Source organism: Gouania willdenowi, chromosome 24 (genome assembly GCF_900634775.1).
Source record: "Gouania willdenowi chromosome 24, fGouWil2.1, whole genome shotgun sequence".
Lineage (NCBI taxonomy): Eukaryota > Metazoa > Chordata > Actinopteri > Blenniiformes > Gobiesocidae > Gouania > Gouania willdenowi.
Genome location: NC_041066.1, coordinates 7,039,582 through 7,161,477, shown reverse-complemented (window position 1 = coordinate 7,161,477; position 121,896 = coordinate 7,039,582). Strand labels below are relative to the sequence as shown.

At 39.4% G+C, this 121,896-nt stretch overlaps 2 protein-coding genes across 8 annotated transcripts in view; one reads left to right on the top strand and one right to left on the bottom strand.

Moving 5' to 3' along the window:
• The first annotated feature begins 298 nt into the window (after positions 1-298).
• sipa1l1 (signal-induced proliferation-associated 1 like 1) lies at positions 299-87,340 on the top strand. Of its 3 annotated transcripts, XM_028439325.1 has the most exons (26): positions 299-410; positions 31,405-31,458; positions 44,380-44,483; positions 44,637-44,650; positions 44,780-46,214; positions 46,302-46,524; positions 48,844-48,974; positions 52,155-52,343; positions 52,792-52,966; positions 53,222-53,325; positions 53,986-54,143; positions 57,788-58,367; positions 61,503-61,601; positions 62,582-62,757; positions 62,855-63,142; positions 63,519-63,668; positions 64,127-64,257; positions 69,307-69,404; positions 69,851-70,335; positions 72,308-72,484; positions 75,802-75,970; positions 80,026-80,260; positions 80,995-81,165; positions 81,243-81,354; positions 81,478-81,556; positions 83,781-87,340. In XM_028439325.1, the coding sequence occupies exons 4-26, from the start codon at positions 44,643-44,645 to the stop codon at positions 83,922-83,924; spliced, it is 5,517 nt and encodes a 1,838-aa protein (XP_028295126.1). In that variant the 5' UTR covers positions 299-410; positions 31,405-31,458; positions 44,380-44,483; positions 44,637-44,642; the 3' UTR covers positions 83,925-87,340. The 3 variants fall into 3 exon arrangements, with proteins under 3 accessions (XP_028295126.1, XP_028295127.1, XP_028295125.1); XM_028439326.1 differs by having other exon boundaries at positions 44,637-46,214; positions 46,305-46,524; XM_028439324.1 differs by lacking the exon at positions 31,405-31,458 and having other exon boundaries at positions 347-410; positions 44,637-46,214; positions 83,781-83,924.
• Positions 87,341-114,524: 27,184 nt separating this feature from the next.
• LOC114457412 (tubulin beta chain-like) overlaps positions 114,525-121,896 on the bottom strand; it is an 11,196-nt gene continuing 3,824 nt past the window's right edge. For 4 of the 5 annotated variants that reach the window (XM_028439179.1, XM_028439181.1, XM_028439180.1 and 1 more), the window contains one exon: positions 121,011-121,896. This exon is cut by the window's right edge and continues 940 nt beyond it. Coding sequence is in view for 1 of the 5 variants with exons in the window: in XM_028439182.1 (XP_028294983.1) it covers positions 114,586-114,795 (210 nt within the window). In the remaining 4 variants the exon portion in view is untranslated. Of the gene's footprint in view, positions 114,796-121,010 lie in introns of those variants that run through there. The other variant, XM_028439182.1, reaches the window with a different exon arrangement.

The following is a 121,896-nucleotide window of genomic DNA, read 5'->3' as shown; positions in this document are numbered from 1 at the left end:
TGGGGTCACAACCCTAAGGTTGAAAAACCCTGACCTATAAAGACACATTTGCAGCCTCAGTGTTAATCTAAACCCAAACCGGTCTCTTTAACACATTTACATGCAGTTATATATAAAGAAAAATAAAATATATAAAGGAAAAAAAATAGCCCGACCGTTGCCACGGCAACGCTCTCTCCGTTCTTCCATCCATTCAAACATGCACTTTTCATTCAATGCGTTCTCGCGAGAGTACACGCTTCTCCGTAGTACGATTTGGCGTAGTATCGCGAGAGTTGGGCTCCTCGAGAGGCGGTGACCTCATCGTGGTGGCGAGGCGGAGCGAGCAGCTGCAACTTTGGATGAACTTCTGATTTGAACAAACCGAGCGGCGGTCGGTGGAGTCCTCACGGAGAGAAACACGTTAAAAGGTGAGGCTACTTACACGTTCGCTGTTAAACGTGAGCAGCCGCTCCGTGTGGGAGCGTTTATGTTGTGTTTGGTGGCCAGCGGGATGGGTTTTTGTGTGTGTCCGTGTTTGAAAAAGGCAACACAAAGGTTGGGGAATGCTGGAGGTGTGTGAGTGAGGACGAAACACAGGCTTTAGATGTTTGTGTAGCCGCGCATTTATCATCAAACATCTACCTATTCATGCATTCATGGAAGGAGATTCATTAGATAAAGAAATGCTTTCCACAGCTGTGCAGCCTGGATGGTAACGATACGTTTCAGACTGGTGCAGTTTATTTGAATAAGATCTGACATTAGTTGGCAGCTTTCTATCAGTCTCTGGGTTCTTCTTCTTCTTCTTCTTCTTCTTCTTCTTCTTCTTCTTCTTCTTCTTCTTCTTCTTCTTCTTCTTCTTCTTCTTCTTCTTCTTCTTCTTCTTCTTCTTCTTCTTCTTCTTCTTCTTCTTCTTCTTCTTCTTCTTCTTCTTCTTCTTCTTCTTCTTCTTCTCCTCTGCAGATGAAACTACTGCACACACACAGAGATTCGTCATTCTTAAAAAAAAAAAAAAAAAAACATGAAATCTTTAAGAGATTAGCGTCAGATAATGAGGATTGTTTGTAACTGAGATGTCCAGTTCTAGTTCCTGTTTCTTTCTACTCTTTGGATGCTGCAGGAAAAAAAAAAACAAAAAAAAAAACATTCCTTCTCATCAAGAAAAGAATGAATGGCATTTCTCTAAAGAGGCAACAAGCATTTCTTTTGACACAAATCATCTTACCACAGATGCTAAGCACTAATACTCAACCCAGCATGGTGTCAACAGCAGTCTGTGCAGGGAAAGTCTGAAAGTTGATACCTGCAAAAGAACTGTTCTAGGTCATTTCTAAGTAATGTGTCATTAAGGAGACTGATGCATGTAGAGTTTGCATGAAAAACAGCTTTAAGTTGTATATCCTCCTCTGTCAAAGATGAGCTCATTAATCAAAATGGCCGTCAGTGTGGTCCTTTCTGTTCAGCAGTGTGATGTAATAGAAGTGCTACTTTAAAGTGCCATTGATGTGTTGATCTTCAAGTGATCACAAATGATCGAGACAGCTGTTTGTTAAAGTTGTGTGTGTCTGTGATAGGGCTGGAAAATATATCAAGATTCGAGATATATCTTAGAGCTGGGCGATTTTTTTTTTTTTTTTTTTTAAAGAAGAATTGGAGTTTCGATTCGATTTTTGATTTCAATGCACTGCAGACATGAGATATTGTCAAAAGCTTACATTTTCTGATTAAGAAATCAGATAACTACATATTTTATAACATGTATCATTACAATTAAAAAAAAAAAACTCTTCCTTTAGCATCTCAGCATAGTGCGAATAAAAAAATAAACATGCCCGTGGCATACATATAGCCTACTCAAAGGGTAAACAAAGAGGGGGCTTGCTCACTTCATGCAATGGTTGGTAACCCACAAGGACGGAATGCGAAAAAGTCTGAAAAAAAAAAAAATATATATATATGTATATATTTTTTTTTCCCAGCTCGAATTTGCTAAATAAAAATTGTTTTTATGTACAAATTCGATTCATCGATTAAATCATTTTTTTTTGTCCATCTCTAATATATCAAGTTTTCTTATTTTGACCATATGGAAAATTACAAGATCGCCTATATCGGGGATGTCAAGCTCATTTTTGTTCAGGGGCTAAATACGGACCATGTGACCTTAAGTGGGCCACAGCTTTTTTGTGGGAAAAAGAGCAAATTCAACATTAATGTGCCTCTGTTTGCACTTCCATGTATATATAAATTATATATAACTGGTAATGTATGTGAGTATATCAGTCCCTGCAGGATCTTCACTGGAATTTCCCTGATTTTGGGGGGGGGGGGGCTAAAATATCTATAACTGAATTAGTTGGTCATTTACAAAATGTTTCATGCTCATTTCTACTTTCTCGAGCGGTCCGAATTTGATTTGGCCCCCGGGTCTTGAGTTTGACATGTGTGGCCTATATCAATATATATATTATCGCTTATTTTTTTTATGACAATACTTGATTAAGGAGTCACTGCTTTCTATATTTCTCTAAACAGCAGGAAAAGCACCATTAGATGGATTGATGATTGTGTCCTAACCAAGATCTACCACTAAACAACTCACTCACACGTGCTGTCCCTTAGAGGAGAAAAGGCCAGAAGTGACACACATTGTGCAGCTGTTTGATAATAAATGTGTCTGTGTTGCATTTTGTATCAGCAAATTTAACCCAGAATTGTCCTTTTTGTAAGACTTTATTTGAATTAAAAATTATCGTGATTTATATTTGGGGTATTCCGATATTGGGTATCGGTTCGATATCAGCCAAAAAAAAAAAACGAATATCGGATTTTATCGGACTGCATCTAAAATCTCCGATGTAAGGGCTCCGATAACTTTTTTTTGTTTTTTTTGACTCTGCCCTCAGTTGTTCCCACCATATACAGACAGTAAAAAATAACTAAAGTGAACTTGAATTGCTGACTATTGTTCTCTGTTTGAGTAACATCACTTGATCAAGCCTTTTCTAACATTCCATACTACAAAATAAGTAATAAAAGTATGTATGATTCGTGCTGATATTGTATCGGATCGATATCAGTATCGGCCAATACTGCAATATCGGTATTGTATCAGAAGTGAAAAAGTTGTATCGGGACATCCTTAGTCCTAACCAAGATTTACCACTAATCAAGACACACTATAGACCTCACTCACACGTGCTGTCTCTTAGAGGAGAAAAAGCATCTGTTTGATAGTAAATGTGCCTGTGTTGCATTTTGTATCGGCAAATTGAACCCAGAATTGTCTTTCTTATAAGACTTTATTTGAATTAAAATGATTGTGATTTATTTCGCATGTCGACATTTTGAGAAAAAATATCGATATGAGTTTTGGTCCATATCGGCCAGCGCTAGTGTCAGTGTGTGTGCCTTGGTGTCACACAAACACAGATTTCCCTTGTAAAACCACCCCATATGGATGCTGTCTTCTATTGGTGCTTCCATCTCCTGTGGAGACTGTACCTGTGGAGGTTGCCCTGAGGCGACTAGCTCCAGCCCTCCAGGCTTTTCACACATACACACACACAGAAACACACACACATACAGTCGTTGATGGGTTCACAGCTTTCATGGAAACACTCGGCGGCATCTTCTTTTAAACTCGTATCACAGCAGCATTTGAGATTTCCCCTGGGAAAACGGGATTTGATTGTGTTCTTCACCTTGCTGGGAGCACTTTCATCGCTTTGACAAGAAAATGCGCAACGTATTGTGTTTTTTTAACACTTTAGTATCTCAGCGTTTTCCTGTGAATGCCAAGGCTGCAGAGACCTGGGGCCTGTGCCACGTTCACATTATTAGTGAAAAAGCTTCTAAGCGTGTGGGTGGTGGATCCTTGTTTTGTCACATATGAAGCTGGCCATTTAAAGGGAAGGAGAGGTAAATTGTGTGGCGAGAATAGATGATAGGAGCTTTTTTTTTTTTTTTTTACAGGTTGCTGTGATTCTCATTTTCTTTGTCATTCCTGGATGGATGTTTTTGAATTTAACAGCTGGAAGCTTTCTCTTCTAAAGCGATTGGGCTCCATCTGTTGTTAGCAAAGTAAGGTGAATTCTTTTCGAGTTTCAAATCAAGTTTTCGAGATCTTGAGCAAATCCTGTCAGAATAAATTAGAGTCTCTCTCTCTCTCTCTCTCAAATGCTAATGTGTGTCCTGACTGATTTATGAAGCTGAATTCTTGGCTGCAAACCTGGAATAAATCCGGCAAAAGCAAAGTTTGTCTTCAAAGAACTTATTTCATTCTCATTCCAGCCTAGTTTACCATGTTTTATAACCTTCCCCTCTAGACTTAACGTACCCCAATCTACCCATTGTTCTGTTCCTGTCTGTCTACATTAGGGCTGTGTATTGCCTGGCATCAGGCGATACGATTCGTATCCCGATACATAGGTCACAATACAATGCAATAGGAATGTGCGATCGTTTATGATTTATCGTCAAAAACATTCTCACCGGTAGGAATTTGTCATCCCACGATATAAACGATAAATTCCCATGTCAGAAATTAGTGAGGGCCACGGGCCATTTGTCTCTCATTTTAGCTAAGAATGCCCCAAAAATGTGTTCCACGGGCCAAAACTGCCCTTTTGTTGTCAACTTAATATTCTCTGCAGTGGAAACTCTGACGTGCACCGCCCCTTCACATACCGCTCTCTGTCTGTGTGTGCGCGGTGCTCGTCTCAGCTACCTGAAGCTGCCGTGCTGCGATACAACACGGACGCAACACACGCTACTTGGTTAAAACCAGATAACCATCCAACAAAGGGAACCGATTCAAGTTCCTCCGTCAGATCCACCCAAAGTTCCACAAACACGAGGACAGAGATGAACCTGTAGCAACGATTATGAACTGGAACCTCAACCAAAGCTAACTATGCTAAGCTAACACACCGACACACTTGTATGGAAGGATAAAAGCTAAACATGTCACACATTGTGTGAAATAAATGTTAGCATAAAATTAATGTCACTATTTATCCGTCCCAATTTGTGAAACGCAATATTTTTTTTAATTATATTTCAAATGTTCACAGACAAAGCTGTTCCCATTAGACTAAACTAACTATTGAGCTTATTACACCTAAATATACTGAATGATTAAATCATCAGCTTGATCTGGTTTAATTATAGGAAATCAGATAAATATTTATCAATCATGACTTTATGTAACTCATTATCAGATAAATGAACAAGATTCAGCAGCAGTAAAAACACTAATGGAGTTATTTGTGCTTTTCATGTGCTTTTTTTTTTTAGAACATAATTTTATTTCAAATGAGGACATAAATTAATTACATACAATAACACTAATCGTGACCCACATGCATAAATAAATTCCATAAAATATCAGCTCATGAACTCTTTGAGTCAGCAGTTATTGTAGCCTTTTTAAATGTGTCTAATGTTGATGTATTCACATTTATTTGTGTTTGTAAAGAACCTGTTTACACTACGTTGTGAATTTTTTTATTTATAGTTTTTATTTATCGCGATTTTTATCATTATAAATAGCAGAAATTATCGGAGTAATTTTTTTATTTGTCAATATTGCCGATCCCTACGATGCAATATATCCCGATAGCAAAGTATAAGGCAATGATAATATATATGACTTAAGAAACAACTAAATTAGATTTTATTGAAAAAACACAAGCTGGTCAACATGCCCAGGTTTCAGTGCACTTCTTTTTGCAGTTACAATGTCTCCTGCAGTGGAAAAGACTTTCTTGGTTATTTAAAGGTTGAAAAAAATATTAAAAAAAGTTTTTTTTTTTTTTTTTTTTTAAATTAAAAAAAAAAATCAATATGGATGCATTTAGAATCGATCCGAGAATCGAGCAACGTAATATCGATTTTTTTTCAACACCCCTATTCTACATCCAACCCCACTTTACTTACTGTGAGTGTCTTCTACCCCCTCATGTTCTGTGATAGAGGTTTGCCTGTTGACATTCCCTCCATCCTCTTTTTTTACCCCCCATTGTTTGAAAAATCATATTTAAAAATAGCCATGCATGTTTACAGTGTTTTTACTTAACTTCGCCTATTTACATTATTTGCGAATTTCCCATTTGTGTCCTCAATCATAATCTGATTCTTTATTGCATACTTTTCTACTTATTTTATAGTTGGCTCATCCAAACACTTACCGGTTTATAGATTGCTCATTTAATCTACAAAAATAACTTAAAGTGAGGTGCAACCCTCTTAGAACACATACCGTACACGGGGTTCTTACCAGGAATTTTTCACAGCATAAAGGGGCGGCGTGAGCGAGCGCCACTGTTGCTGAAAACTTTGAAAATAATAACACTTTGTGGGCCAAACGTTTTGAGAATCCTGACCAGGTATTAAAAGATGTCCCCAAATTGTACCAAACATGCTAAATAGGGTTAATATAGTCAACCACTGTTATTAAATTAGCGTTTTATATGCATGAGAATTTCCGTAAAAGGGATGGTTGAAATCATGCGATAGCCTCATTGTAAGACCCTCAGCCACCCATTTAATGCATGCTGTACAGCATAGCCATGGACGCTGATGAATAGTTGACTTAACTGGCCTACCGTAGTTTTGTGTGAAGTAAGGATTGACAGTGACTCGAGATATGATGCATGAAAATATCTTGTATTCATTTCAGAAAACTCAACTTTGATCTTTTTTTTAAATATACATTCACTGTTTTGTCATTTTCTGACCCGCTTGCTCCATTTCAGGGTTGCAGGCGAATGTAAATGATCGTTCTTTGGAAATTTAGGAATCAGTAAATTTCAAGAACGAAATCGGGAAAAAACGTTTATCGATTTATTTTCACCACCCCTAACACTAAATGGGGTTGGCTAATCAACCCTAAAGTATAAACCCTGGACAATCAACAAGTAGGGCATCCCATTTCACCTCCTGAAAAGGAAATCACAATATTTATTTTATTATTATTTTTTATTACTATTTTTATTATTATTGAACAAAATCAAGCAGAAATTGCAACATGACATGGAATATACCTGTACATGCTTGTTTTGGGACAATATCACGCATTTATTTTGAGTGAATGAGTGGGAAAAAAGATTGAAAAGGCCACAAAATCTGACAAAATATAACACATTATTAGAGAGTTCACCTACTGAAATGGAATTAGCTGAATGACATGAACTAAACCCTCACAGATATGTTTTGGGACAATAATGTCACACATTTTAACTATGTTTTTCACGATAAAATGGGTGGTCTAACGTCTCGCAAGTGCAGTTAATTATTTGACAGACGTCATATTCTGTGCAAAATCTTGCGTGATTAAGGCAAGTGTTCTTTCAACCCACTAATGCAGCGTATAAATAAAATAAAATAAAATTAATAAAAATAGTTAACTCAATTAACCTTATTAAGCATGTTTGGAAGGATTTCAGGAAGTTTAGCAGATACTAAAGTCATCCAGTTTCATTTATTAGCATCAGCGTGACAGCGTTGCTGGGCAAACAAAAAACCCAAAGGCCTGAACCTCTATGAATCTGGCTACATCTTGGGACCAGATATCACAGCACCTCTTCAGAGGTCTGGTATAGTGTAGATAAGCTGTGACCGTATAAAATCTGTAGGTAAACATCAGTGAGTTCTTTTGAACTCACCCATTGTACCCACTGTCTCCAGTTTGTCCAGACTGTATACCGTACTGGTGGTAGCCGGGTTCCCCAGCTGAGCGGCTGCTCTTTCCGTCCTTCACTCCGCTTGGCGCGTTCTTCCCCGCCCCCTGTCCTAGGTTCGATAAACGCGCCCCACATGCGCTCAGTGCGCTCTACCCCGCCCCCCAATGCACTCTGTTGCTACGCGTGTCCGGACGCCTCAGCACGTAACTCCCCTCTTCCTTCTTTGGATTTTCAAAATAAGGTCACCCTACTTGCACTCGCACAGATGCAACCAGATGAAATTTTCACTCACACACTGAAAAAAATACTTGCATGTGCGACCAATTTGATCGCAGTCTCGAGCCCTGATTTGGTCCTTAAACATTATTGGTGAAAACTCAAATTACCGCCAAACGGCAAACAAATTGCAGGATAACATCATCACTAGCCGAACATCAACGCATTGCATGAGATTTTAAACGGGATTATAGGTGGTAGAGTTGGACACATTTGTTAGTTTTTCACACTTTAAAAATATTAAATCTAGGGCTGGGTGATTTGGCCAAAACCCATATCTCGATTTTTTTTCTCAAAATGGCGATATATGATATAAATCTTGATATTTTTCATTCAAATAAAATCCATCCAGAAAAAAAATTCTCAGTTAAATTTGCTGATGCAAAATGCTACAGAGGCACAGTAGGTGTGGGAACCTCTGGGTACCTCACGATACGATACATGATACATGATACAAAGCTCACGATAACAATTATCTCACGATATGACGATACTGCGATTATTGATATATTGGTCAGAAATCAATCTACAACATAACAAGAAAAAAAAAAAGATTAAGTGAAAAAATGCAATTTTTATTTTATATCTCTGCAAGACAATACATTGAAAAAGTGTCCTTTGAACAGTGACACTATTTTAGTGCAACTTTTCTGTAAATAAGTGTCAACATACCAATGTAAACAAATAAGCATCTCCAATAATGCTTTCTGTAAACAAAAAATAGGGTCTTTCTTACCAGTGACACCATTATAGTGCAATATTCCAGTAAACAATATATTGGTTCCTTCAACAAACAGTGACAACATTTCTGTGAAGACCTACCTGAACATTTTAGTGAAAAAGCAGAAAAGGTTTTGAAAATAATAAAACAAATCTTAAATCCCAAAATAAAAATAAAAAAAAAAATTGGTATTTAGCGCGAGCACATCGATAATCGATCGTGCCAAAAAATATCAAGATATCTCACTGTATCGCGATATCGTCACATTCCTATGGCCTAGCCTTAATTCAATTTTAGGGTGAAAAATAGCATGTTAATTAGGGGTGGGGGAAATAATTGATGCATCGTCATTCAGACATAGTAATCGATAATTAATGCAAACATTTTCACTAATAATTTATTTAAATGATAAATTTCATGAAATAGTGACGATGCACTGTTAAAAGATATTTTTTCGTAAATGAATGATATTATTCCAAAACATGCATCTGTGTCATGTCTGGGCAAGATTTTAAATAAAGAGAGAAATGAAAAATGCAAAAATACACAAGTTTAGTTTTGCTCTCTTTACTGTGAAACCAATATGCAGAATGGCACACGTTAAATGTATTTATTATCAAGGATCAAGAGTGATTAAAGGTGAACTTTTTGTTTATATTTTTGTTTAGATGACAGAATGTTGTTTAAATTGGTCTCTGTTTAACATCAGTGATTCATTCTAATACACGTACGCTCACACATACTTGTGTGTTTGTGCAAGAGAAAGCTAGAAAATGAAAGCACACTAGAATCAGTGATTGGAGAGCCCATTTTAAAAAATATTGTGTTTTTTAGCTGTAGACTGGATGCAATAGCTTCATTTGGATACAGGAAATAACAATGATGAAAAATAATACCTTCAGGTGTTTCTGTCAGTGTCAGTCAACCCGTTTACTCACTCCCTCCCAAGCCAAGGTGAAAATGTGGCCAGGGTTTTTTAACACGTCTCAGACGGTGCTTTCCCATCTTTTTTTTTTCCGATTACGCATCCTTCCTTGTAGGCGATTGGAATGAAAGTGAAATCTTTTAAGAAATACCACAGTAAGAATCTTTCATACATGGAAATGAGTCCAACTGCAGGGCAGGGTTATTCATCATATCTCTCCGATGGTCTGATGTCGAGATCTTTTTTTTTTTTTGGTCTTGATGGATGGATTTAATTTACACTTTTATGCACAGAAAATATGAACAGTGAACACAGAAATGTCACTGATAATCTCTGGAAAGCAAACACCAAGCTGTGTGCGTTGGTTCCTTGTTCTTTCAGATTTCTCTCACTGAGGTTGAATAAGAGGAAAATGAAGGCATGAAGTGTAACATGCTGCAACAGGGTCATTAAGATGTGCTTAATTTCTGGAGAGCTGGCTAATCTCTGGTTGACATGATAATGGTAATTTCATTTTAAATGGAAGTGTTATTTAGAGTCTTTGAACCAAAGAGCATGTAGAGAGTGCCTCTCATTGAATAGCAGAGCTTTCAGAATAAAAGTAGCAGCACAGGTGGAGGAAATACTTCTAAACAAGCTGGCACAATCTAATTCAACCTGGTGAACAACAAAATGTGGGAATGGTTAAAAAAAATCTAGTAGGGGTGAGTATTGGCAAGGATGTTACAATACGGTACGTATTGCGATACTTGGGTCACGATGCGATATCACAATATATTGCGATATTCTACTTGGGCTGAACGATTTTGGAAAATAATCTAATTGCGATTTTTTTCTTCAATAATGCGATTTAATATGTGATTATTTTTTCAAGGGTGTCTTGCTACGTATTTTTCAATGAACACAAGCAATAAATCAATCTGTTTCATAATAAACAATTTCAAATTGATTTAAACTTTAAATAAATATAAAATATAAATTTTAAAGCACAGATTACAACAATAAAGCAAACAAATCTGTGGCGTTACCTTTTCAACATATTTAACTTAGTTCACGTTTCATGAAACATGTAAACATGTGAACTGCACTTATTAAACACTCTCTGAACTTAACAGGACAGTACAAGACAGGACAAGAAAAAAATTAATTAAAAAAATGCAGCCTTTGCGATTAGAAAATCATATTTTATGATATTGCGATCATATTGCAAATGCAATTAATCATTCAGCCCTATATTCTACCCAGTTATTATCAAAATTAAACGTAGCGATGAAAAATCAAGTTGCTGTATATGTTCATCAGAAGATATTGATCATTCAGAGGACAAAATTGAGTCAAAACTATTTGCTTCAAAACATCCTATTTATTCGATAAAAAAAAAAAAAAAATCAATTTCAAATTGGTACCCAAGAAAATTGTGAAAAGGATTTTTTTTCACGCCCCTATTAACTAGTAATTAGATAACATTGTGTCCAAAGGCTTGAGTACATTACTGCTTGTGTGCTTAGTCACACATTTGAAGTGCAAGCCAGCGTTCTGTACTCCCTCCGTAAACAGCTGTGCTTTCTCTGATATGTGAAATTGCGTACCTCTTTTGATCCATGTTGTTTTGTAAAAAATAATTCAAAAACAATCTGAAACCCCAGGTTGGGCTTTGACAGGGCTTTCTGGAGCCAGGAAAGAAAAAAAGATGTCTCCTTGGGAAGCTGTTCATTTCAACAATTTTCTCAAAGGTGAGGGGGCTTAAAACCATTATTTTCATGTGCAAGAAGCCTTCCTTTTTCTGTGTTTCCTTATTGGTCCGGTGTAATTATTACTTAGTATGGTTGTAAGCGAATTAAAACAGATGAAAGCCACTTTGATTATTATAAAACATCAGATGGCAGCTTTGACAGATGTGCTAAAAACAATGACGGTGCTAATCCACGCAGAAGTAAACAGAAGGAACATAGCATACAGAGGAGAGCAGTGAGCGAATTGTGAATGGAGGCTAAAGTGGATTTTACATAATTTCTTTACAAAGTATAAATGGCTATGCTAAGTTAAAGTAACCTGTGAATGCTTAGGCCTACAGTTTTGCATAAACACAGGTTTTTCGTTTAATCTAATGTGCTGTTTTGTTCACCAAAGCAATGAAGTATGCAACAACCACTACAAGCAATCATTCATTCTTGCATTCTTTCCTGCCTTCTTAAGCAGGGTTCACACACAAGGATTTCCTCAGTATGGAGAGATGTTTATCTGTTATAGACCACACACATGAAGATGAAAAAAAAAAACAGTTTTGATTTTCTATTCTTCTATTCCTCCAAGCCAGAAATCTTGCGTTTATCAGATTTGATCTGTCAAAAACGTCACAACAACCTTAGAACACATCAGGCAACATTTAAGTGGACACACGATAGGAGGTAATGGTGGTGGTCTTGGGACTCTTTTTTTTCTCAAAATAATCCAGATTAAAAAAGAGAAGGATTTTGGCTCTTTACGCCTGCTTCCTTCTTCCTACTTTCCAGGGTTCTCGCCAGCGCTGTTGAGCGTAGGGACCCCCAATAGCTATCTATCCACTGTTGATAGCTTACTGGACCAGAGCAGAGGCTAAGCATAGCCGTGAACTGTGTGAATCATGGAGAAAAAAGGGGAAAAAATATCAATATTTTAAATATTAAAAAAAAAAAAAAACCTATAGAATAACTGATTATCTAAAGAAAAATATGTATGCAGTGAATATATACCGTACTACCAATTTGGTCACACCGCTGCTGTGAGGGATCTAAGAAAAATAATAATTCATTAAGCTGACAACACTGATGTGGGAGTGACAGCTCTAACAAACAGCACTATGTTAAACAAGTTCTGATGAATTACGGCCAGGCCCACGGAACGTCTCCGCGCCAAAATAGCCGTACCACGTTCCCAAGAATTCAGTGAAATTACTCGATATATTACCAGAAAAGTAGTGTCCGAGAGACATCCGCTCATAGAAAATCCATGTCATATTATAGCCCAATTCATTCAAGATGTCGATAGCGGAAGTGGGGCAGCGGTGTTTTATTCAAAAAGCGAAAACCAGACCAGTGTTGTTTACGCACTGAGTGAGGATATATTGCTGTTCCCTCTGAATATACAGACCTGTTCTGTTGGCACTAAAAGATTGTTTTCTTATTTGACATTTGAGAATAATCACAACCCTATTTTGTGATTGTTTCAAACTACATTTGAGGTAAATTTCGACTGTGTTTTGTGGCTCTTGGTTGCATCAATAACTCCTGCTATGTTATTGAAGAGGGTTTATAATCTAAATTTCTAGCCCTGTGTTATCAAACCAATGTGCATCATGATGAGTTAAAATGTGTTTAAGATGAATACCTTTTCTCAAATGTTCTTGGCTTGTACTCTCTGAAGCTCTTCAATGACATTACTCCAACATCAGTGCAAGGCTGTAAAGCTTATTTTCAACTTGTATTGGAGCATTGCTAAAATTCATGCCAACTGGCTTGCCATCTGTTTTCAAGCAGAAAGAGCGCTCAGATTTCTGTCCTGCTTGATGACTAACTAAATGGATGCTGTCACTGTCGGCTGCCTGGGCTGATAATAGTGACATAAGTGCAGCACTGACCCACTTGGGTTTACTCATTGTTGCTGTTTTTCTTCCTCCAGTTGACTGCATGTGCTCACAGCTGGAAATTTATTCTGGATTCCATCCATCCATTTTCATACCCGCTTATTCCCATTTAACAGGGTCACGGGGGTCTGCCGGTGCCAATCTCCGGCTCTCATAGGGCGCTGGGCGGGGGTACACCCTGGACAGGGCGCCAGTCTTATTCTGGATTGAAATTTGATTTTGGGCCAAAACTGTAATGTCTTTACTTGACTTTAACATTTGACTTTGTGTAATATAATTTAATTATGATAATTATGATAATACCAGAACTTGTTTCCACATTTTGACAGTTTCAGATGAGTGTTTTAGCTGTTGGTAATGCTGATTATTAAGCTGGAATACTTTGACAAATCATCAAATCTGTAACCAATGTGTTCTCCAAGGAGCCGGCCAGCTGTTCACTATGGTATCATTAGTGTAAGTTCTACATTTGCATTTTGAACATGATGGATTAGCTGTAGTATTTTATACTTTTACACTGACAAAAGAAATACGCCAAATTTTAAAACTGACAAAAAGTCCTTTTTGTGAAAAGTGTTGATGCTCTGGTCTTAATTTCAATAAACATAGCAAACAGGATAGCTTAAGTTAAAGAGAATAAAAAGGCTTAAAAAAAGGCTCTTGATTTTATATGTATATGTGTGTTTAACAAATAAATGATTAATATCAAGTCTTGAATATTTAAGTTGAAGGTAGTGATTTATATGTTACTTTGGTAACACTGAAACCAAGTTAGTTACTGACATCTGTAGGGAGATGGATGATGACAGAAAAATCTGACCAAAACAAGAAAAGTAGTAATGGAAATATGTCTTGTACTACTGTGAACGATGGTTAGGCACATTTTGCACATGATATAACATCAGTGAGATAATTTTTATGTGCCTAGAATGGACACTTTGAATTTTAATTGGTGACAGGACACATGGTGATGAGCTGTCTTCTGACTGGTTCCTTGCTTTTAAAATGTTTCCTGAGCTTTAAAGACCCTTTCTTGTTTTGTTTGGTGTTGCTTGGCAACACATGACAGTCAGAAAAGACTTTATAGTGCTTTTCAAGACAATATCGGTCAAAGCTGTGTTTCAGAAGCACCCGGGCTTATTTTGGTTTGAATAGGTTCACCAGTCCAATAGGGTACGTTCACACTAAAGAATCCAGGGGTTAAAACACACAAGATTTGTTTGGCTAGACAGTCTGCCTCGTTTGGAGTGTAAACGAGAAAATAATATCTTTAGCAGATCAAGGAAGCCAATTCTAGAGTGATCGCATGACGAAAGCCAATCAGAGTCTTTGTTGAAGATTACGTCAGGCTGCCAACAAGGTCTGTTCACCCATTCAACCATGGAGTAGAAGCTGTGTGTGACCACCTGGAGCTGTATGACATGGCCAGGGACCGGACAAGGAAGGATTTGGCGTGGAAGAGAAGGTGGTAGTAGCAGGTAAAAGTTCTCTGTAGTTTTCATCTTTGAAAGACAACACAGCTAGGATAGCATTAGCTGCCAATCACACCGGCTTTTTTCGCTGGTGGTTTATGTTTGTGAGAGGAGAAAAAGGAGCATAACTCCTTGCTTCAGCAGGCAGTGAAACTCACCGAGTTGGATGTGTCGCTGGTGGGCGGTGCTTTGCTTCAGACGTGCGTGTGAAGCAAATTGGGGACATTTTTTGGTCCTGCGGACCCTGCGGTACATTTCCGGTGGTAGATGCGTCCGGTGTCGCAGAAGACGCATTCGGTGTGAATGCTGCAACGAGAGTCTTTGAGCAAGCCTCTGAACCCTCAAGATATTTGCCCAAGTGTTTGGTAATTGTACTCTGGTGTGCCAAACACAAGATCGGTTTTAAATCAAAACATTTGCAAAAGGCAAACATCACACATTACAAACCATACACTGTATGTAGGGCCTCCGTTTTGGGGTATATCCATTTTTGTTTTATTGGCTTTCCCTAATTTGATGTAACTACCAACATACTAAATGTTGCAAGATCATGCCAAAATACTAGATAGGAGTTATTTTGTTAAATTTTGTCAATTCTATTTTTCGATGCTTCAGAAGTTGAAATGGTAAACTCAAATTTTGCACATACCACCAAGCAGTGCAATATACTCTATCAGTCAAAGGTTTATCTAAGCCTTTGACCGGTAATGTCTGACAAGTCTGTTTGTTTGTCTTTCAAATGCACTTGGTTTATTTGAATTGGATTGAAACAAAGACTGTCAGTTGCTCACTGTGGACAGCTAAGTTTAACCAGGCATGCTAGAGTGAGGTTTACAACATGGAAGTCAACCAATTAATATCAACAAAATAGTATTTTTTAAAAGGAAAATAGTTATTCTGCTCAAAGATTGACCAATTCAATCTTTTTAACTAGAATAAAGATTGTGGACATTGTTAATGCTGTCTTGTCAATCAGAAGAAATGTTGAAAAAAAAGCAGTTCATGGAGGCATAAACTGGTGTCGTCTTTTTTTTCTAAAGTGCAAAATGTATTTATTGAAGTAAATTGAGAAGAAGGAAAATAAGGGCAAACAGGATCAATGTTTTTGTTGCATTTATTGTGATGATCTTAACACCTTCTCTGACTGTGATCTTTATTAAAGGATTAGTCCTCCTTTAAACAGACCAGTGGAGTTTGCTTTTAAACCTGTGAAAATCTGAGCTGTTTGGCCCAGATTTTGAAAATATGGCCTGCAGGTGGAGGAAGCAAAATTAAAAACAGGAAAGTAGAATATCATGATCCTGTCCTCACTGAAACTCCTCTGCGTTGGAGTGTTTTGGCGTGCTAGGTGATGGCCTTGCATGCCAGAGTGGGATTTCCATTCTTTGGCCTTAATGAAGTTCAGATTTCGAATGTTGTAGGAGGGAAGCCTTAAATATTTGGTGAAAAAAAAAATGCATCTTTTTTCCTAGGTTTATCCCATGGCAGTTTCAACTGTTGCCCTAGTATGTTCTGGTACTGAAAGAATGTATGAGAAAGCTGTGTACACTATAGGAATGACTTCATCATTTTGGGCTTCGTCTAAGCTAAACATTGTATTGGAAAACAATGAAATCAGTGTCCCCCACCACCTCGTAAACCCCTCCCACTGTTTGTCCTTGTCGCTGAGGTGTGCTTTTACCTTTTTGTTTACTAAGGTAAATTATTTACTCAGGGCTGAACATGTTAATGATTATTTCACAGACACGAATAAAAGTTATGTGCTGCGCAATAAGACAGATTTTCTAGCAAAAACTTCTGCTCTGCAAATGCATTTGTTATGGAAAGTAATGTAAAGTTCTTCTGTGTGAGAAAAGTCACTTTTACTTACTAACTGAAGCCACATGTTTGAACTGCCGTCATAACCAACTTTTACACTTACGGTGTGAGTTTAGGGCCTCTGTGTGAAACAGAAATGGCACTATTGTTATTGTAATTATTTTGTTTTTTGTTTTTTATTTAAGCCAAGCAAAAAATACCATATGACAGGGAATATACCCTCATATGCATGGTTTGAGACAATATCCCACTTTTACACACTATTTAATCCCCCACGTTAAACCATGTGGACAATTCTTGAAAATCTCGAAACATCACAAAAGTCCATAATACATTTTGCCATAAAACGGAAGGCCTAATATCAAGCCAGTTTAGCCAATGGATGGACGTAAAATCTCGCTTATCTTGCGTGATTTCAGCACGTTTTTGGGCACATAGAAATGAATAAATTTAACTCAATTAACCGTATTAACCCTGTTGGAAATCATTTGGAAAGGTTAATAGCCAGCAATGATAAGATCAGGTAAAAACTGAAGCTAAATGGAAATGGTAAACGAATGCAGAAATGGGTGAACTGTAAAAGTGAATAGGGGAAATTTTTAAATAATTGCAGTGTCAGTCAAAAGTAAAGATGACCTGAAAAGCATAATGACACAAACAACTCAGCCTCATATCACATTTACTAAATAATGTAGTCTTTGGTTATCAGATCAATAATGCCATGGCACAAAGAAAACTCCACAACATTACATGAAAAATCTTGCTCTTTCAGGCCAATTATGCCATGTATTACTCAGTTTGATTTAATTTTCCTTTTATTCAGCATGCTCTCATTTTGCACAAATATTTTATAATTTAGTTCTGAATGTACAAAGGAAGCCTCTTGGATAAGGATGTTAATTACCTTCAACTACTTTAACTAAATCTTTTTAGTTAGTGGTAGATATCTTCTGGGAAGATACTTTGCCCTTGGCCCGTTGATGTCGGCTCTGTGGATTGATGTCAGACATTCTACTCGTTGCACCTCTAACCCATTCTGTCTTGTCACCCTGTCAGTTTAATTCATCGCATTCTGCTACACGGCTAGATTGCTTGAAATGGGTGATGGTGGTAATTTACCCGACAGCACTTTGACCCAGTGGCGTTCTGACAATGTGAAGCTAATACCTCTGTTGGCTCTTGACGGCAGTGGGAAGGAAACCTTTGAGGGGGGTCAGAGTTTGGACTGTCATTCCTTTTTTCCCCTAATAACTGTAGGTTAGTGACAGTAATGCGTGTTCTGTGTTTACACCGACAAAATGATTCAGATTCAGTAACTTGGAAAATATTTTCAATGGGAAACATGGGAATATCATTGTTTATGATTGTGTGTTTTTCTTCTTTTATTTTGTGGCATTTGTGTTGGAATCTGTATAAAATGCAGGTAATGAACAAAGCTGAATACATTGACCTGCTTCATGCTTTCATGGTGGTGTTTAGTGTTGTACTCAAAACCACACTGTCAGAGACCAAGACTTGCCCAAGACCAGAATGTACCGAGACCAAGACGTCTGGCAGTCAAGACCAAGTCTGAGACAAAAATACATTTAACAGATAAAAACAAGGTGTCTGCTTCTCTTTCAAAGCACAACATGCATAAATCTGAAATCTCAGCAAATCTGTTCAACTAAATTTTTGCAGAGAATAAATCCTTGTATATATTTAAAGGCCACTGATCAGTCCAGAATTATTTAAAATATTTGAAAAGAAAGATGTTTATTTGTCTGATGAACGAGGTAGGGCTGCACGATTATGGCCAAAATGATGACTATTATTTTGATCAATATTGTACTCAGAATTTTTTATCATATTAGAGAAAATGTTTTATTGCACTACTTTTAAACAAACAGTATGTGTACAGTTTACAGTCCAAAATTAAGCTATAAAATATAATAATAATAATAAAAATAATTTTAAAAAATGAACCCAAGAATTTAAATTGTGCCAACGGCTAACTGAATAAATACACTATTAGATAGTGCAGAGTCCGTATTTTAAATGTAAATATTGCCAAAGGTCAGGTTAATTTAAATGAGGCTACCAAAATCGACTAAAATTTGATTTACTGATCAGCCCCAGAATGAGGCCTAAAGAGAGTGATTAGAATGATGAGGACTGCGGTGTTTTCAAAATTGATTGCTTGTAAGTGCTCAAAAGCTGACATTTCATTTGGTTTTCAAATATTTAATTTTTACATTTAGTTGTTGTCAGTCATTTCATTCTGAGACTTCATGTTTTTTGAGGCATTAAAGAACAGACATTTAATCGCACTTTATACATTTTGATTTTAAATGAAGCCAAAATGTCACACTATCCACGCATCCTTCTATTCCATTTCTCTTTTAAGAAAGAACCGAAAAAATATATTCATAAGAAATGAGCACCAAAAAGTGTTTATACTGTACCTGTCGTCTCTGACTATTCACCGTAATGCACAGGCAACTCTAAGTAGAGATGAGTAGAAAGTGCGATGACTCACTCCATAATATGGAAAATTATGTTCAGCTCTACAGCATAAAAAAGACGTGGGACGACTACAACCAACAATGATCGATAACAGAAATAGTCGGCGACTATTTCTGTTGTCAATTTGTCATCGAGGACTAATGCACCCGTAATGCTGATCCATTGACTGCTGTCATAACACTGGAAAGCCTTAACAGCATTTTTACTTTTTCTAAAAAAAAAAAAAAAAGAGTAAAATTTTGTGTAAGATTTAACTTTTTTTCCCTGCCAGAAAATTCTTTAAATTTTTTAAAAACTGAAGTGACTTCGAGGCACTAGAAAGAATGAGAGTCTGATAGGAGACTTGGTAAGCTAATGTTGCCTGGCAACGAGTGCCAGTCTTGGTAACAGTATTTTGTTTCCGAGAAGTAAAAGCGGAATTGCTGATTGATTTAGGAAACACGGTCTAAATCAAATCACCACTTTGAGCTGTGTGCATGTGCAGTGACACTATGAAAAGCTGCAGTTACACCAGAGTTTATTTATATTTATTATTTTGGAAAGGTGCACATTTCAGGAAAAACAGTAACATTCTTGTCTGACTTTTTATTTGGGCATTGTCCTTTCCATGCATGAGATATTTTCTCCTAAAGTATACCTCCAGGTATGAATCTATCTTGAATATCTGCACAAAGTGCATCATTGCTGCACTTTCTTACAGTTCACTACTTCTTGCAAAAAGGAAACGATGCTCTAAAGGGTGAGGAGTGGGGTGGTGGTGGTGGTATGGGCCGTGGCCTGCGGGGGTGCTGCTGTGTTGCATAATCCGGGATGAACCCAGCTGTTGTGCATTGTTGAGCTCATGGGTGCAGGAGAATCAGCCAAGCTGACTGATGTGTCAACCTGCTCCAATTTGGTCAGGTTTGGATTAGCATACAGGTCAGAGAGCAGGTTAACTTCAAAGAACACACAGATCACGTGTAGTCAAAGGTGAAACTTAAAACTACTGCACGACATGAAACCGCAATACAAACATCTCTCTTTTTGGGCACTGTGTTGCCATGGCAGCGCCATTGCTCTCCTATAACAGCTTTGATGATAATGTGGGGTTTCAAGAATGACAATTACAGGCTTTTTGTTCTGCTTTTGATCAAATAATAAGCAAATGTTTTTCCACTTGCATCTGAGAAGAAAGTTTAAAATTAAATTCATCTTGGCAATGACGTGGCCAGTTACTTTTGACTCTTTGTGTTCGTAATCTTTCATTAGAGGCTTTCTGTGCCAGTGCATACATCTTGTTTATAATTCAACAGAAAATTGTGTTTTTCTGGCACTGTCCACTAGCATTAAAATTATAGATTGCTGTTTAACTGTGATAATAGTTCTGTAAGTATAAATTCACTAGATGCTGTGATGCAAACTGCCTAAGAATAACCCCCTTCAACTGCTACAATAATTCTTTACCTGCTATTCTTTTCTTTATTCACAGTTTTCAGTAAAAACAGACTTTTGTTGACTTATTTTGCTCAAACTCAGATTACAAATTTTTTTGAGTGCAGACAATAATTGGTTAACAATCATGACAGACAGTTATTGGTTGTATCTCCTAAAAGTCATTAGTGTAGTCCATGTCCTTTTTTTCTTTGATTGCATCATCCATTAACAGAGGACTGAGTATTGTTCAATTCATGTAAAGCATTACAAGACTACGTCAAGTTTTGAATTTAATTAATAAGATAAAGCTCTGACTATCCAACCTTCATAATTTAATTGCTTATTTCTTGAACGCAAAAAGTCCCACATGCCTTTCTTTAGTCTGGATATGTGAATCAGCAGGAACCCCAAACAAAGCTGAGCAATAGGTCTTTTTTTCTTCCTCTAATGCTCCGTTTGATGTTGTCCAAAGTTCGAAATTTCCCAAGAACCCCCTTGCATACTTTTTCTCATGATGAAATATGATTTTGTTAATCTGCCTTATCGTCTCATGACTGGTGACTTTCTAGATATTGGTCCCTCAACTGCACAAGCCTAATCAATACAAGCTTAGCTTTGTGTTTGCCTGAAAAGCAATGTGGCATTGATAGAAACTACTGATAAATCTTTAAAGTCATGGCTCTTAGGGATAGCTTTTAAAACGCAATTTGAGAATGTCATTCATGTAATTGTTTAAGCTGTTAAACGTTTTGATTCTGAGAAGTTGATGACTTTTTTAAAAGCTAGTTAATCCAACACAGTTTACAGTGGAATGATTTTTATGTTTTTCATCTCACTAAACAAAATCATACACCAAAAACAAATTTTGTCTGCCAATTTGATTCTTATTATTTTTTATTCCTAAAAATCATGTGGAAATTGCGATATGACAAGGAATATACCCTCGCATGTTTGTTTTGGGACAATATCACGCATTTACACAATATCCCTTCCCCGTAAAACAGGTGGGCAAAGAGAAAGAAATGACAACTCTCGTGAAAATTCTGACATAATGACGTGATATGATGGACTCAACTCTCTGCATTGCACTGACCTTTTTTATGACAATAACTGGCATTTAAACATAATTTTACACCATAAAATGGTTGACTTGTGTAGCAAGTTTAGAGACAGACGTCCAATGTTGTGCAAAATCTTGTGTGACGTCACCATGTACATCTTTTGCACATACAGCTGAGAAATATTAATTTAATAACAAGTTCACTCAATTAACTGCAAAGTTTACAAGCCAGTAATGACACATGCATGCAAGTTTCTGTGTCCACCATTACACTGAAACGGACAGAAGTGTCCACTATGAAAGCGAAAGTAAACGGGAGGCATCGCTCTGCTTTAGGACTCACTTTGAACACACTCGGGCTGAATAAACAAAACAAGTGCGCGCACACATACAAACACACACAGACGCCACTTTGAGAGCCAGTAGACTGGGGAAGAAGTCCGATGCTCAGCCGCTTCGCTCCAATCGAGAGACATTTTTGCCATTTGCTCATAGGTTTTCACCTTTGTGCACAAATGTGTGTGAAATAAAGTTGCGTCACGTAAAGCACACAATGAGACTGATAAAACAACGCAACGGAGCGTCTACAGAAAGTTCCATCACAACAATTGCCGATCACATTAATTGCATAAAATACAAAATATCGGCCAATACAATATAGCCGATCAGATCGGTGTAAAACCTAATGTCAATGTCATTATTTAATATATCGGCCGTTGATCTATATATCTTGTATCAGCAGATGCCTAGGATATCAGAAACCCCCAATTGGTATCGGCCCTCAAAATCCCATATTGGTCGGGCTCTACTTCTAAGGCATTGTTTTGGCTTTACTTATTAACATGCTATCCGCTATACTTTTTCCTGCTTTCCAATAGTCATCAAAACAACAACAGGAGATTTAAAAAGACGTGAGGATAATTGTTAAACTCTTACTTGGCATACATGTTGATCCATTTTCTTATTTATTTACAGAAACAGTACAGTGGAAATTATTTCTCTTCATCTTCGTTTAGGACGTGGTATGGTAGCAGCCGGGGTTTAGGGATATTCAAAAGATATGAATTTCAAAAATGTATATATCGATTTGTAATTGTAATTCTTTAGGAAATTTGATTTGTTGGGTTGGTTCCTCGGTTATCCCAACATGTTTCATCTACATCGGATTCAGATTGCGCATTTTATCCAGATTTTTCAAAAAAATAGCGGTGTCCATACATTTAGATCTACTGTAGCGTTGTTAATGTGGATAGAATTTTCTTACAAGTTCTCAAAGTGTGAATGATCATGATACCATAGTGAGGATCACTGATCCAGATTACTACCAATATCTGGCAAAGAGGAGATTTGGTGTTTGCGCTAAATAGTTGTCAGATTAGAACAGCAGGTCACTTATCTTTTGGTATGATATATTTGACAGCAAGGCAACATTTTCTTTACACTTGTGTTGCTCTGCTGTGGTATATAGCAGTTAAAAGTGGTCTAAGAAAAGAAGAGTGGTGAACCGGTCACAAGGTCATTGGGTGGAAAAGCTTATTGTTGCACTTTGGGAGCCAACACTTGCCCTTTTCAACAATTGGGTCACCAACCCAGTGCCACTTAATAGCCTGTGCGGTTTTGCACAGTCGGCAAACATTTTGTTGGTAGTCTGTCTTACAAAAAGATTACAGGCTGTCAGCTGTCAGATCACTATACAGTGCAGTGGTGTGTGTCTTTCTTCTATCCTTTTATTTTTTAAAATGTTTTCTTCTATCCTAAAATGCATCATTGTGTCTACTAGGACTGCTAGTCCACATTAAAAAAAAAGCCACAGCTTTTGTTAGAAAGGGAAAGTGTCCAAGAACATTGCAAAACTACAGGAGAGGAAAAAACCTAAATTACCAAGGAGGCATTGAGAGGGAGAGGGTGGAATCTCCATGGTGTTGTAGCTCTATGGCTGTGATCCTGTCGCTGCTGTTGTTTATGGTGTGAACGTGAGTATTTAGGTGAATAGACGGACATTGGCCACGTTTACATGGGAGCTTTAATTCCTCTTTAATTCAAAATATAAGTTAATTCCTCGTTAAACTGACCCTGTAAACACTGTCAAAAATGCTAATTTAATTCTGAATGAAACTTAAATCTGAATTAGGTGGCTGGTTTATTCGGTTTTAATTCCGGATTAAATAATTCCTCTTTTTTGTAAATGCTTAATTCCGCTTTAAGTTAATTCCGGTCATTCTGCGCATGCGCGGCCAGCTGAGACTATTTATTTAACAAGAGCCTTAAAAGACATGGATATAATGAAAAGAGTGGATGAATGGAGGCATTAACATGCGGACATGGACACATGGACTTATTACACACATGGACCATGGCAAACGGAACATCTTCATCCGGGCATGGAGTGTTATGTCTTTGTTATAAATACTTGACAGGACAACTACTAGAGCTTCACTAATGATGCGCAGATCAGTATAAAGTTATTTATTGGAGGTAGAGCAGCTGTTGCATTAACCGCTGGTTTTGATTGACCAAAGTACGGACTTCTATCTCAGTTCTTTGCTGCTCTATCTCTCTTCTGCTCCTTGGAGCAAAGCAAAACCCTGTGTTATTGTCGAGCTGCTACTTTAAAACTACAATCAAATTAACAGTTTTCATGTGGTCTTCTTTGTTGTAGCCAAAAAGAAAAGGTTTGTTGTATTTTTTTCCCGATTAGACGTGAATACGTCTCGTTTGCTCCCTCTCCAATCAGAACCCTTCCCAACCCCCAGACCTAAAGCGAAATTGAATAAAGCCAAATAAACCATTTTTTATGTAAACCTCAATTGGGAATTACTATTTAAATATAAACATGATGCAGAACACTTTAATTCGAATAATTTAATTCGGAATAAGATGTCTGAATTAAAAAACATCATGTACCGTGGTCATTGAGGGAAAAAAAATGTAAAGCATGTTTTAGTTGTCAAGCCTTAGTAAAGGTTTACGACTTTGGACGTTGCGAAGGCTTGCACTCCACAGAAGCTTTGAGCTTTAATGAAAAATGCTTGCACAACAATTAAATGTTAATGTCTTCCAAAGCCTGCATCAGGTGCCAGTGTGTATTTTTGACACTGCATGGACACACTTCACATTCCTGAATCTTTGATAACAGCACTTCCTCACAAAACAGTGCAAACACTCATCGACTGGAGGGAGGAGCTTTTTCCTGCTGAACTTGTGAACTCAAAATAAAACTTCTTAATGTTTTGTCTAACTTCGATATTTTTAATGTAGCACTTCCTTTGGTTTTTGAGGTGTTTTGATAAAAAGTACTTTTTTTTTAATACAGCAAAAAAGAAAGTAACACTAAAGAAATGTATCGCTTTTTTCTCAAAGAATAAAAAAGATCTCAAGTGTGTAGTAGTACTCAACTGTAGTGCTGCCCTAGTGGCCACGTTTTCCTTGTAGAAGCAAGCTTCTGATTTTAATGGAACTATCCTGGTTAATAAGTAGGGGTGGGAACCTCTGGGTACCTCACGATACGATACGCGATACAAAGCTCACGATAATGATTATCTTGGTGATATGACAATACTGCGATTATCAATATATTGGTCAGAAATCAATCTATGATAATCTATGACATAAGAAAAAAAAGATTAAGTGAAAAAATAAACTTTTTTTTAAAAGCAGAAAAAGTTTTGAAAATAAAATAAATCTTACATCCAAACAAAAAAAAAAAAATATATATTTTATTTTTTAAATTGATACTTAGCGCGAGCATATCAATAATCGATCGTGCGAAAAAATATTGCGATATATCGCCGTAACGAGATATTGTTACACTCCTATAAATAAGTGTGAAAGGGGGAAAATACCTTAGTGCCTCTAGTTCACTGTGATTTTGTCAGGAATATAAAACAACATAAAATGTTCTCCTTTTCAAACAATCTATTTTAGTTTGAAAATGAATCCTTGTAAATTTACTGGACTGAATTGACCGAATTGCTTTTTCAGTTGTTAAAATCTTTTCCCATCTCTTGCAGCATGATTGAACTAATATCCATAACTAACAGCTGTTCTCTAAGCTCACTAAGTTCTTCCTCTAGACTGATTTTCTTTAGGTCTGGTATAATTCAGTGCCAGATTTAGGATCTGCTACTTTGCTTTCACCTCCTTTGCCACGTTTCTGTAATTCACATCTGTCTAACGCTAATTGCCAGAGATTCCTTTTACACATATTTCCCTTCATTCTTTTTCCTCTTCTTTTATGTAACTTGTTATATTATGTGGCTAAAACGATAGGCAATACACTGTGATTGCTCAAAGCTATCTTTTAATTGCTACATAGGTCAAATACAAAAGTATCATCAACTTGCTTACCTAATGACTGTTTCCATGGCAATAGTAGAGATGGGCTCTTGTGGGTTTTGGGTGACTACTTTCTGGCAGCTCAATTCCTAACAAGTGAGCTCGGCCTTTCAATTTTCACAATGGATGTCTGTGCCTGCTAATTGTACTCCTGCCAGTTTTACAGACTAGAAAGCAGCAGCTAGAGTCCAGTGTAATCCAGGCTATGGTTTCTGAATACGGTTTACCAACAAATGCATTTGATTCAGTGAATTCGCCAGTGCCGATTCCCCCCCAAATTCCTTCACAGTGTGGGAGAGAAAAACTGAGCCATAAGTCTCCATGACGGAGGAATGTGAAGAGCTAGCAGGTGATAGTTGCTTGGCCACAAAAGTGAAGATGGATTGAAATGTGTTGAAAGAGAAGATTTGTGGCAAAAGAATAAAGTAGCACATGGCTGCTTAACAGAGACTTTGAAGTAGCTGTGAAACGACATCCACAGAATATTAGCTTCTCGGCACGGTTCTGCAGGTAGTCCAAACTTTGGAAGACACCTTCACTGGGTTTCAAAGAGATTTCCTTCTTGCTTACTTCTGTTTCCAACAGCCTTTCTTTCCCACAATACGATGACTCCTACTCCAACTATAAGGCATTTTACCCTTCTTCCTTCATCTTCCTTTTTCTTCTCCTTCTTTCTTCTTCTTCCTTCTCCTTCTTCTTTTTCCTTCTTCTTCTTCTTCAAGAATGGATGTTGCAATACGATACGTATCGCAATACTTGGACCACAATACGATATTATCGCGATATTCTAGCCAGTTAATATCAAATTAAACGTAGAGATGAAAAATCAAGTTGCTGTATATGTTCATCAGAAGATATTGATCATTCAGAGGACAAATTGAGTCAACTATTTGCTTCAAAACATCCTATTTATTGTTAGTGTTTTTGCACATTTTCACTGAAAAAAAGAATCATCATAAAATAAAGTGCATCAAATAACCATTGCAACACATTGAAAGCATTGTAATCACCACTGAAATATTGTACATATACACAAAAATATTGATTGAATATAAGAAAAAAAAAAAAATTAAAAATCGATTTTTTTAAATAAAAAAGAAATTGGCATCCAAAAAATCGCGATATATCGTGAAATCAATTTTTTTCACACCCCTAGGCCCATGCCAGATTGCCTTAGCTCAGGGTTGCTCAAAAAATTAGTAATATTTTTAAAAAGTCGATCTAAACCAAATTTTCAACATGGCAGCGCACAGGCTCAAAATAGGTAAAGTAGTCCCATTTTTAAAAGTTAATAAAACAAATATGGTGCAAAATAATTGTGGGAAATGCAGGATTGTAATGGAAACTACTACGTGGTGCGCCTGAGTATGTAAGCTCGGTGCGCCTGAGTATGTAAGCTCTGAGGAGAGTGGACAGTCCGTTCGGAGTCCTCTCGAGTATGTTTGAGCCTTAAGTGTAGCTACAGGTGACATTTTTATGTGCTAATTAGCTCAGTGACACAAAGGGTGTTCTGTTATGAAATAGTTGTTGATCAATTATTGGTATATGTTTGACTCATTTAGTTATTGACTAATTATTACAGCTTTAGAATTCTTATAATGTGATGGAAGAAGTTTTAAATGGATGTACCACAGAGTCGTCTCTTGCTAATTAACTCAGTGACATAGGGCATTTCCTCTTCTGCCAGAAATGTAGTTCAAGCCTCAACTGATGTAAAATTCACATTAGAGTGCCATCTTTTTAGTTTTTTACATATATATCTTCATTCTTCCGACACTGTGTGTGTTGCTCAGAATTGCTTAAATTTGTCTAAAATTGCCAGTTCCCGACCATTGCTGTGCAGCATCTATGATTTTATACTGGTGTAGTGCTGGTTTTAGTTTGGTCTTGTTGTACATTGAGCATCATCATGTTAGAACTAGATCATAGGCATAGTTAGAGTGGTTACATAAAAAGTACTGAAAAGGTGCTCATTACTCTTTCAGTTCAAAGGATTTTTCTGAAAAGAGGTGGCAATGTAAAGGTGCACAGAAAAAATGTGAATGAAATCTAAGAGCTGCATTAGATGAATTACCAAGTTGTGCGTGTGTGTGTGTTTTCTGTTTACTCACATTTCAAGAAGCCAATGCCAAAGGTCCTACTTCTTTGTTCTAAACTCAGTATCTTTTGACTGGTAGTTTTTGACTGATGTAGCCCATACTACTGGTTTTCACATTTCTAAAAAGGTTTGGTCTGGACGCAGAAATTGAACTTTCTTTTCCAGACGTGCTTGATTGTTTCTCGACTTTCTTGCTCGGCCAGACATCTGGACATTTCCTGTTTTTACGACCTGCAATTTAAGCTTCAAATCTGCCTGAATCAAGAATCCCACAGCATGATTTGTATCTTAAGGCTGTCTCCTTAAACAAAGCCAGCCAGAGTGCACATTCTCTGAGACCATTGGCTGTATTAGTCATACTTGGAATTTGTCAAACGCAAGTGCTACGACTACAACAGAAATATGTTTTCTTTGAACCATGAGGTATTTGATTGTTTATCCATTACATTTTTAAGTTTGCTTAATTGTACAAGGATGGCATCATGTTAAAAGGCAGGGAAATGTCAAAAGTAAACCTCAGAATATTATCATAAGGAATTAGTACATGTGAGATGATATAGTTTAAGTTGTAATTCTGAGCATTGCTATAATGCATTAGGATTGGGCTGTTCAGTTTGGTGCTTTAACATAAATACTTGCTTTTTTTTAGATACATTTTCACACCTTCATTCTTCCAGCCAGCTGACCTGTGATTCTTCAACACAGGTTGGTAAATAGCAGTTTTATGTATCAGACACGCATCAGGAATTATTCCTCTCTGTTGCTTCCCAAGTTTGTCAGTTCGTAAAGTACCTTTGCCACGCGTGGGCTGATGTCCAATAAACAGATCACACTAGTCTGAGCCAACACGCACAGATCATTGCATTCTGTCCGCAAGGAAAGATAAGATTCTGTCTGAAGACTCTGAGCACAAACAGAGGTTTGGCTACATAGTTGACTTGTGCTTCAGTTATTTTTGTTCATTTACAAACTAAACAACTGTGGGTTGTAGCAAATGGAGTGAGTGAGTGTGTGTGTGTGTGTGTGTACCATGCAACCAAGTGCATGTGTTCCAGTTTGCACAGAGAAGAATGACTGACATGATCACCATTAGCAGGCCTCATTAGGTTGGATGACTGCCCACTTAAACAGACCATGAGTTCCAGGGACGCACTGAAATCCTGGCATATGAAAAGATGGCAGTGCTCACAAGAAGTTTAGTCAGATAGAGACCAAATAAAGATAAAGAACAATTTGCACAGTTTAAAGGAAAACAAGCAGCAATACAATTTCCAACAGTTGATAATGTAGCTTGTTGTTACTGAATTGGTTTCAGTCATATATTTGGTCACAATTAAGAATGGCTATTATAGAGACTAAGTTGTATGATAAATCATAAATCATAGAACCTTGTAGTTTCTGTCGGCTCTTTGATCGACTGTTGTGTTCGTCAGCTAAGAATGGCTCCAACCAATCAGTGAAATTATTTTTTACAAGAAAAATTTGTAGTGTAGATACACTGATTGTTTGCTCGACATTGTTGTGAATGTTTCGTGCATTTCATAGTGGGATGTGGAGTCCTGTAGGCGGTTGCATAGAAGTGTTTTTACTTCAATATTACTCTGATTTCTGGGTTCATGAAGTAAATTAAGGAAAAAACACTTCAATGCAACCGCCTACAGGACTCCACATCCCACTATGAAATGCACAAAACTTCTACGACAATGCCAAAAAGAGATTTTACAGTGAAAATCGAAAAGGTTAATAAAGGTTATCTTTATCTTAAAAACAAACATTTGAGACATTTCCAAGCTTGCCTTTTCCATCTTTTCTTTTCTCTTAAATTTATTGAGCTATGAAGCCTACATGCTTACATACATTGATCAAGGCAATTGAATTTTTGACAGAAATGTCACCAAATAGAGAATTATGTCATGATGTCAATATTTTGGCTAATCATTTTGTGTTGCTAAACACTTTTTTTTTAAATACAAAAAGACCTTCGCTCATTGTCAGTCTGAATGAATGGTAAGTCCACTAGCGTGATGAAATAGTAAATACTTGTATATCTTGCACTTGTTACTTTTTACCACTTAGTCAGGTCTTTTTTCTTGTGTGTGTTACTGTGTTTGCCTTTTGGCAGTGTACTTTCAGTTCAGCTGTAAATCAGATTAAGCCTAGACCACATAGCATGTGTTTGTAATACCTGTCAAAACAAATGGTCAAGAGATAGCATTTGTGGTTTGTAACAGCCATGGCTGTTGAAGTTGGAGTTGTTTATTGCATTGATTAGAAATGCAAACAAACGTGGTATTGGAGTTGAAACATCTCTTTCACACATTGGTGAATAACTAAATCACATGAACGTGGATTTTGTAAATTAGACTTTTTAACAAACACTGAGGTTTGCAGTTAAATGCATCCATATTTAAAGTAAGGTCGATTTTTTTTTTTTTTTTGAGTGCAAAGCTGAGTTTTTATATTCCCACACTCTTACAAAATCACTTCCCCTGTCCTTGAAACCTCACAGACTGGCAGACAGAAGAGTAAGCTGACAACATTGTTTTTTAATCTAATCTTTTGGCTTTATTTTCTGTAAATAGCTGGCTCAGGTAACACTTGAACCTTATTTTAATTTTAACCCACTGCGTGCGTGTGCGTGTGCGTGCGTGTGTGGCGCGCATATCTCCCTGATGCAGTGTCTGAACAACCTACATTTTTTAGCAGCTTGCACACAGCCTTAGTTTTTGAATCCATTATTTTGGACTTATTGAGTAGAGCCAGGTTTATTTATCAAAGTGCAACTGTAAGCCATTGACTTCTAAATAAGCTATATTAAAGGTATTGTAGACGATGTTTAGCTTCCGGGTGGATCATCAAGACTATTGGTCCTCCTAATTGTCAATCATGTTTACGAAAGGCCTTCTTATGTGCTCGTGCTCGTGCCCGGTGTGCACCGGGTCCTTTGAAAATGGATTTTCACTTACCGGTGGCGAGTCTGACATAGTGGGAAAAGTGCAAATCTTTTGTAAGGTAAGCTTGTATGACCGATGTCCATACCAACTTGTAAACAGAGCTGTGCACGAGGAAAACGGGGCTCGTGCACGCTCTCCCGCACACGTCAAAATGTGGAGAGGGCGTTTCTTTTTTAAACATCGTCCACAATACCTTTAAGGGTAGTTGCAGATTAATTCTATCTGGTAAAGGCACCATCAGACCATGTGCAGGATAAAACACATTTGAAAAATGATTGAACACTACAGTGTTTGAGTAATGCATTTTTGAGGCTCGCAGTTTTTTTAATGATGCTGCAGCTATCAGCACAGTGATTTAGTGGGTTCATGTTTTTTTTTCTTAGTGCACTGTAGTTTTCCATCAACATCAGACTGTGCTAGGGACTTTGCTGCACTTATAACAGCAGTTTGTAATAAACCCTCCACTTAAACCTGACAATAATGTTTACTTCTACATTTTTATGCCACTTTTTTGATTAAATCCTTTTTTTCCTTTCAGGTTCACCCAAAAGATTTGAAGTTCATTGGCTGTAATGTGAAACTTCAATCATTTGTAAGTAAAACAGCAGTTTTTCCTGTTATTCCTATATCAATTTGTTGTCATAAAAAAACACAGCTCAAAACTTGCTTAGCCTGTTCGGGGTCATGTAGCACTAAAGCCCAACATGGTTTATGCCAGTGTTACACCCTGCTTGCTAAGGGAGAACATGCAAATGGCACACAGGAAGCCACAGACCATCACTGCTCCACATGATGTTTCTCTCATTCCTTTACAGTTTTCATTATAACACTGGGTTTTACTAGCGTTATAACAAATTATCCCTAAATGAATGTTTTAAATGATAATTTATTCTAAGTATTTTTATAATGTCCTTCTTTGGTTAAAGCAGAACTATGTAACTTTCCCTAAAGGTCCCTTTTAGTTATGTTACTGTCGTAAACACTCTGCACCCCCGAGGCAGCAGCTCCTCCCTGCCGCTACAGTGAGACGGGCAGCGGGAGGCCTACATTCTGAGTGAACTCAAACTTTAGTAATTCTATATGTTGAACATTTATACCATAAAAGCAGTGCTGTTTATGATAACTGATCAGCCAGTTGTCTCCCCTGTTTATCGGATTTTATCGGACTGCATCTAAAATCTCCGATATATATTATATTATATTCATTCAAGTGTAGAACACTGTAGATATTGTAAGGTTTTTATTACCTCTACCTTGCCAGGTCTTTGATGATCAACTTCAAGGAAAGATAACATGACTATTTCTAATTATCTTTTATTCTAAGTTAGTCACAATTAAAATCTTACAACCAACCAGCCCCTACACACACGCAGGTGGTAGGAAGCTGGGATAATTCTGGACCGAAGACAGCATGCTGCTCTCCATGCTGCCAGTTAACATGCTCTGGGAAGACTCAATACCAACTTCAAGCAGTACAGATACCTTCTTGGATTTTTCACCCCCGAACCCCAGCATGTTGCTGGCGATTGGCTGGCGATGTTCACACTTGCCCTTTGGCTTACCATCATGTAAATCAGGGTGTAGATACAGCAAGCCCCCCAAAGCAACACAAAAGAACAATGGAATGCTACATTTCTCATGTGATACAGTCAAGTCTCAGAACTGGGAACTAATATCCAAGTAAATATTCTTCAATATTATGTTGAAGGTTTAAATGTATGTAACCAATTGGTTAATAATAATTGGGTCAGTTTTTCCTCATACCTACCTTTGTTGACTATTGTTCTCTGTTTGAGTAACATCACTTGATCAAGCCTTTTCTAACATTCCACACTACAAAATGAGTAATAGAAGTATGTATGATTTGTGCTGATATCGTATTGGATCGATATTGGTATTGGCCAATATGCAAGGCTGCAATATTGGCATCGTATTGGAAGTGAAAAAGTTGTATCGGGACATCCTTAGTAATGACGTCACTGGAGTGATGAAGTGATGGAGTGACCAAAAAGCACCACTGTGTTCAAGCAACTCATCACGGGCGATTGAAGTGACTGCAGTCGCTACAGTCACGTTTGGTTTGGAAACACCTTGAGTGTGTATTGGGCTGTCGTGAAGCAGTACTGTCTTGTTGCGAGAACAATAACAGAGCTACGAGACTGGTACCGGTCCGGAAGCAGGGAAAGTTGTAAGTGTGGTTTTCTGGCCAGAGACAGCAGGGGGAATGTAAGACCCCCCTGTCACCCCATAAACACTTGTATTACCCTCAGAGGGACTACGAGAAGGATTTATTAAGGTGAAAAATTACCTAGTTCTGCTTTAATACCTTTCAGAAATTGTATTTATTTTCTAAAGCACTAGATGAGTTGAAGCCACCTGCTTAAAGTCAAGGGTTGCAGTGTACAGACTATGGACAGATGGTCTGTCTAGTAACTACTAATGAAGCTCGATTGTGCAAAGCAAATAAGAACATCTACAGTTGCTGATGTCCAAGAAGCGTAAATGTGACAACAACTCAATATGTCGAACCTGGGCCATGTGACGAGGAAAAAAAAGATTTATTTACTTGGATATAAAAAAAACTTGTGGGTAGGCAGACCCAGTCATCTTGCTGTTTGAAACGGAATGTTTTGTTCCAGGAAACGCTTTGCCTTTCTCTCTGTGTATTTCTTTTCCTCTCTCACCTCTTTTTTTTTTCCCTCTCTCACCTCCTCCCCCAGCCTGCTAGGCTGCTTCCCTCCCACACACACACACACGCACACACACGCACACACACACGCGCACACATAATAGATACAACACTTGCAAAAGCATGAGGGGGAGGGAGAGGAAACCGAAATAAAAAGCAGTTCATGAAGAATAATTGTATTTCAGTTACGGTCCCTCAGTAAGAGCGATGCCCCGAAACAAAACAAGCATCATATGGGTTGATATTTTATAAATGGAGGAACTGGAACAACAATGAAGAGAGCAATACCATTTGATAGATCAAAAGTTGTCGTAATTTCAGGAAAAAAAAATTCCCTAAATGTTCTTCAGTTTGTTTCTCTCATGCACATTAACATTACCCTGTTCAGCTGTTGCTTACTTGGGGCACACGGATGCAAATATTTGATGGGTCAGTCACAGACATGCATTTAATCAGGTCCATTAAGAAACTCTGACTTTGTCATTCATTCATGTTCTTAAACTGCCAGAGGAAATCCTCCTTGTTTTTCGTTTCTCAATGTTTTAGAGGTTCAAACTTTCCCTTTATCCTCCCATGACTCTTGAAATTCAACAATATAGATCTTATCAACCATTTTGTGGCCTTGAAAAGTTTGTAAATGAATTCCAGAAACTGTTTCACAAGTTCAACAGTAACTTGTGTTTTTTGTATAGTTTTCTATTATCTAGGCATACAGATATTAGTAATTAAAAAAATACTTTTGGATCTGATGTCTTTGGTGCTCACAATTAAGTGAAATGCCAACCAAGCAAATGCCTTTTTAATCTGGTCAAAGTTCAAGTCTATCTAAAGATTGATTTGGTAAAATGTTTAATTTTGAATAGTATATGGTCTTGATTTTATTGCTTTATGTCAATGGACAAAGCTACCTCACAGAGCGCTAATCCAACATTTGGAGCAACTTGGTCTTTTTTGTTTATATATTTAGCTTGCACTTCTAAAGTGATGATCATGAGCCGTTACAAAACATGGTGATCATGAAAGTTTAAAAAAAGATGTTTGTTGTTTTTGAGAAAACGTTCTGGATAGTGAATGTCGGTTCAGATGGCACTGAGTCACACACTGACCTCAATAAAACACCATCATTAGTAATATTTCTCACCTTGAATGTTTCTGTTATTTATTTTTTTTATAATGAATAAAAAGATTCTTTGTGTGCAAGCATTTTCTACTGAGACATTATGTAACCAACATTCAAGTTTAGAGGATAAACAATAGTAACACAGTGCACTGAACTGCCAGTCTTGGAAACAGAACAGAAGCCTTTAGTTATGTCATGCATTTTTCAGGTTTTGTTATTGTTCTTTTTTTGATACGAGGTTTAAATCACTGCGGCTCGTTCCCTCAGCGCTGCCTTCTAGAGCCGTTGCAGTGAGTGAGATGGGTGAATAGATGGGTGGAGAAAGAGGAGAGTGAGAGGATAGTTGACTCGATGGACTGACAACTCACTCATTTTCACTGGATCCATCTCTTTCCCACTTTCAGTCTCGGCATCTCATCTCCACCCACATGCTCTCACCGTTGAGTGAGGACTTAATCCTTCTCACTTTGAGTCTCTGCCGCTCGCTCTCCCAGTTTACCGCGCCGCTCCTGCCTCCCTTTCCAATCAAACATTTCTGTTGTGGCCACAAATGAGCCTAGCCCATCCTCATTAGGTCTATTCCACCAGCTCACCTTGTTCCCCGTCATCTTTTTTATCTATAATTGGGCAACATCGTCTGCCTACAACCACCTTTTTTGCAATCTGTGGGTTTTTTAAATGACCTGAGAGTAAACTATGGCACTTGGTGTCTATTAAAGCCGACATGTGTATCCTGTTTAAGCAGATCTTGGCCAGAATGGTGTATGTGTAGGCGAAACCTTCAGGCGCTTGGTACACGTTAAAGGTCATTAGGTCAACTACATGGTTTGTCAGATGATTGTTGCAGTGTATCATTATACAGATGTAACTGGTTAAAGTGGATTTGTTTCAGTGTACTGTCAAATGAATGGTTTAAGTGATATTTGATTTTTTTTAAAACCCACTTTTACAGTTGTTTCTTAGATTTGTTAAAACATGAAAACATAGTATACAGATTTTTTGCTGTAAAACCAGCAAAGTAGTGTTACATTTCTGTATCAATCTGTTGAGAAATATTGTAGCACTGCTTTGTTTTAAGTCATTTCTTTGAAATGAGTTGGTTTCACTGTCCAACCTGAAGCAGGAAGTGGCCCAGTTATATTTCCTGTAGGAACATAAGACTGCTTCCTTGTGGCTCAGATCCTTGGTCTGAAAGCAACAGGAGGAAACAGGATTTCCTGTCTCTATATTCACTGCACAGGGCAACCAGCTATAGACAACTTTTACTTGATTTACATAAGAGACATCTCACATTTAAATAATTCCTCTTCACAAAGAATATATCAAATGTACACTGACTTCTGTACTTAATTGCAACTACTTCATTTGGCTTTGCATCATCACAAGTGCAACAATGTTTTTCTCTCATAACAATCGTGTTGATTAAAGGCTCTGGGCGCACTGTAATTTATTCTCTTGTAATAGAGTTGCATCTCTTAAGGGGTAGATATTAAAGTTTGGACGGTTATTGTGCAACAAGATATTGTTTATCTTATATTTTTTTCCATTCATCCATCCATTCATTCAGCCATCACTTATCCATAGTCTGGTCATGGGGGAGCGTACTTAGCAGGGAAGCCCAGACTTCCCTCCCCCCTGGCCACATCGTCCAGCTCTTCCCGGGGTCTCCTTCTGGTGAGACATCCAGTTGGTATACTAATTAGGTCTACTCTAAGCCCCTCTTGGATCACTGAGCGTTGTTCTCACCCTATCTTTAAGGGAGAGCCCAGACACCCTACGGAGGAAACTCGTTTTGGCCGCTTGTACCCGTGATCTTGTTAATTTGGTTATGACCCAAAGCTCATGACCATAGGTGACGGCAGCAACGTGGATTGACTGGTAAATCGAGAGTCTCGCCTTTTGGCTAAGCTGATCAGTGCAGACTCTGCAGACACGCACCAATCCACTTGTCAATCTTTCGCTCCATCCTTCCCTCATTTGTGAACAACACTCAGAGGAAGTAGAAAGGTGCTCCACCTTTTTCCTGTTTTATACTCCTATGGAGTTTAAAAGCTCATACCCAGAGTTAAAGTCAGATAAAAGCATGTTTTTCCAACAAAATTATTTTATCGTATTGTTATCGCAAAAACAATTATCGGATCGCGAACTCAGTATATCAACCCACCCCTTATCGATATATCTCATACAACCTGTTGTCTCAATCTGACAGCATACCCTACAAAGTGAACCAAAGTAGAACAAGATGGCAGTTAGCTGAGCATGGCTGTTAATCTTTGACCTGAGTCAATGTCCCTGCCTTAATCTTCACTGATGAGGGTTGCCACACCTCCAGCTGTTTACATATTATAGTACATCAAGAGCTATCCTTTTATAGGTGCTAAATAGCAGCTACTCAGGACGTCTGGTGCTGGTCCTCAAAGGTAATGGCCTGTCCTCCCGTCAATGGACAGAATATCTATAGATCTATAGATGTCATGCATGGATACGTGCGTTCCCTACAAAACCTCCCCTACGGAGCATAGCCACTCTGGATTTGCCGTCACATCTCTGGCGATAGTTTCCTCCTCGAAACCTCTCTAATATGATGATCATTGTTCTCAGAAGCATTATGCATCCCTCTCTGGCTCGAACTGATGGATGCCTCTTTTGTTTACGAGAAATATATAGAACACAATTGATGTTGTAATCATGACGAGTATAAGTACCCTTTAAGGTGTCTTTTGATGATGCTCATATAATCTTGGCTTTTGTTGTCAAAAGTAAAAAGATTTACCCATCTGTCCGAGTTACCATTGTTGGAAAGTTGCACATTGATAAATAGCAAAACCCTGAAATCATAATTAATTTAACTTTTGCTTTGATTATAATGGGATTTTCCAAACTTCTTTATACTACAGGGGATCAAAGGTAGTGATTTTACATATTTAGGAATCAAACACTATTTTCAAGGGTTTGTGATAATTTTTTTGAGAATTCTAAATTAAAAAAAAAAAACTTGTTTGGCTGCATAATGATTTCATTTTAATGTAAAATAGAGCAGTTTGATTAACTGCATGATACAATAGACATTGCAACTAATTGAATTGCTACATCACATACAAAGGCACAATTACAAATTCTGTAGAGTGTAGTTTGGTGTTAGAGAGCAGCCGTATCTGCAGAAAACAAGTGTTTGGCATTTTGATTAAGTCAAGTAGGGATTTCCATCAAAAAACACAAACACGTTGTGTCTGGTCACATTTTTTGTGTATTTTTCTTCTCAGTTCTTTCTCCCCTGCTGTGTGCTTCTGACTGCTTCTCTTCCGTCTTACATCGAAAGCTCACGTAACAAGTACTGAAGAGCGAGCTGCTATCGTTCTCAGTTCCACTCACTCACTCTCTGACTGCAGTGCTTCTCCAGCTCAGTGTTGCCCACGCAGTGCTGCGCCATTTTGGATATCTGCAGCTCTTTTTTCTGTTTCCTCCTTCTGTAGTTGAAACATCACCAGTGTTTCTAGACAGTGGACATTTAAATGTACCATCTACGTTTCTGTTTGTGATGGTCTTCCTTTTACATTTCTCTCCTGTGTTTCAAAGTTTTGTGAACACCTGTTGTTTTCCCGCCTACTTTTGATATGTTTACGAGTGATTATTTTCACAAATGTTCTTCAGTTTTACATTATAATTTGTAAAACACAATTTCCTTTTCAGCAGCCCTTTTTTCCCTTCATGCAGTGCATCAGCCCCTCCAACAACCACATTAATTACACCGCAGTACTTTTTCTCTATTATTCGCCACCCTGCTATTTCTGTCATCCTCCATGCCTTTGCTTTTTTTTTTTGCTCCGTTGCCAGTGCTTTTGCTCGGGCCTGCAGTCGTTGTCGAAATGAAGAGGGGGCGTTTGCTGGTTCCCGATTCACTAACAAATGGTTCACTGGTGTCGTCTGATTGGCGCAGATTAGAGGTCTCTCAGCAGTAATGCAGAGGTGGTTTTTCCACTGCACCCCACAGCTTTATCACATATTAAACCGTCTTCCCAGCATTTCTGGTAATGAATAAAATAAACTATAAAACAATCTTGTATTAAAATAAGCAATTGGTATCATTGAGAAGCTTTAATCTACCACAGAAATCTGCTTCCCAATGACACTGAACAAGTCAATTTTGTTCAATCTTTTTGGTTTTTGCAACATTTTTTCACATTTTAAATTGAAGCACAACAGCAGCTACTGCCTCACCAACCCCGAATCATCAACTCTGCCTGGAACAAAGTCCTTTTTCCACTGATGGCTTGGTTCTATGTTGCCTATTCTTAGCCTCTTAAGGTTTTAGTAAAAGGAAAGGAGCCACAGATAGCAGTTTGTTCCAGCTTATGTGTGCCGGAGTGCATCTGTGAGCCTTCCGCTGTTTATTTATTCATTGTCTTGCGTAGACACCCAAGAGTGAACAAGGTGCGACGGCATGCATTTTGCAGTAAATGTCAGTGCCAACGCATGTCCCTAGAAATAGGTGACAGCTTGTCAAGTGCTCAGAAAAGAAAATTTCCTTTAATAGGTTTTCCTGAAAAACCTTGTTTACGTCAGCTGCTGTTTTATTTTCATTCCTAATAGAACTACATGTTGTGCAAGGAAATGTAATGTAGAAATCATCAAAAATTATTTGATTTGATTTTATAATTCATCTTTCATGGATGGAAGATAATTGTTATGCCAGTAGTATCGCTGCCGCTGCTTGATTGTAACAATAATAAAAAAAAAAGACGAAACTGGCACACCATTTGGGAATAAATTTAAAAGGTGGAGTATAAACATTACAGCTATCTTCTATCAGCTAATTATTTTTCTAAAACATTTCAAAAAGGGCAGCCATCCTGTGGGCTTTATCACTGACATGAGTCATATATAGCATTATGATTTATTGACAGGGGTAGCATTTCATTCTGTTTGGTTGTAGAATGTCTGCATATTTCTAGCTGTAATTGTTGTTTTCCTCCAGGGATCCTCCACTGTTTTTACAAGTTTGGCCTAAAATCTTTGTAATTTACTTAATAGAAGATCTATGCCTAACAAAACACATTATTAGGCACCATATTCATTTATTTGCCTTTTAAAAATGGGACTACTTACAGTTTTAGAGCCTGTATTCCACCATCTCGATATCACGTGATTGATGACGTCACATGGCTCCACTGCCTGTAAACATCCCATTTAGTGCTGGGATAAACGATTATTTTTTTAAACGATTAATCTAGCGATTATTTTTTCTAACAATTCATTTTTCCAGTTCGATTTGATTTGGCTCGTTTCGATTATTGATTATCTCCCCATTAATTAAAAGTAATTTATACATGTTGATTTACATATCTAAAATGAAAAAAAAAAAAAACAAAAATTCCTAACAGTACAAAATAATGGTTCAGAGTCAGAGGTAGCATTCAATAAAAAATAAAGAGGCAGTGGGAGCCGGCAGCCTGTCATGTTGTCCTTCCTGAACCAACGGAATTTAGGATTTATGTTGAAAACACAGGTCTAACTTACTGAAAAAAAATGCATCTTTTAATTCTTAATTCACATGAAAATAACAATAACTTAAAGTAATACACTCTGCCACTCACATTTTTCTTAAACTCAAAATTCCAAATGCTAATACAGAAAGTGCTTTTCCAACAAAAAATAAACTTTCCTTTTATTTTAAGTGTGTGTGCGTGTGCACGGTAATACGATGGTTACGGGGAATCGATAACTTAGACGAACGAGTGCGTGTCTTCACTGCCTTGTACTTTTGAAACTTGGAGGAGCCACTCACGTTAGTTATTCTTTGGCACCGCCATCTTTGATTTGGTTCGGACGACGCATCGATGCACATATTTTGCATCGATGTATTTTTTGTCTTGGCCCTAATACCATTGTCTTCTATTGTAGTAAATCATTTGGCCTGCTTTTTTGATCATTTAGCCTGGTTTTTCAGTTAAAATGCCAACTTGTACTGCTTTTGGTTGCTCTAAAAAAAATCAAGAAAAGTTAAAGATGCTGCAACCTCTTTTGTTTACCAAAAGAGGATAATAACAATTGTAACCAGAAAAAAAATGTGACCGCAGGGGGCGACAGGTCCGGCTCTGCGGTTTCGTAGGAGACAATGAAGCAGAGAAGAAGAGCTCTCCTAAGGGACCTGTATAGAATAGTTCGTGCACTTATTTTGTTTATTGGTAATACATGGAAAATATTTTTTGTTGTATTCATTTCAATTACAGGTACCCTTTAACGTATCTTTCAAAAGATGAATTGGAGATCATTATTATGTGGGCAAAGGTTGTGATGTAGTCTTGTTATCAGTACCACTGTCTGTAACTATAAATAACTAATTTTCCAAAGCCAAAATTTCCTTCCAAGCATTGATCATCCAGCATGCCTATCTACTGTAATGCATCAAATCAAACAGCAGCAAGCCTACATTGTAAATTAGTGTCTACTCATAGTGCAAAGATGCTAAAGAGAGTGATTGTTACAATTTTGCACGTGACAGAAGAAGACAAAGGCCCTCTCCCTTTTTTTTTTTTTACTTCAGTGAGATGGAGAAAAGAGCTCGCTCCACTGGTGAGCTCTCTCAGGAGAGGGGAAGAGATGTGACTGGTTTATCAAAATGTGTTTGTTTTTATCTTTCCGCACAATTACAATTTCACTTTGAAACTATCAGCACTCCATAACTTTTCATCGCCTGCTGTCTGGCAACTTGAATTCAATATTTCCCTTATTGTCTTCCCTTTATGTCAGGAAAGCCCTATTCCTCATTCACGCCCAGATGAGCCGCGATGAAAAGCAATGATACAATAGGCTTACATCGCAACATGTTGCCCCTGATTTGAAGTGTAATAGACTTGCGTGTTAAACTGATCATGGGAGTATTTTTGTTTCAGAGGATTCAGTGCTGCTGATCAAACACAATGAGCTTCAACTGCAGTTTTGAGAATAATGACAACAGTGGGAGGAAAGGATGTGGTGCCATGTGCTCTGCTTCTGGTGTTTTGTGCCAGACATTTCATGTATTCACCGCTCTGAGATGTTAAGGTAGCACGTGTCCAAGAGGATCTGTAGTCAAAATCTGAGTCAGCATGCCCTTCCTTTTGGCAGTTTACCATCCAAAGGTTGTATTTACGCTCAACACTCCAACGGTTTGCAACCTGGGCGTGGCCACAAAACGGCATCTCACGTAAGCTTGTAAAAGGCATTGAGACATAAAACATGACATAAAACAAGCATGACAGGACAGGACTTGACTCTCCAGTCTAGGCTGTCATGGCTTCAGTCAGAAACACAGAAACAGGTGTGTATACCTGTCCATGACTAACAGCAGAGCACCACATGCGCGCACATGCACACTAGACATACTGTGGGAAGAATTCAAAGTGGATGACCAGAAAAGTCCAACACTAGGATAGGAAAACTAGAGTCCCTCTTTAGTAATGATGTTTGTCAGTGATTCCCCTGGTAGTTTCCATCTTGGTGTGTTGCTTGCTACGGACATATTTAGGAAGCAAATAAGCCCCCCCCTTCCCTTTTTCATTTTTACCATCTTTAGTGAACTTGGCTCACTGTGACACACAGCAACAATTGTACTTGTCTTACACATTTACCTTTGGTGTTAAACTGCTGTAGAAAAGGTGAAAGTTACTGTATGTGTCAGTCTAATTGGTCTTGCAGTTTCTGAAATTGTTCTACGTCGCTTTGTAAAAAAGCGTCTGCTAAATTTAGAATAAACTACTAAGTTTATACTAAACTGTAAATGGAAATAATGTAAAGTGCTTTGGGACTCCCAAATACATTAAAATCAAGTCCATTTATCATGTATCATGATTTCTTGTTTATTTACAAGACAAGGAGGACATTAATTGGCTAGACACCTTTTTTGTTCCCGATATTCCCTGTGATATTCCCTCACTCCGTGAAACCTTGAATTTTGGCCAGATTCAGATCTTTCAGTGTAAACCTGTTTTGCCACAACTTCCAGTCTGGGGAAAACACCAGAAATACTAACAATGTAGTTACATTAGTATGGATACATTACATTTTTCTGATCTGATAACAAATTGGTGCCTGTTTTAAACTTTAACACAGATAATTGTTTTCTTTTACAATTCTTCATTTTCAAAGTAAAAGTCACATTTGCAGATTGTCTATTATTAGAATCTATAACAGGAGGATTATTGTACATGCAGCTGAGAGACAATTGGCATAGAAGCACTTGAGCTCTCAACATAACCTGCAGAAATTAAGAATACCTCAGGACTGTTAGAAATCACAACCAGCTTACTGGCTTGTATAATGTGTGTCTGCAAATAGAAGCCTCCTGATCAGACGCACACGCACACGTGCAGACACACTCCTAATCCCTGCTTGTAAAGGGAAGAGTTTCTGTTTTTAAACATTGAATGTTTGCCTCATCAAACATTTTAGTGCTTGAAGCCAAAAGCAAACCCCAGAGTAGAATGTCATGCTGCTCAAACAAATCCATCTGAGTTACTGAAAAACATGGTACGTGAACAAAGAAGTTTTATAGAAACTTCTAAGCAGTGATGGCAAGTCTTGAAACTGCAGAGCAGGTATCGTTTGGTGAATTCTGCCCAAAATTCAGTTATTATTATTATTTTTTTTTATTTTGCCAAAAAAAAAAAAGCCTTAAGCATCAGTGGACATCTCCAAAAAATAGGCAACATTGTTTTTTGTTTTTTTTCAAGTCAGCAGTCTCTTCTAGGATGTGATCCCAGTTTTTCTGGTTCTTCCACTAACTGGGCGTGAAGTCCATTCAAATTTCCCAGAGCAGTGTCTTTGTAAAAAAGGAATGAAATCAACAGCTTTTTAGTTCTCTTTCTCTCTCTCTCTCTCTCACTCTCTTACACACACACACACACACACACACACACACACACACACACACACACACACACACACACACACACACACACACACACACACACACACACACACACACACACACACACACACACACACACACACACACACACACACACACACTTTTTTTTTTTAACAGAAACGGGCACAGTACAAGGCTCCGTATCTCCATGGTGATACAGAGTGGGACCTGGAAAGAGGAAGTTGTGCATCATTATGAACAATCAAGCACAGAATCCAACAAAACAACATCCTCCGTAGTTATATTATGTATTCTTTCATAGCACATTAATATAGTTTTTCTTTTTTAAATAACTACTTAGACTTGTGCAAATGTGGATTTTTCACTCAACTGCCTAAAGAGATAATTAATTTCTTGAGTGCCTTAAGGTTAAATCCAGAAGCTCAGAGACTAGCCTAACCTCAGGTAGCAATACTGATATAAACGGGTTCTGTGACCCTCTGAAGAAGCATGGCACTATTCTGGGCTTCAGGAACATCTCAGTTAAAGTTCTTCCATTTCAAGGATCTTGTTGACAAAAGCTTTGGGTACATGTTTGAAACCCATCATCTGCTTTTTTATTGTGAAATTTGCATATTCACATTGGCCGTTCATGGTTTTTTCTAGATAGTAGCTTTTAGGGCAGAAACAAATAGTCAATTAAACCTACTAAACCAATAACATTTTTTGTCAATGCTAATTACACGAGTTGATGCCTGGTTTAACTTTAACACTTTTATTTTAAATAAATGCAGAAATATTTGTGTAAATACAGATCAAAAACTTTCTTTCTCTTTTCCTTCTGTCATGGCTTCAGATTTGGTGACTGTGTTCTCCCAGCAATGCAACCGGCACTGTAGAGTCCTCAACTGGGAAAATTCATCAACACTTTAATATTCTGCAAGCTTCAGCTGTGCAAAGGTACAACATTTTTTCTCCTCACTAATGACAAATTAATTCTCGGTTAACATTTTCTTACACAAGAAAATGTGCAACCTTGATTTGATTCACGAAAATAAAATTTGTTTTTTCACAAGTTGAGCTCATGTTTCCTGTTTGTTTTTCTTCTTTCAGCACCAAATGTGTCCGTGAGTCTCTCTCATCACTTTACTAAGTGGGCATTATGTTGACCCAAATCTAAACTCCTCAGCACCCCATCCTTACCTTTCCCTTCCATCTCCCCTCCCCACACCCTTTCCCATCTCCGTCATGACCAGTCTGAAGCGTTCTCAGACAGAGCGTTCAGTCGGAGGCTCTGTACCAGCTAGTGATGAGTTCTACACCCGTCGTCTACGACTGCCCAATGGAGGGGCACCGCCACCACGCAGCGAGAGTGCCCACATCTCCTCCTCCTCCACCACCGGCACCAACCCAGGCGTTCCTAAGATGGGGGTTCGGGCCCGTGTGGCTGACTGGCCTCCAAGGAAAGATGGCGGAGGAGGTGGGGTGTGGCATATCACCGTGGAGACTGACTCACCCAGTTCTACCAGCACTTCCACTTCCTCAGGATCAGGAAGTGGGGACAGGGAGAGACTTTTAGGAGAGGGTGGAGGTAGAGGTGGTGGAGGAGGGGGAATGGGTAGTGGTGGTTCTGGTGGTGGTTCTGGTGGTGGTGGTGGAGGTGGTGGAGGAGTTTCAGCTGTTGCAGCCCACAGTAACCTATCAGCAAAGCTAGGTCACCTGATAAGCCCGCAGGACTCCTCTATGCTGCGAAACATCCACAACACGCTGAAGAACAAGATGCAAAGCAAAGGCAAGGACAATCGCTTTCTGTCACCGGATGGATATTTAGGTTCCCCTCGCAAAGGCATGCGACGCATCCGTCAGCGCAGTAACAGTGATATAACTATTAGTGAGCTGGATGTAGACGGAAATGAGGGCTGGTCCTTCTCTGGTTGGACACCAATGCACCGCGAGTATGGCAGCACTTCATCCATAGACAAACACGGAGTGTCAGGAGAGAGCTTCTTTGACATGCTGAAAGGATATCAGTCTGCAGAGGCCCCTGACCAGCGAAGTCCAGCCCCAGAGAGGCTAACCGAGCTCCTCACTGTGGCTCCCATAAAACAAGCGGCGCTGGACCTGCCAGACGGACCTTTGGGACCAGCCCGAGGAAGCCCTGCCAGTCGACTAAAGGAACGAGAAAAGCAGTTGAAGAGAAGATCAAAGTCAGAAGCAGGAAGTGAGTCGATATTCCGCAAACTTCGCAGCGTGAAGGTGGAAGGAGACTCTTCAAGGGCCGGCTCGGATGCTGAAGATGGAGGGAAGGCCGATGAAAGTGGCTCACTTCCCAAACCATGGGTGTGCCAAAAAGGCTTTGCCCATTTTGATGTCCAGTCTCTACTCTTTGACCTCAATGAGGCAATCCACAGTCGGCAATCTGGGGGCAAACGCAAAAACACAACAACTGGTGCTTCGGCGGCTGCTGCCGCCTCTGCTTCAGCCACATCATCGCTTTCATCCAATCAGAGCGGAATGTATGGGTCACCTTGTGGCTCGCAGGAGGAGCTTAGCAAAGATGGAACAGGGCCCAATACCAACCCTGCTCTGGATCCTGGTGATGACAAGAGCAATGACTTAGTTCTGAGCTGTCCTTGTTTTAGAAATGAGATTGGAGGAGAGGGTGAGCGAAACATTTCTCCTGCTAAACAGGTACGTTCTGTGATTGGAGCAAGAAAACACAACCACATTGTTGACTATAGGATTACTTAAAGTGTTCACTTGTTCTGTATCCTCTAGCAGGGAAGCATCGGCAGTGGTGGAAGCTCAGGCAGCTCCACAGGGAGCACGGAGGAAGGACCTTTAGATGCCACTCTCACCACTCATTTCACCAATGCTGGTGTGGCAGTGTTGGAAGCAACCAAGGACGGTCAAAGCCAACACTCTGACAGGTCCAAACGATACATAGTGGAGCATGTGGACCTTGGAGCCTATTACTACAGAAAATACTTCTACCTTAGAGGTAAATAAGGAAGATCATTTCTGTTAATACTCTATATATGGGAGCCAAGTTTAAGAAACAAAATGAATAATTCTTCACCAAAAGTGAAATACAGTTGTGAAGCATAAATGTAAAAGTTTTTTTTGTGCAAACCTCCACTAAGGGACAAATGTCCTATTTGCCAGATATCTGCAGTTATGTGGATCAATGATTCTGATCACGGTACCATAATCATTCACACTTTAAATGCTTACAATATTTTTATATTCTATTAATAACACTACTTTTGGTGCAAATGTATGGACAATTGAGGAATCAAACAGACATAACAGAGTCAAATTTCATAAAGATCGGTCAATTACCATATTTTCATTGGTATAGAGCACACTGCTGTATTGCCCGCTTTCTAAGAGTTTTACAATATTCCCAGAAAGATTCCCTTAATAGCTGTACCCGTACATATGCCGCACTCTATTGGCTGATGAGGGTGTCCTTCAAACGACTCAGCCAATCAGAACATGCATGTTGGCGGGCGGGCTACTCCCTTTCAGAATTATGTGTTTTCTGATACGGTAACTTTCAACTAATCAATTTACAGTTTGCAAGTCACCTCCTCACTGCTCCATGTCTGCATTTCACTTCATTTACAGCTTTTTATGGTGTGTTTTTACTGTAGCCAGGCTGATGCACCATTTATTGTTTCCTTCTATTACAAACTGGCTGAGATATCTCACATTTTAAACCTTATCTTATCTTTAATTCACCCTCTTATTACCAATATTTGTTTTTTATTGAAGCCAACACCTTTTTTCAGGCATAGGTAATGACAAACAAACAAACAGATGTAGGACTTCTGCAGCCACTCACTCCCACGCACACACCATCCTTTGTACGAGGCATGTCGTATCCGTCCTGTGCTGTGATTGCACCACGTTTTCTTCAACTTCTAAAACTCGTTTTTGAATGTTGCGTTCACTTAGACATACAGTGAGTGGGCCAGTTTAGCTATCCCACCAGGGGTGACTGTCGGTAATACACAATTCTGCTTCTGACAGCGGCTTTCACTGAACAAATGTATACTGACTTGCTGAAAAAGGTATGCATAGAGCGCCCCGCCGTATTGACCACATCCTCAAATTTAAATGGGAAAAAATAGCGGCCTATACAACGAATATTACGGTAGAACAGAGATATGGCGTTTGTAGTCATATCTCTGTGCTATGACTACGGTACAACAGAGATATGACTTTTTAAATATAGACATATATTTTTTTTTCATTTGAATGTAGAGCATTTATCTTTGCTAAACAGTGCCTGGAATTGTTCTGTTATTTATAGGGATGTAACGATTCACTCAACTCCCGATACGATTCGATTCACGATACTGGGTTCACAATACGATTTTCTCACGATTTATTTTACAAAATGGGACTGTAGACAAATGATGACTGAAAAACATTCCTTTATTTTTTTGGGGAAAATACTGTACTATTTTCCTTTTATTTTTCATTGTCAAAAGAATCCTTTGATAAACTATTCAAAACAATGCAATTTAACTAAAAATAAATCTTGAATGAAATAAATAAAGGAATAATACAAATGAAGAAGAAGCCCATTAATTTAAATTCTGGTTCTATAGTAAACAATTCAAAACTACATAATAGTTCTTTTTCTTTTTAAAAGTGCAACTGAAAATGTATTTTGTGCCTTAACAATTGGACTTTAAAAAAAAAAAAAGAAAACAGTCATTTTACTGTATTTACGTCAGATATTTGTTGTGACCAGCAGAGGGCGCTGGTAACCCAATGGTCGGTTGGCATGCAGATATTCCACCAGTGAAGAAGAGAAGCTATGCTAGCAGACAGAGCTAATAGAAAAACGTGACTTTTACAGTTATTCACGTAATATTACAGATATTCTTTCGGTGCTAAAGGGGTAAAGAATCATTTATGAGCATGTTTAACAGTAAATGGCGGCCAGAAAGAAAGTAGTAGCAGATTCCGCCCGCCACGTCCGCTTCTGGAAGGATTAATATATAGCGCCCTTTGCTGTTTAAAAAAAGTACTGCTATTCAATTTTCAGAGCATCGATGTGAACCGTGGTACCTATGAATCGATTTTTAACTGCCTTACGATTAATCGTTACATCTCTAGTTATTTATGTTATTGTAGATATGTGTAAGATTGGAGAATAGTTTGCTTGTTGAATTCCATTTGGGTTATCCAAGGTGTCGTTTGTAAAATGAAAATATTTAAAATGTATTAATGTTTGTCGTTTTTCATTGTTGCCTTTTATACAGTCAAAACCTGCATTCAATTCTTGTCCTTCTCTTACCCTCAGAGCACTGGAACTATCTTGGGGTGGATGAGAACCTTGGCCCAGTGGCTGTGAGTCTGAGGAGAGAGAAACTAGAGGAGCACAAAGATCACGGCCAACAGTACAACTACAGGGTCATCTTCAGAACCAGTGAGGTAATGGACATTAGTCACATTTTGTTGTTTGATCGTTTTAACAGGATGTTTATTTAATTTGATGAACTCCTAGTTTTTGTCATCTCTGATTGCTGTTATGACACAGTAGAAAATTCTCCAGTTCTTGGATCAGTCGCTCTAAAGCTATGATTAGATCAGACTGTGTAGGAGTATCTTTACAGGATCTGCCTCATTGAAAGATTTAGTCAAAAGCTTGAGCTCGTAGTTGTCACATTTGGCTCAAAATGCTTCCGCCTCCACCCATTAGCACCACCTTAAATCACAGCACTTTAACCTCATTTTAGTCCACTCTCCCAACTAGTCTAGGTAATACTCCATCTGTACTGTGCAGGGAGGGTAAACTCTTTGTAAATTTCTTCAGCCTTTCCTGCAGTGTTCAACATAGAACTCACCAGGACCAAAGATGCACATCCTGATTCTTTAAACTTTACTTCCACCCACCACCTTCAGTCAGCCTTCATCTGTTAGCCACTGAGCTGTGCCACTTTGCTGCTAATCAAGATTGAAATAGCCACAGGGGTATTTGAGTGATGAAGGTAAATGGCTTTGCTCTTATATTAAAACAACTCTGTGAGTAATGGCTCCTTCAGTCTCTCAGGATAATGCCTGACCCTACAGTGCTTTGTTTTTCTCTTTTTGCCCCCGTCCTCTCTTCCTTTTAATTGCTATTTTCAGAGTGGGTTGTCTGAAAATAGCAAGAATCCCAGATAGATGTTCATGTGGAATGGAGCAGCGTCAGAGGTCTGCTGAGGGCTTCTCTTCTTTAGTGCTTGACCCATGGGTGCTTGTCTAATTCAGCAAGTTCAACTCTGTGTGTTACCACATAGGATGGTGTAGGTTTTAATGTTGATATCAAAAATCCTGACACTCAAAAGCCCCAACTGGGACTTCTATGAACTCCCAGCTGTGTGCATGTATCCTTGATATGTATTCTGGTCCAGAACTTTCTATTTACCTTCTGATTTATTTATGAGTGTCCTTTAGATTTTCTTTTTTTTACCCCAAAGACTGAGTATGTTGTGGAAACAGCAATGTCAGGTCAGGCCATGCACACTGTTTCTCACTTCTTTTTGGTACATTTGTTAAAAGGGGGTTTTATTTTATTCTATGATTTGTTGTACTAGCCGTCAACTTAGTCGCTGCGAAATATATTTTAATCTAATTTAGTTGAATAGTTCATTTTTTGGCTTCATCATGAGGATTCTTCAACTTCCCTCACATTAAATAAATATCTCATTGGATTCACGAGAGATGTTTTTGTTGTTGCTTCGTTACCCCTTAAACTATGAAGGGCTCCCACACAAGAATGGAAAATATGGAAAGGTCTGGAATTTTAGATTATCATTAAAAATGAAAAATGGAAACTAATGTATGGAAAAGTATTGATGTTGCCAAACCTGTTACCTTACCCTTTATCATTTTAAAATGTGAAATTGTGAATATCTAAATAAAGCGAGAGAGGATACATGTTTCAAAATATTTGGCCTGATTGACAAATTGAATACCCCGCCCTCTGCTCTTATCCTCCTCCAACACTCCCATTTATCATGAAGTTTCACTGCTGCTTCATCGGACATGTGATGTCCGCAGAGTTTGTGAGAGAGCTTTTCAATATGAATGTATGATCAGTGACATAACTAATGTTGGGTAGATGTAAATCAGCTGATGACTGGCTCATGAATCCCAAATATAAAGACTACCATTTTTTTCGGACTATAAGGCGCACTTAAAATCCTTTAATTTTCTCAAAAATCGACAGTGCGCCTTATAATCAGGTGCGCCTTATGTACGAAATTAATATGTCAAAATGTTTTAGTACAACTTTGGTTAACTATGAAGCTGCACCTGGATTTTTGGCGCTTTAGGGCTACCGTAGTCAGGCGTCTCGTGGAGTGATATACTGAACATACTGAACTGAAAAAGTGTGTGTAATGTTCTATATTTTATGTGTTAAACTTGAACAATGTTGAGAGTTATTATTAATGAGTTGAATAAAGTTTGACTTATCTGACTATTTTGTTTCTCTTAATGAGCCTTAATAATAATAATAATAATAATAATAATAACAAACCGGTGCACCTTATAGTCCGGTGCGCCTTATGTATGAAAATAGACCCGATCAGACCCATTCATTGATAGTGCGCCTTATAATCCGGTGCGCCTTATAGTCCGAATAATACGGTAATTGGCTAAAGATCCAGAATGGATAAATGATGACATTTGAAGTCGTTGGAGGCGGGGTTGTTGGTTAAATGCAGGAAAACACTTTATTTAATGACATACATATTGTTGATAATGAAAACTAATTTATTTACATAATACACACCTGATCATTTTTTCATTAGATAAAGTCACAGTCTATTAGCAGTTTCCCATATGGGGATATGTGTACACGATGCACTACAGAGGGTACTTGAGAGATTGTGGGAAATTAACACATAAAAGCATTAGAATATGGGGATTTTAAAATGTGTATTTTTGGCTAAAAACCATAATCATAATAATGATGATGGAAATAATGTTGATTAGAGCATGAACTAAGAATACAAGTGTCAGTCTTGGTTCCAAACTGGGAGATGACCCGAAATAATATACATTTTAAAAATAAATCTAGTTTTTAATCTATTCCATCTCTTTTTTTAAATGTGTGTTGCTTTAACACTCCATCAATATGCTCTATAGTTGTTGTTTTTTAATAGTATTATGAGGAAGATATTGTATCTGGAGGTGCTTTGATTAAGAAAGAGGAGAATGGCGGTACGGGAGCCAAACAAGTTTAAAAACTACTCTCTTGTAGTATACTTACAATAAATCAAACAAAATTTACTCCAAGAAGAGAAAAAGGTTGGAACTACTGCTTGAAAGTTTGTTTTCATCTCCACCATAAACAGTCAGTTTATTGACATTTTTCGCATTTTATCTAATAAAAATAATTGTACGGAGCAGCTTTAAGTGCGGTTGACCCTCATTTCAGCCAGTTTTGGTAACAAAGCTTGGAACAAATTACAGCCCACTGTTGCAATGATGATTCATAAGTTGAGGAAATGTAAAGATTCTAAATGTTTAAATTAGTTTTCTCTTTGTTTGTTAGTGTTAGCATTACTGGTGCTTGTTTACGCCTCAGTCGTTTGAAAGCATATTTCTTTTGTCTTTCCCCAGCTTAACACTCTACGAGGTTCCATCCTGGAAGACGCCGTACCGTCCACGTCCAAACACGGCCTTGGCCGAGGCCTGCCTCTCAAGGAAGTGTTGGAGTACCTTGTGCCTGAACTCAACGTCCACTGCTTGCGACTTGCACTCAACACACCAAAAGTCACAGACCAGTTGATGAAGCTAGACGAGCAGGGGGTAGGAAAAACAAACAAGCAAACTCACCACCATTGGTTTTGGTTATAATTGTATCAGCTTGATTATTTCTAGTGATTTCCTCTTGTTAAAGTGTTACAATGTGGACTGGTAAAGCAATTCTCATGGTGTTTTTGTGGTGATAATCTTTTAAGGGGATGTTACATTTGAACTTTTGATAAGTGTTTATTCATCTCTCCAATTATTATTACACTCCTGACTGTTTCCTGAGAAAATTGTGTTTATGTCCAATGTGTTCCCAAATATTACACTCAAAATGAACCCTTTAAAAAACATAAAATACAAAATTTAAATAGAAATATGCTCACAAAACACTTTTTAAATCCCTACTCAACCGCACCTGCAATCGTTAAAGGCTAAAATGTGAAAATGTCAGCAAAATATCGTGATGTATCTCTTCTCCCTCCATCGATCTCTGGTTTTTCCACAGCTCAGTTTCCAGCGTAAAGTGGGGGTGATGTACTGCATGGCGGGCCAGAGCAGCGAAGAGGAGATGTACAACAATGAGGCTGCAGGCCCCGCCCTGGAGGAGTTTCTCCACCTGCTCGGCGAGAGGGTTCGGCTCAAAGGCTTCACCAAATATCGAGCTCAACTGGACACAAAGAGTACGTACATGAGCTCCAAGAAATGTAAATGTTTTAATAGGTTTGTATTTCAAACCACCTTTAGTATATTTATTGCCTCTGTCAAAAGGTTGTAATCTATGAATAGTCTGTAAACTGTGGAGGTGGCTAATGATGTGCTGGAGTTTTTTAATTTTGTTTTGGGAAGGATAGTTTTTGTGTTTAAGTAACACTCCTCAGTAATAAGCACTGTTTATGAGTTTCTGTCATTAATATTGTGATGTGTTTCTTCTCTAGCCGACTCGACTGGAACTCACTCCTTGTACACAACGTACAAAGACTATGAGATCATGTTCCACGTGTCCACTATGTTGCCATACACTCCGAACAATAAACAGCAGGTATGGCTGAGTTGGTGGTGGTCTGCATATTATTTCACGTCATTTATGCTTTAATGGGACTCAACAATGTAAAATACTGAAATCTGCCAGGGATTAACTATATATATTTTTCGATGAGAACATAGTGTGAAGATCATTTGCTCAAAAAAGGATGTCAAAGGTTAAAATTGCCGCTCAAAATTTTGTTTTTATCTTCACTGAAAACACTCTATTAACATTTTCGGAAGACGTTTTCTGCCTTGCATTGTGGGATTTGATGCATTTGTGTTTTTACTTTTTATTATTTATATTTTCCCCAAAAACTTTGCCAAAATGGCTTTCAAACACATTTGTGCTGTTTTTACAGATGAAAGTTGCAGCAAATCAATGGTGAATGTTTGTTTTGACGTGTTTACACAGAAAGAGCAGAAGTGAATGTCTCACAGAGTGAGGTGATATCACGGGGAATACTGAGAACAAACTAGAACAAAAATGATGTTTTATAAGTGGCAATTTAACAATTTTACGTCTTTTTTCCATAAGGCCTTTATTATGTGTTTATCTGATAAAAATTATCATCCTTTGCAGCTTTAACATTGATTTGGATATAATTGTCCTAGACTGTTGCTTAACAGAAGTTTCTCTCTCTTGCTCTATGTGGTTCCGTCTTTGTCTCCATAGCTACTGCGTAAGCGTCACATTGGGAACGACATCGTCACCATTGTGTTCCAGGAGCCCGGGGCTCTTCCCTTCACCCCTAAAAACATCCGCTCCCACTTCCAGCACGTCTTTGTCATCGTACGAGCACATAACCCGTGTTCTGACAACAGCTCCTACAGGTGGGTTTCCACTGCACCGCGTTGGTTAAACACTGAAAGCCTTGCAGTTCCAAGGCTCCAAAACATCACCTTGGTTTTAAATGTCCAATTAACTCATTGACTGCCAGCCATTTTCAGAACGGCTACCCCCCTCACTGCCAGCCATTTTAGAGCATTTTGACTGACTTTCAAAGACCCACAGAATATTTTGTCTGAATCTGAAATCTGAAACTAGATTCTGAAAGATTAGGGTCTCTACTTTCATCGTTTTTCCACAATCAGCAGTTGAATAGAGGCAAGTTTCACACAAATTGCCAGTTTCTGACAGAAAGCTGAGAAAACAGCCTTTTTCTGAAAAATCCTGTCAGTGACTTTGAAGTTACTTTTTTTCCTTTAGTGACACCTCAACATTGGTTTCTTTCTGTAAAACATCAAAAACAATACTGAGACTGAATTGAATGGATTTCTTACTGTATAACTATATTTATATAGGAGATATTCTGTAGTAAGCCTCGAATTTTGTGCGCTCTTTCCTTTTTCTACTTTTCCTTTTAAAATCTCTTAAACTGTACTATTTTTTCCCTTCATGAATCTCTTGTTCTTTCTTTCTGATGATATTTCCTCCGTCTCCCATTAATGGCTGTTTTAATTGGTGTTTGAGTACTTCCCGTGAGGTCCTAATTATCCCCCATGGGGCTGACACACACACAGAAACTTCTAAGTAGTAAAACTGCAGGTATCGTTTGGTGAATTCTCTCCAAGATGCAGTTTTTTTTTTTTTGCTTTTGCCAAAAAGAGCCTTAAGCATCAATAGGCATCTCCAAAAAATAGGCATCTGTTTGTGTTTTTTTTTTTTCAAGTTAGTGGTTTCTTCTAGGATGTGATCCCAGTTTTTCTATTTTGAATTGAATTCATTTGGTTTTATTTGATTTAAACAAATACATGTACATTTTGACAAACCTTTTCATACAGATGTCTTTGTGGAAAATAAATTGAATTCTAACTGAGCAAGATTTAGTCTCTTCCTTTTTAAGTTTATATATGAGATGTTTACTGTATGCAAGGGAACCATGGCAAGTTTTATTACCAAGAATAAATGTGGGAGCTGAAAGTAACTAGTAACTTTTACTTTGAGTACTATTTCATTGAGCTACTTTTTACTTGTACTTGAGTACAATTTCCATCAAGTAACTACTTCTACTTGAGTAGAATATATCAGTTCTTGTTACACCTCTGCTACAGATACAGGATCAATGTAACGTATAGTCCAGTGTGAATGGCCTGAGGTTCAAGCAGCCAACGTATGTAGACAAACTGCTGTTTTTTGTCCTCTCCTGCAATATCTCCGCTCGTACACTTAGACTCGCACTCCTTCAGGTATTGACATGTTCTTTTTCTCGTCCTGGCTCAGTGGGCAGCAGGTCGTGGATACTGGAAGAGCAGGACTGCCTACACTGGATATTTATAAGACCACAAATCAGTGGAACAGCAGGATTGTGCTCTTTCCTTTCTGCTGCCACAATGATTGCACAGCAGTCAGCGGCGCACACGGCATCGTGCTTTCTCCCCACATTTCCCAGCATTTTAGATTTCACATTCAGTTTTTTCTATTGCATACTCTTTCCTGTCCATTTGTTGTAATACTCCTCACTTCATCTCACCATCGCCGCCATTCATTCTGCGTGAGTCATGTCTTCTTCAAAAGTGTTTGACATCAGCACTTGTGCTTTTAGAGCTTGAACATAAGGTTCTGAGTGATGTCTGGAGTGAGAAAAGGAATTAAAACAATAAAGGTCACTTTTTCTTTTAGTCCTTTATTATTTGCACCTTTGAGTGCTTCAGGGACTCCTTTTACCATGAAAACACCTTTTATTTCTGTCAGCAGGGTAAACCCATCTAAACCCATTCTTGTGTCTGGTCCAACATTAAAGTTGGTTTTAAGCCTTTTATTAATCAATTTCTGTTGATTTTAGATTTTTAACTTAACCTTTTGCTGTGTTTTCAAAAGTGTGCCACACATTATTAATGATGGATTAGAAAGAAAAGTCTGTGTGCATTTGAAAATTTGTTGTATAATGTTCGAAATTAAATTAACAAATGTTACTGTGTACCAACTTACGGGTACACGTACCCCTGTTTGATATCCACTATTCTACACACTGTGTGTGTGTAGACTTTAATAACTTAGCTGTGTTATCATCAGAGGTCTATTATAATTGTAATTGCATCACTGATAATTAATTGCAATTATGACGCAATTGTAATTGAAAGTATCAGCTGCTATTGTAATCCTATTTGAGTTGTAATTGAGTTCAGACAATTGACTTTGTAATTGTAATTGGCATGGAAATTCTATTAAAACTGTCAATTACAATTTAATTAAACACAACACTGGCTTACAAATATGTAATTATTAAAATATTTTTTAGATTAAGTTTCCCCCGAACTGTCCGTTCTCGTGAGGATCATTTTACCATTTATTTAAAACATTTAAATCGAGAGGTATACTGACGCCCACACCAAAAACATGATTAATACCAATATTTTGATGGATAAGGAAGCCTAACAAGGTAACCAAGCGATGAGAAACAAATTGATTTTTTTTTTTTTAGTGTATTTTACAGATAATTTAAGACATGGGTAAAAAATGGCCTGTTATCATAAGAGATGCTAACAGAAAACTAACACAACAGGAAGGTTAAGTTTAATGGGGTTCTTTATTTCAGGCTCAGTAATAGTAATTAATTTAATTTGAAATTAAAGCTGATTTCCAGAGTTTTTGAGAAACGTCTCGATGTCCCGCCCTAAACAGCTTCACTTCCTTCCACTGCCTCTCACAATCTAGCCACGCCTCTACTTTTCTGCATGCGCATCGCGGAACATAACAAGGTTGCATCAGGTCACATTAATTTAAGTCTATGGGTCAGGTAAGAGTTGTGTTTGCTGTTGTGACGCGCGGCCTTGTTTTCATGCACAGTTCTGCATTCACTTTGATTGACTGTCTCAAAAAGCCTATTTGCTGGGTGCACTCAGCGATCATTTCCATTTGTATGGGGGTCTATAGGACGAAGGAAGGACTTATATACATTAATGTATATGAATGACCATAGTAAAAGAGTAGTTAGGTATTTTTTCTCATTTCAAAAGAATCATACATAAACATAGATTTCTCAGTCACACTGTAAAAATAACTTTTTTGTCCAGCCTCCTTCATATCCCATTATATTATTAAATAAATAAAGCTCACCTAATCAATCACTAAGGCAGAAAAATATCAGTCTAACACCATGCAGAAAAGGTGAGAAATGAATTGTCAACAACTTTGATGGTTGGTATAATTGAACGTGACATGTTCCCGGTGACGACGGGGCCTCTGCGGTATGTTTAGAAATATGTGGGTGATGCAAGTATTCCTCATAAGACAAAACAACCGATCCTGGCTTCAACATGTCAGCAGGAGACCGTGTGGGACAAGGGCTCAGACTTCCTGTTACAGCCCAGCAATTATCACCTGAAGACATTTGAGATAAATGAAGTTTCTGTAACTGATGTTAAATGTTGTCCATGCTGATTCTTGGGAGAAAATCTGACTTGATTAAAGATGTTTCTTCTATGCCAGAATTTTATTTTAAAACATTTTTCACTACTTCTGCTTTCTCTCATAGTGTGGCAGTCACTCGCTCCAGAGACATGCCGTCCTTTGGTCCACCTATCCTTGAGGGTGTGTCGTTTCCCAAGTCGTCTGTGTTTCGGGAGTTCCTGCTCGCCAAAGTCATCAATGCAGAAAATGCCGCCCACAAATCTCACAAGTTTCGGGCCATGGCCACGCGAACACGCCAAGAGTACTTGCGGGATCTTGCTGAGCGCCACACAACCAGTACGCCAATCGATCCCTCTGGAAAGTTTCCTTTCATCTCATTGGCTCATAAGAAGAAGGAGAAGACTCGACCGTATGGAGGTGCAGAGCTGCGCAGTCTTGGTGCAATAACCTGGCCGGTCTATGCTGAGGATCATGGGAATGGAGGTGAACTGGAGGCCCTGTTGGCCATTTCCAATGACTTTGTCATCCTGCTGGACCAGGAGTTTAAGGCGGTGGTTTTTAACTGTGCCACCAAGGACGTGATAGGCTGGACGCTGAGCAGTCCGGCATCCCTGAGGATTTTCTATGAGCGAGGAGAATGTGTGTCCCTGAGGAGTATTGGCAATAACACGGAGGACTTCAAAGAAGTGGTGAAACGACTTGAGGTAGGAAACACACACATGCACGCAAAAGTCGTGTGATTTTCATAATTAGGGTTAAGGTTGGATCATCAAACACAACACACCACTCTTTTCTGTTTTTCCTGAACAAAATTGATGTTGGCCAAGGTAGAACCTTGTCTCTGTGTACCAGTTAGTTTTACCTTCGATTCATATATCTTTACCTTTAAAAAAATAACACACAAATCCGTATAAAGTCTGTAATGCTTACATGCGATGTGTTCCACCACCACCACCAAAAGAAGGATCGATTACATTTTTAAAACGATGTCGGATTGATATATGTCTTCTGGTAGACCAACTTGCCGAGCACAGATCGTTGTTGTTGGAGTCTAGGAATATCAATCTATTCATCCTGGGTTCTCACCGGGATATTTTCACAGTATAGGGGGATTGCGTGGCACAAGAGCGAGCGCCACTCACGCAGACAATTTTGAAATTCATAATTCTCTGAGGGCCAAATTTAGTGAAGTAAAGCTAAAGCTGTGTTTTTTTTTTTTAAATCTTTGTTACAGCCTTACATTAAAGCCAAAAGTTATTTGTTGAGTTGGTGAAGGGTCCTGATGAATGTAGTTAAAGTTACTCATGCTGTATAGACAAGAAATAACATTTTATTCAAAAGACTGATTCCAAGACTCGCTTTTCAAAATTAAATGAGGTATTATGTGGGACCTGCAGTAATATTGGGACTGTTATGGCCACACCCTCACACACACACATTCAGAGATTATGATGCACACTGTTTATATTGGATGGTTATTATGGGTTACAAAGCGGAGGATGCACACAGTAGAGCTTTAATCGGGCAGGAATAAGACCTGACCCGACCCGGCCTGAACCCATCCGACCAGAATGTAGCCGATGTCTCTTTAAGCCCTAACAACCCGACGGTATTCACATCCGTGAACACATGTACAATGATCCGTTGCGAGTTATAAACATGACAAGCAGTTTCATGTGCTGCTACGCGCTACGTATGGTTGAAGCACATTGTTTATATTGGACGGTGATTATGCAGAGGATGCACACAGGCAGCATTGGGGGCAGCTAAGTGGCATCATGGACCCTCAGGTAAAGACTAGGGATGTCCCGATACAACTCTTTCACTTCCGATATGATACCGATATTGCAGCCTTGTGTATCGGCCGATACCGATATTAATCCGATATGATATCTGCACGAATCATACCTACTTTTATTACTTATTTTGTAGTGTGGAATGTTATAAAAGGCTTGATCAAGTTACTCAAACAGAGAACAATAGTCAGCAACAGTAGGTTACTTTGTTGAAGTGTGAACCACAGTCACCTATGGATAGAAGTGCTGGAGCTGAAAATTTTATTGTAGCCCTTATATCGGTGATAAAATTTGATATTTGTTTTCTGGCTGATATCGGACCGATATCCAATATCAATAGCGCATCGGGACACCTTTAGTAAAGACGGGAGCATACGAGCATATCGCCTGTATTAAATAGATGGTGTGGCTGATGTATGTGTTTTTAGGTTATGCAGATTAAAAAGAGTTAAAGCAACACAGACTTGTCTTTTGTGTCCAAGTGTGCAACACTTACAATGGTACCGATTAAAAAAGGAAAAAACAACAGAAAATCCCCCCCAAACGCTGCTGAAAACACACTGTAGGGGGCGACATCAATCCGTAGGGGGAGCAAAATTACAACGTCAGGGGCCCCTACGCTCAACAGTGCTGGCGAGAACCCCGACATCAATGTAATAGATGAATTGTTACACCACTGCAGACATCCCACCCACCCAACCAGCAGCCAGCATTAGCCAGCTTTCATTAATGGAATATGGAAATAAAACAATAACATATGTTATTGGGAAGCCTCCATAGAATAACTCATTATGTCAAATGTTCATTCATATAAACACCAGATTTGTACCAACCAACCGAATGAACGTGAGGTGCTTCTGGCTGATGTCAATAATTCACCTGGCCCACACAGACTCTCCTAATATTTAACAGCACCAGTCGGTCTGCTTCAATGACTGTGTCTTTGTGTCCACACGCTGTCTCATTACTGCGCTCAGCGTACCCACTGAGTTTTAGAAACACCTCTGGACAATACTCGTAATGGCTCGTACACCTACACATGCTGCACCGCAATGCTAGCTCCTTCTTTGCTGTTTCCATGGAAACTAGTCAGGAGAGGGAAGAAAAAAAAAGGTGTTTTCTTATGTAATCACAAGTGTGTTGGACTACATTCATTTACTCAGGCTTTTCCTGCCTTTAAAGAGGGCAGGTGTGTGTGCACTTATGTGTCAGTGTTGCTTTTATTATGGGTTCTTCATGTAATTTGTGTTGTCATTTGTCTTTGATCTCCACGTTTGCATAATAACAGAATAATTACATCACTGGTTGTTAATAATCCAACGATAGATGTTCAGATGGTAGATGGAGTTGATTGTTGAGTCGTTTCAAGTAGGAGCATTCAGCAAACTCTTTCTTTTTCTCTTCTCTCTTTCTTTTGTAACTCATTTTGCAATCGCACTTTCCTTCTCCCACGCGAGAGACTCAATAACTATTGCTCTCAGGTGCATGACAGCTCGCCTGATTTATTTACCCAGCCTGTAAAATGTGAAGGTTTTCACAGTGCACAGGCTTGATGGGGTGGATTCAGGCCACTAAATGCATAGCTATAGACAAAAAGAGGGATTATTTGCAATAAAAAGTCACTCATAAATGACATTTGACTTTTTCTGATCAAGAATTTGTTCAATAATTTCCTTTTGATTCAGAGCTGTTTTGCCTTTAAAGAGAGACTATTTTTGGCTTTTCCATCTTGATCCTAATGATAGCACAGCATGAGTGCTTTACATCCTCCCATCTAAGTGCTGCACTTTGACTCTCTGTGGGGGAAAAACAACTCTCCTTTCTCCTAATTGACACATCTTTGTTCTTCATTTCTAAACTTATTGTTATTCATTCTCATGCATTTCAGAGGAATGTTTGAATTGAAAAAGTATTGGTTCATATTCACACCTCCAATGGGTCTATAAATGTGATTTAATTTATTTGCCAAAAGAAGAATTTTATTGCCTTTATTGTGTTGCCAACTCATGTTTGATCTCATCCTCATCTCTCCATATTCTCCAGTTTCTTACAAAGGGCTGTGAAACGTCAGAGATGACACTTCGGCGAAATGGCCTGGGTCAGCTCGGTTTCCACGTGAATTATGAAGGCATCGTGGCAGAGGTTTGTGCCCCCCTCATGTTGGCTTAGTGTTGGCCTGAATAAATGCATGCCGTTAAACTATAGGATGCACTGGAGCAGATTATACTTAATGTTCTCGCTCATGTCCGCAGGGGAGATGATTAGCGTCAAAATATGGTGTCGCAATGCTGCCATCTCTGCCTTTTGCTGTTTCCTTAAACACTTTGAGATAAAAGAACACCTGCATTATTAATTAGGATGATGATGTAGCTGGTAAATTTGCTTGAAATAATGATTATGAGCAAAGTCTGCTCATCTGTTCTTTTCTTATTTGTAAGATTTTATGTGATAGTTAAGGGTTTCTAATTGTACAGAGTAAAGCCCGAACAATATGAGAGTTTTTAAAAACTCTGATATCTGATGTATTGGTCGATAGCGACACATCAGCCCCTATAATATGAACTAAAAACATTGATATATACAGGATATGTACTCTACACAAATTTTAGTAATACCCAAAATCTGATTTAAGAAAAAGAAGCAAACACTAGTAAATTAAAATAAGCAACTGTAATTAGTAACACTGTCAACACAATGACTGTAAAGCCACTGATAAATAAGAAAAGGCAAACTTGTGCAAACTGTATTTCCGGAATACAATGTAAAAAAAAAAAAGAGGAAAAAAAAGCAGTTCCAAAACAAAGTTGCTTAAATCTCAAACAGCAAACAGAGTTAAATAAATAACAAAGTAAAATGTCACTGTAAACAATGAACGAGTGACTAATCGCAGTGTTGTCATTTTATAATCATTACTGCTGGTTTAAAAGTGGCAGCTCATAATGCACAGAGTGACAGAATCACAACACAGCAATGAAGTTAATACATCAGTTACATATTAGAGCCCGACTGCTTAATTGGTTAACGACTGATGTTGATTAATCAGTGATAACTAAAATGACCTGATTAATTGGTCAGCCTCCAGTCTAGAGTTGAATGACCTTTGACCCCTTCCCCTTCTCCAGGTGGAGCCGTACGGCTATGCCTGGCAGGCAGGTTTGCGACAAGGAAGCCGTTTAGTGGAAATCTGCAAAGTGTCCGTGGCAACCCTGACCCATGAGCAGATGATTGACCTCCTGCGGACCTCAATGGCGGTACGCGTCATCATCATCCCACCCCACGATGACGCCACTCCTCGCAGGTCAGCAGAAAGCAGTGAATGAATGGATGCAAGTAGATTTTAATCCTGATTATATTGAGAAAGTCCTTCCTGAACTCGTGCTCTTTTCCTCCTGAAGGGGTTGTTCAGAGCTCTACCGAGCGCCTGTGTCAGAATACAAGGGTAGCAGCACTGACAGCGGCTCCTTCGAGTACAAGTTCCCTTTCCGCAGCAACAACAACAAATGGCAGAGGACGTCAAGCAGCCCCCAGCAGTCGCTGACCGCCTCCCCACAGCCGCACACACCCAACCGGGCCATAAGCCTGGGCAGCTCGGTGGGAAAGACTCTGTCTGCTGAGCGGCTGGAGAGAGGGGCTGTTATTCCACGCAGCGTCAGCAGCGATGGGCGACCTCTGGACCCCAAAAGGTTGGATTTGAATACAGAGTGACACCCAGTTTGAGGTTTTCAAGTCTTTATCCAATCAAGTATTTGTTAGATGATGTGGACAAACCTATACAATGTATTGATACACCAGTTTAACTATTAAAATCATATTCAGCAGCTGCAGTGTGGAAGAACGATCCCTTTACAGTGAATACATAGACAGCTTTAAGGGTAATAACCAATAGTAGTCCTTTCAAGCAAAGTATTCTCCTTTTTTGGGTTCATTTCTTTTAGCCCAAAGTGCATGATAGACAAATACACCCCATTATTGTCTTCATCTGTTTGACTTTCCTTTTTCCCTCAGCTTTGCCTGATTATATTAATATTTTTCTGTGTTCTGTGTTTGTTTGTTTACCAGGATGTCTCCAGGCAGTGAGAGTTACAGCCTGGCCTCTTCAATGGCATTAGGTCGCTCCCCTCATAATCGCAGCTCACCCAGTAACCTGTCCTGTTCCAGTGAAGCTTCTGGAAGCTCTGCTCACTGGAGACAGAAGTCCATGCCAGAGCAGTAAGGAAATGTGTTTGTCATGTCATTATTCCTAAAGGTTATTTATTTGTGTATTTATTTATTGTTTATTTCAGTTTCGTTTTTTTACATCGTTTTCAAAGCTATTATAATAGGATTGTCATTATAAAAGGCATTAAACAGATGTTGGATGTGTTCCCCCTCAAATGTGTGAGTTTAAATTTATGAATGTAGCTGAATTCATTGAGTTTTCAGCATGAAATATTGGCTTTCTTTATCTTTGTTTTTGGCTGTTGTATTTTTCTCCTTGCCTGGCGATAAGCCACACCCACTTCCTTTACTTTTTGTAAAAAAGTGGGTGTGGTAATTACGAGTCATATCTCCTGCGCCAAACCATTTAAAAAAAACATGGCGCCCACCACAGAGAAGACATTCGTCACCATTTACTACAAGCTTGTTTAATAGAATGTATACAGTAATTTCATGTGTTTGTTCCTCAGGTACCCAAGCAGCCGCCATTCACCGATGTCCTCTGAGAGAAGGGAAATAGTGGGAGAGGGCGGGTCAAGTGGGAAGTCTACACCTAATTGGTCGAGAATGGAGGAAGATGGAGGTGAACGAGGCTCCACAGGTATTAATCAGCTTCATATTTAATTTGTTTAAAGGCTTTTTTTTGAATCATGTTGCATTCACAGGGATCACTGTTATCTTTCATTTGGTCCTCATCTATTTTCTTTTCCTTCACTGCTGTGTGTATTTGATCTTCATTTATTCTCTCATATGCGTCCTTTAATTTAGCTGCACATATATTTCCTTGCACTGTTGTCCTTCCTGCATTTTCCTCCTCCATTCCTCTGATTTGGCTGGGTCCTCAACCTGTCCCTGACCGCCACATTCACAATGAAAGGCCTCAGTGTGTTATTTTGTGGCCTTCAGAGACCTTGAATTTGCTCTTGGTCAGGACGGAGTAATTCAAACAGCTCCAGCTCAGTTCAAAGCTCCAAAAGTTCAGCACAACCCATTCAAAGTTCAACAATTGTATTTTTACATTTTGACCTGCGACTGTTCTACAATCATGAAGTTACCATAAAGTATGCAGGAATCGCACAAGTCATGCAGAGGGCACAGATGCTATGTTTCCTCCAGAAACTCATCTTATATGACGGCATATTAGGGCCACATTAAAATAAAAAAATTATCTGGAGACTACGAGGTCATACGCCGTTTTTTAACTCAAAATAGGTCATTAATGTGAATTGTATAGATCTGATTAGTTAGGCTAGATCCGTTCCACACATATTTAGCATACACAAACGGATGTAATTTTTACATATTCCTCCTCGGTGAACGCATAGACCTCAGTGCTCACGCTCTGGATGGACCTGCTTGGAACAGGTCACAGGAGTGGACTAGACCGGTTTCACTTGAACGGGAGAACACGTAGATTCTTATCAGGAATGTAGGGCCCTATATCTTTCACGTTAAGAAATCATTTAATCGGCCAATAAGAATTGAATCCACTGACAGTGACAATGTGAATGAAACGCCGTCATCATGAAGGGGCCGTTCATTAATTCCCCCGCCCCGCACCCTTCCCAGTACAGTGCTAAACATGTCGAATCGGCCACCTGCAACACTGACTAAACTGCCAAAAAAAAAACAAACTATGCGACTCATCAAGCACTCCTAAATACAGAGCCGATCAGTTCCTGCTTAACTTTAGTGTCTGTGAAGCTAAACCCGTTTCTGGTGAAGTTACAAACAGGGAGGGAGGGGCTTAGCAGCCTCCATCAGCTTCACCTGCTCAGAGTGTTTAATATGAACAACATCTCATCAGAGCTACAGAAGATCTGTGGGAACAAGTTGTGTGTTGTTGTGCACGAGACTGATTCCAGAGATTGTAAAGTCTGAAACATCGTACGTTCATGATAACTTGATAGCTTCTAATATTCTGGTCCCTAGTGGTGAAATAAGTGATGCATCTCGTGTCTACATTTGTCTAATCATCTAGATTAATATCATCTGGATAATTTAAATTAGGTTATTTTAAATGAACTTGATCAAAACTTAGTAAACCTGCTCAGATTCAGTAAACCATTGATCCCTGAGGGGACATATGGTGACATTAATGCTGCTCTCATACATACATCTTTATATGACGTATGATTATGAATAATGAAAAAGGAGCAGTAAGAATAATCCATGTCAGTACAATCTATAGCTCCCTTTCAATTGGAGCTTACGCGTGGTTTTAAATTACACTTTTATTTTGACATACATTTCTGTTTAAATACGGTTTTCTTTTTTAAAAAATTATTATTATTATTTGTTTTGTTTACTCACAAAAGTTGAAAACCAATATTTTCTGAAAAAAAATTGATAACATTTCTTATTCTTCAAGAAAAAAAAAAAAAAACAGAAAAACCACAGGATAAAAAAAAATGGAATTTGGAAAAAAAATTATGTATTTTATAGTGCCCTATGTAAGTCCTGTTAATGTTTGCCAGTTATTTTACTCTACGATGACAGTGCAGCTGAGAACAAAGTAAAAGCAGTGGAGAAACAAAGAGTGTCTGGTTCAGACCAAAAGAGGAAAGAAAAAAGACGCATGATGGGAACTGTTAAAAGGACTATAAAACCAGTAGTTCAGCAGCAGTGGTGTTAAGTAACAAAGTGAATTGTACAAATGTTTGGTACTTTTACTTTAACATCACAATTCTTCGTATATATATTTTTATTGTTTTTCACAAACCACAACTTGAGTGGTGTGAATACATGTTTTTTTTTGCTTGATGAAAATAGTGTATTTTGCTTTATTTTACTCTTCAGAGTGTTCAAAATTGCTTAATTTATGTGTTAAAATAAAAAAATTCTCTGGGGGAGGATCCCGTATGATGGATTTTTTTTGTCACCTTTTTCATGCCTTTGGTGTTTGCATGTCTGGAGATTGTAATATTAAGAGAATAAAGTTGTAATTTTAGGAGAATCAAGTCATATCTTAATAAAATCATAATTTTATGAGATTAAAGTTATCACATTGCAAGAATAAAGTCATAATATTTCAAGAATAAAGTAATAATAGTTCAAGAATAAAATTGAGATACAAACAGGGTCGTGCTGTGTTGTGGTCACTCGTGAGTTATGCCGAATGTGGAACATTTAATGAGATTATTGTACTTCTCTTTAGGTTTCACACATGACAAAATACTGAGTCGTTTGGCCCATCATCACCATCTGTTATCTGTTTAAGGAATTTAAAGCCACTTTGTTGACGTTTGCGTTTGTTTCCGACGAAAGAATCAGACTGATTTGGAGCAAATAGCCTTTTTTGTGTCGGTTTTAGTTGCGTTCACTTCAACAGGGTATTCTGAGGGTTTTAACGTTACGAGTTTTTAAAGATATGGCTTTATGCTCATAAAATTACATCTCTATTCTCAAAATATGATGACTTTAATCTCATAAAATTAAGACTTTAATCTCAGGTTTCATTTCATTTTAGTGTGGCCCTAATGTACACATTACACATATACATAAGTATTAATACAGAAAATGATTTTATATTTCACCTTCTGCTTTTCTGTGCTTTTAAAAACTACACCACATGTTTTTTTTTCTGTTTGCAGTGAAGTCATCATTGCATACGACTCGAAGGCAAATGTACAGGAAAACAAAACAAAAAAAAGCACAAACATGAGCAGCCCTCTTTCCATAATCAGAAAACACCGTCGGCTGTGACGCTACAACAGGCACACATTTAGACTTTTTCAATGTTACCCCAGCAGATGTTATGATGGCTCTCCTTAGCTATCTGCCTAACTATCTGATCTGTTGTCTAGTTGCATAACATCTGGAAAAGTTACACAATAGCCCCATTTATACTGGGAGACTTGCCGTGGGACGTGAATGTGTATATCCCGTCACGCAGCACAGCTCGTCCAGGACAAACTGAGCTGGCAGGGATCGTCCGGGGACTCATTTCTGTTCGATGTGTATTTGTTATGATGGCAGCAGATTTTTTATTTATTTATTTTTTTTGTGGCTGAGGACTCGGGGGAGTAAAGTGTTTATGTTGAATTAAGGTTGTTGTAGTAATTTGCACATCTACTGTTTTTCTTTCTCTTCATATGCCACTAAGGCTGCGTTCACACTGTAGGCTAATGTAGCTAAAGACACTTGGAAAGCACAAAACCGATTTTTGTTTAGTGCATGTGGGTCACTTTAGGATTCATTCAGTTCATACTTTAAACCACGTGTCAAACCCAAGGCCCTGGGACTAAATCTGGCCCTTTAAACCATTGTTTCTCAAATGGGAGTACGCAGTGGCACCACAGGGGGTACTTGAGAGAGAGACATAGGAAAATTAACAAACTAAAGCATTAAAAATATGGGGTTTTAAAATGTTTATTTTGCAGTTAAAAATGATAATCACACTGAATATTACCAGCAACTCACAAAACGACAACAAAAACACACATACTGAGATAGAAGAATTTAAATAATACCAACAACACACAAAAATGACAACAAAAACACAAAAAGTAAGTAAAAATATACTGAATAATAAAAAGAACAGACAGACAACAAAATAAACTAAATAACGATAGAGATAACATGATTTGAAAATACAAGGATCAGTTTTGATCCCACAGATGACTATAAATGTTAAAAACTAGAGAAATAGATACTGTTTAATTCTTATTTACAAAATGAGATTCTTTAAAATGTGTGTTATCACTTATTCATTTTATCATTATGCTCTATAATTATCTTTTCATAGTATTCTGAGCAAAATGTATTAGTCGGACATACGGTAGGTACTTGAGACAAAAACATTTGAGAACCACTGCTTTAAACTATCCAATGCGGCACTCAGGAGAAAGTAATAATGACAGAGAAAACATAAATCAATGTGAAAATAATTCAGCTGTAGATATCCCATCACCTTCAAAAACACTAATTTAATGAAACTCCTTTTTTAATCTCAAATTGTTCAAAGAACTTAAACATTTTTTTCAAATTCTACACATTTTCCTTTCTTTATTCCACAAAATTTGCTCAAAATAAATAAGAATTGGTCACAAAATCCAATAAAGTTTTTTGTTGGGTATATTAGGAATACTGCAAGACAAAAAGATTTACAGTTTCAGAGGTTGTCTCAGTTCCTGTATTCTGTCAGTTTCCACACAGATCTTTTCCATTTTCTTCCTTCAGCCTTTGTCTCTGTGTTTAGCCTTGAATAACATCCATTTCTCCTATTTGATTTTCATCTGCACGTCACAAGCGATGTCAATTTTTCCATGGATTGTTTATGTCCATTGGTCCTGGGTAGGAGGATCCACTCTTTCCCACTTCCTTGAGATAGATTTCTTTGCCGCTATCAAAAGGATTTTTATTAAATACCTGTACAAAATCAAAGAAGTTTAAATAAATTATGTCTGTCTGCTTGGATATTGTCTGTTTCTTTATCATTAATGTGCAGAAGTGCAAACTGGGGCTCATTACTGTTGAAAATGCTTATTTTCCTGCCTAAAATGAGTTTGACACCCCTGCTGTAATCTGATAGAAGTCACATTTAATATGCAATATGAACGAGCACAAAAAAAGACCTGCTGTGTGAACGTAGCCAAAGTGTGTTTCCTTTTGGCTCCAGCTGTGTGTAATGTTCTGTTTATTACTGCAGAGGCTCCAGTGTCCAAGTCTGGTCAAGGCTACTCAGGAGCTCCTCGAATCCAGAGGCAGGAGCAGGTCATCCACCTTTCACCGAAGAAGGGCAGTCAGGTCAGACCTCGTTGCTGCTGTGTTTAAATCTTTAAGCCACAGTTGATCCCTGAAAGCATCAACTCTGTTCTCTGTTAAATACTAGTATAGTTATTTTAGGATTTAAGAAGTTCAGATTAGTCAGTATCTTTGAAGTAGCTCGCAGTTTGTCAAAGGTTAGTGACCCCTGCACCAGAGGATTGTGGTATTTTGGATTTGTTGTTTAAAGCTATTTTACAAAGAAAAGCAATGTGTGCAGCAATAGAAAAGCTCTGAGAGGCTTAATGTGGCCCATGAATGATGATGCTCATTGGTTCATTAGTGAAATAAAATACCCAGTATTAATTTATTATTTATTATATACTATGTGATTTATTTTCTGCTTTCTTCTGATGACACCATAATTACTAAACATTTTAATAATTTATAATTAAATGTATTCAACCATCCTGTCTTTGCTCTCCCAGTCTGACGGCCCATACTCTGGACACTCGAGCAGCAACACTCTGTCCAGCACAGCGTCCAGCGGGGGCCACAGCGACAGCGACAAATGGTACGAGCTCGGCGCAGGCGGCGGCGGCTCAGTGGGCGACCAAGGTGACCTGGAGCCCAATGGCCTGGGGGGAGGCGGCTACCTTCAGGGCGTCTCGGCCGACAGCGGCATTGACACCAGCTCGTACGGAGCATCTCACCACTCCCACCCCCACTCCCACCACGGCAGCACCACTTCTCTGCTGGCTCCCAGTGGGAGCAGGGAGAGTCGTGAGCGAACGGCCTCCCCCTGGCACAGTCCCACCGAGGGGGGCCGAAGGATGCTGGAGAGGTCGCCAGCCGCCGCGGAGTCTCCTGGACCTCCTGGGGAAAGAAGCATGGATGCACCGGGTCGACCCACGCATCTGCTCGTCAGAGACAGCAGCACTTTCAGTCTGAGTGAAGCCGGGTCGCATTCCAGGTCTGTCCTCGACTTAAAATCTGATTTCTACACTGTAAACCCCAATAAGTTACGAGAACTAAGAAATAAGGCAATCGGTTACCTTAATTTTTTTAAGTTGATTAACTTTAAGGTGCAGTCTGCAACTCTCAGATCCCTCTCTCCCCTCCCTCCTTGCTGCTCTCTTGCCCTGCCTCCAAACTTTCCAAAGTCCCTCCTTCAGAGGAGCTAGCAAGCTAAAGTTAGCCCGACAGCAACATCGCAGTAATGTAACATGCTCTGTTAAAAGCATGTTACTGCAGCGCTTCTCTCTCTCTATGTACACACACCTCAGCAGCAGCAGCAACAACACAGTGTCACTTACAGCAGCCCACACGAAGGCTGCTGCGCACACACGAACAACACATGCACCACAGAGTTCTAGTGTAACAATTACAAATCAAACATAATGTAAATCACGCAGCAGTAATTACCGTTCTAGCAGGAACGTCACTAATTCCATCTTCTACTCCTCCAGTCCATACACTGTAAAAATGTGCGGCGCTCCAGCCCCGGGAAAAGGGCGGGGCCTGTGAGCAACAGCTGTCAGACAGCCCATCAAACGCAATCCTGGCTCTGATTGGTTCTTTTTGCTCGGTCGCGGTGCATTCTGGTAATCTGCCAAAGGCTGCAGGAGCAGCAGGGGGGACTCAATGAGTCTGTTTTTTTCACACAAACTACTAGTTTGATGTAAAGCTGTCCTTACATAGTGCCAGCTTTAGCTTTTATAAGAGTTGCAGACTGCACCTTTAAAAGTAAAAGGATGACTGGCTACTTGTACTTTTTGATATCAGTTAAATTAAAGTGAGTTTAGTTTTTAAATAATCCCTATTTGAAACAATATGACTAACATTCTTAGCATGTAATTACATAATTATATTAAGTTGTACTTAAGTTGTGTTTTTAGGTTATGCATACTTATAAACATATACAGTATAGTTCCATTTACTCAAATATTATTAGTAAAAAAAAAAAGGAAGAACATTTTACACCTACTTGACATAATTAAGTTAGTAGAACTTTTTCTATCACTTTGAGTATAAACTACTTAATCTATTTAATTACTTTGAACATTCACATTTACAATGTATGTGTGCAATAACAACTAGAAACTTGAGTACACTTTGTTCTTTAAAATGAATATTCTTATCAGTTTGAGCTTGTGTTAGGAGTTACTTTCTGGATTGTTGGGCTTGTAGAGGAGTTGATATTTTATATACTATCCATGATAGTGTCATACTTTGACTTTGCACAGAGTTTTGCTTCCTGGAAAAATGCTCAAAGTTTGCAACAGTTTTCTAACTCTGATAAACACAAATCATAGAGGCTTTACTGTTGGGTTGAGTTGTTTACATGCACAAAAATGAATTTATGATGTAAAAAAAAACTCATATTTGGGGTTGGGGTCAATTACATTTTTCAATTACAATTCTGTCTTCAATTATGCATCTTCAATTACAATTTAATTATGTTTATGGTGACTGTCATTTTTTCCAATTCCAATTAAAGTTACAATTATGTTCCCCTAAAAGTCAATTACAATTATGTTCTCAATTACTAAAGTTCAAATTAAATTAATTGCAATTACTGATCCTCAAATAAATAACCTTGTTGTTACCTTGTTAGTCTTCCTAAAACTCCTTGATATGAAACATATTTTAATAATTATTAACTGTGTATGTGTAAGACTTAGAACTGTAACATGGTTTCCTTTAATTAAATTGTACTTGACAGTTTTTGTACAATTTCCATGCCAATTACAATTACATAGTCAATTATCTGAAGTCAATTTATTTTGAATTGTGATTATTACAGCAATAGCTTTTCACAATTATAATTATGTCATAATTGTAATGAATTATCAATGATGCAATTGACCCCAACCCTGAATCAGAACCATGACCAAAGCACCAAAACTCATTGGTTTTTCTCTCCTTCCTCATGTTATTCCCAGGCACAGTTCTCCCAGAGATGAATCTTCCTCCTCGACTACTTCCCCTTCATCCCAGTCTTCAGTCTCTCCTGGACCCAAAAGCTTCTACCCCCGACAGGGAGCTCAGTCCAAGTACCTAATTGGCTGGAGGAAGCCCGGCTCCACCATCAACTCTGTGGACTTTGGAGACACAAGAAAGTAAGAGTGGGCAATGACGAATTGAAGAGCGGTAAAATGTTGAGCTTGTTTGTAGGTGCTTTACCCGACGGAGCCATAAACTCTCCCAGTGTTTTATTGTTGGGAGATTACTTTGCTTCATAAAGATGTCTGATTAATCAACCTATCCACCCACCATGTACACAAGGATCAGCGCATGCACTGCAGAGGGTACAGAAATGATTATGTGCATGTCGACAGCTGTTTACCCTCATTCATAATAATACCCAGCCTTTGGAGCAGATGGGCTGCATTCGTGAGACCAAATGGAATGAATTTATCTGCATTTTTCTATTTCTATTATAAGACATCTTCACTGTAAGTTTGTTCAGGGCTGCCACATGGAACTAATTTTAATCAGATTACTTCTCCACCCACCTTTGTACCATTATCTACTAGCAATAGCAAGAACGATTGGACTGTACTTGCTTTCCCCCTGGTGGCTCAATGGAGTACTGCATGAAGGGCTGTTAATACAATATAGATAGTGTAGCTCTAGTAGTGGTTTCTTTTTTTTTGGTGGGGGTTGGGTATAACTTAGTTTTTGTTCATTTCAGACAACAGTAAAAATATTGTAAAGTTTTCCTACTACATAACCATCTTCGAATTTGCGATCTTCAGATAAAAAAACAATATTACGGAGCCCGGCAAGGGACATGGATGAGATAAAAAAAAGGGGGATAATTATTAGAGATGTCCCAATACAACTCTTTCACTTCTGATACGATACCTATATTGCAACCTTGAATATTGGCTGATATTGATCCAATATCGGCACGAATCATGCATACTTTTATTGCTTATTTTGGAGTGTGGAATGTTAGAAAAGGTTTGATCAAGTGATGTTACTCAAAAAGAGAACAATAGTCAGCAAAAGTAGGGATGAGAAAAACTAACCTATTTATTATTAACCAATTGGTTACATACACCTTCGACATAATATCTACAGTATTCTACAGTTGAATAAATATAATATAATATGTATCGGAGATTTTAGATGCAGTTCGATAAATTGTGATATTTGTTTTCTGGCTGATATTTGGATCGATATTCAATATTAATATCAATAATTAACTCGGGATAATCTACGGTTCAAAGTAGAATGCCCGTTTACATCGCGTATTACGGTAAAGCCGTCAGAAGCCGACTGGAGCTTCATGGTGTGTTCAAGTACAACTTAAATCACACCAACAGTACTGTACAGTCGTCTTGTACCAAAAAATGCTTCATGGTGCGTTCAAGTACACCTCAGTTGCAAGCATAAATCACAACACATCACTGTACCTCGATGCCATTGTTCAACTACATTCTCTGTAGCACACAGAGGCACAGGAGAGGCTGCAGAACAAGAATGTGGTGGACTTTGCGAAACACAATTGGATTTTTGGTACAATACGCCTGTACAGTACTGTTGGTGTGATTAATGCTTGCAACTGAGGTGTACTTGAACGCACCATGAAGCTCCTGTTGGCTTATGACGGCTTTACCGTAATACGCGATGTAAACAGGCATTTGACTTAGTAAGTCGAGATCCCGACATAATTACTCCCTTTTTTTTATCTCATTTATGTCCCTTTTTGGTGTCACGTACTGAGTTTACCTCCGTACTGAGATTATAACACTAAAAATAAATAAAACACGTGTCCATTCACTTTGAAAACAAAAATGTATTTATTTATTTTTTGCAAAATTTCAGTACAATGCACACTCAGTACATGACACCGGGTTCAATAGAATATAGTGGAGGAAAAAAGTTTAAAAAAAAAAACACCCACAACAACAAATGAATAAAATGTTAGAAATAGACAATAATGTACTTAGTTTTCAAGACACATCCAGTTACATATATACATCTACCGTATACTACTAGTGTTCATTTTAACAGCAAATAGTCTTTTGACTAAAAATATATCTATCGATATAAAAGATAAAGTTCTCGCTCACATGTATTTTTTCAATTAATCATAGTTTAGTTATTGTCACTTAAAAAAATACAGTCGACTAAAACTATGATGAAAGTTTTTAATCAGCAAAATTAACAACAGCAAATTTAATCAGCAAAATTAACAAGTACTCTACTCTACTCTACTAGTGCAAAATTAACAAGTACTCTACTCTACTCTACTAGTGCAAAATTAACAAGTACTCTACTCTACTCTACTAGTGCTCAAAACTGGTTTTCTAGAACACTTTACGAGTGAAGCAAAACATGAGACTAGTAGTAAGCATTATATGCTAATAAGAGCATTAGCTTTCAAAAATATTGTAACCAATCATGAAGTTGGATTTGGTTATTGGTCCTCCTACTTTATTTGCATTACCTTTACTAGTACTACTAGTGAATCTTATGGCTTTTTTAGTACTACTAGTAGAATGAAAACATTAGTACTAGTAGGGGTGTGCATTGCCATGAATATTAGATTAAATTAGATACACTTAATTATTGTACTTATATATAGGTGTAATAATTATGTCATATATTATGATTACACTTTAAATGACGATACGATTCACATTTTGCATGTCACGATATGATATATCCTACTACTAAACAATACGATATACATCACTATATCAATAATTACAAATTTCACCTCAAGTACAAAATGGTGTGAAATACATTTTATTTCATTTTATTTATACTCATGGAAAAAAGTTAAACTTTTGCTTCTACAACTGATTCTGATTCTAAGCTCTTAAATTCTTAAACAAAAAAAAGAACTAACCACATACATTTATAAAAGTTTCCAGTATGTTTTATGAAAATAAAGTGCAATCAACTTTCAAGCTAAAATGCCTTGAGGAGTGAAGTATTGGCGCCCTGTCCAGGGTGTACCCCCGCCCAGCACCCAATGAGAGCCGGAGATTGGCACCGGCAGACGCCCGCGACCCTGACAAACAGGAATAAGTGGGTCTGAAAATGGATGGATGGAGTGAAGTAGTTTAACAAGGTCTGATGTGGTTCACTGACACCTAGTGGCCAGGTGTTTATGTGCTATGTATATGTTAGCGCAATTAAAAAAAATTAATTAAATGTTTTTTCAATAAAAAAAACATGATTTCCGCACTGTGAAATATCACGATATGTCGCCTATTCAATTTTTTCTTACACCCTTATTTACAAGTGGGATTTTGAGTGTACTAGTTAACAGAAATGGTTTTAAGTGCCCTAGTGTGCAAAATCGTCTTGTGCTACTAGTGGAACGCGTAGACTTAAAATATGTTACGAGTAAAAACTCTGTGTTTGTGAATACTAAAATGAATTCCTCACGTCATGCTCGTGTGTGTGTTTGTTGCAGGAAATCTCCTGGAGAAAGTGCAGTGGATGTGATTCCCACCCCAGCAGCCAGGCCGTCCCTCAGAGACATGCACTCGCCTCAGCCTCACGCCAAGTCCACCATGGAGGAGGACATGAAGAGGCACGGCCTTCCCGACAGTCCTCCACCCCCACGCAAACATAAAGAAAAGGTAATTCTGAGTTTCTGAGGTCTGATTAACTGCATTCAAAGCCTTTTAACAACCAAACAGTTAACTTCTGCTCATGATGTGTTCAATCACTTCTCACCATGTTATATGATCTGTGTGTTGTGTTTGGTGAACTTAAATTCCTTCAGCTTTTAATGGCAGAGATTAAAGCTGATAACGGTAAGTTTTTTTTAAATCAGATAAAGACGGTGTCGGCCTCATAAATCAATAAAAAATAATGAGAAAAGGTTGAAATTGCCACTCAAATGTTTGTTTTCATCTCCATCGTAAACACACTTATTGACATTGTCAGAAAAGTTTTGTGCATTGCATTGTGGGATGTGGAATCCTGTAGACCAGTGTTTCTCAAATGGGAGTACGCAATGGTACTATATGGGGTACTTGAGAGAGAAAGAATGTAAATTTAACAATTGAAGTGTCAGTGTTGGTCCCAAACTTTTTAGAAAAACTATAGAAATAATATGATTCGAGAGACACTAAATCAGTGTTTTTCAACCTTGGGATCGGGGCCCCATGTGGGGTTGAATTAAAACAACACACAATCTTAAACAACTGTATTTCTATACTTTCACTTGGTGAAATATAAATGTAGTTCAACTAAAATGCATTAAAAACAATATCTGAGCTCAAACGTGATCAAAAACTAATTCTAGAAAAAAATGTCTTTGGGTCGCCAGAAATTCTTGATATCAAAATGGGGTCATGATCCAAAAAAGGTTGGGAACCACTGCAGTAAATACTGTTTCTTTCCAGTTATTTACAAAATGAGATTCTTTAAAATGTGTTATTACTCATTCATTCCATCATTATCATTACACTCTATAGTTTTCTAAACAAAATGTTGGACAAAGGGGGTACTTGGATTCAAATTTAAGAGAAAGGCAGTACTTGTGCCAAAAAAGTTTGAGCACCACTGTCTTAGACGGATGCATAGAAGTGTTTCTACTTCCTTTTTTTTGTGATTTATTTTGTTTGCCCCAAATGACTTCCCAACACATCTCTGGTGTTTTCATGGACTGAAAGTTGCAGCAAAACAATGGCGGATGTTTATTTTGGGGCCAAATTTCAATGTCTCAAGGGGTGAGGCTAGGATTTTGATTGTGGGTGGCCCCCCAGAAATCTGGATTGGCCAGTTAAAACAAGCCAAAAAACACAAAAATAACGTGTTTCCCTTCATCTCCGTACCAGCGTTTTTCTGCAGCTGACGCTGGATTCAAGGCAACTCTGAATTCTTTTTTTTTTTTTTTTTTTTTTTTTTTTTTTTACCTTGTCTGCACATGCTTTCGAAGGTTAACACTACAAGAAGTGCAATCTTTTGACAGCAATGCATATTTTATTATTGCAATTAAATACATTTATTTATTTCATTGCATAATTGTGACCGTCACCAGCCCTCCCTAGGGAAGGGTAAGAAATACTTTATTAAAGGGAGGATGTAAAAAAGAGAGGGCAGTGTTACACCAAGGTGAGGGGTTGGAGGGGGGTGGGGAAGTTAGCAGGGAAGAGGGATACAAGATAGGATATGGAATGGGTGAGGAATAGTTTTAAGTGATGCGATGTGAAATTGTGGTTGTGTATATTGTGTTTATTGTTGTGTTGTCAAGCCAGTTTGGTGACCAGTGTGTGGTTTAGGAATAATGGTGGTGGCTGTGAACAGAGGAAGAGGTGAGTGGAAATTCCATAAAACAGGTATTTGGGAACAACGTGTCTAAGGTTGAGCCCAGTATGAGTGTTATCCCACAGCCCAAGGCCAGTGCATCCATGACAAATGTATTTGTCAACTCTGAATTCTGATAAATTACAATAAAAGCAATAATGTTTGTGATTAAAACTATGATTATTTAGATTAGCATTTTTATATCAGGCCAACAAAGCAAGGCAACATTATGTTGCATATTTCAGCAACAAGCCATTAAAAGTGATTCATGTAAATGAATGATCTTTATCATGTAAAAACATGATTAAGGTCAAGTCAAAAAAGTCATTTTAAATGCATTTTAAAATCATTAAAACAGCAACATAAAAAATCCTGCATTACTGTGTTACACAACAGCAATAATTAATTTGTGAACACAGTGAATATTGTATTATTTCCTAAAGTTTTTGGCATTAAAATGCTTTTAATCACTGTTTTTCCACCAACATGTGGTTCTGCACGATGCCATCATTGTTATGAGACGTCAGAAATGATTTTGAACAACACCTGGGTGGGCCTTGATTAATATGAACCAACCGTGGCGCTGCAAGTGGTCAAAGCCAATCACTGTCCTCATTGTCTGGTGAAGAAATCACCATAAGAATGAAGTAAAAACACTTCTTTGCATCCATCTACGGGACTCCACATCCCAAAATGCAACACACAAAAGTTTTCCGTTAATGTCATTGAGAGTGTTTCCAGTGGAGATCAAAACAAACTTTTGAGTGGCAATTTCAAACTTTTACATCTTTTTTGAGCGAATGACCTTAAATGTATTGATCTATTACACATACACTGTCTTTATCTAAGAAATGATCGTCTCCAGCAGCTTTATTCTACCTCTTGATTGTGGGTGCCACTTCCTGTGTGCATTTGAAAAAATACAGAGGTGAAGTAAGTGGGAAAGACGGCTTTACACTAATCACTGCACACACATTTTTACTCTTAGCCTTTCACAATATGCTAAAAAAAAATCATTTGTTGACTTAATTTTACGTTGAGTTGTGTATAAAAAAAATAGCTTTTTATAATCATCATTCAAACACTCACCATCTGTTACATGATTGAATTGAAAGTTTGTTTTCCTCAGTCACCTGTTCATTATTTTTAAAATGCATAATGCATATATGATTAGCTAGATTTCCTCCTCTCACAGCCCTCAGTGAGCTCTGCGGGGGCGGGGCTGCTGTGACTGGGAGTGTCATTCCCAGGGCTCCGTCCTGGACCCCTTTCTCTTTTCCATCTATCTCCTTCCACTCTGCAATATCTCCAGAAAATTTGGCGTTCATTTTCACTGCTTCGCGGATGACACCCAGCTCTATCTGTCCAGTAAACACAACTCCACTCTCCTCCCTTACCCACTGCCTTTCAGAAATTAAAAACTGGTTCACCTCCAACTTCCTCAAACCTAATTACAATAAGACAGAACTCCTCGTAATTGGCACAAATCCATCCTCTCCAAAGCTATTTTTTTCTCCCTCACCATTGACAGCTCCACTGTGTCCCCCTCCCCTCAGGTCAAGAGTCTGGGTGTCTTCCTCGACAGCTTCTTATCATTTCACTCCCACATCAATAACACAACCCGGTCGGCATACTTCCACCTCCACAACATAAATCGTCTCTCTCACTCCTCACTCCACTGCCATCCTGGTTCACAGCCTTGTCACATCCCGGATCGATTTTTGCAATTCACTCCTTTTGCAATTCACTCCTCACAAATCCCCCCATAAACTCCAACTGGTCCAGAACTCTGCAGCCCGTATCATCAACGAACCCCCCTCCTCTGATCACATCTCCCCCATCTTCCAGCAGCTCCACTGGCTTACCATCAAATTCTGAATCAACTTCAAAATCCCCCTGTACAATTTAAAGGCAATCCACAACCCCCCTAGCTGTCTGACCCCCTTCATATCATCACTCCTTCTCGCTCCCTCAGGTCTTCATCCTCCATCCACCTCAATCTTCCCACTGCCCGCCTCAGTACCATGGGGAGCAGAGCTTTCAGTCACTCAGCTCCCAAACTCTGGAACTTCCTCCCCCCAAACATCAGAAACTTCAACACCTTACCCCTCTTCAAACCCAGACTTAAAACCCATTTCTTCCAATTTGCCCACTGTAAATCCTCATCCTTAATTTTGCCTACATTGCTTGTCTTTATTCTGTTTTTTTATTCTGTTTTTATTGTAAAGTGGCCTGGAATGCACTTTTTCAACAAAAACCTGGGGGTGTACTAACACTTTAACCTCTACAAATGTGTTTCATCCAGTCCTGTGATGTAATCAATGTCCGTGTAGAGGTCACAAATGTTAGCTTTATTTTCTATCACTCTCTGCTGCATCAGCACGTCCAGAAATCCCCGCCAAGCCAGCCGCTCGGGCGCCGCCGATCACTCCATCGCACCCTGTCCGATGAGAGCATCTATCGTGGTCAGCGCCTCCCCCCGCTGAGAGACAACGTGGCAGAACCAACGCTGGGCGCCGACGTTCTCTTCAGCTGCTCCACTTTGCCTCGCTCCCCCACCACCCGTGGTGTGCCCCTCAGACGGCCCTCCTACAAGCTGGGAGTCAAACTGCACGGTAAAGATGAGGAAGGAGAATCTGGGATTTGGAAGGCTGCTGATGTTGATTTGTTGGGTTGTTTGGAGGAAAGAGTCAGACACAGCAATGCAAAATAGTTCATTCATAGGCAATTGTTGTGCAAACAGAACGCAGTAAAATATTAAAAAATACACAAAGCACAACAGTAACAGGGTTCCCACAGATCCTTAAAAAGCATTACATTCATGAATCTTAAAATAAGGCCTTAATTGTCATTTAATTGTCAATTAATTTAATTTTAATTACATGTTAACACGTAAGTATGATTTTATGATTGTAATTAGTCTCACATTTAAAAATAAATGGTAACATTTGTTAAAAAAAAAAAAAATGTTTTTTTTTGTATTTTTGTTTTATAGATTTCTGGTTCTTATTGTAGTAATCTTGTGTGTTTTTGGAGTGATTTTAGTGATCTGTTTTTTTTGTGTATTTTACTGTCATTTTGTGTATTTTTGTGTGTTTACTTTTGGGGCCGCCAGTCGCATTTTTGCACTAGACACTACAAAAAACTGTCGATGTGGCGTCCCTCCCCATTATGTTTACTGTGAACTTGGTCATACATTTAATTTCAAATGGCAATAAAAAGTCTTAAGTCTTGAATTTAATTTGACTAAAACTGTAGGAACCCTGAGTAATCCATGCACTTTTTTTTTACTCAAACACATTTGTGTCTGTGTTGAGATTTTATGTTCTGTCCAAATTCTCTCTCAAAGGTGATCTCTCTGCGTCGGACACATCCCTGGTGGATTTGGTGGAGCGTCACCGTGGACCTCTCCCCCAGGAGCTGATGCCTCTCCCCTTGTCCAATAGGGACAGTCCTCTGGGGTGGACGCACCTGGTGGACGTGGCCAACACTTTTGAGAACGACAGAACCACACATTACGGTCAGTTTCTCCTCATTAGGGTCAGATGAAGTTGTGGTGGATGTGCCCAGGCTTTACGTTGGTGTTTTTCTCTGCAGTTCAGAGAAGTTACATGTTTGGTGACCCAGGTCATCGAAGCAGTGGGGCCTCCAGTCCTCAGCAGCCACACATAGAGCTGCAGCCCGCCCCCATGTCACGGCCCTCATCGAGGTATTTCACTTCGGTTTAAAATAGGTTTTTTAAATAAGAGCAAATAAAAAAATGTATTGATGATGAATGTAACATGACTTGCTTGGAATCAAATGACTGAGATTTGTCTTTTCTTCCTCACAGTGAGGGCCACATAGGTCTGGAGAGGAAGGTGACAAAACTGGAGGCTGTGGTGAAAATGCTGCAGGACGACCTAAAGAAGGCGAGTCACATCCCTTTCAGACTTTTACATTGTAGCAAATCAGCTTGAGTTTTTTTTAGAACTTATTTTTTATTTTCAAAGTAGACAACTGGTACATTTTCAAACACAATTCTCCAACTTACTACATTTTCTTACAGCTATATGCATATTGTGTTGTGATAGTAACAATCAGATTCTGACAATGGCGGATCTGAATGCATTTCAGCCACAAATACATTACTTTAACAAACTGATTCTATTCATAAAGGCAACCAGGTAAAGATAAATCAATGAAAGAAACAACAAAAGGGACAAAAACTAAACAAGAACCAGATTAATGAGATTGACAAGATTGGTTTGGAGTGAGTGGAGTAATATATGGGTGGGTTCTGATCATTTTATTGTATGAGTATGATCAGCCTGACTTTTAAACCCCTGCTTTGTAATTCTACATTTCCCAAAAGACCATTCAAATGCAACTCCCGTGTTGCCAGATCCATAAACATAAACCCACATGCATATTCCCATGTGAACACACAACTTATCCACAATTAGATATAGTTTTCCCCAATGGAAATAAGCAAATATGCGGCACAACTTTTTTTTTTCATCACTTACATATGAAGTAATACTTAAAGGTGCTCAGGACGATAGCTAGCACTGATATAGACATAGTTTAGGCCTCGTAGATCAATAAATCTAAGGTATTTCACTCGATAAATGGGACAATTTACTCACAAAGGTTGAAATTGCTCAAAAGTTTGTTATCCAATCCATCATAAACAAGGCAAGGCAAAAGTATTTGTATAGCGCATTTCATACACAAGGCAATTCAATATGCTTTACATTATTAAAAAGTGCAACAGAAAACATTCAACATTGAAAAAAATCAATATGAACATTAAAATCAGCAGCCCTCTCAATCATACGCAGCAGAGAAAAGGATTTAAAAATGTTCACATTGGATGTTGACTTCAACTCTGCTGGCAGTTTGTTCCACTTCTTTGCAGCATAACAACTAAAAGCAATGTCGCCTGCGTCACCATGCTTGCTGTGAACTCTGGGCTCCACAAGGCAATTTAGTGTGCTTTACATGATTAAAAAGTGCATCAGAAAACATTTAACAGTTCAAAAATCGAAAATCAGCAGCAAAAACATTAAAATCAAGTCATGTGACTTGAACTTCAGAAAAGTTGTGTGCATAGCATTGTGGGATTTGGAGTCACGTCGAGGCCATTTTTGTTCTGTTTTGTTGATCATTTATCACAGGGGTGCTCAACCTTTTTTGGCTCGTGAGCTACTTTTACCATGGACACCTCTTTGCGATGTACTTTTTTTGGGGGGTTATACTTGTAAATAATCTGATTTTAATATTTCAACAATTACAATTATTAAATATTTGTATAATATGAAAATATAATAATAATATTGAAGCAGTAACACTTAAAAACTGAGTTTGAATGAAATGTAACTAAAGTCAATACAAATATTTTCAAGATAAAGTTTTACAGAGTAAAATGGAGCATTTCCAATTCATCATGGTAAAACCAAAACTCTGTGAAAGTGTGATGGTTGGCAGTTTGTTTAACTTACAGTTCTGTTATAGCAGAATTAAATGCACATTATATCAATCCACAAATCAAATATTTGCACTGAATCAGAACACACAAATGCCTTGTCTGCATTAACCCAAATCTTGTGAGTTCTCTGAGAGGCTGATGTTGACACAACAGAGAAGTAAAGTCAGTAATAGGAGTGATTGACTACTATGGCTTATTAACGTGTTATAGGGCATGTGAGTGTGCAGGGAATGAAACCACAATAAAAACCACATTTAGCGTTTCAGTATCTGTAGCTCACTTTGTTAAAAGAACTTCCATGGCTTCCACACATGGAGGTTGTCTGATGATGCTGGTGTGACCATTCAGGCCGCTGTGACCATGAGCGTCTGTGAGCTAGAGTAGGGTCTTCTTCTACTTATCATTAGAGGCTGTAAATAAACAAATTAGTGCGCTAGCGCCCCCTAAAATTGAGGTTATAAGCTGAATTGTTAGGTTTAATTTTTGGTAAACATGACTGTGCTGTTCTCGTTCATTTTTGAAGTCTTCTGGCCGACAAGCACGATCGACACAAAATGCGCTCGATTGCGATCGACTGGTAGATCGCGATCGATGCGTTGGGCACCCCTGGTTTATCACATGTAAACCTGCGATGTGTTGAATAACTCCATCTGGGTTTGTCACAGGAGCGTGAGGAGAAGCTGCGTCTCCAGGCTCAGATCAAACGGCTGTGGGAAGACAACCAGAGGCTGCAGGAGGAGTCACAGACCTCCGCCGCCAAGCTGAAGAAGTTCACAGAGTGGGTCTTCAACACCATTGACATGAACTGACCTCCAGCTACACATTCAACCACACCTCCCACATCGTCCACACAGCACGTCGGCATTAACAGATGGAGCAGGAAGCACAGATTGGAGTCAGAACCTGATTTAATGCTTCTATGGAGGAACATCATCAGTATTCATCACCAAGCTCTGACCTCTGCTCTCATGATAAGTTATTGGATTCTTCTAAGGAAACCCATCCACCATGATCATGGTTTCAGGAACTGGATTTCTCTTTCAGAACATTTGCTTTTTTGAGTTTCTGCATTTATTTCAGCTTCTTTTTGATTCAATTTTTCCAACCATGCTCATCTGCTTCTAATTGGACAAATCAAACCTGTGTGCCAAATTCATCAAGCCACAAGTGACTGAAAAGGAGAAAGTCCTATTACATTATCACACAGCCTGCCAGGTACGCATTAACCTCCACAGAGCCAGCTGTCATACAGTCTCATATCACATAATGAATCTGAGTCTTCACTGACAGAGGAAGCTGGAGATGTTTTCAAGGAGGGTTTTTTTTCCCCCGTGTAATTGGCATGAAGAAGTTTTCTTCCCTCCTTCATTCCTGTGGGAATTTCAAACCTCATCCACTGACTTGGAGCTGCAGAAAGCAAAGACTACGGATTGTACAGTTTTCTTTTTATTCTTCCTCTCTGTTAAATCATATCCGGATGGCAGCATTATTAGTTCTCTGCAGCACAAACCACAACCTAGCAGAGGAGTACTGTATGTTTAAAAGCCATTGGCCAGTGGTGCCAAAAACCAGGACCGATCTCTAGTGCTTTAGTCCACGCCCAGTTATATGTGTCTTAAAAGCAATAGGACGAAGTCAGGGTTTCAGTGCTTCTCTCTTGGAGGAAGCTTGAAATGGTGGAAAATATATTGATGGAACTTAATACGTAACCAAGTCAGCTCTCGCTTTCAGCCTTTTCCTCGGCACATGACGGGAGCGAAGGACAGCGAAGACTCCAAATCTCACTGTTTGGAATACACAAAGCCAGCTCCAAAGGAAGGACAAACATTTTCGTGGACGAGCGCCGTTTCTCCGCTCTGCTTAATTTATTTTCCCTGTATTATAATTCCAATAATTAAGTTGTTCTATTTGTTAGTGTTAAGTTCCTCAAGACAAACAGTCACTACCTATATTATTTAAATGGTTTTCTTTCTTAGGTCTGGTTTTAAAGCCTGAATATATGCTTTTTATTCTGTATTATGTTGCTTCGTAGTGCCCGAGCCTGCTGTTGTGTTGCTTACAGTGCCCTCTAGTGGTGACCAGTGGAAATGTTTTGATTTGTAAAATGTGCTGTCAGTCTCTAACTCTCTCTCTCTCTCGTATTTGACCATCAGCTTTCCAGCAGTAAGACAGTCAGACAGACACACGCGGGACAGGATGAGTAAACTGAAGCCAGCTCAGATAGACAATCAAAGGTTGATGTTTGATAACCAAGTAAAGAGTGCTTGTGTATGTGTGTTTCTGCATACATTTCTACATTTGTAGTTCTCCTCAGGTTCAGTTTCTGTCCGATTCTTAGATTTGGAATTTAAATAACCTCGCTATGTTTGATCTAGAGTAGTTGTTGCACAAGTTTGTGTGAGTGTGTGTGAGTGAAGTGCAGTTTAAACGTACATCAGTCTATCCAGTTGTGCCTACAGTCACTTATTTTGGTCAGACAGAGCAGGGTCGTGCCTTTGAAACACCACCTGGGGATCGGATTAGATAAAAGGGAAAATCTCTTTTTCATCCTGATAGATAAACACACACACACACGTCACGCTAGAACACACAAACACACACTCATGACATGACACATTTAGTATGTTCAAACACAGTAATGACTGGATTCTCCTGCACAATTATTTTTTTCCAAACACGATCAGGTGAGTTCGCTCTGATGTGAGTGTGTGTGAAGTGTGTGGAAATGTGTCAGTGTGTGCGTGTGCATGCCTGTGCATTGCATTACATGCATATCAATCAGTTTTTGTAGGAGAAATTGGAAGCACAAAGCTTCTCTTATCACTGCCAGGTGTTTGATACGCCACGTGGTGTTTTTAGCTCACTTGTCCAAAAATGTAGTTGCATCAAAAGTGAGTCTTAAATTTCTGACTGTACAGATGGAAAGTCCATCCACTGTAATCCAGGGGTAGATACTTCCTGATTCTAGGTGCAACTTTGGGAGAAATTGTTTTGAAATTCAATAGTAAATCAGGTCAAACCCATGACTGGACTCTCCGTATATATCTAAATTTAACTTCCGTTTCCAGCCTTCCAAAATGCTCCCATAATCAGGAACGAGCAGCCCAGTGGATATATTGGATACAGAAAAAAATCTAAAACCACAAATCAGCACCTGATGTGAATGTAAAGAATAATTATTTTTTAAAAAGTAGGACAAAAAGCTACTTTTTTTTTTCGTATCCAATCATCTCTTGTGCAGTTATACAGTGAGACGAGGAACATCTCGGTCAAAATCTCGGTTCTGTTTTAAGAATCACGCCAATCTGTTTAAGCATCAGTTTCTCCTGTTACTGATTTAGGTTTTAAAAGATGTAAAAAGAAATCTCTAGTGACTCCGACGACGTGAAAAGAAGAAAGAAAAGTTTATTCCTGTGAAGTCTTACCTGGAAACGGTTTGCCATGAACGTTGAGTTCCCAAACGCCTGTATTCTAATTGAAGGCAATGTCTTCATATAGATGGAAAAGTGCTTTAGAGTCGCGTCAGGTCAAACAACAAAGTGTGCAGTGTAGATGTTTTGCTCGCATCTCTAAAGTTGTACATCGTTGGTTGGATCCAAATGTGGACTCTCTCTCTCTCTCTATATATATATATATATATATATATAGTACAGTATAGTGATGACACACGGAAGCCGGTCCAGGTATTTTACGGAACAAATGGCTTTTTTGTTTCCTCTCTTCCTCCTGTTTTTCTGTTTGCTTGACTGAAGGATAGTGGAAATGTGAATGTTCAGATGATGAAGTGTTGAATTTTTGTTCCCAAATCTTTGTGTTTATTTGCACAGTGTTCTCTATAAAGGATTGTGTTTACAGGTTTCAGATGTAAGACGGGCTGAGTCCATCCGTTCCCAAGCAGGTTTTGGTTCCTGAGTCCAGAAAGCTGTTTGAATTCAACAAAGAGTCAGGAATAGGCTGCTGATGTGGGTTTTCAGTTGGTGTTACTAACAAAGCAAAGTCAGAGGTAGGAGGCACAGCCTTTGCAGCTCATTGATTTGGTTTCCTGCAGCTGAAGTAAAGTTCATAAAGCTGGAAAGAACACGCAGTCTTAGGAGGAAAAAAAAAACTGTTTACATCCCAGATTCATTGTCTTTGTAAACTGTAAAGGTATCAAACCAACATTTGCAGTGATTACATTATTAGAGTTTCTGAAATAAATGAATAAATGCTGTATTTACTTCTGCCACTGTTGATCTCTTCTTTTTTTCTTCTAATTTCTATCTTCACAAAAAGCGATTATTGCTTTCTGAATGACCCAAATGGAAAGAATGGCTCCCATTGCTGTCAGAGGGGAAATAGATTCTATCTTTTCTGCAGAGCTTCACTCTGATTGCATCTTACAGCGAGTACCCAGAGGGCATCGGGCTGGGATCTGACCCTGGGCTGCCTCGGGCTCCTGTTGTTCCACATCACGCTGATTGCTTTTTAACTGCTCACAGCTTCACACCCTAAAACCACATCGACCAATCAGGTTTTTCTTTGTTAGCGTCAGAAACCAGATTTTTATTCTTCACGGCAGAGTAACATCAGTGGAGCATTGTAACAGCATTAATGAAGGTAATTAAACACACTGGCTTAATGTTGGATCTCGGCTTTTCATTTACAGGAGTCAATGAAATAATTTAATATACAGTGCTTATACACTGTAATTCTCTATTCATATGTGCATTTAAAGAAGTTTGAATGAAAAGGAGATGCTTACTATGAATTTAGATTCAGGTGTGTTGAAGCAGCTCTGCAGAAAGCCTGACAATGAAATATCAGGAGGACATCTAAACATGCAGGACAGGAGCTCTCCAGGACTGCACTTTTTTAACCACCATCAACCAGGGTTGTGGTCAATTACATTTTTCAGTTACAATTACGATTACAGTGACCAGCATTTTTTCCAATTACAATTGTTTTTTTTAATCCTCAGAAAGTTACAATTACGTTCTCAATTACTAAAGTTCAATTACAAGTAATCACAATAACTGACCCTGATATAAATAATCTAATAAAAGTTCACTTGTGTTAGTTTTCTGTTATAACATTTCCTAAATCAACTGTAAAATACACCAAAAACAAAGATATATCATCTAATTTCTTTCCTATGTATTGGTTATTTTGTTAGGCTTCCTAATCAATGAAAATATAGGTTTTAATATTTATGGTGTCTGAGCCTTTCTTTTTCTGTCGGTATATATACACCTCAATTTATTTATTTTTTTTTAAATGGCAAAATGTGAGAAAGTTTAATATAAAATCTATTTTAATAATTAACTACGTGTGTGTATAACTTTATATAGAACTGTGACATGGTTCCCCACTTTTGTGTAAAATTATAACTGACAATTTTAACAGAATTTAAATGACAATTACAAAGTCACTTATTTAAACTCAATTACAATTTAATCAAGATTACGACAGCAACAGATTTTAAAAATTGCAATTATAATTCATACATAATTGTAATTAATTACCAATTACGCAACTACAATTATTATTGTCCCCCAAACCTGCCATCAACTGCTGAGCTAAAGGTATAAGCCAACAACTTACGTAAGTGGATGTGCAGCAAAAGCACCTGCTAACATCCTTTAGTGTCATCGGGGTTGGGGTCATATATAATTTGAATCGTGTAATTGATAATTAATTACAATTATTGCGTAATAATTGTAATTTAAGGAATCTGTTGCTGTCTTAATCGTAATTAAATTATAATTGATAATATAGATAGATAATTCACTTTGTAATTGTATTTGCCATGAAAATTCTATAAAAATTGCCAATTATAATTTAACTCAAACCTGGGGAACCATGTTACAGTTCTATATAAAGTTCTACACATATGTAGTGAATTATTAAAATAGGTTTTATATTAAACTTTCTCACATTTTGCCATTATATAAAAAAAACTGAGACTCATATTTTCATTGATTAAGAAGCCTAACAAGGTAATTAATAGATAGGAAAGAAATTAGATATTAGATGTTTGTTTTTAGTGTATTTTACAGATGATTTAGGACCAGTTATCATAAGAGATGCTAAAAGAAGAGGAAGGTGAACTTTTATGGGGTTATTTATTTCAGACTCAGTTATTGTGCCTAATTTTAATTGAACAATTGAGAATGTAATTGTAATTGACATTCTGAGGATAAAAAAATAATTGTAATGTCATTGTTCTTGGAAAAAAAGGTCTATTTTAATCATAATTGAACATGTACAGTAATTGTAACTGCAAAATGTAATTGACCCCAACCCTGGTTGGTATTAATATTCCATCCATTCATCTTTAAATATAGTTTGACACCTAAAAACATTATTTTACACAGATGGCTCTGATTTTATGGCGGATGCATTTCAGAAAATGAGAAGAATTTCCTTCTTGTAAACATGAAGCATAGTGAATGATGATACATATTCTCTCATACACATGGATAGTAGATGGACTGGTCACTCTTTCACCTTTGTGTCTGTGCAGAGATGCTCAGGGCTGTTTCAGGCCAACGCAGCTGCTGCAGTGTCGGTGCGGAGGAGGGAGAGGAGGATGAGCTTTTTTTGCGGAGGAGGTCGGATTAGTCATGAGTCGTGCAGGTGGAAAATGTGGGGGCTGAATCACTCTGGTTTTCCTTTCAAGTGTGGGTGCTCCAAACCAAGGCCTGGGGAGAGATATCCTCCAACCTGCTGTGTTTACTTCACCTGATGCAGCTGGTTTACAAATGAAAGGGCTCGGCCATTGTGCAGATTCACACATCTACAGAGAGTGGAGAGAAGAAACCCCTCGGTGTAAATTTAAAAGCTCTTGAAAAAGATTTCAATGGCTTTCACTGCGTCAGACTAAACTTCTGTAACGGTTTGAAATCCCAATTAAAAAGAAAGTTCCAAATCAAAGCCACCAGAATACCTAACATCATCAAAACACTGGAGTTCACTGCAGTTCAACCTGTTAAACAAAGACTACCCAGAAGTCCATGAAATAATCATAAGCTACAGTATTATCGCTCCACAGGACTGCCCTTACAGCCTTTTCTGCACTTCATGTTTCAAGGTGTAAAATGGGCCTGAATCATTGAAAATGATCAGTGACGTGCCATGAGCACTAGGGTTGGGTAGGCAGGGCGTTGCAAATCAAGACCACCAATGTCGACACCAATGACAGTTTCATATGTTTCTGCTGGCAAGTGTTATTGTAACAAAATCAACATCCTAATACACCATTAAAGAAACAAACAATTATTCAATATAGAAATACTCTCCCAACAAGATATACGTATCTCGTGACACGGCAGCGCATCTGTTGTTTGTGTTGGAAGCACAAAAACATGGAGAAAATGACGGCAACAACAACAACTCAGAACAGCCTTAGTGAGGAGCATCCACAACGCCCAATCCTACCATTCACTGTAGAAAGTATGAACAATTTTCTGACCTTACCTTTGCTGAAGGTCTGGTAGCTCAGGTGTTGGTCTCTCATCTTTTAAAATCTGTTGTTTTTCCTCAACAGAAAGTTTCTTTATCGTCTGTAGTGTTATCCTGCACCACTAGCTAGAGAATGTCTATCAATTCACTAATGCACAAGGTACAGTACGTATAGCATTTAGCGTAGCACGGTTATGTCCAAAGGCAGCGTAGAGAGCTGCCTTTTTACGGAAAGGATTTGCGCATGCTCAAACACAAAAACACTATGTCGGTGGGGGCCTTGGGGTTGGGGGTTGGGGGCGGTGACGGAGTGCGCCGGCTCCTCGGCTTCTAGGTGCTTTCTCGGGTGTGTATGTGGGGGGCGGTGGCTGCCTCTCGGCTTGGTGTCTTGGGCTCGTCTGGGGGGCTGCTCGGCCGAGGGGGGGTTGCCTGGGCTCGCTGGCCCCCGCATTTTCTGCTTTTCTGGCTGTGTCCTCGAGTCAGGGGCAGCACTTGGGTTTTACAGTGGCAGTTTCTTGCACATACATCGGTCTACGATGCACAAGCATGCCTTGGACTGTGGGATAAAACTTGTAGTGGGCTTAACTTTAGACACGTTGATTCCAAATACCTGTTTCAGGTATTACCACTCACTCCTCCCCTCTGCCCACAGCCACCACCATTATAGTTAAACCTCACGCCTACAACTTCACATCTCACTTTACAGTAATCACCTCCTCCCCACCTTCCATTTCTCTACCTTGAATCGCTCCTCCCTGCTCTCTCCTGCTCTTCTCTATGAAAATAATAATACTGGACCTTTAAGTTAAAAGATGAAGTAGTTAAAGGTCAAAGTAGAAACTAAATTATTTGCATTTCCTGAAGAAAATGCAAGTGAGGATGTAGGTGCCGACCCGCATCGCTGAACAGTGCCTGAAGGAATGCAAAACATATTTGTAAAAAATCTGTTAAATGATGGGCTGAAGTGTTAAAAGTTGAAAAAAGAATTAAATGATGAATGGTTAAATGTTGAGCAAAAGGTTTAGGGTTAAATGTTAAAGTTGGGAAAAAGTTTTAAAAAGCTGAAGAAAGTTGAACAAAACTGAAGGAAGTTGGAAAAAATTGAATTGGCTGAAACAATGTAAAATAAGTTGAATAAATCAAGTATATTCTCAAAACATTGTTTAAAGATTAAAAAAAGTTGAAGGAAAAGCAAAAAGTAGAAACATTTTACAAGTATAACCAGAAAAGCCAATGAGAACCCCACCAATTAACAGTAGAAGTATTGAAAACCCCAGTATAAACAATAGTACTAAAACCCAGTAAGGAAAGTAGAACCAGTATAACCATCAAAAACCAGTAAAAGACCCAGTATAGGCTGTGCAACCATGTGTTTATGCTGCTTCACTGGTAGGAACTGTAATCAAGCTGCAACCATGGCAACTGGTGTAATGGCTAAAAATGTTGCATTGAGTAACTAGAAAAGTATATTTAGTACTTTTTTTTTCTTTTGCTTTGCAACATATACAAGACAGAAGACAATGTGATAAACTGACAGCATAAATCCAGAAAACAACATTAATAATTTCTTACAGTACAGTAAACACTGTGTGCGTGTGCGCGTGCGCGTGTGCGTGTGAGAAACAGGGGGAAGGAATGAAGAGAGGAAACATTTATAAAAATAATAATGAAATAAGATATAATAATAATAATAATAATAATAATAATAATAATAAAACAGGAAAGAAAAAAAATATAATAATATAAATCTACATTGACTCAGCTAGCAGCTCCGGCACTCAAAAAGGCTGAGGAGCCCAACCCAGCAGACACGAGGGGGCCATGGCAACCACCTCGCCCCCTCCTCTCCTTTTCTTATGCCATTTATTTTTTCCCCCTGTCCAGGTCTCTTTTAAGGCACTGAGCCCATATAGGAGATGACCAATCCAGAGCTGCTAGAGTTCTATGTGGGGGGCAGCTTCCAGAAGCTACTGAGAGGGAGCCTACCCTCCACCTTTATGGTTGAAAAGAGAATGGAAATAAATAGTAGCAAAAAAGAATGAAAAAATAAATAAAATAAAAAATAAACTAATATTCATAATAATAAACAAACATAATGATACAAATAATAAACAAACATAATGATACAAATAATAAACACTTATAAACAGTTTTTCTCATCACTATACCCTTCTTCATCCCCTCCCCCTCTATGGTCTAAGTGATGTCATGTTGTTATAATGTAAATATAAATAGGATATAAAAAATAAAATAAGAAATACAGTTTACATAATACAATATATAATAGATATGTATATAATATCTATGATACAATAACGAAATACATAAAACAGCAGCTGACATAATCATGCAAAGATGCAAATATATAATAAGTTGCATAAATATTACATATAAGAAAGGGCAATGGTAGTATGAATATAAATCATATATAATGAAGACAATACAGTAAAAATTATGTGGTAACCATAGAGGTGAAAAATAAATAGACAAAATAATATATGAGTTAATTGATTATGTAAATCAGTTTCTGGTTTGATATCAGGGATAAGGTTCTCAGGAAACTACAGAGCTGTTAGTTCATGTTTGTAGAACATTGAGTTTTGATTAATGGGTGGTGAGTGTTCCAGTGAGATGTGTTCTATGAGTAAGTTTTTCCAGTGTGTGATGTTTGTATTTTTCTTTGATTTCCAGTTACTGAGTATGGTTTTCTTGCCGATAGTCAGGGCTGTGAGGAGTCGTTTGTTTGATTTCTTCAAGTTTGTTGTTGATGTGTCGCCAAGTAAACAGAGTGAGGGGGTCATGGGGATGTGGCATTCCATTAGAGAGGAGAGTGATTTAGTGACCTCGTTCTAGGACCGTTGAACCGGTGGGCAGTGTCAGAAGGTGTAAATATAGGTGTCTGGGGTGTTCAGGGTGCAGTTATTACAGATTTCTTAGGTGAATCCCATTTTAAACATTTTCTGCCCAGTGAGGCGTGTTCGGTGAAGAATCTTGTACTGTATTAGTTGTAGGTTTGCATTTTTTGACATGGAGTAGATGTTTTGGATGATGTGATTTTAATTATTTTTTTTTATAGCTGTTATATTAATGAATTGTGAAGGTGGATGTGAGAGATGGAGGTCTAAGTCTGCAGTGTTATATTTGGCATTAATTGATGATTTGATTTGGAGATATTCCAGGTATTGATTGCTCCTGATGCCACACTCCTGCACCATGTGGGAAAATGAAACTAGTTTATTATTTAAAAAGATGTGTTTCAAATGTGTGATGCCTTTGTCTGACCATGTGTGGAAGTGAAGTGGTTTTTTGTTGCTTAGAAAGTCAGGGTTGTCACACATGGGTGTGAGTTTGCATTGTGCTGCAGTGGAATCAGTGATTTTCCACCAGGCTGTCAGAGCTGTTGATATTGTGATCATTTTAAAACATGGGTGGTGTTTAATTGATTGGCTGATAAATGGTAAAATTGCAATTGGAATATTGTCACATGCTGTTTGTTCAATGTCTAGCAATATTATATCTAACTCTTCAGGGTAGATCCATTTAAATATGTACAGTTATTGATTAGCAATGAAGTAATGATGGAAGTTTGGTGCTGAAAGTCCTCCCTGTGTCTTGGGTTTCTGTAGGGTTGTTAGTTTGATTATTGGTGTTTTATCTTTCCAGTTATATTTATTGATAATGGAATTTAGAGATTTGAACAAGGAAAGGGTGGGTTTGGATGGAATCATTTTAAAGAGATAATTTATTGTGGGTAAAATGGTCATTTTTATATTCACTATCCTCCCAATTAAAGAGAGTGGTGAATTCATCCAACGGAGAAGAGTGTCTGTTATTGTTTTGAGTAATGGGGTGTAGTTGAGGGTGAACAACTCTGACAGCCTGGAGGAAACATGAATACCTAAAATGTGATATAACCAGTGCATAAAGGAATGGGTGGAGTGTGGGTTGTTACATTCCAGCTGTCTTTGTGGCGTGGGAGGATAGCGGAATTGTGCCAGTTTATGGAGTAGTTTGAGATTTTTGAATATGTTCTTATTGTTTTAGTTGTTTCTTATAGTAATAAGTGTGGTTTTTAAAAAAAGAAGTATGTCGTCGGCATATAAACTGATTTTATGATGGTAGTTTGGTGTTTTTAATTCCATGGATATTTGTGTTTTGTCGGATGGCAGCAGCTGCAGGTTCTATGAAGATGGTGAATAGTGAGAGAGAGAGTGGGCATCCTGGCCTCGTCCCCCTGTGCAGTGTGAATGGTTGTGATGTTAGTCCATTTGTGGTAACAGTGGCTGAAGGTGCAGTGTGGAGAATATTAACCCAATTAATAAAAGATTCCCCAAAGCCAAACTTTTGCATTGTGGAGATGAGAAATGACCAGTTAACTTTATTGAATGCTTTTTCGGCATTCAGGGTGATGATGATAGATCGATTTAGTTGTTGTGATGAATGTTCCATTGGGTTAAAGAGTCTCCAAGTGTTGGAGGAGTGCCTTTTATGAAGCTGTTCTGATCAGGGTGGAATATGTGTTAGATTATTTTTTTTTCTGCTGACAAGCTTTATGGTGATGCTGATTTCATTTTCCAGCAGGACTTGTCACCTGCTCACACTGCCAAAGGTACCAAAGCTGGTGCAGTGACCATGGTGTTACTATGCTTGATCTATGGGCTATTGTCAAAAGGAAGGTGAGAGACACTAGACCCAACAATGCAGATGACCTGAATGCTGCTATCAAAGCAACCTGTGCTTCCTGAGCAGCGCCACAGGTTGATCACCTCCTTGCCACCTCCTTCTTCTTGCTTCTCTCGACGAGGACAGTCGCACTCTCTGCTTCTCCCTCCCTTCCATTCTTATGTCTCTCCCTGCTGCTGCTTTGTCTGGTCTTGTGAGCCTAACTTCTGTAACTCATCCAAAACCGGAATAATGGAATTAATAAATTGGTCTCTCAGTGCTATTGATCAGATTTTTTCGACGAAAAGAACCGGGGGTGGTGAACCCACATATCCAAGCGGGACGTTTGCGGCTGGATATGCACTTGACCATTGGAATAAGTGGCGAGTTGTGTGTCTGTCCATCCTTTCCGTGGAAGACGTGGAGGAGATCTACATAATTGGAATAGTATGATAGTAGGCATGCTGCTGATCGGAGCTGGTGGCTTCCTAATCTATCGAAAAGTCCGTACTACGCTGGCGACTGTTTTGGAAAAGTTGCCAGTGATTTCTGAAGGATGCAGGGCTCTGAACACTCAGACTCATGTGTTGGTCGATATCAAAAGCAAGTTGCTTATGGATCGTCTACCCGTTATGGATAACAACTGGGAGAATTTGGAGGCCCGGCTTGGAAGTAATAGTTAGGCCACTCATTGGGTTACAGCAGAGAGACCCAGGACAGAAGGCTATTGAAAATTGACATAACCTGTATCAAAACACATTGCTTATCTTCCTTTTGGCTCCCCAGCTAGCCAAGGCTAAAGTCAGGGTTGTCTCAACTCTTATCACCAGGAAGTTTCTGCAGACGGCGGCTCTTACGCCCACTCCCTCCCCCCGCTCCTTCCCTACATTCCCACCTGGAACTGTTGATGCTGAACTTTTCCACACGTCATCTGGTTGTCAGTAACGCAGCTACAGGTCTTCAACTTCAAATGCCTCGTTGGCCATCTTTCCCCACCTCCCATCCGCAGCTGCATGGAGGCGTGGTTGCAGCGCCCATTGGCAGCACGCCCATGTCCCCAAACGGCTGGAATCCTGCTGTTCTTCCCACCTGACCCCCTCCCCCAGCCCACCTCCCACCCAACCCTTCCCACATACCTTGTCTCGAGTTGTTTGACTGTGTCATGCTTACATTTATGTTTGCGGAGGCGTTTTTTTTTTCCTGGTTTCACACTGCTTTCTCTGTAGGGAAATCAGTTTCAAAATGGCAGTTTTTTCCAGTCACCCCTCCTCTCCTCCTGTTGTTGATCCCTTTTTCACCTAAATATGTGGGATGTGCGCAAATGGCTGCTCCGGTGTGTTGATGTGTATTGTTTTACAGAAACTACCAAGTCAAATCCCCCGTATTGTTCTAAACTGTACCTGGTCAATAAAGCTGATTCTGATTCTGATTCTGATTAGTGTAGTCAATCATGCAAAAGGAGGCCCAACCAAGTATTGAGTGCATAGAAATGAAAATACTTTTCAGAAGCCTTACATTTTTGTTTAAAATATCCTTTTTTTAATTGATATCATGCAATCTTCTAATTTTCCGAGACACAAAATTTTGGGTTTTCATTATCTACTGTATAAGCCACAATCATCAGACATAAAGGCTTAAAATATTTTACTCTGTCATGAGCCTATGTCATATATGAGTTTGACTTTCTGAAATGAGTGACCAAAAATATTAAACTTTTTCATGATAATCTCATTTTTTTAAATGTACCTGTGTGTGTGTGTGTGTGTGTGCATGCACGTGCGTGCGTGCGTGCGTGTGTGTATACGTGTGGTTGAACGACTTCATAAGTTTAAAGGTCGACTTTATGTGCATACTAGTTGAGTCGACGTCCACTAGTTGATGACGTCACCAAGAGCTGAAGCCAAGCCGAGTGCCGCCGTTGTGCCAAAATCTGACATGAAAAAACCCTGCGGCTTTTCGGTGGACATTTACTCCCACTTACACATGTTTGTAATTTGTCTCCAGTCTGCATTTACTTTACCCACCGGAGCATCATGTTTAAGAAGGTGTAAATAGCTCCTTTATAGCTACAAAGAGGTTTACGCAGTTGACGTAGCACTCTTCTTCTCTACCGCCGAGAAGCTGCAGCGGTCACAGATTTTGGCATGCTTGATGTTGTGCTGCCTTGCCGTGCACGGGGAGTAGGACCCTCGTTTGCTGCGTTGCGCTGCCATCTTGGGCAAAAGTCCGGTACTGTGACTAGTCGACGTCACGTGGACAGAGTCACGAGACAACACTAAAGTCGAGAGAGAGAGAGAGAGAGAGAGAGAGAGAGCCAAAAATATAACAACAGGCACAAAAGAGGTGTTTGTACATATCAAAAAACATTTAACAAAGTCTTTTGGAGAATCCAGGTGAAAAGGGAGACGATAGGGCAATACTGTATATTAGAATTTATGGATGATTATAGTAACAGTTTGTCAGTGTCCATTTAATAGTAAAAAAGAGAGTACAGTATGTGAGAGAGCATGGGGGTTAGAAGAGCTTGGTATAAATGTCCATCTATGTACAGTATGTATGAGTTTATTAATGGGGATGACAACTTTTTTTCCTTGTTGAATCATGAGTTTGCGAATGGGGTGAAGTTGTTTACGGCAGAGCCGTATTGTCAGGTGTTGTCTGGGCTGTCCGGGGATATTTTACAAATTAATGAAATTGTCCGGGTTTCCCAGGGACTTCAAACTCATCTCGCGGGATGCGTTAATTTAAAGAAAGTTTCTATTTGTACGTTTGCCGTACGGACAACCCCCGGTGCAATTGGTACGGTTACCGAAGTACAAGTACGTATTAAATGATCTATATGCCATAATTGTAATTAATTATCAATTGCACAATTACAATTATAGGTTAATTTATTTTTTAACTTTACAGACAACAATATTTGGTTTACCTCCATTACATTACTGTGCAGTGGATTAAATCATTTATTATAGAAAAGCATAATAAGAAAACATCTGTTTTTCATACTCTGACAATAATTTAGTTTATTACATAAACAGAAATAAAATAAATTAAAACTAATTCAAATGTAAATTAAAGGAAACAGTAATTGATATGATATTTCCTCATCAATCTTTATTTAGTATATATACAGTAATAATAATTAGAAGTTTGTTAATAAGAACACTTTATCTAACAACACAATTAGCATGACAGTTAATATTTCTGTATCAGATAATGAAAACAAATACACAAATATTACTAAATAAATGTAATTGCTTTCGCACTCACCTAAACATTAATCCTTCGCTTTTAATAAAGTTTGATATTTATATTCCAGTTCATTCTTCTTCTTTTCTCTGGGTTGATTTATCAAATGCCTGTAGGGGTTTTTACACTGTACGTCTGGGTGGAGGTCCTGAGGCAAACCTGAGGTAAACCTTTGTTCCCTCTGGCAATGAGACGTCATAGACAACACACAGGAATGCACATGAATATATTTGCACTATTGGGTTTTTTTTCCATCTATCTTTCAATCTAGGAAATCATGTTTTTGTTTGTTTGTAATCATTTTAACTGTCATACACACACATTGTAGCAAATTGTGGAGCCAGATTTGAATCAACCAATTGCCTACATTTTATTTTTACCTCTGCCAAAGAGAAAATAGTTTCACTGCCATTTATTTAGTTTCATGTTTATCTATTTGTAAGTCTTCTAGCAGAATTACATCAAAACAATCCAAAGATAGACTTTACACCATAGAAGGGTCCATTACATTTTAGAAGGGATGCGGATCAATATACTGATTCTGGATCAGTTTTGAACAATTGAAAAATCCCTATCTCTCATCATTTGCAAAATTTCAAAAATTCACATCTTGGTTTGTCATGAATCAAAAGATCTTCATGAAATTTGACTCTTATGTCTTTGTTGGTTAATCCAGTTTAATCCAGATTGGATAGGTGAGTTAACCTAGCAAGAGCCAGATTGATGTGTATCCCTCTCTCTAACTGGACTTCTCCACATCAATCTGGGTCCATGTCAGGTGAATCCTTTCGGAACCAGGGAAGGACATGAACAGAATGCTTGAAGCTGATTGGGCGAAGCGCCTGTCCACCATGATTTGTTTTAGCCAATCACATGGGAGAGACGCTGCTATGGCTACAACAACAACAAGGCTCCGCTGGTGAAAACATACATCTTTACCATCCAAAAATGCACAAAGCACCTCTCGCTGTTGCTCTTTCAAACAGAAAATGCTGGATTCTTCTAAAACTGAGTTTATAGCAGCTTCCACACGTTCATCCTCCTGCGTTGACATCTTTCTGTTTTGATTCGGAGCTATGCTAATAGTGGTAGCCCAGCTGGTTCCTCTCCCCGCAACTGTGCCTGTGCCAGTTTTGCTTCGGCGCTTCTGCCTTTGTCACACCTGGATATCTTGCCCTAAACCACAACACTGCCTCATGATTGGTTCAAACCGGTTTGGTTCGCTTACAAATGGTAAGGGCTGGAGCAGCACAAGATGGATTCTGGTGTTTGTGAACACCAGGAGAATCCATCTTGCAGCCAAGGTTAGGTGTAAGTGCCGTGTGAAAGATTGTTGTTTACACTTATATATATCATATTAAAAAAGGAAAGAGTTCATGATCAATATTCCAACATTCTATCCATATGCAGCACCCCTTTTTGGCTAGTTTAGATCACGTGATAGGTCAGTCATTGGCCAGTTTAGGTCATGTGACTAAGACTAAGACTAAACCTTAGAACCCTAACCCTAAAAATGGTTGCGATATTGGGTTATAACCTAACCCTAGGCCTAAAACTAACCCTAACCCTACTGTAAGAAGCTACATACATGTACTTCGGTAACCGTACCAATAGCACCGGGGGTTGTCCGTACGGCAACCATACAAATAGACACTTTCTTAATTGTTAATTGTTGCTAAAAAGTTTAATTGGCTTTAACTTGTAATAGTAACTCGTGGAAGAAACACATGTTGGAGCATCTATAAGCTTACACTACTGACGTGTCTTCAAGTTCACCCTGTGGAGCATCTTAAAGTTTCTCTTTTCATGGCAAGCAGCCAACGAGGTACTTATTTCATGTTTCAGTTTGTGCGCCTCTATTTTGTAGTGTGATTTGTGTAATGGGGCGACCGTGGATCAGTGGTAGAGTGGGTCATCCAATAACCCAAGGGTTGGGGGTTCGAATCCTGCTCTAGCCAAGTCATTGTTGTTGTGTTCCTGGGCAATGCACTTTACCCACATTGCCTAGTATGAATGTGGTGTGTGAGTGAGTGTCGCACTATGGCAGCCTCGTTTCTGTCAGTCTGTGACTGTATGATTGTGTAGTGTTGAGCTGATGTTAAATGCTGTGTTTGTGTTCTGCAGAGCAGGAACTTGCTGAAAATCAGTTTTTATTGAGCCAGGCCTGATTTAATTTTAAATCTTTACTGCTTAATAAATAAAATGAAATTAAATGAAATGAGGGCAGCTTTGGCTACAATAGTAGCTTACCACCACTGTGTGTGGAGTGAAAGTATAAAGCACATCAATGTAAAGCGCTATATAAAATGTTTTTACATTATATTACATTATTATTATTATTATTATTATTATTATTATGTGCTCATTCTCTTGTGATTTTATGTATGTGTTAGTTTTCACAGCGTGCTAAGACAGAGGAGGAGAATAAACGTTTGTGTGAGAAAACAACCTGTCTGTGATGTCGTGGAAGGAGCTACATAAGGATGGCACATTTCATCTCAATTTTTTGAAAAAAAAAAAAAAATGGGTGCCCATACATTTGGACCTACTGTATTGTTATTAATGGTAAGAGATCTTTCTTCCAAGCCTTTAAAGTGTGAATGATCATGGTTCCATGATCAGGATCACTGTTCCAGATAACGGCCAATATCTGGCAAAGAGGATGTTTGTGCTCTGAGTGCTCTTGTTGTATTTCATTTTGTAACCTTTGCTATTCTTTGACCTTTGATGAGTGGATTTAGAAGCCATATAATACAGTATTAAATAAAAATGTGAAAAAACATCAATAATAGATTTGATTTCTGTGCAGATTAATGTCACAGACTAAGTCAAGTAAAGGATCTGTCAGATGTGGAGGAAAAGCTGCACAGTTAGATGGATAAAGCATGTCGTTAGAGGTCATGAATGATTCATCTTTTTAGGTTCTGCAAAGAGTGAGGACATACATCCAAGCTCATCTGCAGCTCTGAAGAAAACTATCTTCGTTCTCCAGGATGAGATCATAATCCAGAGTGTTTGTATTTGATTGTTTATTATTGTTAATCAAAGTCTGTGGGTGTGATGGGGCCCTGCATGGACTGGTGAATTACTGGAGGGCTGCTCCAGTCCAATCCTGGAGAGCTGCTGTCCTGCAGTTTTAGATGCTAACCTGGTCTACAACAGCTAATTGTAAATCTTAGGCTTGTTATAACAGGCTTTCTGTAGAACTGTATGATGACCGCGTCATAGATTCAGGAGCAGGGAGGCATCTAAAACATGTGTGAGATGGAGAAGATCAGCATGCAACCCAAAACCCTACTTTCCACACAAAATGCATCTACTATGGCGTTTTACTTTGAAAGGCTTCATTAAAGCTAAAAGTCCAATGCTTGGGTTTACTGGATTCCTTCTATCGTCATCCCAAACAACTGTTAGGTTGATTGCAGATTCTAAATTGGCCGTAGGAGTAAAAATGTCTAAATGGTTTTAGACCAGTAGTCTTAGTGTGCATTCCACCTTCTAAACCAGGGGTCACCAACCTTTCTCAAACTTACGTTACATACTTCATACTGAATAGTCCGAAGGGCTACTGGTTTGAAAAGCACTTCCTAAATACCAAATGTTCATGGTTTTGCTTTAATTAGAGGGGGAGGTAACAGTAACTTAAATTTAAACATGCAATACTTTATTTCTTCTAATTTATGCAATTGTTTCATTTTCATTACATTTCATAGAAAATTATTATCTTCCTATTTTTATAGCTACTAAAAACAACTTTTAACTAATTGTATAGCATAATATCATTGTACAATGTAACAAATATGTCATATTTTACAAAAATCCACCTTGCATCTTTAAAAATATATCCTATATAAGTAACTGATTAATGGTGAATAGGTGTACCTTAATATAAAGTGTTACCTTTATGAATCATATTATGTATACAGTAACCGCTATCTATTTATTTAATACTAACACTTTATCACAGGCGGCAGTATTTAACTTCACTAAGTACATCTGTCATATGTATTTATCTCTGTGAGTTTGAATCCTGGAAAGTAAATCTTTATTTAGATGGAGCTCATTGGTGACTAGAGGTCCCGGGGGCACATCACAGGGCTACCAGGTGATTGCCTTGCTCTAAATGAATACATCAATGTGCAAAAGTAAAGATACAGCATAGATATGCAGATACAAATAGTTTCAAGAGTTGGCTAAACGAGTGGAGAATTTCAAGTATCTCAGGATCTTGTTCACGAGGGTGGGATGGAGCGGGAGATGGACGAGCAGATCGAAGCGAACTGGTCCATTGTGGTGAAGAGAGAGCGAAGCCTGAGGGCGAAACTCTGTTTACTGCTTGATCTACGTTCCAACTCTTACCAATCAGGAACTTTGGGTAAGAACAAGTAACAAGTAATCAGCTGAAATGAGTTTTCTCTGCAGGATGGCAGGGTTCAGCCTTAGAGATGGGGGAGGAGCTTGGTCAGAGATGCTGCTCCTCCAAATCGAGGAGCCAGCTGAGGGGTTCCGGCATCTAGCAAGGATGCCTCCTGGACCCTGCCCCAGGAAGGTGTGCTGGTCATGTCTAGAGGAGGAGCTTGTGAGAGAACAGTCTGGGCTTCTCTACTGAGGATCTTGTCCCCACGACCTGGATCTGGATAAGTAGTGAACAAGCATTTCAAAGTAAAATAAATACATCATTCAACAAGTCATTTTGAAATGTCCTCCTAGATTTTGCTTCTTATTTTGATTTCACTAATTCTGTTCTTATGTTTTTTGAGCATCAGGTATTTGCAGGTCACTTAGGCACCATAGATTGTCAAGCAAAACAAAACAAACAAACAAACAAAAAAACCCAGTGTGCGTCCAAAGTTAACATATCAGTTTATCTCTATGAGATTATTCAGTTTGTAACTGGTACACATCCATATCCCTCCACACACTTTGATTGATTCCATATCTAATAGGTTTTAAACTTAACAGCTGAGACTGAAAACCAGACTTAGCTCTGCAGCTTCAAGCAAAAGGAAAATGTGGGGCATCCCTCATTAAATCAGCTGTCGCACACACAAACGGATGCACTGACTCCAGTGGGATCTGCTTCTCCTGTTTACAGTCGCTCAATAATTCAATTGGTCCAGAGCAAAGGCTTTGGTTTCCATCCATGACACAACATTCGTGTGTTTCATGCCTGTGTGTCTGTGTGTGTGAACAGAGTAGTCCATTAGTAGCTATGATGTTTTTGATGACAGTTTGCTTGTAAGTGCTTGTATTGATTTGCAAGATAACGGAAGTCCATTTTGCCATTTGCACATTGAAAACAGTGGACAAGGCAAAAAAAGAGGAAAAAGAAGGAAACGTCTGTTTCATGATGCGGTCCGTCCCTCTCAACTCTCTGTGCCAATAATTGCTCATTGAATTAGGCCAGCAAATATTTTTAGTCTGCGACACTTACAGTGAGAGGCCACCAACAGAATGACTGGACACACAAGGTCTGCTGCTATGGATGGAGTCAGATTGTTCTGCACGCACAAAATAACTTCCTCCCACTACAACACAGACCCAGTTTCCTCATCCAGTCCTTCGTTGCATCTTTAATGTTCACTGAGTCTTTGATGTGGCTCAGTGTTTGTCCAAAGATGACTTGGAGATGCAGTAATTGCTCAGAACTGGTTCAAGATGAGAAGCTGGGAGAGAAAGCAGTAAGTGTAGGAGTCTTTTATTTAAAAAAAATAAATAAAATAGGTAAAAATAGCAAATTCTGGAACAACACAGCATTATTCTGCTGTGTTCAAAAGACAAAACCACTAAAACATCACCAGCTGAGATGCCATCACTTCTATGTGTCCATGTAGTAATTACTGACTGATCCAATCTGTAGTAACGTCAATGTGAACTGAGACCAAAAACACACGCACTAAGAGAGAAAAATACTATTGTCAGCAACACACAAAATGACAACAAAGACATACTAAATTAGAGTTAAATACACAAGATCACTACAAAATACACAAAAATAACAGAGAAGCATACAAAACAACATAAGAAAAAAACAGAATGAAAGAAAATAATTTAAATAGTACCAACAACACATAAAAACTACAACAAAAACAGACAAAATGAAACAAAAACACACAAAATGTTGATAGAAATTATCTCGATTAGAACAGGAACTGAAAAGTTAGCACGCACCTTTTTAGGATGCTTCTGCTAGGAGAGAGAAGGGAGGGGGAGGGGTCTTGGGGGGGATTGTTCGTTCGGAGTTCAGGGGGGATGGCACATCTCTTTATATATTCATTTATTCATCTTATGTGCTCATCGGTCTGTTATATTTACTGTACTTTTTTATGTTTTTTTTTTTTTTTTTTTTTTTTTAGGTGATCCTTTTCCAATGTAATGGCCCAGCCTAATAGTACACCACCTAGTGTGGGTGGAGATATTAAGTTTGTTAGTTTCAATTGCAAAGGCTTGAACAATCCGATTAAACGAAGTAAGGTCCTACATTATCTACATCATCTTAATGCTCATGTAATTTTTTTGCAGGAAACCTATTTAAAAGATACAGACAATTTTAGATTAAAACGGAGTTGGGTAGGTCAGATTTTCCTTTCCTCTTTCTCCAGTAGAGCGAGAGGTGTTGCGATACTTATACATAAAACTATTCCTTTTGTTCATATTAAAACCATATCTGATCCTACAGGCAGGTTCATCATTGTCATCGGCCAAATTTATAATGTCAAAGTAGTCCTTACTAATATATATGCTCCTAACTGGGATGATGAGGCTTTCTTTAAACGGGTATTTTCACTGTTACCAGACTTAACGCAACATAAATTAATTATGGGTGGAGATTTTAATTGCTGGTTGAACCCCTCATTGGACCGCTCCTCCTCGACCATAGTGCCACGATCTAGGTCGGCCAGGGTAATTGAAGCTTTCATGGATGAGTTTAATATTATTGACCCATGGCGTTATTTTAACCCAGACAAAAGGGAATACTCTTTTTTCTCGCATGTACACCGGACTTTTACACGCATTGATTTCTTTTTGGTAGACAGCTCACTTCTCACAGCAGTTTCTGATTGTAAATATGACTCGATTATTTTGTCGGATCACGGATCAGTCTCCGCTAATGTATATTTTCAGAAATTCTCACATATACGGCCACCCTGGCGCCTCAACACACAACTTCTCTTGGAGAAAGAGTTTGTTGAACATATATCAAAGCAAATTGACTTTTTCTTCCGAGTTAATAAAACCTCAGATGTTTCAGCTTCCGTTTTGTGGGAATCGATGAAAGCCTTTATAAGGGGGGAAATTATTTCCTATGAGGTACACCAGAGGCGGTCTGTGAGATTGAAACTGAATAAACTATCCCAGCATATTGCGATGTTGGACTCTCAGTATGCCACTTTAAAACTACCAGAAATCTATAAGGAACGCATTTCCGTACAAACAGAATATAATCTCATTACCTCTTCTACTTCTTTCAAGATCAAAGTTTTATGAGCAGGGAGATAAAACTAGTAAATTACTGGCTCACCGTTTGCGTCAAATATCCTTATCTCGATTAATTCCACAGGTGAAAACAACATCAGGTGTCACATCAGACCCATTATCAATCAATCAATCAATCAATCAATCAATCTTTATTTGTATAGCGCCAAATCATAACCAATGGTATCTCAAGGCACTTTACAGTAGAGCAGTCTTAAGGACGGACTCTTCATTTTATGGATACACACATATGCATATATACGTATATACACATACATATGTATCCCACACCCAACATGAATTTATCATGGCGGCAAGGAAAACCTTCTGTTAAGCAGCAGGAACCTTGTGTGGATCCCATTCCTATGATGAACAGCCATCCACGTTATGCTGTGTTGGGTGTGTGCAGAGAAAAGGGTGGAGACAGAGCCGCTGAGTCTCTGTAACTCCACACTGAGGATCCCACGGACCTGCAAGACAAAAGCCAGAAGGAGTACAGGAGCAAACACACAAGGGAAGAAGCAGACATAGAGGGAGTGTTTGAAAAGAGGAATGGGACCCTCTCCGGTCCCTCTCTAACCTAAATGACCTCTCTCTTAACGCCCTCTCCAACCTCTCTCCAACCGAGCATGCCAGACCCCCCCCCCCGGCAGTCTATGCCTATTGCATCTTAACTATGAGCTATGAGCTGGTTCCTAACTAAAAGCTTTATCAAAGAGGAATGTTTTGAGCCTAACCTTAAAGGTAGAGAGGGTGTCTGCCCCCCGAACCGTGGTTGGTAGATGGTTCCAGAGAAGTGGGGCCTGATAACTGAAAGCTCTTCCTCCTATACTACTTTTAGAGATGAATGGAACAACGAGTAGTCCAGCATTTTGAGAGCGTAGTGTTCTGGGGGGATTGTATGGCACTACAAGCTCCTTGAGATAGACTGGTGCCTGTCCATTTAGGGCTTTATAAGTGAGAAGAAGAATCTTGAATTCTATTCTATATTTTATGGGAAGCCAATGCAGAGAGGCTAATACAGGAGTAATGTGATCTCTTCTCCTAGTTTTAGTCAGTACACGTGCTGCAGCATTTTGAACCAGCTGAAGTGTCTTAAGCGACTTGCTCGGGCAGCCTGCTAAAAGAGAATTACAATAATCCAGTCTAGAGGTAACAAAAGCATGGACTAGTTTTTCGGCGTCGCCCTGAGACAGGATAGATCTGATTTTAGCAATGTTACGGAGATGAAAGAAGGCAGTTCTTGAAGTTTGTTTTATGTGAGAGTTGAAGGATAAGTCCTGATCAAATAGAACCCCAAGGTTTCTAACAGTTGTGCTTTGTGCCAGAGTAATGCCATCTAGGGCAGTTAGGCTAGCATAGGTTTCTCTAAGGTGTCGCGGGCCCAGTACAATGACCTCAGTCTTGTCTGAGTTGAGAAGAAGAAAATTTTGGTCCATCCAGGCCCTAATGTCCTTTAGACAGGCCTCAAGTTTAGATAGCTGATTTGTCTCACCTGACTTCATTGATACATACAGTTGGGTATCATCAGCATAGCAGTGGAAGTTAACAGAGTATTTTCTCATAACATTACCAAGGGGGATCATATAGATACAGAAGAGGATTGGACCTAGCACAGAGCCCTGAGGAACCCCGTAGCTTACTTTAGTGTATACAGAAGACTTATTATTCACGTGTACAAACTGGTACCTATCAGATAGGTAGGACTTAAACCAGTTTAGGGCAGTCCCTGTGATTCCAAGTAATTCCTCTAATCTCTCTAGTAGAATATAGTGATCTATAGTGTCAAAAGCTGCACTAAGATCTAATAAAACCAGCACTGAGAGTCGTCCTTCATCTGAAGCCCAGAGTAGATCATTAGTTACTTTAACTAAAGCAGTCTCTGTGCTGTGTTGAGCTCTAAAGCCTGACTGGAAGTCCTCGAACAGGCTGTTGTTTTGAAGAAATTCACAGAGCTGAGCTGCCACAACTTTCTCAAGAATCTTTGAAATAAAAGGAAGATTAGATATAGGCCTGTAGTTTGCTAAAGTGCTGGAATCAAGAGTAGGTTTTTTGAGAAGGGGTTTGATTACAGCTACTTTAAAGGACTGTGGCACGTAGCCTATTGATAGGGATATATTTATTGTCTCCAACAAAGATGGGCAGACTAGGGGAACAACTTCTTTAAACAGCTTAGTTGGGATCGGATCTGAAAGGCAGGTCGATGGTTTGGAGGATGAAATAATAGAGTTAAGTTCCTGAAGTCCTATATGTGTGAAACAGTTTAGGTTAGGCCTATTTACATTTAATGGTACAGCAGGCCCAGGTGAAGGCAGGGAGTGGCTAATTTTATCTCTAATCTTGTGAATTTTATCGTTAAAAAATGTCATAAAGTCCTCACAGCTGAGGGCTAGAGGAATCATGGGCTCAATAGAGCTCTGACTTTGTGTTAGCCTGGCTACAGTGCTGAAAAGGTACCTCGGATTATTTTTATTTTCTTCAATTAGTGAGGAGTAGTATGTAGATCGACTATGTCGTAAGGCTGTCATGTATTTACTATGGCTTTCTTGCCAAAGTATTCGTGACTCCTCTGTTTTATTGGAGCGCCACATTCTCTCTAATTTACGGGTTGTTTGTTTGAGTGTGTGAGTTTCAGAGCTAAACCACGGAGCTTTCCTCTGACGTTTAATAGTTTTTTCCCTCAATGGGGCAACTGAGTCCAAGGTGGATTTTAGTAGAGTAGCAGAGCTATCGACAAGCAGATCCAGTTGAGAGGGGTTATAATTAATATCATAGTTATTTATTGGATGGTGCACTGAGTTTAAGGCAGCAGGAATGGCCTCTTTAAATTTAGCCACAGCACTGTTGGATAGATTTCTACTTGTAACTATTTTATTGCACAGTGCGAGATCCTCTAGGATAATGTTAAAAGATATTAAAAAGTGATCTGATAGCAGAGGATTTTCAGGGTAGACTTTTAGTTCATTAATATCAAGGCCATATGTTAGAACAAGATCAAGAGTATGATTTAAACGATGAGTAGCTTCATTAATAGTTTGAAAAAAGCCAACTGAGTCTATTAGGGACATAAAGGCTGAGCTCAGGCTATCACTATCTTTGTCCACATGGATATTAAAATCTCCTACTATCAGTATTTTATCAGAACTGAGGACTAAGTTTGATATAAACTCAGAGAATTCTGATATAAATTCAGAATAAGGGCCTGGAGGACGGTAAATTATCACAAATAAGACTGGCTGGCAGGTTTTTGATTCGATATGAGATAAATTTAGAACCAGGCTTTCAAAGGAAGTGTAACTGGCCTTTGGTTTAGGATAGATTAGGAGAGAGGAATGATAAATAGCTGCTACACCACCTCCACGGCCTATGTCTCGTGGCATATGAGTATTTAAATGACTGGGAGGAGTGGCTTCATTTAAACTAACATATTCATCTTGATACAGCCATGTTTCAGTTAAACAGAATAAATCAAAGTTATCTTCTGAGATAAGGTCATTTACTAGTAGAGATTTGGATCTCAGTGATCTAATATTTAATAGAGCACATCTAATGCTTTTATGTTTTGGTGTTTCTAGATTTGAGATTTTAATTTTTTTCAGATTTTTATAATTGATAGCTCTTTTATTTGATTTTATGTTAAAATCATTGTGAAATATGGGTCGGGGGACTGACACCGTCTCCATAAAATAATATTCATCACCATCACAACAGTTGTCATGGCGATGAACACAGCTATCCTGATAGCAATGGGAGGGAAACTGTCCTAAGGCAAGCGCAGAGGGGCGTGGAGGACTCCCCCTCTGTAACATGGTCTCATTCATGAGATGTCATAAATGTGCCATGTTTTCTGATAGTAGAGATGCTCCCTCCAAAGTAGGATGGATTCCATCTCTTCCTATCAGGTTCGGTTTTCCCCAGAAGGATCTCCAATTATCAATGAAGCCCACCTCGTTTTCTGGACACCACCTCGATAGCCAGCGGTTAAATGATGACATGCGGCTATACATGTCATCACTGGTCAGATTTGGTAAGGGACCAGAGAAAATTACGGAGTCCGACATTGTTTTAGCATAAGCACAAACTGATTCAATGTTCACTTTGGTTGCTTCCGACTGACGACGTCGGGAGTCATTAGTGCCGACATGGAGGACTATCCTATCAAACTTACGATTACTCTTTGCCAGCAACTTTAGATTTGATTCTATGTCGCCCGCTCTGGCCCCTGGGATGCACCTCACAATGCCCGCTGACTTCGCTAGCTTCACGTTTCTCACTATGGAGTCGCCAATTATCAGAGTTTGTTCCCCGGTGAGTGTGTTGTCCTCACAGAGGGGGGAGAACCTGTTTGAGACGTGAACATGGTGGTGTCCCGAGCGGCTTTTTGACCTTCGACTATGCTTACCACGGACAGTAACCCACTCATTGCTGGCCGGGGGGGAGGCTAAGCTAGAGCTGGCACGGTCCGCACCGGCTAGGTCCTGCTTGCTAGCTTCAGTTTTGGTATCAGGGGTGCGGAACCGCTTCTCCAGATTGTTGATCCTCGCCTCCATATCTAACAGTACGCTACACTTTATGCAACTACCATTGTCCCTAAAGGAGGACGAGGAGTAACTAAACATCTGACACACAGGGCAGGAGAGCGGAGGGGAGGAGAGAGAAGCCATAGGTGCTAAATTTAAGCTAAGCTAAGCTAAGGACAAAAGGAAGTTTAAAGGAGATTGTACTGCCTATAAGAGGCGAGATTGCTTTTTACTTAACCTTCGTACGTTTAACTGTACGGTAAAAAATTAAAACAAGTGTTTTCAAGGCTAAAATATCAATGACAACAAGTTTGATTAGAGTTAGCAGAACACAGTAGTAGAGCGCTGCAAGCAGCGGTAGAACGTAAACAGGAAATGATCGATACGTCACCACGATACGTCACCACGTCAGCACGTCACCTAAACCAGCTCCATTAGAGATCAATAGATCGTTTACAGAGTTTTACAAATCACTGTATGCATCTGACCATTCTCATGTTCCTCTAGGTCTTGAGTCTTTCTTTAGTAAGGTTGCCTTGCCTGTCTTGGATCCAACTGTGGGTGAGGAGCTGGAGCGTCCTATCACAGCTCTCGAACTTGAGATGGCCGCCAAATGTTTACAAGGTGGCAAAAGCCCGGGTCCGGACGGCTTTCCGTCAGAGTTTTATAGAACATTTTGGAAGCAGTTAGCCCCTCATTTGTTAGAAATGTTTATTGAGGCTTCTGTTTTGGGTGAGCTCCCTCAAACTTTAAATCAGGCGTCTATTTCGCTGCTTTTGAAGAGAGGCAAAGATCCACTACTTTGCAGCTCTTATCGTCCTATCAGCTTGCTAAATGTGGACTTTAAACTGCTCGCTAAACTTCTAGCCCTTCGTTTGGAGGGTGTCCTACCATCAATCATTTCTCAAGACCAAACAGGATTCATTCGTAACAGACACTCCCTTTTTAACCTTAGAAGGGTTTTTAATGTAGTATATAACCCTCCTTCAGAAACTGTCCCTGAAGCCTTGTTGGCACTTGATGCTGAGAAGGCTTTTGATAGAGTGGAGTGGGACTACTTGTTTTCTGTTTTGGGAAAATTTGGATTTGGGGCAAAATTTATTTCTTGGGTAAAGTTATTGTATTCATCTCCACAAGCCTCTGTTAGAACAAATAGTACAAACTCAGAATACTTCCGGTTATTTCGCTCCACCAGACAAGGTTGTCCACTAAGCCCTCTTCTGTTTGCTATGGTTATGGAGCCTTTGTCAGCCACTCTAAAGTCCCATCCTGATCTCAAAGGTATAACAAGAAACGGGGTGGAGCTGAAGGTCGCCCTTTATGCAGATGACCTGTTACTGTTCTTGTCTGACTTGTCTCGCTCCATTCCCGCCGCTCTTTCAGTCCTCAAAACTTTTAGTGAGATTTCAGGATATAAATTAAATTTGGAGAAGAGTGAAATTTTTCCTGTGAATAAATTAGCCAAGGATTATCCACTGGGAAAGTTTCCATTTAAGACATCAAAATCAGGGTTTACTTATCTAGGAGTATATGTGGCTGACACTTTGATTAATCTTCGCAAGAGGAACTTTGACGCCCTACTTGAACAAATTAAGCTAGATTTTGAAAAATGGTCCTTACTTCAGCTTTCCATAGCTGCTAAAATTAATTCCATTAAGATGAATATTCTTCCACGCTTCCTGTATTTGTTGCAATGTGTTCCAATCTTTCTTCCTCTTTCCTTTTTCAAATCGATAGATAGCCTTATGACAAACTTCATTTGGAATAAAAAACCACCCAGGTTGCGACTTCAGATCTTACAGCGTCCCAAAGAGCTAGGTGGAATGGCTCTGCCAAACGTCTTATTTTATTATTGGGCAGCAAACATAAGGAACTTAAACTACTGGCTTTGTTTTGATAATATTGAGAACCCTCCATTATGGCTGGCTATCGAAGCAAATTCCGCACTTCCGGTGACATTGAAATCCTTACTTTACACTCCTCTTTTATCTTCCACTTCCCCTTATTCAAAAAATGTCATCGTTGCCTCGTGCCTCAAGATTTGGAACCAATTTAGGCGCTTCTTTGGGATGCAAACCTTTTCTGTCCGTGCTCCAATCTCAGCAAACCCTGCCTTTCCCCCGTCCCTGTTAGATGGTGCGTTTTCATTGTGGGGTAGGCTCGGCATTAAAACTTTTAGGGATCTTTATATAGACTCGACGTTTGCCTCTTTTCATCAGTTGGTTGAAAAATTTTCTTTACCTCAAAGTCACTTTTTCAGGTACCTCCAGGTTCGTCATTTTGTTCGTAACTTGGGTCTGAATTTTCCTATCCTCCCCTCATCATCAAATTTGGAGATTTTCTTGGTGCCTCTTCCCTCATTGAAAGGTGGAATATCTGTCATATATGCTAATATTCATAAATTCTGCTCAAATTCTTCTTTGAATACTCTTAAAACTGTCTGGGAGACTGATTTGGGACATAATATTTCGGATGGGACCTGGGAAAAAATTTTGCAGAGGGTTCACAATTCCTCAATTTGTGCTAAGCATAGCTTCACTCAGTGTAGGATTTTACATCGAGCCCACTACACTAAAGTGAGGCTGTCCAAAATATATAATACAGTTTCTTCTCTTTGTGATAGGTGCAAACATGCTCCGGCTGATTATATACATACATTCTGGCACTGCCCCTCTCTGAGTACGTACTGGTCTGAAATTTTTGATGTGTTATCCAGGGTTACTGGGAAAATTATAGTTCCAAATGCTTTAACTGCTCTTTTTGGTGTGTTGCCACCTGCACTTTGCCTTTCCTCTAACCAAAAGGACCTGGTAGCATTCTCATCCTTTTTGGCGAGGAGGGCGATTCTTCTGATGTGGAAATTTTTGAGTTTTTTTTTTTTTTTTTTTTTCTCCCTTTAAGAGGTGTGCTCGGGGAATGTTAGGGTAAGGATGTGGGGGTTCGAGTTTGTATATGTATGTCTTGTCCTTGTATGTCTTTTAAAAAAAAAAAAAAAGAAGAATTTTGTATATAAAAAAAAAAAAATAATTGTATGTAAAATGTTCTATTTTTTTTTTCTTCAATAAAAAAAAAAAAAAAAAAAAAAAAAAATGAACAGGAACTGAAAATACAAGGGTCAGTCTTGGTCCCATATCAGGATGACCATAAATTATGAAAAATAAATGTATTCAGGAAGAACTTATTTACAAAATGAGATTCTTTAAAATGTGTGTTATCACTCATTTTTAAATTTTCTGTGTTCAGGATTTAATGAGCGGGTCAGAAATCATAGCCGTGTTACTTAATGGAGCCATCATTAGCATAAACCCGACCCTGCTGCTGAAGCAACCAAACTTCCAGCGGGCGCAGTTCGGCCCCTATCCGACAACAAACCACATATTTGGACTCTGGGAATAAAACGCGTCCGCTACTAGTGCCACATTTCATGTGTGAAAAAATCACAAAACAAAGTCATTTCTGCTTTACACAGACTTTAAAGTTTTATACATAAGGCTTACATAATGCTCTCATTATCTGTCATTAAAAATGTGTCATGAAGGCTGTCATTAAGTGTTTGATAAATTTTGACACCTTTGGAGCTAGGTTGGCATTTTTTGGGTTAGGTGGAAGGATGTAGTGGTGTTAGGTAGGGTTAAGGTTAGGGTAACAAACAAAACTTAATGACAGCCTCCATTTGACCTTATTCATGCTAATGACAAATGTCATCTGTTAATATAATATAGAATATTTGTATATTATGTCCATATATTAAGAATTTTATTTCATTGAATGAATTTGGGAAAACTTAAATGCAATCTTTTCAGCACTAGCGCGGTTGTGGTTGTGGATTTAATAAAACTTTGACACACAAGCAAGAGCTTGAGAGTTTAATCACATAAGCTGACCTCAGTTAGTTCAAACAGTTGTGTAGTGTGTGGACCTCAGTAGTTAATAATCTGGTGTTGCAAACTAAAGCGGACAGGACAAATATTGTTGTGCAGATTAAGTTTTACTCTAACAAGTAACCAGTATCTGAATTAGGACTTTGAAGAACATCAGCATAAATAGGAATAAGTGAGGAAATAATCAAAAAGATGCTTTTATTTCTGATAAAGCATGGAAGTAATGATAAACAATCTCAGCCTCACTCCACTTCCTCTTCTCCCTCCTCCTCTTCATTCTCGTCCTCCTCGGCCGTGGCGTCCTGGTACTGCTGGTACTCGGATATTAGGTCATTCATGTTGCTCTCTGCCTCTGTGAACTCCAACTCATCCATGCCCTCCCCGGTGTACCAGTGCAGGAAGGCTTTACGGCGGTACATGGCATTGAACTGCTCGGAAATTCGCTTGAACACCTCCTGTATGGCGGTGCCGTTTCCGATGAAGGTGGCCGACATCTTGACCCGCCTATATGCATTAAATCGAAGAGTTACGAATGTAACTATGGTTCTATGAATCCCGAATGACCGCCAGAGGCGGTGCTGTAAGCACTGAATATTCCCCTTCACGCATGCGCAGTGCGAGTATGTATACCAACAATGTCACCCATGACCCCTGGATGACCCAGAGGAAGTTTATATCTTCCGGTATCACTCCAGGGTACTTTCCTACAGAATCTTCTCGCGAGCACACAAGGGTTCTGAGTGACAAAGAGCTCTGGCGGTCATTCGGGATTCATAGAACCATAGTTACATTCATAACTCTTCGTTCTATTTCATCCCTGCTGACCGCCAGAGGCGGTGCTTTAAGCACTGAATGACTTATACCAGAAAAGTCAAGAAGAATCCTGCTTACCACCCTTTAGTGTGTAGGGTCAGAGGACTCTGGCCGAAGGACCACAGCCAATGGATGGGGTGTGGCTACATTCACCCTGTAGAATATGGAGAAAGTGCATGGCGACGCCCATGAGGCCGCAGCACAGATGTCCTCCAGGGGCACTCCCCTCAGGGCAGCCCATGACGTAGCAACACTCCTGGTAGAGTGGCACCGCACACCAGATGGGATGAGACGGTTACTTGCCCGATATGCATGGGCAATCACATCGACAATCCAGTTGGACAGGCGCTGCTTGGAGACAGCACCACCCCTGTTAGGGCCACCAAAACAAAGAAAGAGCTGATCGGACCCCCGAAAACCTACAGTAGCTGCAATTTAGGCTTCCAGGGCGCGCACTGGGCACAACAGGTCAGACTAAACCTCTGGCTCCACGGAAGAAGGGTTGAACCGTGCCAGCTGAATGGGCTGGTTGAGGTGAGCACGGGACAGCACTTTAGGGAGAAAAGCTGTGTTCGGCCACAGAGTGACTCCCAAGCTGTCCGAATTCCACCTCAGACATGTGTCGCTGATTGACAGGACGTGCAGCTCACGGACACACTTTGCGGAGGAAATGGCCAGAAGGAACGCAGTCTTAAGGGTAACCCACTTCAGCGCTGCTCGTGCCAAGGGCTCAAACGGTGGAAGGCGCAATGCCTCCAGCACCAGGCGAAGATCCCATGCTGGAGTCCTTGTGGCTCTCGGAGGATGCAACCTCCAAGTTCCTCTCAAAAAAAGGGACACCAGCTTGTGGCTACCAATCGTGCCATTGTCGACCATTACATGTCTGCAAGATATTGCTGCAACATAGACTCTCAGCGTTGAATGAGAGCCCTTTGTCCAGAAGGGACTGGAGAAAGTCCAGAATAGCTGGCACAGGGCAGTGCACAGGGTCCACCTCCCGCCTTGTACACCAGTCGGAAAACAGTTTCCATCTGTTCTCATACTGGAGGCGAGTACACGGTGCTCTTGCATTCATTATAGTATATCTAGCTGGGTCGGCACAAACGCTCAGGAGCGTCTCGGGCCCCCCAGTGGCCAAACGCACAGTTGAAGGAGTTGCGGATTGGGTTGCCAAATCCACCCGGCCAGTTGGGACAAGAGATCCCTCCTGTCGGGAAGGCGCCACGGTGCGACGTGACAGAGGCTGTGCAGCAGCGGGAACCAGCTCCTTCCTGGCCAGAAGGGAGCTACAAGCAGGATCCTGTGGCCCTCCTGAAGGACCCTGTGGAGTACCAGTTGAATCAGAGGAAACGGAGGGAAGGCATACAGTAGGTCATCCGGCCAAGGATGAGCCAATGCGTCCTGGCCGAGAGGACTGGTTGTCTCGGCCAAGGAGAACCACAGAGGGCAGTGGGTCGACTGCTCCGAAGCAAAGAGGTCCACCTCTGCCCTGCCGAATATGCTCCATATAATGTTTGTTACCTTCGGGTAGAGGTGCCACTCCCCTGACGGAGGTTTCCGACGGGAGAGGAAGTCCGCCAAGTGGTTCTGCTCTCCCGGTATATGCATTGCTCGTATACTGATCAAGCGGGGGGCTGCCCATGTGAGGAGCTCCCTTGCCACTTCCAGCAGCCGTGCAGACTTGGTACCGCCCTGATAGTTTATGTGATACACTGTAGACGTATTGTCTGACCGCACAAGGACATGCTTGTCCCTCAGATGCGACAAGAAGTGCTTGAGAGCTAGGTGAACCGCACGCAGCTCCAACACATTGATGTGCGCACCTTGGTCTTCCACAGGCCAACGCCCCTGGGCCGTCCTGCTCTGCCACACCGCACCCCATCATGAAGGGCATGCGTCTGTGGTAACGGCCTCCCTGCGAGATGGAACGGAGCCTATAGGAACGCCTCTGAGCAAGTAAGCCCTGTCCCTCCACGGAGCCAGGGCGCAAAGACACTATTGTGAGACCTTAAGCCTCCCGCTCCTGTGTCGCTTGACATCCAAGTGAAAACTGTTCAGCCACCTCTGCAGCGGGCGCAGAGACAGCAAGCCCAGAGGAACTACCCCCGAGACTGACGTTAGCTTGCCCAAAAGGAGGAAAGAAACATAAGTCAGCCAGCGGCCCTCCCTGAATAAGGCGAGCTGGCGAAAAATACCATCCACACGATGGGGGGAGGGTTTTGCCATCATAGTTACACTGTTCACTAAAACCCCAATGAAAGTTGTGACCCGGGATGGCACCAGGCAACTTCTTTCCACATTCACCTTGAGTCCAAGTCGTGCCACATGGGACAGGAGACGCTCTGTGTCTTGTGACGCCTGGACCCGGGATGGAGCACAGATCAGCCAGTCGTCCAGGTATGGGAGAACCTTCAAGCCCCGAGACTGTAGAGGGGCTAGGGCCGCAGACACACACCTTGTGAAGACCCTTGGGGAGAGAGAGAGGCCGAAGGGCAGCAACCATAACTGCCAGGGGCGGCCGAGGTATGCGAAGCGCAGAAACTGCCTGTGTTGCTGAGCAATTGGGACGTGAAAGTACGCATCGTTGAGGTCTATCGATGTATACCAGTCCCCTTGAGCCACCGTTCTGAGGACATCTGCTGTGGTCAGCATGTGAAAAGGGATGACCTTCAGAAATTTGTTCAACCCTCTGAGGTCTAGGATTGGGCGGAATCCGCCTGTTTTTTTTTTTTGTCACTAAAAAGTACGTTGAGTAGAACCCCCGGTGACCTGACCCAGGGTCTACAGACTCGATGGCGCCCTTGGCCAGGAGGGCAGACAGCTCCTGGTCTAATGCGAGAGCCTTTGCCGGGTCGCTGATGGATGTCATTCTGACCCGGCCGAATGTGGGGGGCCGACGGCTGAATTGAAGTTTGTACCCGTAGGCTAGGGTGGCGACCACCCACGGGTCTGAAGCATGAGTAGCCCACTGTTGGAGCTGCTGATGAGAAAAATGTCCGACCGCCGGCCCCAAAGCCTCAATCTCTGCCCTCCCGGCCCCTCAGGGCCCTAGTGGGAGGGCGGAAAGGCTCCGGAACTCGAAATTGTTTGGGGGGCAGGCGAGCAGAGCCCCGAAAATCCCGGACTGGTCTCCGTGCGGGACGCTGAGCTTGCCGGCCGGGGGTCTATCAGGAGGAGGCATCCGGCTAAGCCCGGCAAGCTGTTGCCTGGTTTGCCCCGCCTGGATGGTCCGTTCCAGCGCTTCCTGGGCTGCTGGACCAAATATCTCACCTGGTTCGACCGGGAGGCTGCGCAGCATTCTCCTGGCTGCCTCCGTTAAGTTTGACTGGGACAGCCAAACCTGACGATGAGCTTGGACTAAGATGGACATTATTCGCCCAAGCTCTCTGGACATGAGCCCAAAAGCCTTCAATGAGGCATCACAGAAGGTGACCGCATCGGCATGTACACCGCCCTCCTGCAGTGAGGCTGAGAGGGCCAACATAAGGTGTGATAGGGAGTTTCCCATGCAACCAGCACGTGCTCCAGCATCATAAGCCCTCGTGAGAAGGTCATCGGTTATTCGACACTGGGGTCGAGGACACCTAGCATCCCTTCTAAGTGGTTCATCTGGGGACCGAATAAGAGAAGCGATGGCAGGCTCGATGGGCGGAGTGCGATCCAGGCCGGCCCCCTCTGCATCATGCATGGCTGCCAGGGTCCGCCCATCTGCAGAGGGACGGGAGCGAGCCTTACTGTCCCTCCAACAGGACTGCAACTCCCTCAGATAATCCTCTGAATGAAGAATAGCGAAAGCTGTGGGGGCAGGCCTGCGCCTGAAGAAGGCGCTTGCAGATGCTGCCTCTGCCTGCTGTGGGACAACTGTGTGCAGCCGCTGTAGAGCCAGGCGCATGACAGCGCGCATGGAGTTGTCTTCCACCTCGGCCCCTGAACTGTGATCCGAGGAGTGGGAGCCCTGCTCAGACACCTGGGATCCGACATCCAAATTCTCCCCATAATCACAAAAATGGCTAGCCGAAGCAGCCAAAGAGAGTGTATCTTCCTCAGGCAGCAGCGTTGGCATTGGGGGAGAGAGTGCGGCATCAGCCACCAGGGGAATAACCGGCTGGCTGTCAGCCAGCAGGGATCTCATTTGAGCCAATTCAGCAGACAGCTGCTCAACTTTAGATGATAACCCACTATGGTCAGACTTCGAGACTTCGTTCTCTTCCTGGAGGGGCAGCTGCCGCAGCCTCTGCCCTCCTCTTGGAGCGTGTCTGACGGGTTGGAAGTGGCTCCACCCCCGCCAACCTGGCAACCCCGGCCGCCCGAGGCAAGTAGCTGAAGTTCATGCAGGGATTGCCTGACAGCGTCTCCCCCAGGTGCTCAGGGCCAAGGCATGTGGGGCATAGGTCTTGGCTATCCTCTGGCTGTAAAGAAACCCCACAAGATGTGCAGATATGTGAGCCATCCATCATAGCTTCACTGAGAAGTCACTGATTCCAACACAGGTATTCAACAAAGGGAGGGGGCGCGCACGCCGCCTGTCTGGTATCACCCTGCACTCCTCGGCTTAGCCTGAGCGTGGATGCCGTAGGTTGGGTGAGTATAGGGACCGTATACTGGGGAAGGGAGCGCGCACGCTGCCTGCACAGTAGAGGCCCAATATACTAAACAAAAAACAACCACTGTACTGTGGTCCTCACCCAAACTGGGTTCTTTAACAGAAAATGACACTAGCTTAGCCGGTGAAGCTAATGTAAACAAATCCACGCTGGGCTCCGGGCGTACCCACCAGCAAACAAATAAAGTCGGCTAGCTTAAATTTCGGGAGTAGGCTGCTGAAATGCAGTCTTCACCGACCATCTCTTTCATTTTTATAAAGACAACCGTTGATCTGCCGAATAAGCGGCAACTTACCTTGTCAGCGTGTGTCGTCGGGACCAAGCACAAACCATATGCTGGGGGGAGGCGGCGCTAACGCGGCCTGTGCCAACAGAGGTTGCTAATAGGTTAAGCTACCGCTACCCAAACACTCACCGTCGCAGCTCCTGGAGAGCGAATGCACGCTGCTCCGACCTACCACGGTCACGGAGCTACTAGCGACGGCAGCTGTGTGCACAGTATTCCAGTAACTGCACACGAGAAGAAAAAAAGGAAAGTACCCTCGAGTGATACCGGAAGATATAAACTTCCTCTGGGTCATCCAGGGGTCACGGGTGACATTGTTGGTATACATACTCGCACTGCGCATGCGCGAAGGGGAATATTCAGTGCTTACAGCACCGCCTCTGGCGGTCAGCAGGGATGAAATAGAACAAGCTTTTAATCACATACAGCCTGCAGATGCCTGTGGCTTCTTAACCTTTCTATCTTTGCGTGGTTTTCTTACCTTGGCTCCAATTTGGTTGCCGCACTGTCAAGCCTGAAGGTGAACAATCTCTCACATTTTTGTAGTGTCGGATATAGCTGAAAAAAAAGAGCTGAAGAAAAAGAGTTGAACAGACGCTTGAGATGAATGAATATAAGTGGAGAGAAGCTTCAGATCTGGTCAATTTTCACTGGCTGATGTCTGTCTCACTGAATGAGAATTGTGGTTGTGAGCTCGCTGTGGGCAAAGTAACCAGATAAAATCAATAATATACAGCATTATAACTGTTGAATTACAGACAGAAACCACATAAATCCACTTAATTTGTTTTCAAATTATGAAAACAAAACAGCTGAATATCTGCATCAATATAACTTTCACCTTTTAAATGACACTCATTTTCTTCACTTGTTTCAAATGGTTGGCGGAAATATACAGAAAATGTCAGATTTGCTGTTACCACCAATCACAGCTTCAAGGATTATTTACCAAGATGAAGATAAATCAAGAGATGTCCACATTAAATTTATTATTAAATTTCCATAACATTATCAAATCAAAGTATGTCCTCTCTGACACCTCTGACACCACCTGCTTTCTGACTTTGTCCATTCTATTCAAAAGGACTGGTTACAGTTTAAATAATGCTGCTAGTTAATATGTAATTACAGGACTGGTCCTGGTTGGTTCTAGTCAGACTGCCCTAAGCAGGCCAGATACCACAACACACTGATAGTACACAGCAAGGTATCGGCCTGAGGAGACTCTGCTATGTTTTGACTATTGCAATCAGCAACATACATAACACTGAGACAACAGACAACCAATTACACTTACATTCACTCCCAATGGGCAATTTAGAGACTCCAATCAACCTAATAGTCATGTTTTTGGATTGTGGGAGAAAGCTGGAGTACCCTGAGAAAACCCACGAAAGCAGGAGGAGAACATGCAAACTCCACACCGAAAGAACCAGTGTCTTTTTTTTTTTTTTTTTTTTTTTTTTTTGTAGTGTTGTTAGGTAGGGTTAAGGTTAGGGTAACAAACAAAACTTAATGACAGCCTCCATTTGACCTTATTCATGCTAATGACAAATGTCATCTGTTAATATAATATAGAATATTTGTATATTATGTACATTATAATAAGAATTTTATTTCATTGAATGAATTTGGGAAAACTTAAATGCAATCTTTTCAGCACTAGCGCGGTTGTGGATTTAATAAAACTTTGACACACAAGCAAGGGCTTGAGAGTTTAATCACATAGGTTGACCTCAGTTAGTTCAAACAGTTGTGTAGTGTGTGGTCCTCAGTAGTTAATAATCTGGTGTTGCAAACTAAAGCGGACAGGACAAATATTGTTGTGCAGATTAAGCTTTACTCTAACA

Excerpts from the sequence above, each read along its gene's own strand:
- sipa1l1 (XM_028439325.1), top strand. Across the intron at positions 62,758-62,854 it reads GATGACGCCACTCCTCGCAG|GGGTTGTTCAGAGCTCTACC; the intron begins GTCAGCAGAAAG and ends TTCCTCCTGAAG. Across the intron at positions 72,485-75,801 it reads GACTTTGGAGACACAAGAAA|GAAATCTCCTGGAGAAAGTG; the intron begins GTAAGAGTGGGC and ends TGTTTGTTGCAG.